Source organism: Onychomys torridus, chromosome 6 (genome assembly GCF_903995425.1).
Source record: "Onychomys torridus chromosome 6, mOncTor1.1, whole genome shotgun sequence".
NCBI lineage: Eukaryota > Metazoa > Chordata > Mammalia > Rodentia > Cricetidae > Onychomys > Onychomys torridus.
In genome coordinates this window covers 36,809,943-36,930,971 of record NC_050448.1, presented here as the reverse complement: position 1 = coordinate 36,930,971, position 121,029 = coordinate 36,809,943, and the positions used below count along the sequence as shown (strand labels likewise).

Sequence of the window (121,029 nt, the reverse complement as noted above, 5' to 3'; positions counted from 1 at the left end):
CGACTTTAACAGCTCCTAAACCACTGCTGTTTGTTTTAAATGTGGTTTGATGCAAAGATTGCAGGATCCGAACATGCCCTACTGGTCCTACTGTAGCTTGAAATAATAATAATAATAAGTTTTAATAAGGGCCATGCTGTCATCAAGTCCTTTAATATGTTGGGGGGGGCGTTATAACAAGGGCTATTAGTAATTTATAACCTCATTTGTTTCAAGAGGCCTAAGTAGGTGGGGAACGGGAATAAAAAGATTTCCTGTTCTTTCTCCTTGTGCCGTTTTAATTAGAACGTACTCTAAATACCACACAAGCAATTTAAAAGCCAAATTTGAAGTGCTGAAGATTTAGATCAGTGGCAGAGCATTTGCCTACCAAGCACAAGGCTCTGGGTTATGGAAAAGGCAGGGGACACAAAAGAATCAAATTTGAAGGGAAAAAAAAGATCATCAAAAACATTTTCACCTGTGTAGTCCACAACTGTATAGTCAATGTGATGTACTGGTTTTCAGCAAGGCAGAGGGAATAGGGGAAGGCCTGTCAGAGTCGTTTTCCATTCTTGGGCCTGCCAGAGGCCCTCCATTCCCACCTTTTTGTTTTATTATTGGGTCACTGGGTGTTGGGTAGGTGGGTGTTGTTCCCTCTGGCTGCTTCATGCTGACATTGGGGCATCATTGTTACGGGACCCAAGGAAGCTGGGTTGTTGGCTAAGGCCAGGAAGAGCAGGCTGTTTCGCTTGTTATTCCATATGAAAGTGTAGGCCGAGTTGGAACAGTCTGTGAGCCTGGACTGTCTCGGGCTAGCCGCTTTGGAACTGTCTAGGATGTGGATTCCAAGGAAACAACTGGAGCTGTTGCTGGAGTTGCTAGAGCAATCTGTAGCTGATCTGAAATCTGTTCGAAGAGATAGACTAGAGACAGAGGTCAAGATAAGGAGTTTAGGGAAAACGTTTTATCTTGGATGCACATTTGAAACTTCTAGGCCTAGGGTCCTGGTAGTTGGAAAGAGGAATCCCAAGGCCAGGAAGAGGGAAGAGATCCCACCTTTAGAACTAGGAAGTAGGCAGGAAAACTTATCTGGAATCCATTGGAGAGTTTTGAGAGTTACCAGAGAAATTCAAATTGGCTTTATAAGGTTAACTGGGGAACAACTATTATCTGAAAGGAGGGTCTGGTTGTGTTGGAGAGAATACACTTTGAGAGGCTTCCATTACATCAGAATAGTCTTTTCTGGGGTGTCTAGGTAGGTTTTGAAATTGAGATATGTGAGGAACACCGATGATTGAGGAGGCTCTTGCCAGATGGTGAGAGGGACGGTCTGTTACGGGTTTGGGGTCTGGCGTGGAAACATTGGAAGAACCTGACTTTGGTTCCCAAAGGGCGACTTGGATGGTCAAGGGGACAGTGTTCAGTAGTAGGGGTGGGGCTGTGCTGGCAGAGCACACATGTGGTGGGGTTTTGCTGCTGTAACTCCTCCTTCCACCACGGTAAAGGTGCAGCATCTGGCAGGCGCCAAGTACTAGGCAGTCAGTATCCCTGCAGTGCACAGAGGTTTAAATAGGACATGAAGCAATGGAGTGTAGAAAAGTTCAGAGGGCAGAGGTCATACAGAGGGCCTGGAGTGGGCAGAAGAGAAGGCAGAGGTCATACAGAGGGCTGGAGTGGGCAGAAGAGAAAGCAGAGGCACCCGGCGGTGGTGGCCCACGCCTGTAATCCCAGCACTCGGGAGGCAGAGGTAGAGGCAGGTGGATCTCTGTGAGTTCAAGGCCAGCCTGGTCTACAAAGTGAGTTCCAGGACAGCCTCCAAAGCTACAGAGAAACCCTGTCTTGAAAAACCAAAAAAAAAAAAAAAAAAAAGAGCTAGTTGCTTAGAAAGCAGAGGCACATTTGGCCACCAGAGTCATTATTAGGTGCTAAAGTGCACCATTAATATTGGGTATGAATTTTCCAGGTGGAGGAAGCCATTCCCATCACACCACAAGCCCTTATCCCTAGGACATATGGAGTCCTCCAGGTACCCTCCCTGAGTCCTGTCACTCTGACTGCCCACCCTAGGGCTTCAGCAATAAGAATCATATCAGCCTATGGAGCCACAGCAGGACTTTACCATTGTATTCAGACAGAGCCCCTTATGACCCACTCTCATTGAGCTAAGTAGCCCAGAGCTTCTAGAACCATGTTCCCAAAGGGAACATGCTGCCACTAGCTGCCACATAGAGTCACTAGCTGCCACTGTAGTCCAGGGACTCCTTGCAACAAGCAGACACTGAACAGAGCACCAAAGGGAGATTGACGGGAGTGCATGTATGTGCCTATGTTAGAAACCTCAGTTTATCTGTGTCTGACTGTCTTAGGGTTTCTATGCTGTAAGACACACTGTGACCATGGCAACTCTTATAAAGGAAAATATTGGGCCTGGATTACAGTTTCAGAGGTTTAGTCTTCATGGTGGGAAGCATGGCAGTGGCAGACAGACATGGTGCTGGAGAATGAGCTGAGAGTTCTACATCTTGATCCATAGGCAGCAGGAGGCTGTGTGCCATAGTAGGCATAGCATAAGCATATGAGCCCTCAAAGCCTGTCCCCACAGTGACACACTTCCTCCAACAAGGCCACGCCTCCTAATAGTGCCACTCCCTATGAGCCAAGCATTCAAACACATGGGTCTATGAGGCCCATTCCTATTCAAACCACCACAAGAAGTTAAAGCCCTCTTCAGTCTTATAGCAAGTTCAAAGCCAACCTAAGAAACATAAGACTGACTATCTTAGTTACTGTTGTAAAATACCATGACCAATATAACTTATAGAAGTAAGTGTTATAGTGGGCTTTCATTTCAGAGGGGATATTAGCCAGGGTTCTCTATAGTAACAGAAATTACAAAATGAATATATATATACATATACATATACATATATGTGTGTGTGTATAGATATATATACATAGAAGTTTATTAAAATGAAGTGTTAATCTAATTAATCTTTAACAATAAAAAATTGGGAGTCAAATATTGGGGTAAGAACCTGAAAGATCAGAGAAGCAGGAGCAGCCACCAGGTGCTTCCTACCTCTGCCATTGCCTTACCACTTCCTGTTTCCTCACTGTCTATAGTCCTCCAAACCTCTATGGTCAGCTAGTGGCTAGTTCCGCCCTCTGTCAGAACACAATCAAAGTATCACACACCACTAGAATGACTTAACAGGCTGAGGTCTAGCTAATCCAATAATGGCTGGCTCAGAATAGAAAACCCAGGAACCCAGTAGTTTCAGCTGGTGTTCAGTATATGCTGGAATTCCTAAGTGGGCTCTAATGCCCATGAAGGAATGGACTTGCTAGCAAAGTGAGAGCAGGCAAACAGCAAACACATCCACCTTCTATGCCCTTATATAGGCTGCCAGCAAAAAGTATGGTTTAGGTTAGAGGTAGGTTTTCCCATCTCAAAAGACCTGGATTAAAGGTGTGTCTTTCTACCTCAAAAATCCAGATTAGAAGTGGATCTTCTCACTTCATATTAAGCAAAAATTCCTCACAGGCATGCCCTATTTGGGGGTCTTTGTTAATTTCAGATATAGTCACGTTATCAACCAAGAATAGCCATCACAGAGGGTTAGACTGCTTGAAAACTGAGAACTCACATTTTGATCTGAAAGTAGGAAGCAGAAAAAATACTGGGGATGGGGGAAAGTCTTTTGAAACCTCAAAGCTGTCCATTAAGGCCATGCCTCCTAATCCTTCCCAAATGCTTTCACTAACAGAGGCTCAAACATTCAAACATGTGAGCCTACAGGGGCCATTCTCTTTCAAACCACCACAGAGACCATGTCCCAAAATGAAATTAAATATAAATGTGTAATAAAAATAAATAAAAGGCTTATGTCTTAGTTAGAGGCACCATGAGATACCATGACCACCACAACTCTTTTTTAACATAAAAATAGGTTATAATTCAAAAGTCCAAGGATATGTGAAACTAGAAAATATTTTCTTTGTAGAAAATAGTAAAAATGATAACATTTCCCAATAAGCCCTTTTAAGCCAAATAATAGCTGAATTATACATATAAATATTGATTAGATTTTGGGAAACAGAAGAAACATATCTTCATCTTTTCAGAGAGCTATGTTTTACTTAAGTTGTTGTGTAAGTGAGATTCCTATTCATCTTCTCCTTCACTGATTTACGGCAGACATTTTTCTATAGGCTAATCCTTAATCTAAAAAGATTTTAGCCTCCCCTCCTGAAAGTACAGCCAGCATATTCTTTCATCAGCTTTATACAGTACCTATTCTTATCCTAATAGTGAAATGTTTCACTAAAGCTTGCCCAGTGATTGGGCAAAACCAAAACTTATTATTATAAGCTACAGTCATCCTAGGATCCCCCCCTGCTAGCTAGCCTCCCTGCATGTGTGGGTTGCAATATGATTGTCCTTTGCTTTACATCTAGTATCCTACTATCAGTGAGTACATACCATGTTTGTCCTTCTGGGTTACCTCACTCAGGATGATATTTTCTAGTTCCATCCATTTGCCTGCAAATTTCATGCTGTCATTGTTTTCCTCTGCTGAGTTGTACTCCATTGTGTATATGTGCCGCATTTTCTTTTTTCCCTGAGACAGGGTTTCCCTGTGTAGCTTTGTGCCTTTCCTGGATCTTGTTCTGTATGCCAGGCTGGCCTCGAACTCACAGAGATCCACCTGGCTCTGCCTCCCGAGTGCTGGGATTAAAGGCGTGTGCCACCACCGCCCGGTTGCCACATTTTCTTAATCCATTCTTCAGTTCATGGGCATCTAGGTTGTTTCCAGGTTCTGGCTATTATGAATAATGCTGCTATGAACACAGTTGAGGAGGGATCAGCCCATGGTGGGTGGGTTCTATAAGAAGGTGGGTTAAGCAAGCCATGGGAAGCAAGCCACTAAGCAACTCCCTCTGCATCAGATCCCGCCATTTTTGTTCCTGTCCTGACTTCCTTCAGCAATGCTGAAATATATACCCAATAAACTCTTCCCTTCTCAACTTGATTTTTGGCCATGGTGTTTTGTCATAGCAATAGAAACTCTGACAAAGACAGTCAACTTGACTACATCTGGAATTAACTAAAATCCCCAAATGGAAGATACACTTCTGAGGGACTTTGCTTGATTTGAAGTGAGAAGATCCACTTCTAATCTGGATCTTTGATGTGGGAAGACACCCCCTTAACCCAGACCTTTGAAACTGGGAAAACCTACCTCTAATCAGGGCCACACCTTCTGCTGGAAGCCTATCTAAGGACACGGAAAAAGGAAGTTTTTGCTCTTTGCCTGCTTGCCCCTGCCTTGCTAACAAGTCCATTATTTTCATTGCTATTAGAGCCTACTTAGGAATAACAGCATATACTGAAGACCCACCGTGTGATTGCTAGGAATCGAACTCAGGACCTCTGGAAGAGCAGCCAGGTGCTCTTAACTGCTGAGCCATCTCTCCAGCCCAGGAATCCATTTTTAATCCTGGTGATCTTCCCGGAAGTTACTAAAAGTCTTTAAGACAACAATAAAAGTTCAAGCTGTATTTTAAAGACCATTAAGAACTTCAAGTAGAGGGGTGCCATACTTAAACTTGTTGAGAATACAGATCGAAGGAAGACATGAGTGAAAACAGTGAGACTGAAAAGGAGACTTGAAATAACTGAAGACTGTCACGGCCTGGAGTGCAGAAAGGGCAGTAACAGTGGGAAGAAATGGTCAGTTAAGTATCTGTGCCTGGTGAGATAGCTCAGCACGCCAAGGTTCCTGCTGCCAAGTCTGAGGAAAATAACCACAGGCCAACCTTATTACAGGCCCCACACGGTGGAAGAGAGAGTCCTCTGCCCCAAAAGGTATCTGCAAGTTCAAATTGGTTTACTGATGGCTGTGACGGTGAGGGAAAACACAAGAATCAAGGATGACTCTCAAATTTCTGATTTGAGCAGCTAACGAACTTGCACCAATTATGAAGAAAGCTGGTGATGGTGTGAAAGGAAATTTTGATGCTGAAAAATCACAAGTCTACTTTTGTACGTTAAGAATGACACTTCCGAATCCAGCATTTCGGAGGCAGAGACAGGCAGATCTCTGAGTTGAAAGCCAGCCAGGACTACAGAGTGAGTTCCAGGATGGCCAGGGCTACACAGAGAAACCCTGTCTTGGAAAAACAAACAAACAAACAAACAAAACCCTGGAACTTCCAAATGGAGATGTCTACGAGACATCACTAGATGTGCTGGAGTGTATGAGGTCTTAACAAGCTGCCTCCTTAGCAGAATATTCACGAAACCATTAAATTAAATCAAATACACTTAGAGCCAGGCTTTGTTTAGTGTAAATCAAGCAGGTAGCTTCCTGCACATTGTTTTGAGGATCCTAGGTCCTTCCCCCCATTTTTTTCTTACATGAAACCCTTACAATATCTGAATTCTTTACATTGATTATTTTGTTTGGGTGGAGAAAGAAGGCAGAAAGCTAGAGAGAGGGCTCAGAGGTTGAGCGTACTTACGGCTCCTGAGGAAGGCCTGGGTCCATTCCCAGCACCCATATGGTGGCTAACAGCCACCTGTAACAGCAGTTCCAGGGGATCTGACGCCCTCTCCTAACTTCTGTGAGCATTAGGCCTCTCCATATTTCCCAGCGCTTCAGTTCTCTTCAGGAACCAAAGCAGCATCGATGGCAACACTGTTCTGCACTAGGCCTGCTAACTGCCTCAGTCCCATTGCATTTCCTTTTTCAGGTAAGGCTGCCCATGGTTCAAAGAAGTTCCTCACACAGCTCACGGGAAGCGGGGCAAATACCCTGGGCTATGAAATTGTTCTTGCTTCTTCTTGTTTGCTTTTTGAGAGAAGAATTCTCTGTGAAACAGCCCTGGCTGTCCTGGAACTTGCTCTGTAGACCGGGCCTGCCTCTGCCTCCTGAGTGCCTGGATTAAAGGCATTCGCCACCATATTCAGCTAGGAATTGGGTTCTAAATTCCAGCCTGAGCTCTGAATCCAAGTGACTCCTGAGAGCCACTGTGATATGAGAAAGAGGGCTTTGAGTCTGAGCCAAATAATTCCTGTGTAATATGGGGCAAATAATGCAATTTCTTGAGTTTTGATGTGATCACATTTTATCTATGCATGACTGCCCTCTCTAATTATACACATTATTCAAACCCATCAATCTGACTCCAACATGTGAAACTTATTAGTCCTGCATGACCACAGCTCTCTAACAAGTGAAATTTATTAATCTTGCATGACCACAGCTCTCCTTCCATTTAGAAAAGTTTCCAATAGATAAAAAGAGAATTTGCCTCATTAAAGTTAACTTCAGAAACCACAGTGCCTTCGGTGAAAATAAAAAATTTATAATGAAATAATAGGTGAGAAAACTCTGTGGTCAAAGAAAGTCTTATTGGTACTGCTGAACTACAGCATTAGGCACACAATCATTTTTCAAACTTTAAAAGCAGCAACCCAGAGAAAATCGGTACAGTAAGTATTCTGAATCAGATCTGAAGAAGAAGTTGAAAATTTAGTCTTGGGCTGCTGGCCAAATTTCTCTTGTTATTTATTTATTTTTATTATATGTGTATGACTATTTCTCCTGTATTCACATAAGTACACCTTGTGCATCAGTCACATCTCCCCAGTCTGGAGCTATGAATGGGTGTGAGCCACCAGGTAGGTGCTGAAAATTGAACTCACTAACTCTTCAATGCTCTTAAGCACGGAGCAATCGCTCCATCTCCTGAGTGAACTTCATCCCCATTCCTGCTGTAGTTGGGGATGCTAATATATTGGCTCCTCTCCTGCTTTTCTCTTTGCCCAGTAGCAAATTCAAGGAATTATGTTTTGGTTTTTCAGTTCCCTCTTTATTTGAGAAAAAAAATCCCTTATTCTCTGCTGGCCTTTTGCAAAGGCTTACTATATTTATAACAATGTATCTAGGTGTTAACTGCACAAATCTGCATGGTTCTTTTTCCACTTGAAGTAACGATTAATAAGTTATTATTTTTTCTTTTTTTGAGATAGGTTCTCTCTAAATAGCCCTGGCTGTTCTGGAATTTACTATGTAGATCAGGCTGGCCTCAAACTTACAGAGATCTAACTATTTCTACCAGCCAATATGTTACTTAAAAAAAAAAAAAACAAATAAAACTAAACCATAAAAGAATAATATGAATACACAAAGAATACTGACAAGAAGTTACATTCCTTTCAGAATTTAATTCTCAAAACACAGGATAAGGGTGCTGGAGAGATGGATCAGCACTTAAAAGCACTGGTTGCTCTTCCAGAGGACCTGAATTCAACTTCCAGCATCCACATGGCAGCTCACAACTGTCTGTAACTCCAATCTCAGGGGATCTTATGCTCTCTTCTGGACTCTGAGGGCACCAGACTGGTTAGCCTTGAGATCTAGGGTAGAACCAAACATAACTGGCACAAATAAATAAATAGATAGATAGATAATAAATAAATAGATAAATAAATAAATAAATAAATAAATAAATAAATAAATAAATAAATATTCCCAATGATATTCTACTATACTCAGATCAGTGCCTTGTCCCATTGTCATCAGAGAGGCTTCCTCTGAAGCAGATGGGAGCTGGTGCAGAGACCCACAGCAGACATTATGCAGAGAGAGAGTCTAAATTGGAGCTTTATGTTGGGTCCTTCTCCTCAGAGATCAGGAAACAGTGCTGAAGAGGGGGAGGAGAGATTGTAGGAGCCAGAGGGGATGGAGGACACCAGGAGAACAGGAGCCTCTGAGTCAACTAAGCAGGGCTCACATGGGCTCACAGAGACTGAAGCAGCAAGCACAGAGCCTACACAGGTCTGCACCAGTGTTCTGTGTGTACATGTTATGACTAATAGCTTGGTGTTTGTGTGGGACTCTTTCGTGGTTTGAAAGAAAATGGTCCTCAAAGTGAGAGGCACTATTAGGGGGTGTGGCCGTGTTGGAGTAGGTGTGGCCTTGTTGGAGGAAATGTATCACTGGAGAGGTGGGCTTTGAGGTCTCGTATATGCTCAAGCCACACACAATGAGACAGACCACTTCCTGTTGCCTATGAGTCAAGACGTAAGGACTCTTCAGCTCCTTCTTTAGCACCATGTCTGCCTGCATGCTGCCTTGCTTCCTGTCATGACAATAATGGACTAAACCTCTGAACTGTACATGATCCACTCCAATTACATGTTTTCCTTTATAAGTGTTGCCATGGTCATGGTGTCTCTTCACAGCAACAGAAACCCTAACAATGACAGATGGTGTATTTCTGACTCTTTTGCCTACTCTTGGGACTCTTTTCCACCTATTGGATTGCCTTGTCCAGCCTCAATATGAGGGCTTTTGCCTTGTCTTATTCTATCTTGCTTTACCCTGTTTGGCTGTTGTCTCTTGGAGGCCTGCTCTTTTCTGAAAAGGAAACAAAATGGGAGTGGATCTTGGGGAGAGAGAGGAGGTTTATTAAGTCTCAATCCTTGGGACAAATGGCTAAGGTATGCCTGTTTAACATATTGAAGCAGATCTGGCTGCCAGGTTCTCCCAGCATCCCTTAGTCCCTACAGGGAATGACTGGCATAGCCTGCCCTTATCCCAAACTCTCCATCCCAGGGGCTGGTCTGCCCTTCCCCAAGAGGCTTTTCCCTGTACAGTCCAGCCATGTTGGTTACCTGCCCCTTTTGTTCCTTTGCCCTCTTGGCTGCTACACCTGGTTCCCCCTCTCTCCTCCCACTTCTCCTCTCCCTCTCCCTAGATGGTCCAGCTCAGTCAGGGTCGTGTCCACTCTGAACTCTCCCAGACGTCCCTATCTCTGTCTATGCTCTCCCTTTTAGCTACAATAAATTTTCTTCTCCATCATACCTCGGAGCAGTCATTCAGGGGAAGGTGGAAGGAGGAGGAACTATGGTCAAGATGTATTATATGAGAGAAGAATCTATTTGAAGGAAGGAAGGAAGAAAGGAAAGAAAGGAAGGAAGGAAGGAAGGAAGGAAGGAAGGAAGGAAGGAAGGGAGGAAGGGAGGAAGGGAGGAAGGAAGGAAGGAATCCACTGACGTCAAGTGGGGTAGAAAGAGATCACAATGGCAGATTGTCCTGAGTAACACAAAGACTAAAAGAGATATCAATTATACTGTGTTGCTATGCAGCAGATTTTACTATGCAAGGATGGGAAGGGAAAGCCACATTTTCTTGGTGTGTGTGGGTATTGTTCTGTACCCCACGGCAGAATTAGACACACTGCCAGAGAACAAGTACCCAAAATTGTTAGGGAAACTGAATGCGTACACACAGATATTCACAGAGAACTTTCAGGACTATCTTATTCAGCAAAATCAATTCCATTTGCCTTGCCATATGCCAGTGCACCCTAATGAAGGCTGTGTTCTCATGGGTTCTTTGATCAGCTGTCCTCAAGTAAATATAAATTCCAGACTCAGGGGATGGTGATTACTTCTCCAAAGTGTAACTTGTGTGTAGGATCTTTGCATTACATGTCAGCAGCTTGCTTAAGCTTGCCTTGGCCATTGTCTGGTGTTCTGGTTTCTGTAACCTGAGAAGAAGGTGGCTGTTTTAACTGTCTTCTGAGAGAAACATTTCCTCCAACAGAGCCACAGTCCGTGTTGTCCCATGCTGGGATACTGTGACTGTGTCTCTTTACATGCTTCCATTCACCATGGAGAGTAGACATTAACAGCTGCCTCTGGCCATTGATTTTGTCTTTGAGAATTGGAAATTTTTCCAGCTATCTGTGAAAACAGGATTTTTGTTTGGTTTTGTTTATCTTGTTTCTGAGAAGGGAATTGCATGATGAGGATTTATTTATTTATTTATTTATTTATTTATTTATTTATTTATTTATTATGTATACAGAAGAGGGTACCAGATCTCATTACAGATGGTTGTGAGCCCCCATGTCATTGCTGGGAATTGAACTCAGGACCTCTGAAAGAGCAGTCGGTGCTCTTAACCTCTGAGCCATCTCTCCAGCCCCCCTACTTTTTTTCCCCCTAGACAGGGTTTCTCTGTGTTGCTTTGCACCTTTCCTGGAACTCACTTGGTAGCCCAGGCTGGCCTCGAACTCACAGTGCCTGACTCTATGATGTGAATCTTTGTGGCTTTTTTTTTTTTTTTGGAGCTGAAGATCGAACCCAGGGCCTTGTGCTTGTTAGGCAAGCGCTCTACAACTGAGCTAAATCCCCAACCTCTTTGTGGCTTTTGAAGGATCTTTTTAGGCATTTGATGTTTCAGCACACAACTCTGTGGAAGCCATCAAACAGATGGTAAAGGTATGTATTTATTCAAGGGTAACTACAATGTATTTGAGTTTAATTATGCCTTACAGTCTAAAATGTGCATAGGATAGAGACACTATTGGGTACAATTTTAACACAAGAAACAAAGAGGCTTTGGAAAATATCACTATTTGTCTGCATGCTATATTGATGAGAATATGGTATATTGGAGATCTTAGTTAAGAAAACAAACTGAGCCAATAAATTCTGGGGGTTTATCTGAGTTGTCAAGTTGTACTTCTCTTTAGTGAGTTCATGGGTTGTGCCTGTACCAAATAACTTACTGCAATTATTCATAAAAGGACAAAACACAACACTAACTTTAGTTCATGCAAAGAGAGTGCCAGTTGTCTGACTAATGCCTTGCTTGGTGAGCAAGCAGATATGACAAATCCAAGGATTTAGGAGACAGAGAAGACAGTAGTGAACTTGTGGCTTCAATTTTAAACTTGTGAGCTTCAATTTTATTTTGTATTCAGAGAAAATTGAGGCCTAGGGAGGGCATCTTATCTAAGACCACACTGCCAGAATAAGAGACAGTCATGAAATATTTAATTTAGAGGTGGTCATTCTCATTTATTACTATTATTACTATTATTATTATTAGTGCTTTTTTGGTTGTTTGTTTGTTTGTTTGTTTTTTGAGATGGGGTCTCACTCTGTAGTTCTGGCTGTAGACTAGGCTGGCCTCAAACTCAAAGTACCTCCCTTTGCCTCCCAAGAGCTGGGATTAAAGACATATGCCACCACACCAAGCCATATTGAGCGTTTCCTGAGGATTGTTAGTATTGGGTAGATTATTGCAATCTAGATCTGGCATAGGAGATAATACACATTATGTGTCATGAATCTGTTTGAAGTCTGATAAAGCCGGTGAACTCTCGCTTAGAATGTTGTTACCTAAAATACAAAGAGAACTACAGAGGGCATTGTGATACATGCTTAGAATCCTAGCACTTCGGCTGCTAGAGCAGGAGAGAGAAGAGATTGGGGCCAGCCTAGGCTACAGAGTAAGAGACTCTCCAAGAAAACAAGAAAGAAGTGAACTGAATTTAAATATAATCCTCAAATAATAAAAATCACATTGATGACACAGTGGCTTGGGATTTTATTAACATCAGCTAGCAGGTCCTAGAAGTGCACTTAACTAGTATGCTTTCAAATTACATACATAATATTCTGAAATATCTGTAGCAGCAGTAACGTGATATGGAAATGTGATTTTTACATGGTGACAGCGCCATAGGTGCAGATAATAATTTAATATAATTAAAAGGAGAAAACTCTCAATTTCACTTAGAGTTAGCAAAATAAAGCTGTAGCAACTGGAGAGATGGTTCAGTGGTTAAGAGCAGTGGCTGTTCTTTCAGAGGACCTGGGTTCAATTCCCAATACTCACAGGGTGGCCCACTATCATCTGTAATTCCATTTCCAAGGGCTCTAATGCCCTCTTCTAGCATCCCCAGGTTCCAGGCACACATGTGGTACACAGATATACATAAGCAAAGTACTCACACACATAAAATAAAAATAATAAAAAGTTAAAAATGAAGGTGTAGTTTTTCCCCCCAACTAAAATCTATTTAGAAACTTTTGGGAAGCAACAGGGTCTAAGTTAAGAACCCTACCCCATCTTCCTTCTCTTTGTTCTAAAACAATTATAACACCATTGGGAATGGAGGGAAGGAGGGAGGAAGAAAAGAAAAGGGAAGGAGGGAGGGAGGGAGGGAGGGAGAGGAGGAGGGAAAGAGGAAAGGAAGAGGGGAGGGGAGCACTGTCTTTCTGGTCTGCTAATACAGAGACTGTTTTCATAAGAGGTCATTGCTCTTTAAGAATTATTTCCACAGTCCTCTTTCTGAAGACAAACAAGGCAGATGGTAGCTAGAATTGAAGTATGCTGGAGCTGCCCTCAGGAACAGTTGGAGCCTGTCAGACGTCGGAATGTCTTTCTGCTCAACTCTCAAATGCTTCAGTAAGGTATGACAGAATAACGGTTGCCCGAGGTGCCTCTTTCATTTGAGGTAAGTGGTGGATAGTCCAACGAAGTAATCTCACAACTTAGAAAAAGCTTTGCACAGGCTGGTGTGGTTGATGCATACCTATAATCCCAGAGCTTCTGAGGCCCAGGCAAGAGGATCATCAGTTTGAGGGCAGCTTAGGCTGTATAACAAGATCCTACCAAAAAGAATAAAATAGAGCTTCCTTTTCTTTCCTTTTTTTAAAGTTTTTTTTTTTTTGATTTAGACTCATTTATTTTTTCTATATGTATAATTGCATGGCTGGTGCTTGAGGAGTCCAGGAAAAGGATGTTGGATACCCTGGTACTAGAGTTACAGGTGACTGTGAATCACTGGATATGGGTTCTGGGAATCAAACTCAGGCCATCTGTTAAGAGCAGTACCTTCTATTAACCCTTGAGTCATCTTTCTAGTCCCACATTATGTGAATGTGTGTACATGCACATGAGTGCAGGTACCAGAAGAGGCTGCAGTCATTGGATTGCCCCAGAGCCAGAGTTAGAGACAGTTATGAGCTGCCAGGTATGAGTTCTGAGAGCCAAACCTAAGTCCTCTGCAGGAGTAGTACACACTCTTAACCACTGAACCAATGCCCCAGCCATTCTTGTCTTGCATTCTCCATTGGTACTCATGGTCTTAATGCATGTTTCATGCCTGTGAAAGGTAATAAGATACGGATGCAGCATTCTCCCTGTCCCGTCTGTTCCATCTCTCTCTCTTGCCTCATCCCTTCGCCATATGCCCCATCACATCATACAGGACTCACCATAGATCAGTGTCTAAGGGATGGCTCTGAAATATCTGTGCAGAGTGGAGCAGGTGAGGTCACTTCCCTGGTCACAAGGACAAGGGACAGTGGCATGAAAAGAGGACGTTTTCAGTAACAGGATGAATGACCGGGCAGCGTCTGTGCTGGCTAGTTTATGTCAACTTGACACAAGCTAGAATTATCCGGAAAGAGCAAACCTCAATTGAGAAAACATCCCTACCAGACTGTCCTGTGGGCAAGCCTGTGGGGTATGTTCTTGATTGATGATTGACATTGGAGGATCCATCCCACAGGAGGTGGTACCACACCTGGGCTGGAGAAAGCCATTGGAGCAAGCTAGTAAGCAGCATTCTTCCATGGCCTCTGCATCAGCTCCAGTCTCCAGATTCCTGCCCTGCTTCAGTGCCTGCCTATACATCCTTCAGTGACAGACGATGATGTGGAAGTATAAGCTGAAACAAACTCTTTCCTCCCTGAGTTGATATCAGCCATTTTTTTTAAAAATCACAATAGAAACTCCAGGATCAGTCTATATCCAAGTTCAGACAAAGCAGCCATCAGAGCTAAGTATATGTGCCAGAGAAATGTCTTTACCATTTTTAGGGTGCCCTTAATTTATGGTGCATAACTAGGGACCCTGAGCTCAGTGTTCATTAAGAACTTTACAGAACCCTAACCCTAAAATATACAAAACTGTGTACTTTGGGATTTCCTGGGCTCAATATCTCTAACTTGAAATTAGTTTTTAATGGGTCAAGTGACCCAATTAAGAGCTGCTGTTTATACTGGGGTAGAAACAGTACTTTACGCTCTCTTCTTACTTCTGAAAGAATGAGTTCTCATCCCCTTTAAATGTGATACTTATTGTCTTATATTTAGCAGCAAAAATTTTTATGATACTCAGAATTAACTCTAAATATACTTACATGACTAAGATGTTTTAAAAGATGCTCTCCTATATTAAGTACTAAAGACATGTCACAAAATGATAAGTATTGCATGACTCCATTTATATAATTTTAACATTTTTCTGAGCATTTATTATTCATGTATTTCTTATATTTCTGAAGAATGTTTAACTACCAAAAAGTGAAATTAAAATGACTATGATTTCTCCAAATTTTTTCTCTAATACTCAGAAAATCCTTTTAAAGCAAACCAAATTATATTTCTTTTCTTTCTCTGAGAGTGTCTTGTTAGGTATCCCAGGCTGGCCTCAAACTTTTGATTCCAGATGTTAGGATTGCAAGTGTGCACCACTACATCCTTCTTCCTTGTCATGTCTTACTATCTTCTCCTTACGTCTTTACATGGGCTTCTATACTATGCTCAGGCACCACACAGCTACATGGAATCAACTCCTTATAATCTTCAAGCACGGTCTAATGACCATGATAAGGGCTTAGATCTTTATTGTTTTATTTTATATGTGTGGGTATTTTGCCTGCATGTATATCTGTGCATCACATGTGTGCCAGGTACCTGTGGAAGCCAGAAGATGGTGTCAGATCCCCCTGGAACTTGATTTAGAAATGGTTTTGCACCTCCATGTGGGTGCTGGTACTCAAAATTCAAACATGGGCCCCCTGGAAGACCAGCCAGTACTCTGAACCACCAAGCCCTCTCTAGCCCCAAGTTCTGGTGGTTTTGTTTGGTTTTGTTTGTTTGTTTGTTTGTTTTCTTTAATTGTTTGCTTGCTTAGAGACAGTGGTGTAAGTTCAATTCTCACATTTGACCTGGCAAGGGGGATTTATTGGCTGGACATATAGAGTATATTGAGTGCTTTTATTTAACTAAGACCTGCCTTGGTCTTTATCCTTTAAAACTTCAATTTTGCTGGGCGGCAGTGGAAATTAAATTTTATCTATTTTCAACTAGTTAGTATATTCCCATGGTTCTCAGGTCAAAAGATACAAAAGGACATATATAGTAAAGTCTCCCAACTCTGGCTTCTGGTTCCCTCAACAAGGGCAGTCTATATTTACATTTATACTGACAAAACATTTCACAAGTACTGCCAATAAATCATCATTCTTCCAAGTGCTGCAAACTCTGCACTGTACTCTAATCTTTTTATGGGGTTCAAAATTGCAATGCAAGAAATAGACTAACAATTGCAAAATAGTTTATTCAAAAGAGTCAAGGCAGAACATAGTTATGACTAGCATGCTGACCAGCACAGTGTTTCATCAGAAACTCTCACATTTTATAGGTATTTTATTGATTTTACTCTCATTCTGTCCACTGGAGTTGCACCCAGAGTTTCTTATCACAAACTTTAAGAAGGAAAATAGTGTATTTAATTTAAAGAAAAAGAATTACCAAAATGTTGGTTCCTATTTTGGTTAGATGATTAAACAGGCTATTCCTAAAACCCACAGTATTTACTATATGTATATTATAGTTGCTGAAAATGTACTTCCTATAATAAAAAGCTCCATTGAAAAAAATCCCAACATACATTTGATCTATGTCAGGTAACCAAAGGCTGCTTCCCAAACACATTATTGCTTTATTGCATAATTAAATATATACAGATTTAAGTAACGGCCTTGTTCTGTAACATTTAATTATATTGTTTTGTGTAAGTTAGTTCTGTCTTCCGAGAATCTAGGCGAGCTAACACCTTTTAACTTACTTTAACATAAGTTAGAAATATGATAAAAGCCAGGAACTCTTACTGAGTTCAAAAGTTTACCAAGTAAGCAATTTTTCTTTTTAAACATGTACCAGTAGAGATATGTCATGAAATAAAACCAAGGCAGTTGCTTTTTGTTGTGCTTGTATTTTTGTGTAGTTTATGAAGTATTTCTTATGTGATAAGGAGGTCTTAGGTAAATATTTAGGTGATCTATTATTAAACACATTTTAAAATGGTCTATTTCCCAGTATTCCTGCAGATGAAAACTTGAATGTTCAAGTATGAAAGATAATAAGAAGGTATATGATCGCTTTCCAAACTTCATTGCAGGGCACTGTGATGCTTCCAGGGCCTGGATTCCCTCCCTCCCTGCTGCTCCCCAGTATTCTGGGATTTTTCTCTTTCTACAACACGTTGCTTATAAAAGCAGTAGAAACAGATCACAGATAACAAACAGAAAAGAGTCACAGCCAGATGCTGTTGGGTAGTTGACAATCTTTTGAGGAAGAATTGAAAGTCAGGCTCTGCAGTTACATAGCCAGAAATGGCATCTAAATCTGGTCAGAGAGCTAGATGTGAGAGTCCAACACTGGCTTCAAACTTTTTTTATTTTTAAATATTTGCATACATACACACATATGGGGAGGGGGTGCTGAAGCAGAGAAGAAGGCATCTGACCCCTAGTGCTGAAGTTCTGAGTGGTTGAGAGCTGTCATGTGGGTGTTGGGAACTGAATTCAGGTTCTCTGCAAGAGCAGCAAATGCTCTTAACAGCTGAGTGTACATGTATAGCCATCACTTAGCTCTTATAGTAGGCACTGGGCACACTAGAAGCCTTGTTAACAGGACAGGGATGCTTCTGAACTGCCATCACCAGGATAATCCCAAAGTCTGCTGTTTCTTTTTGGTTTCTAATTCTTTTTTTTTTTTTTTTTTTTTTTTTACAAAGACAAAACAAAAGCCATCATATCAAAGTTGGACAAAACAATCCCACAATCCCACAGTACATTAAAAGAGCCTCAAGAGAAGACACAAGAATCAAAGAACTCCCCTCATTTACACATTCAGGAGTCTCATAAAAATACTAAACTGAAAGCTAGAGTATTATACTCAGAGGACCTGGTGCAGACCTGTGTAGGCCCTGTGCACGCTGTGTAGGTCTCTAAGAGTTCATATGAGCTTTGATCAGTTGTTCTAGAGGGCCTTTTTCTGCTGGCATCCTCCATCCTTTCTATCTCTCTGACTCCTCTGCCTCCCTGTCTGCAGGGTTCCCTGAGCTCTGAGGGGAGGGATTCAATGGTGACATCTCATTTACAGCTGTGTGTTTCAAGATCCCCCCAACCCCTGCATATGCCTGGCTGTGGGTGTCTGTATTTGTTCCCATCTGCTGCAGGAGGAAGCTTCTCTGATGACAGCTGAACAAGGCACTGATGTATGAGTGTAGCAGAATATCATTAAGAATTTATTATTATTATTATTATTATTATTATTATTACCCCCCCTTTTTTTTCTTTTTAGAACAGAAGTACCCTAGATTTCTGAGCTATCTAGTGTAGCTGAAGTTTTCTCCAGTCCTGCCTGGCTCACAGTCAGGACAAATCTCTATCACCCACCAGTCCCACAGCCTCTCAGACCCAACCCAGTAAACACACAGAGACTTATATTTCTTACAAACTGTATGGCCATGTGGCTCAGTCTTCTTGCTATCTAGTTTTTGCATCTTAAATTAACCCATTTCTATAAATCTATACCTTGCCACGTGGCTCGTGGCTTACTGGTACTTTACATGTTGCTTGTCATGGTGGTGGCTGGCAGCATCTCCTGACTCAGCCTTCCTGTTCCCAGAATTCTCCTCTCTGCTTGTCCCACCTATACTTCCTGCCTGGCTACTGGCCAATCAGCATTTTTTTTTATACAGAGTGATATCCAAAACAATCTAGACTCTGGTTCTTGGTCACTCAAGCAGTGTCAGGTTCTATCTCACGGAGTGGGCCTTAAGTCAAATCAGACATCAGTTGGTGACTCCCACAAGGTCTGTGCCACCATGACCTAGCATATTTTGCAGGCTAGGCATATTGTAGGTCAAGGGTTTTATGGTTTTGTTTACTTTTCTCTTTTAGTAGCCTGTAGAGTACCTTTCTGTGTCATAGACATGGGGCCATAACAAAGTTACAGAAATAGTTTGGTTAACCCAGTTCCCAAATATATCTTTTCCTGCACAGCTGCTGTAAAAAAAGGGGTGGGGTGGGGAGTTCATTTGATTTCTCAAGTGGAATTCACACCACTGAATAAAACCAGACATTACTTCCCCTTTTGTCCACTATGGAACAGGTGGGACATATTTCTGCTTACTTGATGTCTGCAAGTTTTTGAGGCAGAATTGTAGCAGAATTTGGATTTACATCAACCGCAATTTGTGTTGTCTGTTTCTAATAAGAACACTTTCCTTCTCACTGCTAATGTGCATATATTATTTCCAGTGTGTTTGCATCTACTTTTTGAAGACAAATAAATGAATTATGACCTTAAAATGGGCATATTTGTTTGGACTGAAGAGTAAGATATTGTGAGTTTGTCATCTACCATGGTGTATTGGTTTGGGTGGGTTTTTTTGTGTGTGTTTCCAAAGGGAAAATCTAGTCTTAAATGTGTCCAACCATGATTTGTTTATGGTGCTGTTTATCTGACATACTTGGGTTTAACTGAACAACCTGTCTTAATGCTTGCAGAGGAATATCATGTATGGAGGCAAGGAGATGCCTTCTCTTCAGACACCCTCTCTCTTTAAAAAAAAATTGCTTATGTGTATTTTTGTGTGTACCCATGTAGGTACACATATATACAAATTCTATAGTATTCATGAAGAGGTCAGAAGACAACTTGAGGGATTTGGTTTTTTCCTCCCATCATGTGGGCCCCAGGCATTGAACTCTGGTCATCAGAGTTGGTGGTAAGTGTGTTAACTCATGTATAACCGTCCTGTTGGCCCACAGACATCTTATCTTACAGAGGGATGTCTTGTTTTATGATGCTTTCTATTGTATCATTTCGTTAGCAAGTTGCTATTAATTGGCACCTGTGGAGGTGGGGAAGTATCTCTGCAGCTGCAGGAAACAAGAGGGCAGTTCTGTTGAGCACCACTAAGTAGCAGGTGTTGGTTCAAACTTGGAGACTCTGACCCCCAGTAGTTTATTTTAGGCATATTTAAGCACAGCACAATTTAGTGAATTTTTTTTTTTGGTGAAAAATAGCCCAATTCTATGAGCACAAAAAGCAAAAAAACAAAAAAACAAAAACAAAAAACTGAAGACATAACTACATGATAAAATACATGGGATATCTTCCATAAAGACAGGTTCTCTAGTTTGACACCTTCCATAAAGATAGGTTCTGTAGATTGACATGCCTGAGATAATGGTCTGGGGAGGATTCAGTGTGGTCTCTGCCACATAGATAGCACAAAGGTCACCAGGCTATCAACAACATGTGCTCACAGCCTTCAGGTGGAAAACAGGTTCGTCCCTCCCTCTAAAGAGTGTTTATATTCCTGGTTCTCCTAGTGCTGATCTGTGAGCACAAGGACCTCTGCATCTTCCATAGGTATCTATATGCTCCTTTTCCCATACAGTCAGGGACAGAACTGTCTCCCACTATGCACCTCATTACAATTCAAACTACAATTCAAATGTCATTGCATTTGAAAATGAAGTTTATAAAATGGTGTACATGTGGTTACAATAGCACAATGAAACTATTTCCCCCTACATTACAAATGACATGAACTCAGGATATCATCTGTGTTTACTGATACAAAATTCTAGTGCTTAAAAACAAGGAACAGACCCGAAGGAGTTTTTGGAGACCTAAGAACCTAGTTTCAGAGATGGCATTTTCCCTGTCACTTCTGATTTTCATCTAAAGCTGACAGCTATTTTTCAACTGCCCCTTGTTGTGACTTGCTCTGGAGTTACCTATATGTGTGTAAGACTAGAGAAACTTTTCTTTGTAAACATATTGTAATTCATATTCTGGCATGCTTTTAACCACACTTATCTAACATTGTAGATAGTAGTTTAGTGTTGAGATCAACTTAATTAATTGTTAAGATTAACTGAAGCCTCAATGGTTTTGTTTGCCTGGTGTTATTTGCAATTCATTTGTCATCTGTTTGCATTTATTGATAAATTAGAGAGAGATAAAGAGAAATCAGGGGAGTCTAAATAAATAAGAGACCACTGTTGTGTAAATTATAATTTTCCTTTCTTCTCCACTACCTTTGAAAAATTTATGTATATGTGTATATGTACACACACACCACATATGTGCAGGTGCCCACAGAGACCAACCAGAAGAGGGCATCAGAGTCCCTGAACTGGATTTACAAGTAGTTGTGAGTGGCCAGGTGTGCTGATGTGCATGGGAACTGAACTTGGGTCCTCTGGAAAAGCAGCAAGTGCTTTTAACCACTGAGCTATCTTTCCAGTCTGTCTCCACTGCCTTTTAATTATATTTTTACAGTAATTTCTGCCTGCCCACAAATATTTTGAGAATAAGTTTGGCAGATGCTTACCTGAGGAAGCCCAAGGGAAACAGGCGTATCCTTCTTGAGTGAGATTATTACAAGCTACACTCAGAACACTTAACCTGCTGGCCACAGATAGCATCTCAGCTTGTTGGGCTGGCTTCATGGGCAACAGAAGAAAGACTGAACTTGTCTACTAATTTGAGTCTCTGTAATGGGCCCTCAGTCAAATCATTGGAAAGTCATATTGCATGAGTAGCATCATTCCTCCAAGAATTTTCGAGACATGTATATTGTTTATATTATGGCAATGCTATTTGGGAAGAAGGGAATGGATTCAACATACACTAAGTTTGTAGCAGGAACTGGCTCCAGGAGGAGCCAGAGAAGAAGTTAATTTTGGTCTGGGTTTTGTCCTTTGAGACGGTTATATAGAAACTTTCTATGTGAATGAGGCTGGTCTTGAACTCCTGATCTTCCTGCCTCTACCTCCCAATCTCTCAAGTCCTGTGGCTATAGGCAAGATGTGGTAAGTTGCTGGATTGGCTGAAGGGTGCATGAACGACCTGGAAGCTGGGCCTTCACTTCTAAGAAAGCCTCCATGATGGGGACTTTCTGGGGCAGTGCCATGCACTTGCACGTACCCAGACAGCAGCAGGCCACTGAAGGAAACTGTTACAGTCTCCCAACCACCAAAGAGGAAGTACGGCCAGTTTCACTTCCCTAGACTGGAGGAAAGGTATTCATCTTCCCTTTCCCCTCCTGGGCTTGCTTGGTTCAACTGTGGCTGCCAGGATTAACATTCCCCCAAACTTTCCATCTGTACTTGGGATGTCTAAGTTCTACTTGCTTTCTTTCCTATGTGGACTCTAAAATAAAAGGAACAAAGGAAACTTAAAAAACCACTAATTTATTATTTCCCTATTTAAACAGCAATAGTAAATAGAAGTGTATTTTATAAAAAGGCAAACAACACAGACAAGGAAGAACATACAACATTGTCCCTCCTGCTCTTGCTTGGAACCAACCTCCAGAGTGAGTCTCAGAGAAGGGACAGAGATTCCGAGCCCACAGCCTCTCCATATTAAACAACAGTGAGGCATGCTCTTGGCACCATTTCCTCGGTAAGCACAGGATGCGCACTGGTGGTGCTCGGCTTCCATATCTGGATCTGTAGAGTAAGGGTTAGAGCCCTTCGATCTTCACCCCATCACTCAAAGTGGGGACATGTCATGTCCTCAGGAAGAGGAGTGGGACAAAGTCCCAGAAGAAAACTGGCTTTATCTCCCCTGTTTGCACTCATGTCATAGGAGGTGGAGGTGCTCAGATTCCAGTGTCCCTGACACAGCCTTCAGACAGTGAGTGTCCCCTCTTTCCTCCTTGTAGAAAGAAGACAAGCCAGCCCTCTATGTGTTTAATGCTGTGACCCAGGAGATGATGCTAATAATGGAGAATGTGTCTACTCTGGGTAAAAAGGTGTCTGACCTGAGAATACTGGTGAGTCTAAGGTGTGGCTTTCCCATGAGGGTCTACTGTCCCCGGACACCAATGGGACTGGAGATGTCTGACGGCAACACCCTCAAGGACTACCAGATTGACATTGGTACTGCCCACCACATTTCATGTCAGCTGCCACTCAGCACCAGCACTCTCTGATATCAGATTTTGTAGCTTTTCAAGAGAAAGTGGAACCTAGCTTCTTCTATGCTGACTGTGTTTTATTTACCCTAAAATAGCTAATACCTTACATGGTTTAACTATCAGAACTATAGAAAGATGTATAGGGATAACTCTCCTTGGTCTCCTGGCCTTCTAAACTCTCAGTTTCCTTCCTACAGGAAACCATGATTGTTATCAAGATTTCAAATCACAAATTAAGTCACCACAAACGGAGCTGTTGCAAATTGAAACCTCAGTAGACACACTGAGGGTATAAATTATCAACTCTTTGCTCTTTCATCCAAGTCTGTAGAGTAAGAAATTAAGATCTCATAGCTCTGCTTATTCCTATATTTCATTTAAAAATGTTTATTTGTATGTGTGCATATGTATATGTAAATATATGTATGTGTACATATATGTACAGGTACCTTTGGAGGCCAGAAGAGAGAGTCAGATCCCCCAGTGTTGGAGTTACATGTGGTTATGAGCCACTTAATATAAAAGCTGGGAACTGAACTCCAGGTGCTCTGCAAGAGCAGCCCTCGTTTTTCTAACTGATGAGCCATCTCTCCAGCTCTGCTCTGCTGATCCTTCTTCCTTTTTTTATTCCCACCACCCCTTTCATCTGTCTCATCTTGAGTGCACACCATAGCTCTGCTAATTCTTAAAGCAGCACTTTGCTAATATCCTAACTTAGCATTTGCTAATATCAGGGCAGAGTAACATCACCTTTGTCTTTTAAAGAGTATTTCAAGCACATATAGGAGTTCAGGTTCATCAATACAACATTCTGAAACCTGCTTTGTATAATCTCATTTTTAACTGTTGCCAGTTTGATTAAAACACCCTTCCTAACTGCAGTGCTGTGCAGGATGAGGAGCTACCTCAGCTGACTGGAATTACCCAACAGGAAGGTTACAACCAATACTATAATACCATAACTTCAATACTATATATTCAGGTCACATCTTCTTGGCCAAACACCAACAAGAAAAAGTACTGGATTTGTCTTACTAGAAAATGACTCAAACCTTGGATTACTGAAGGTGAATGGGTCCTTGCTGAAGATCAGTCCATCTCAGAGTGGGAGTGTGCTATAACATTTGCTGTAAGGGACTATGAGTTCTCCTAACACACCCACCAAGCTCTGTAGGCAGGCTTGAGCTAAATAGTTTTTCTTTCTGTCACTGCTAAATCTACACTTACTGATATTTCTCCAGGCTCTTATTTTGTGTAGCAACCTGCTTTCATGTTGTCTGGAGCTGAGGATCTAGAAATTTAGTTATTGTCTCTGTTTTTGATCAGAGAAAGCAAAGTTGTGGGATCTGTCCCCAGAGTGCTACTCTAGTTCTGAGGACTTACTTGAGGCTCACATGGCCTGGAATGTAGGGCTCACACTGGCATTTGTACTCAAGCAACTGATAATCTCATTTTCTAATTAAAGATCAAAAGCGAAAACAAAACTAGAATGATTTCTGGAGGGCTTTCTTTCACTCACATACTTCTTGGATTGTAATATTTTAAAGCTGGAAAGAATTTAAAAATTACTTGGTCCAAATCCACCTTTCTCAGATTAAAAAAAAAAAAGTCAAAGTTTCTGAATGGTTCACTCATGGTATGTTGAAGCAAAGAATCCCTTAAAACAAGCACAAAGTGCAGTGCCCAGGAAGCATTTCGGTAGATCTGGTGGCTACCTGGAGAACACAGGACATTGGAACAAAGGCTCAAATGAAGGATGGGAGATGGGGTGAGACTTTGGCCTGCTTCTCACCATCCCTAAGGCATAATCAGCATTCCCTAGTTAGCCAACCCCTTTGCTTTAACTAGAGGAATCCTGGCAAGCATTCTCAGCCTTGCTGCTGTTTAAAGATGAACTCTGAATCATTCTCCAAAAGGAGTGGAAAATAAAGTTTTGGGAATGCAATCAAGTCCAGGTTGAAAAACCAAAGACTTAAGTTTCTCAATGAGTCAGCATGTATACCTGCTCATACAGAAATGTACAAAGCTGCCTATGGACACTAGGCATTTAACAGTAAAACGGAGGACATGAGCCATGGACATATCCTCAGTAATCCAACATAATCCAACAGAACAGGTTGGTGTAGGCCGATAAGATCACAAGATGTCATTCAGAAGAATGTGGGCTAGAGCACATGGGATTCTATGGGCAGTCTGAGAGGAGGAACCGAAGGCATTCTGGCCTTCCAGGCCAGGAAAAAAATTCGAGCCACAGGCTTATGAACACACTAATCCCAAGGAGAGGCTGAAAAGAAGAGACTGTAAACTGGAAGTGTTTCCCGAACAACACAGGGAAGTACAGTTAAATGAACCAACCATGGTTGTAAGTACCTATTATCCTAGCACTCAAGAGGCACAGACAAGAGGATCACTACAAATTTGAGGTCCCCCTGGTCTGTGTGGCAAGTTCCAAGTTAGCTGGAGCTACATAGGGAAAGAGTGACTGCCCCCATCTAAATGAAAAAAATAAATAAATAAATTTAAGGAGACGACTCAGTTGACCAAGTGCTCGCCATGCACACAGGAGGACCCAGGTTTGATCCCCACTACCCACACAGAATGGCACATGCCTATAGTCCCAGCTTTAGAGAGGGCTCTGTGGAGCTTGCAGGCCAGCTCAACTGGTTAAATTGCTGAGGTTTAGATCAAGGAACAGACCCTGTCTCTAAAAATAAGGCAGAAAGTAGATTAAGAAAGAGAGGAGAGGAGAGCTGGAAAATGGCTCAATAGTTAAGAGCACCTGGGTTCAAATCCCAGCATCTGCATGGCTGCTCGCAACTGTCTATAACTCCAAGATCTGACACCCTCACACAGACATACATGCAGGTGTAGGCAGACTTTTCTGTCCTGCCTGCCAGCTCCCAAATAACTACGTGGAGACTTCTTATTAATTATGAAAGGTCAGCCAATAGCTTAGGCTTGTTTCTAACTAGCTCTTATAACCCATTTTTAATAATTTACTTTCTGCCATATGGCTTTATTACCTTTACTCTGCCCATGTTGCTTTCCTGTGTCCTCCATGTCTGGCGGGCAATTCCTTGAGACTCTGCCCTTCTTCCCAGCATTCTCTCTGTCTTGAAAAACCTGCCTAGCTATTGGCCATTTAGCTTTTTATTAAACCAATCACAGTGAATTATCTCCACACTGTGTAAAGGAGTAGTCCAAAACATGCAGGCAAAACACCAATGCACATAAAATTTAAAAAATATAAATATAAATAACGTATATAATAAAAAGATAAAGAAAATAAAAATGAAAGGCCCTCAACAATGACTTCTAGCCTCTATACACATGCACCTGCACATTCACACTGTTAAATGAATTTTGGCTTGAGATTAGGGCAGACTTTCTTTTTTTTTCTTTTTGGTTATTTTGAGATAGGGTTTCTCTGTAGCTTTGGAGGCTGTCCTGGAACTCACTTTGTAGTCCAAGCTGGCCTCAAACTCACAGAGATCCACCTGCCTCTGCCTCCCTAGTGCTGGGATTACAGGCGTGTGCCACCACTGCCCGGCCTAGGGCAGACTTTCCAATGATTCTGAAATGGCACTCAACATCCTTCAGCATTTCTGCTACATAGTTATGGGAAGCAACACTCTCAGCAGTAACAGCTATAAAGTTAGATATCAGTTAACTCTGAAAAATATTGAAGGTGATATACATCTGTATCAAATATTCATCCAGTATTTAATTTTTGAAAATATTTATCGCTGAGGTAGTCATGGTGCACGCCTTTAATCCCAGAACTCAGGAGGCAGAGCCAGGTGGGTCTCTGAGTTTGAGGCCAGCCTGGTCTACAGAGTGAGTTCCAGGACAGCCAGTGCTACACAGAGAAACCCTGTCTCGAAAACCAAACAAACAAAAACCACAACTTTTTAAAATCTCTCTCCGTGTGTGTGTGTGTGTGTGTGTGTGTGTGTGTGTGTGTGTGTCCACAGAGGTCAGAAGAGGGTACCAGGTTCCTTGAAGCTGGAGTTACAGGCAATTATAAGCTACCATATGGGCGCTGAGAACCAAACTCAGGTCCTGTGCAAGAGCCAAAAGTGTTCTTAACCACTGAGCCATCTCTCTAGCCCTAAGATTTAATACTTTCGGCCAAAATAAACAAGTATATCCATCCATCTCACTAGTGTGCAAATTTTCTTTAGTCTTTTATAAGTGATAAAATTATACATATACCAAAGAATTGCTTTCCACTAAAATATTTCAAGCTTTCATTTTATTTTAAACTCTGTGTGTGTTTGTGTGTTTGTGTGTGCCTTTTTGAGTGTGTGTGTGTGTGTGTGTGTGTGTGTGTGTGTGTGTGTGTGTGTGTGGTTATGAGTGCATAAGTGCAGGTGCACAAGGAAGCCAGGAGTATCAGAACCCCTGGATCTGAAATTACAAGTGGCTGTGAGCCACTTCACATTGGTGCTAGGATGCAAACCCAGATCCTCTGCAAGAGCAGTACACACCCAGATCAGAGAGTCATCTTCCCAGCCCTGGGAATTTTTTAAACATTTATTTATTTTGTGCCACGACATACGTGGAGGTCAGAGGACACTTGCAGGAGTCAGTTCTTTCCTTCCACCACGTGGGTCCTGAGATCAAACTCAGGTAGGCAGGCTTGGCATCAAGTGCCTTCACTGACTAAGCCATCTCGTTGGTTCCTAAAATAAATTCTTTGTGATTGATTATAAGTAAATGTCCGATGTGTATATTTATTTGATATACCTGTCCACCCAAAACTGCATAATGTTAAAGGGCTTTTCCCAGACAATGAAGGCCTAAAGGAAAAATAGCATACATCCTTGCCTCCTCTTCCTCCTCCTCCTCCTCCTCCTCCTCCTCCTCCTCCTCCTCCTCCTCCTCCTCCTCCTCCTCCAAGGTTTCATGTCACTGTGCTCTTGCTATGTTCGGAGAAAGCTGTCATTAAAGCTTAATGTATTGCTGAGCCACAGTGACAGATTGGACCGTAAACTGTCTCTCTATCCACAGGCACAACACTTCGTTTGGATGTGTGGGATGGATGGAAGGAATTTCTCACAGGATGTCTTCTTGGGCAAACACCTAAAGTCCAACGATTCTTATCAAAAGAAGGACCAGTACTCAAGTATGAAAACTAAAGCAGATGTTAAATGGATTTAAGTCACTTTGTTTTAAGCTTCCATTCAACCTTGAACCTTGCATTCAGTTATGACTGTAATTGGCTCTTTAGCTGAAATGCCAGGGTTTAACAACAGACATTGTCCCCAAACCATCAACTGTTGTTCAATATCAAATGTTAGGTTTTATTAGAGCTTAGAAATGATGAGTCTGACTTCTCCTTAGAGTCCTTTTGAAGAACTGGCTTGACCCCGTCATCACCTCCACCCAGCCCTTCACACACAGTGAGTGACTCTCAGGACAGCCCAAACAGGGTACCTCGCTGTACTGTCTTCTGCCTCTGACATGAATCTCACGCTGCATGAGTTAATGTGTTTGCTGAGATCAGAATAAAAAGCTGTCCTCTCGCTGCGGTAACCGTTCACTCTTTTGCCTTGCGTGAAGGGTAACGTGTGTCTGGCACTGTTGAACATGGTTGCCTTGGAGAAGCGGTGGTTATTTTACTGTGTTACTACAGTCAGCAGCTTCCAAAGTTGAAATAACTGTTAGTGGTAGGGTCTTTTAGAACAGTGCCCTCTTCTGGTTGATTTGAACACATTTTTACCAAATGTAGACACTACCTGGAGCTCCAAAGGCTCCATAAAATGAAAGACAGGAGACGGAGTTCTTACAAGCATGAAATAGTCAAAATTTTCCGTCAGTTTCCGTTTAAGGATAGTTGTAATCCTGTTTCATATTCTGGGTCAGAACAAACGCCTGTGTTACTTTTAATACTGTGTAGCAAGTGTACTGCCTGAGATCAAGCACTGTATGATGTATATCTCATTCACTCGTACAATAGTTTCATGGTGGGCACTCTTCACTTTGACAGGAGAGGAGAATATTTCACAGATGTACATAATCGGACTTAAGTGCTCTCTTAGTTCTTCTCCACCTAATTGCTGGTTTTATGTGGCGACGCAATGTTATTCATTAAGCCGTGACTGTTACCGTGCGTGAAAAGCCACGAGGCACGACAAAACCCACTTTCAGAGTTTATTAGGGAAGGAGGGACAGAAAAGAGTGTGCTTAGGCATATGGAAGATATGTGCAGGGAGTGGGGGGAGAAGAATTGGGGGAGGAGTCTGTGACCTACTTTTTATGGATTCCCCTGCACATGCGCATATGGACTTATGGAGCTATGCCAAACATGCAATTGAGCGAACACGCCTTACACAGATTACGTAAAATGTAAGACCCCTTTCTTGGCTACTGAACAGGGCATGTGCAGTCATGTAGCTGGGGAATGGCCAGGAATCCCAATACTAATCGGCTCATATAGTTAATGAGTACTTACTATGTACTGTACAAGATCCTAAGAATTCAGTAGGAAAAAAGAGGGCTTACCGTACTCTGTAAGCTTACAGGGAAAAAAGCAAGTGACCAATTCCTGGAGAAGCCGAAAGGCAAAATATTTGGGACTGTGAACTCCAAGTCCCCTTTGCCTTGGTTTGAAGCCCGGCTCCGTCTCTATTTAGCTAGGAACACTTGGGCATCTGTCTCAGAGCACGTTTTAGGGATCAAATGAGTGAATAATCACAGGGATGTTTGGCCCATAGAAAGCAGGATGTAAAGCAAACTTTGCTGCTACTACTCTTCGGTATGAAAGGGGTTGTGACAGGCAGGGCACAGGGCAGACAGAACAGAGGCACACACCATAGGAACATCGAGAAGAGTACCCGAAGAGAGATAAATATGAGCTGAGAACTAAGGATTTGTGTTCAGGTAGGTGGTAAGGAGAAAGAAAAAAAAAATCAATGTGTTGAAGTAGATATTCCAGAACGATATGCGAAGACCCTGGGGCAAGACAATAGCTTCAAGGAACTGGATGACCCATGAGGAATGAGGCAATTAGTAGACAGAGGCCTCTTCCTAGAGAAATGTGTGAGAATTTTGACTTATCTTTCAAGTTTGGGGAGATATTGGGAGTGGTGGGATAGTAAGGTCCAAGATGTGATCTACTTTAAAAACTATAGCTCATGCTGGGTGTGGTAGCACATGCCTACAATGCCAGCACTCAAGAAGGCACAACCAGGAGTTCAAGGCCAGACTTAGCTACATAGTGAGTCCAAGACTACTGTGGTCTATAAGAGACCCTGTCTCAAAAAACCAAAACTCTCTCTGTGTGTGTGTGTGTGTGTGTGTGTGTGTGTGTGTGTGTGTGTGTTGTACACTCTGTGGTGCATGTGCACATATGTGTGAGCTCATGCATGAAAGCTAGAGGAGGATGTCAGGTGCACTGCTCTATCACTCTCCACCATGTTCTTTTGAGACAGGGTCTCTCTCTGAAGCAGGCCAGTGGGCAGCCAGTCCTAGCAATTCTGTCTCTGTCCTCACAGCACTGGCTTACAGGTTCACCTGGCAGTACTTTTATCTGATGCCCCAATATCCCAACCCCTCTAAAACATGTTCACAGTTAAATGAACATCATAAGGAATGTTTTTGTCTGTTTGCTGACTTACTAACCTTTTCTGCCAAACTTGTTCCACTCATTCAGGTACCAGAAGAGGGTAGCCGCCCTGTACATCGCTGCTCTTCATGGACACACTGAACTCACCGAGTGGGCTCTGAAGCAGGGCATGCAGCCCCATGAGGCAGTTGGTGTTCACCCTTATCCAGCCTGGTGCCACAAAGCCCTTCACACAGATGTCTCTAATTGCCCCATTCACGCAGCTGCAGAAGCTGGCCAACTGTTAATTCTGAAGGCCTTTGTCATCTGCAGTGTCCTGTGCTTGGAATGTAAAAACGCAGCAGGGCAGACTCCCCTAGCCATTGCTGCAAGATGCCAGCATAAAGACTGTGTGTTGTATTTACTGGGTAAAAGGCTGTCCACAGTTTCTTTTCTAAAGCTTTCAGTCCTAGTGAGGATTTATATTAAAATAAAGCAGTGGATCCTCAGAGCTCAGAGTTGTGGCTGCCATCAAAGCCAACTTGACAGAGGAAGGGTATCTGGGGCAAAGGTTGGAGACACTGTGGTGGTGGATGGTTTCACTAAAGCAAAAACGGACATCCAAGAGCTGCCACAAGGCTGGAGACAAGAGCTGGCAAAGCACTCGGAGCAAACTGACACCTTGCAAGCAACAGGCAGGCAGGAAACCTATCGATTCTTTAGTACTTTCGCAAAGGGACATCAGCAAACAAACACATCTCCATCCTCAGTAACCACAAACAAGTGCTCAGAATTCCAAAGCCATCAAAGAAAAAAACCAGAAAAATAAAACTGCCCCGGCGGAGAGGAAAGAAAAGCACATAAAAAATGCCTGTCTCCCCCAGGTCCCGCTCCCTCCAGTTTCAAGAGTAGAGTATTCACACCCACTGTTCCACCTGCACTTCCCCTGCCCCCCAATGCTGACTGTTGGCTAAAGACCTTCTTCACATCTTTCTCAGAGCACAGTGGGAGAACTCCAGAGAGAATGCCATCTACTGCTTAGCTGTGGCAAGGCAATGTTTTCTCTTTAAACATGCAAGGGCATGTTGAATAAGGCAGGTCTAGGACAGAGAAATGTTCATGAAGGCCTACTATGGCATACTGAGTAACACAAGTCGTTTTAACATTTAATTGCTTAATTAGCATCAAGGACTTTGTCTCACTGAGCCTAGTGGCACTTGCCTCTAATCCCAGCATTTTGGAGGCAGAGGTATTTCAAGCCTGGCATCCATAGTAAGGCCATCAAAACTGTAACAATAAAAGGTTCTCATCTCAGCCTTAGAGCCAAGGAAAAACTCAGCTGGTGCTATTGCCCAGTCTATGTGTCACTCACTCCTCAAGCACTCAGGAAGGGACACAGGACAAAGAAACTTGAAATATGAGAGAGTGTCATCAAAACTGCCTCCAAAGACTGAACAGCCATGAAAGTAGAAGGGGAACAAAAGAACAAATTAAAAAAACAAATTGAGGGGCTGGAGCCATGGCTCAGAGGTTAAGAGCACTTGCTGTTCTTCCAGAGGTCCTGAGTTCAATTCCCAGCAACCACATGGTGGCTCACAACCATCTACAATGAGAGATCTGGTGCCCTCTTCTGGCCTGCAGGCTGAACAGTCACTGTATACATAATAAGTAAATAAATCTTTAAAAAACACAAACAAACAAAAAACAAAACAAAAAACAAATTGAATCATATAGGCTTAAGGAGGCTACCTGTCCTAGGTTGGATGGTTAGAATTGGCACTGATATTTAAGGTGATGGACTATCATGGTTAGAGCACGCAGAAGTGTATCACGTGGGCTTTCAGAACATTCACATCCATCACTGAAAACAAAACTTTCCCTTTAAGTCATTTATGTTCTGCTTTACATGTGAGGCATAGCTGGGTACCTAGAAGTATAGATGTATGATTGGTTTTCTAAAGAAATGTAAAACAAGGCTACATCATTTAGCTTTCCTTACTGTAGGTTTTGTTTTATTTTTTCATCCTAATTTGCTGCCACCTAGTGGTGAGAGTAATTTAGGCTGTAAAATTCAAAATTTAAGATCCAACTTCAAAAGTCAATTTTAAAAAATTTAAGAATTAAAACAAAAAAATTCAGTAGATCTCAGTGTGGTTGCTCATGCCTATGATCTTAGCCTCTTTTAAATTGAGTCTAGTGAAGAGTATTCACTTTCTATATCTTCCTTGCATTTTCTAAACTATATTCTAATATAGAGACACAATTCAGTGGAAAGACATTATGTTGATCAATATAGTGAACATCAAGGCAAATTCTGCTTTCACTTGTGTAAAAATATTTTGGAAAAAAATAACAGTAACTCCTTCCAGAGACAGCCATTATTCTCACTCAAGATTTATCTTGTTCTTTCCTTTCTCCACCTGGCTGTTTTGCTCTACATATCACCCACGAAACTAATTTGTATTTTGTGTGTATGGGTTTTCCTTACTTCTACATATCCCAACTCTATGTAATATCCCATATCCTGATGTATTTACTCACATTTATTGGTAGAAATCTGGGTTGTCTTTCACTTGGAGGCTGTTTTGAATGACAATACATGGTTATTTTTGTGTAAGTCCTTTGGTGAGATCAGCTTTGTTTCTCTTGCCCTGTATCTAGGAATTAATGGGTAATAGGATAAGTTTGTGGTTGGCTTCCGTCAATACTTCTGATCAGTTTTCTCTGTTATGCTGAGGGTTTTTTGCAGCTGTATGTCATAAAGTTTGGAAATGTCAGTCAATTCAAGGTTGGGAAGGAAATTTTAAATTCTTTTCTTCAGAAACAAGAAATCCAAAGTCTTGTATTGTCTGTCTTTTTATGAAAATTCTTTTTCTCAGGGGGAAATGCACAGGAAAATACTAGTTTGTTTTTTTTTTCCCATTGGACGACTGTTGCACAAAGACATGGTATCATTTGACTGGGTTATGCATAGATTAAATGCAAAGAATAAGAAGAACAGAGACAGAAATAGACACATACACATAAAGATTCGAATAGAGAAAGAGAAAAAAAGAACACACCCAAACACATACATCTACACCTCCACACATATGGAAGTGAAGAAAGAAGGAATGGGGGAGGAGAATGAATTATATATGAAATATGAAGTACAATATAATCAAAAAAAGAAAAAAGAACCTCATTCCCTCTAAGACTGGCAATCTTTAAATCTGGTGTGTACATATGACCAAATATTCTCAATTATGTTTTTACAGTAGAAAATGTAAATTTTCTAGGGTGACTAAAAGTATACCTCAATACCATTGTGCTAGGAGTTTCATTTCACATGAACCTTAGACAAATATTCAAGAAAAATATCCCTCTAAAATATATCATTATATCTTAGATGCTTCAGTTCCAAAAGGAGATTGACTTGTAAATATGACTTGTAAATTGATCATGATCAAGTGTCTCCTGTATATATTATATGCACATTTGCATATATGTGGATCTCAAAAACAAAACTCAAACTTAAGTCAAAGTGGCTTGAAAGGAACTGACAGGCATTCCTATCATAGGTTCTAACTCATAGATAACATCATTCACCATCTCCAGGTCTGTTGTTGTTACACATAAAGGCTATAGAATGTGCAGAAAAATGCTATAAAATAACTTGAAAGCACATAATTACAAAATTAGTTATTGTCTAGTCTTCACTTATAATCTATGGGTTGTAATGACAACTTTAATGTAGGATAAATATCTTGTTTTCTTCCCTCTTTATACCATAACCCTAGAAGACTGTCAGTCTAGCATATTTATCTTCAATTTAAGTACTTTGGTACTGGGTACCCAAACACAGCAGGTCACTGGTTGTGTGTGGTAGAGGAAGACTCCATGGAGCCAGGGGTGCTGGAGCTCAGCATTCTGAATTTTCTTTCCTTATGGGGAGTTAAAAAGAGGGCTGAAGCCTTTCCTTCCACCCCAGGTCTAGGAAAATCAGGATAAGAACTGGCTGCATTTTTTTTTCTTTTTTGTTTTTGTGGAAATACCAATATGGATGAGCACTTTCTCCATATCAGTCTTTGCAAATAGATGATAATCAATGTAGAAATCTCTTGAGTTGATAGATCTAGGAATCCAAAAATGAAGATTTTAGAAATGAAACCCCATCTCTTAATACTCTTAAAAAACAAACAAGCTTGTAGACAAAATTCTAAACAGTCTTAGTAAATAAGAAACACAGAGCCAAATACAGAGGTAAACAGCCCAAAAGACCAGAGAGTCACAACTACCTTATCTTACCACCTTGCCATTACTTCCACAGAGGAGAGTTTCTTCCTGCCTGACTTGTGTTTTTATTGCCTTTCTGTTCTTCCTTCTCACTGGCTCTAAACCACATGACATCCTTGTCACTGCCTGTCTATACAGACCTCCAGGTCTCTATGGTTGGTACTGGGATTAAAGGCATGTGTCACCATACTTAGCTGTGTCATTGACTACACAGAGACTCTGCCTGCCTTGTGATTGGATTAAGGGCATGGGCCACTACCTGCCTGACTGCTGTTCCTGGCTCGATATGACCACTGATCTCCCGGCAAACATTTTTTTTTTTTTTTTTGGAGCCGAGGATCAAACCCAGGGCCTTGTGCTTGCTAGGCAAGTGCTCTACCACTGAGCTAAATCCCCAACCCCCTAGACAAACTTTATTAACATACAAATAAAATCACATTTCAGCACAAATAAAAGCTACTTATACTATTACCTCTTTACTACCTCTCATATTTAGAATCTGCTCCAGAGATCTAGGAAGACAGTATGTAGGAAATAGCATGAAACCAGTTGACAGGAATCTAAGTTGGTGCCACTGAAATATCAGAAATCTAATACGTCTTCATAGAATGACAATGAGTAAGCAGGTATAGTTTTATGCACATGGTTTCTATAATATCAGATGTGCCTGCAATAAGGGCTGTAAGACTCTAGGAAATTGTCTTTTAAAGGAAAAAAACAGCATGAGTGACCTCTCCCTGTCCTTAACAACATCATTGAAGCAATGTAAAAGGAAACCACTCCATAAGCCACCTCTTTCGAGGACAGTAAACAATTTTATTATCGTTTAACTGCTAGGCATAACTGACTAACTTGACAATAAGTGTACACATAATGCTGAAGATTGATGCTACACCCTACCATAACATGCCAGGTTAATAGAATTTTATGAACAAGGGCATCTTACACTCACTGATTTCACATCTTACTTACCATAGGCTAAGAATTATGGAAAAGCATCTCAAAATCTGAAAACAGGGCTCTGATCTTGTGGTACTAATGTAACTAGGAAGGAGCCAATGTGGTTTTGCTCAGAATGTGGAGTTAATCATCTCTGGCCAGAAAGATAGAACAAGGCTCACAAAGTATCCATGATGGAAGGAACTAGACAATCAACTCCTGCAAGATTTCTTCTTAACTCAGCATAGGTACTTTAACACACATGCACACACTACAACACCACGCACACACTAGAACACCACACACACACACACACACACACACACACACACACACACATGCACAATGTGTGTGTATATCTATCTATATATATCTATATATAGATACGTATTATCTATATCTATCTATCTATCTATCTATCTATCTATATATATATATATATATAGAGAGAGAGAGAGAGAGAGAGAGGGAGGGAGGGAGGGAGGGAGGGAGGAAGGGTAATACCTTTAACAATAAGAAAAGCTTCTGATATTTTGTTGAAGTGTAAAGACTTTTATCTATAATTTTAAAACAGTGAAGTATATTTTACAGAAAAAAATATGATAGGCTAATAGTGTTTTAATTCACATGATTGTAAGATATTGTATTTTCAAAGCATTTGAAACATTTTAAGATCTAAATAATGAGCCAGGCAGTAGTGGCGCATGCCTTTAACCCCAGCACTTGGGAGGCAGAACCAGGCAGATCTCTGTGAGTTAGAGGCCAGCTTGGGCTACAGAGTGAGTTCCAGGAAAGTCGCAAAGCTACACAGAGAAACGATGTCTCAAAAACAAACAACAAACAAACAAACAAAAAGATCTAAATAATGATTGCAGGGATGTGTAATTCCTTCCTGATAGTGATTTTGTTCATAAAACAGAAACATTTCATAAGACAGAGTCTATATAAAGAAAATATTTCTGAAAATAAGGTTTATTGGAGAATTAAAAATGAAAATATAACATAGTTTTGCTATGTTAAATATATTACTATGTTAAAATATTACTTGATACACAAAGAACCATTGATATGTAAATAATTCTCAAGAGTGAAGACCAACCTCACAGTGGCTCGCTCACACGTTGAAACTATGAGCAATAATTAAGGTTTTTTTTCCTTTTTTTTTTTTCTTTCCGGAGCTCAGGATTGAACCCAGGGCCTTGCGCTTGCTAGGCAAGTGCTCAACCACTGAGCTAAATCTCCAACCCCTAATTAAGTTTTTATAGTTATGCTTAATGATATAAAGGAATTATGTTTAATGTTAAAAGTAACTATAGTCTCAGGTAGAAATAGAAAGTATAATAATACTGAAATTATACATAAAAAACTAAATAAAAAACAGTGATCAGGTTAAAAATATGATTGATATCACTAAAAAGGTATAATTTTCAAAACATATTATTTAAAAACATATAGTCATGCAGTGAAATGCTTTCTTCCAGCTGTAGCATAGCTGTTGACTCATGAGGACAGCACAGTTAATTATTATCTGCACAAGATTAAGTTTAAAAAGTCAATATGTTCTACATGTGTAATCGAAGTCAATAGGACAGTGAGAGAAAGAGAGAGAGATTTGGGGAGTATCTTGGGAGTGGTGTAGGTAAGTTGGCAGTGGATTTGTATTCTTGTATGAAATTATGAAAGATAATTTCAGAAATCATCTGCCTCTATGTGTTTAAAATTATAAATAGTCTGAGGGATCTATGTTCAATCCTAAGAATTTAAATGAGAAAATTAGGAGGCAAAATAGTCCTAAAGTAAGAATAGCTTAAAAAAAAATTCCCCAATTTGTACCAAGAAAAAATTACAGGTTTATTTTAAGTGTAAAGATGATTCAAAGAACCTCAAAAGGCCAAGTTATAAATAGAAAATCAAAGAAAACCTTCAAAGAAGTGGATAAAAATATGTATGAAGGATCATTGCTGACTGGGAAACATGGAGAAAGAAAAATGATGGATGATATTTAAGAACTAAAAAGTCAAAATAATGTTCTATGTTCTGATAATATCTCTTTAAGAATAAGAGGGAAATAAACACATTGTCACATGAAGAAAACTGAAAGATATCTATAGCTAATCACCCACACTACACAAAAGGGTACTGGTTAAAATATTGCAGGATAAAATATAAAAGCAACAGAATCTTGGATGAAAATTGGTAGATAATTTTATTTTAAAAGAATTAGGTCTCATTTTCAATGGTGTTTTAAGGTATCAGGGAGACTTCTTGTGTATAATACTGAACATTTGCCTTGGCTGAAATCAAGCCAGCAGGGGCAAAAGAACAGTTCCCTACTGGTCATTTTGCTCTGCTCTACCCTGAAGACACATCTGGTTCAGAAAAGCTAGCTAGAGTGTTCTCATGACTTACATTACAGGCTAGAAATTACTTTTATACAACACTTTTCTCATTAAGGACTGTTGTGTATGATGGGGACCTGGCATGTAGAACCAGTTGCTGCATGACCTAAACTATCTTCATCAGACAGACCTTGGTTACTCGAGTTCAACAGTGACACGTTAGAATATTGACTCTAAATGTGTTTTATATAAAAGTCAGTGTTGTGAATGATTGATTGATAAATAAAACACTGATTGGTCAGTAGCCATGCAGGAAGTATAGGTGGGACTAAGAGAGAGGAGAATTAGGAGAGCAGGAAGGCAGGAGGGGACACAGCCAGCGGCAGCCAGGACAAGGAAAATGTGAGGTGCCAGTAAGCCATGAGCCACGTGGCAAAGTATAGATTAATAGAAATGGGCTGATATAAGAGTAAGAGCTAGACAATGGTAGGCCTGAGCTAATGGCCAAGCAGTTTAAATAATATAAACGTCTGTGTCAATCAGTGTTTTATTTACCAATCAATCATCCACAGCAAGTCAGAAAGGTGGAGATACTTTCAGCTGGATTCCATCCTGTTTTTATAGTAGGAAAGGTTGTTTTTCAATGGTCAGCATTCTACATAAGAGCTAAACTGCTGATTGTCAGTGAATACAGTAGTGGAATGGGAACAAAACTAGAAAAATTAGAAAAACAAACCAGAAAAGCAAACAAGTATATGAATAGACATCGGTGTAACTCAACGACAGAACTGTCTAGTGTGTATGAAGTCATGAGATTTATCCTAAGGACTATTTACACACATGATCTCTCTCTCTCTCTCCTCCCTCTCTCTCTCTCTCTCTCTCTCTCTCTCTCTCTCTCTCTCTCTCTCTCTCTCTCTCATACACACACACACACACACACACACACACAGAGAGAGAGAGAGAGAGCAATGTTAAATGTCTAAAGGTAGATTCTAAACTGAAGTTACATGAAAGGATGTCCTTATGCCTTGAGATTCACATGGTGATGAGCTGTTTTTCAAAAGCAGGTCAGAAAATGCACAGTATGAAACAAAGAGAAGGAGCAGATGACGGGTTCATAGAGGTAAATTATGATCAAGCAGTTGAGTATGGAGAGTGAATAAAATTCTTGATATTTTGCTTAAAATTTTTTATGATAATCTATTTTAAAATAAATAAGGAATAGTAGAAACAACACATAAGTCTCTATGTAAGCAATAAGGACTGGGAAAAAAACTGAATTCCAGTAAGAATACTTACCTTGGAAATGTATGTGGTTGGAACCACCTGACTCAGTCTTCAGTATTTAACCAAGATTTATTTCTTTTGTTTTAGCTCTCTAGCTAATGGGGATCAATCTTGCCTCATGTTTGCTTCTTCAGGGGCAAAAACTGTATATAGAAAAGTTAGGCCACAGCAAGTATCTCTCTCTGTCTTGGTTTCTCTCTTTCTCTCTCTCTCTCAATTTCTATCTATTAAATTAAGAAAAAAAATGTAGGGTTTAGGTATAGGAATATTGTGTAGGAAGAAACTTAAGGTAAGAGTAGAAGTTGCTAGTGCTGGATCTGAAAACAGCATCCAGGAACAAGCAGCCACTGTGGACTTAGCCGTCTGAGAAAGAAAAGCTGCTATAGGGCAGGGAAATAGTAAGCAGATGTTTGTATATTCTCTTGTAGAGTTTGAAAACTAGGGCAGTTCAGGTAGAACAGCAACAAGTGCAGAGGGTCTTGGGGTTCGTAAAAGAGCTGTGTCCTTGGTTCCCTGACTATGGGACTCTGGACACAGACTCCTGGGGGAGAATCAGAGTCAAAAATGAAACAATATCATGAGGAACATGGGCCGGAAAAATTTCCAGTGGAAGCTTTTAGCCTGTGGGCATTAATTCAGGACAGTTTAGATCTAAATCCTGAGCAGCAGGGGCGGGGGATTTTCCCTGAGGCAGATACAGGCAGAACAAAACCCTCTGCTCTGCCAGAGCTGTAGGTAGATGAGAATGTTTTACATCATTCAATCAGGGTCAGTTCTCTCTTGGCCATGGAGCCCAGTTTAAGGAACAGAAGTCTTGGGATGAGACAAGGGAGGATCTAAAATGCTTGTAAAACTTAGTAATTCCTCTTTCTCAAAAACTGGAAGCTCTTCAGGTTTCTCCTTCTCAGAAAGGAACTTCTGGGTGGGTGGGTAGGGTTGTCTATCAGAATGGCAAAGTCACCCATAATATTAATGAACCATGGTTTGAATCTAAGGGAGTCTTTAGGTTTGATGCAGTTGCATCAGCTTATTTATTTTTTTAATTAATTAATTAATTTGTTTGTTTGTTTGTTTTTCTATTAGCAGCTTGATACAGTACAAATTCTTATCCTAATAGTGAAATGTTTCATTGATGCTTGCCCAGTAATTGAGTAAAACCAAAACGTATTACAAGCCACAGTCATCCCAGGGTCCCCTCACCCCCTGCAATATAGCCTCCCTGGTTCTGTGGGTTGCAGTCTGATTGTTCTTTGCTTTATATCTAGAATCCACTTATGAGTGAGTACATACCATGTTCGTCCTTCTGGGTTTGGGTTACCTCACTCAGGATGATGTTTTCTAGTTCTATCCATTTGCCTGCAAACCTCATGATGTCATTGTTTTTCTCTGCTGAGTAGTACTCCATTGTGCACATGTACCACATTTTCTTAATGCATTCTTCAGTTGACGGGCGTCTAGGTTGTTTCCTGGTTCTGGCTATTACAAATAGTGCTGCATGTTTGATGCAGTTGCATCAGGAATTTATTGATTTATTTGATGCCTTTACATCAAGAGCTTATTGATTTAAAAAAGGACTTGGCACAGCTAAGGCTGTTATAGACATCTTAGACCCATACAAAAAGGACATTCCATCTTGGTCATCCTCTTTACTGGAGAGGGGGGTGGCAGCCATAGGGATTGCTATGATTATTCAAATTACTCTTAGTAGGGACCTGAGTCAGAGCTGAGTTAAGCTCTGTACTTCCCCCTGCCAAAGGCTGGTAGTCAGGGATGGGTAAAGTTCTTCTTGCTGGCTGCTACCTATGACAGAATATGCTTGATAGAAAGTTTATCTCCACGATAGGTAAAGATTAGTAAAGAAGGACGACCTAAGGCAGGCACAGTCCCTCTGAGGGGTCTGAGGGACCCTTTAGTGTATTAAAAAGTGGGAGCAGTAGAGACCCACAGAGGTTTTCTAGTAAGAACTTACTTAGAGTCCAAGAATTTGAGCTTGCTTTACCTGGAAGGGCTACATAAGGGGATGATTTGACCACAGGTGTGGTTACCAGGTGTTTGGAAGGGCCTACACTTGGCTGTACAGTGTGCTTTGATCTAGCCAGGAGGAGGTCTTTTGCCCTACTCCTTGACATTATAAAAATCCCTTTTGAAGAGGCAGAAGGGGCTGGTGGGTTTTGATCCAGGTCCTCCAGAAAATATCCTGTGTTTCTGTCTTTCTCCTCTTTGCTATGTTTCTATTTAACATTTTCTTATCCCTTTCTCCTCCTCATACGAACCCTTTAAAAGGTGAAAGCTAGCCTCCCATAGGAAATAGCACATTGCCCTAAAATGTGATTTTGGAAGCATATCCAATCCTCAAAATATTTTGTGTGACAGGGAAGGGCAGGGACCTGCTTGATTTCATAGGAAGTAGTGATTGGTTTGAGTGTGGATGGTAGAGGTACCTGTATCAATGGGAGTTTAAAATAAGTCTGGAAGAACAGTTTATCCCAATATATAGATTAAAGAGGAGATGACGAAGAGCATGGTAAGCAGGACTTCCTCAAAATTAAATAAAATATGCATATTAACAGAAGAAAATGAAACAGTAGTCAGGGATCATCTAATCAGCACCACATTTGGAGACAGTCTATCAGATTATATCATTTTATCTCCAAAAGTATTTTACTACCGTTCCTATACCACCAAGGAATAAAAATACGGATACTAGTAAAATATGTTGGAGATAAAAATACCACTGATCTTTCTGTTCCATGGAACTGTAATGTTAAAAGTGAAAACAAAATGAGACTCTTAAAACAATTATACTGAAAAATTTTAAGACTACTCCTCATAAAATTATTGAAGCCAGTTGTCATCAATGAGGATGCAGGGTTAGGTGGCATTCTCCACATGACTGGATTCTGATTGACCTGTTATTTCATGGGAAATCTTCCTTAATAAAAAGTTCATTATAGTGTGGAGGTTGGCCGTGCATTTCACTATTTTTATTTCCCCTTGCCCACAACCCTGTACCAGGTATTGTTTTTCCATTCACAACTTTAATATGTGAGTAGTTTCCACATTCTGAAAATAATGATCCTTGCTGTAAAAAACATTTGTGACCAGACTTTTCTTCTCTCTTTTTCAATAGTTCTACATCCATGTTTGGAGCTGCATAGCCACATGGATTACATGTTCTATGTAACTTCCTGTGGAACTACGGACTGGTTTTTGCCCAAAGACTAGCACATTTCATGTTTCTACAATTACCTGCTCATCCACTTTATATTCTGCCTGCAACCAGTTTCATCAGAAGGGTGGGTTATACCAGTGAGTCCCAACCTTCACATGTACATGGACTGTTGTCTATGTAATCATCTAATATCACCAAATGCAAAAGTGCCGTAGCTGGAACTTTAAAGACACTTAGTGATGTGCATGGTTGAAGACACTGATACATACTCAATTGAATGTAAACTAGTCTAAATATGACTTCCAAATTCCACTCCTTCATAAAAAGAAAAGTTTAATGGAAATGTCATGAAACTCTTCATAAATCCAATACTTCCTTTCATATTCAATGTGGGAGAAACACTAAGTATTAACTATAGATAATCTTCAGGAATATTAACAAGGGAAAAGAGTGTATTTAGAGGATGACACAAAGATGATCTTTCTCAAAGATTTCTGTGGAAATGTTTTTCTTGGGTAAAGAGCAAACTCACAGAACATAGAAAGTTTATAAAACCTGCAAGTGTTTGTTAGTTGAGTAAATTCTGGAATGAGGCTAGAAGTTTGGATAGAGGAATGAGGAGAGTCCAAATTGGGGGGTTGTATATGATGAATTCTTCATGTGGAAAAGAAAGATGAACACTGCTGTACGCGTTCCCACAGCAGGTGTGTGCTGCACCATCCCTGTGATTCCATGATTGCACTCAAGGTATTCTTGGTACACCATGATCAGATCCTCTCATGAAAAATAAGAATGTGAATTTGATATTTACCTGCATTCCACAAATTAACTCTGATTCTGATGGTCTAATGACACTGGTCTTCATGTGTTTACTATAGACACCAATGATATTTCACTATACAAATATTCAAGAACCTGAGCTTTTAATGAGTAACTAGGTTTATCTGTACAGTTAAATACTATAATTTTTTTGGAAAATTAATTTAGGACTGTAGGAGGTAATTTTCAAATTTATATTACACAATACTATTGGAGTGAGATCAATTTGTGTACTTTCAAAATCCAGAGACTATCAGATCATTTTGGGAAGAAGAATGTGGGGAATGGAGTAAGGCCTTGTCCTGTCTATATCCTTCAAAGAACAGATTGCATCTCATTTCTGCCCCAAGGATCTTGTGGAGTCCTGATGAGCATCATAGGTGAAAATCTAAGGAGTCTAGTTACATGAAGAAATGTGAGGCTGGAGAGTTGGCTTAGAGGTTTAGAACACTGACTGCTCTTCCAGAGGTCCTGAGTTCAATTCCCAGCAACCACATGGTGGCTCACAGTCATCAATAATGAGATCTGGTGCCCTCTTCTGGTGTGCAGGCATACATGGAGGCAGAGTGTTGTATACATAATAAGTAAATAAATCTTAAAAAAAAAAAGAAAGAAATGTGTGTGGTGGAAAGTACAAACTAGGGTTATCATGGGAGTATACAATCAGACTAATATGGTTTCTTAATCTGTAAACATTCTGGTTCATTTATTATTTTTTTCCTGTGAATTGGACAGCATTAAGTTGACCCACAATTTCCACATCTGGCCTCGTGTGAACACAAGTCCAAGCTGTAGGTCTTACCGAAAGGTAGCCACAAAATTTCCGACAGGCCAGGCCAGGAGTTCTTCCTGCCCAGAGCAGAGGAAGACTCATCCATTTCTATCACACAGGCAGGGCTCATGCCATGGTAGATGTCCCTCAGCAAAGCCTGTGCTGAAAGAAGTTATGAGGCTCGTACTTTTCAATGGCCAAGAATGGCCATAGTCTGGTCTTTTTTTTTTTTCTGATTGGTGAGTGTTTAGAATGACCATACTGTGTATTTTAAAGTCTTGGCATTTTTGCTTGTTTACTTCAATAACTTCAATACCAGAACATTAGTTAAATGTTTTATGTTTTACTTAAATAATTACATTTAATGATATCTTCCAAATAAACAATATAGAAATGTTGCCTAACTTAATAAAATTCATATTCTGTTGTCCCTCTCTCTGTCCTAGCAAGTCATGTGAGCAATTGCTCAGGAGAGTCTGAGCTCAGTACAATTGCTCCTTTAGTAAACCCACGATGTGCTTCTCATACAATTAACCACAAACAGGATTCTGTTCTCCAGTAACCTAGTCAAATGATTACAAATACGTCTTCCTATCAAGCATTCTGATGCTATCAAAAATGTTCTTTTTTTTTTTTTTTCTTTTTCCGCAGCTGAGGACCAAACCCAGGGCCTTGCGATTGCTAGGCAAGTGCTCTACCACTGAGCTAAATCCCCAACCCCCAAAAGTGTTCTTGAGAAACAATTGTCTTGGGAGCATTGATTTTCTTCTTTCTTCCTTTCTTTTCTTTCTTTCTTTCTTTCTTTCTTTCTTTCTTCCTTCCTTCCTTCCTCCTTTCCTTTTCTTTCTTTCTTTCTTTCTTTCTTTCTTTCTTTCTTTCTTTCTTTCTTTCTTTCTTTCTTTCTTTCTTTTTATATGGAGCTTGTTCTTTGATAATTTCACATGAGTATTCAATGTGTTCTGATTATTTTCTATTACTCTATCTTCTTTCCCTTCTATCTCTTGACCACTCTCCTTCCCACACCCATACTTTCTTGTACTTTTTTTTATTTTTTTAAATTTTTTATGATTGACTGTGTTTTAGTCGGGGCATTTGTTGTGTGAACCTGGGCATGGAACTCTCCATTGGAGACTAGTGGGCTAATAGGTGGTTACATAGTTGAAGACAATGATTTGCTCTCTCTCAGATTCAGAGGATACTATGTCATAAAGTATAACTTCTGGTTCAAAAATCCTACATGTCAATCTTCTCAAATCAAAAACGTCTGAAGACTAATATGATACTCCCATGAAAGATTGTGCACCACATCTAATGGAGCATGCTCTAGTCAAAATGCAAGCATAGCATGTAACATTCATTTCAGGATTCACAGACATACACATGTCTCAAATATATGAAACATCTATATTTCCATTTGCTTTTCACCTTCAAGACATCTAATTGCATATATATTAATACACAATTATATATGTATATATACATACACATATATAATATGAAATGCTTAAACTGGAAACCTCTAATTCCAATGCTTGTGTTAAGGGATAATCTGCCTTGAAAATGTAAATAATGAAAATCATCTCTTATAAGCTTGATAATCCTCTTTCCTTAATATAAATGGCAATCTCAAAATAGTTTTAATTACCATTGTAACACAACAGAAGGAGAGCAAATATTTTGTCTTTTAAGAAAGTCAACCATGGGACTGGAGAGATGGCTCAGAGGTTAAGAGTTGACTGCTCTTCCTAAGGTCCTGAGTTCAATTCCCAGCAACCACATGGTGGCTCACAACCATCTGTAATGAGATCTGGTGCCCTCTACTGGTCTGCAAGCATATATGCAGACAGAATGTTGTATACATAAAAATAAATTAAAAAAAAAAAAGAAAGTCAACCACTTTACTTTCATTTATTCTTAAAAAAACCAACACAGTTAATTTCACTTACATTTACAAACTACACTCATATGGAAAATTATCAGTATGTTTTATTTATTTCAAATGAGTGTATTACTATCTTTTTTTTTTTTTTTTTTTTTCGAGACAGGGTTTCTCTGTAGCTTTGGAGCCTGTCCTGGACTAGTTCCGTAGACCAGGCTGGCCTCGAACTCACAGAGATCCACCTGCCTCTGCCTCCTGAGTGCTGGGATTACAGGCATGCACCACCACCACTTGGCTTACTATCTTTTCAAATTAAAATATGAGGATTTCCAACCGTGGTATGAAGGGGTGCTGAGGAGAAATGTCAAGGAAGATGGACAAGTTGGTAGACAGCCAGGCCATTTAATCATTCATTCTTGCCACAGTTGGACACTAACTGACCATCATCAGTGTCTAGACTGGGAACTTTGGGTGACTGTTCAGGGTTGAAAGGAAAATGGACCCAGTTGGTTATATCTAGAATGTAGAGCAGAACTCTCTCCTGCACCCTTCATTCTTCTCACCATTTGTGAAATAGATCTTCAGCAATATTAATCACTGATGACCAGAAAGTTTACCCCCAAAACCGAATGAACTGTTTCATTGATGCCTGTCCTCCAGTCTACTTATGTGTGTATGAGAACACACCTTTAAAATATTTACTTGATAAGGCCAATACCTATTTCATACCTTTCAAAGTATATGAAGGCTATGATCCTCTGGAGAGGTGATCCTGGAAAAAATACCTCCATGGTTCTATGTGACAAAATATCACCATGTATAAAGCTTCAATCACAGCAGTTTTCTATGTCATCCTCATGATCATTAAGCTGGACCTAGTTGATATCTGCAGTTTCCCCTGATTGGTTTGGGGATAGTAGCTGCTTCTCATCTTTTCATACTACTTGAGAAGTTATGAGCTCACAGAGGTTCACATGTGTGGCCCCTTATGAGCAACCATCATAATCTGGGATTTCCCCTCTTGCTTCTATAATCTATCTGCAAACACCAAGCAAGAGGGCCCCTGATTATCATGTTTTTAATATTTTACTTTGAGAAGATGTGTCCATAAGACCACAAATTTGCAATACTCATAAATCAGCTTCCAAAATGCTGGAATTGCTGGCATGTGCTACCACACCTGCCTCCTTTTCAAGTTTGCTGCTATTCTTTCCCCAGGATCAAACAGCAGAACAATTGGTTACCCAATAGCATATAGACAGCCCTGAAAACATATATACAAGTGTCTAACATATGTAAAGTTTAAAATACATATGTATTATATATGCATGTATTTTTTTAAAATACATTAATTTAGAATGAGTATATTTTTATTTATTTGTTTGTTTATTTATTTGTTCGTTTGTTTGTTTGTTTTTGCTGGAGCTGAGGACTGAACCTAGGGCCTTGCATTTGCTAGGCAAGCGCTCTACCACTGAGCTAAATCCCCAACCCTATATATGTATTTTTTATGTACACATATATGGAGCAACAATTAATAAAAAAGAAGCTATGATTTTCAAAGAGAGCAAGAGGGGGAATATGCAAGGACTTGTCAAGTGGAAAGGGAAAGGGGTAATGATAATGAAGTATAATCTCAAAAAATAAAAGAAATTAAAAAAAAAAAAACTTTTGTAGTTTTGAACAGTAAGGCCTAAACAAAGTGTAGCCTCTCATAGTAAGGAAGGCATAATGCACATACTCACAGGTTATTAGATGCAATCAAAGCATCACTGAACAAGAAGAGGTGTTGTTTCTTTCTTCTCCAGCCTCTTCTGAGTTCCATGGAGCCTTTTAATGGCAAGGTTCAATGTATCCTTCCTGTGGCTTTCTCCTGAAGGGTTTCCATGTTTAAAAAAAAAAAAAGGCTTCTCCTGGTCCAGGTATCCAACTAACAGAACAGGTATCCAGTGGTTGTTAATTGATACCTAATTTCAAAGGGTGAATGATATTAAAACACAGGCTCAGTTCTCCAACAGGACTCTGTTGAGTTATCAACAGTTTTAAAATGTAACAGAAAAGAAGAGGTTGCTTAGGAAAAGAAGCATTGGGAACAGATTGCAGGAGTGAGTTCTTTTTCAGAAGGTATCAACTTGAGGGGCATGGGAAAAGTTTGAACAAGGGTAGCTGGTAGAGAGGTCATTCTCAGCCTTTCTAATGATGCAACCCTTTAGTACAGTTCATGTTGTGGGGACACCCAACTATAAAATTATTTTATCACTACTTTGTCACTATAATTTTGCTACTGTTATGAATCCTAATGTGAATATCTGATATGCAGAATATCTGATAAGGGACCCCAAAGAGGTCCCTACCCACTGTAGGTAAATTGGTTGCAAAAGGTGAGTTTTGCAACTCTGTGGGTTTGGTGTCCTGACTACCTGGGGAGTCAGGAAATACCTTGAGCTGCTTAGGACAGCTCTGATGGCTGGAACTGCATGGATACAGTTCAGTCCTGGAGGATGAAGTATCCTGGACACCTTGAGCTGCTTAGAACAACATCTGTACCCTAAAGGTGTCCCAGACACCTGGAACTGTTTAGCACAGCTCTGATAGCTGGAACTGCAAAGAAGCAGCCCAACCTTGGAAGGGAAGCTTTTCTGACTTCTTGGGAGAGTCAGGCTTGAAACTGCTTCAGCAGGGAAGGGTGTCCTGACTGTTCAGGAAAGTCAGGCTATACCTTGTGTGATGGGGGATGGTCTTCCTGCAGAATATAGCAATCATGCTCCTCTCCTGGAGATCCGCAATCTTCTCCAGCTCAGTGTTACCAGCTCTCTCTTGCTCTGTCCACTGAAGGACATCTCAGCAAGGATCTTCTGCTCAGCTCCCCCTTGCTCAATCCACTATGGGACATCCCAGCAAGGTTGTTCTGTGCTCCAGTGAATGAAGGTCTTCATACCCAAAACTCTTTTGAGAAAGAGATTTATTTGGGAAGGATGAGTCCAGGAGAGTAGCTGCCTCTACCAGAGTGGAGAGAACAGCCTTTTTTCTAAATGACTAGGCAGGGTGGTTTACACAGGAAGTCTTGGGGGTTAAGTCAACCCCAGGCCCAGGGTTCTACTATCCTGCTCTGTAACTGGTTGGTTTCACAAGTCAGTTGGCCAGGGGCAAAGATGACTCTGATCTGACTGAGTCAAACTGTATTTCTTTCTGCCCTGATCTGAGCCATCTTTCCCTAGTTCTGGGCTCCAGGGTCATGGTGGGTTTCGTTAGCCAGCCCCTTTCCCCTACACCCACAGGTTGAGAACCACTAGTCTAGAGTAAGGAAAGGGCTGAGTGATGTAATTCTATCTCATTTTAAATCATTTTAAAAATTGAACAATAAAATATCAATTTTTTTAAAAAAGAATTTGGATTTATTAACATTATTCATGATTTAGAAATAATAGTAACACATTGCAAGGCATCCTGTTGGAGAGAAGAAATACTCACACACTAGAGGGATTCACAGGAAAGGAGAGATCAATGGCTAACATTAAATGAGGGCCAAGGTAGGTGACTCCTGAAAATTGGCCATTGGAGCAGCAACTTGGATGTCATTGCCAACCCTAACTGCAATGATGTGTGTGCAGTAATAGGAGGAATGTTTGTGCAAACCTTGTGAAATGCAGACTTCCCCCCAGACTCCCAATCCTAAGTCTTCTAACCTGTCAAAGGTCCCTGTGATAAAAGAGCATGCAGACATCATTAACACTGAGAACCTTAGAGTCTAACAGATGCGAGAATCACAGGAGACTTTGAAGACGAATGTGTCTTAGCGAGACAGTCAGAAAGCTGCATGCACAGGGAAGTCGGGTAGCTTTGGAGACTATGGAGGAGAGGTGCATGCTTAGAAGAAGTAAAGCCTAGAGGCACAAAGGATTGTGACTGAAACAACCTGGAAGATACTGTATAAATCTCATAGTTCATTATGTAGAATATAATTCTGTTTTAAAATGACTGATGCTGGAGTGTGGTAAAGAAAACAAATAAGAAAGTAATCTGTGTATTAAAATGCCATAACTAACCCACTCCTTTGTAGGCTGACATAAATGAATGGTAAAGAAATTTTAAAAAGGGGGGAGGGGTTTCCTAATGATTTAAATAAGTCAGGTCTCAGGGAGAACATATATCCAGACATGTCAGTCTTTGCCCAGCACAAGATGGACTATAGAAGGATCTCTGGTGCTTAGAAAACAAAACAAAACAAAACAAACAAACAAAAAACAAAAAATTAACATTCATTTGTAAATTTGTAAAATGGTTCTTGAACAGCAAAAGGAGACATTTCCCTTGCCTCTGGCAAGAGGGACATATGGCTCTCCAATGACCTGAGGCTGCTATCAACACCCATGCTGCCTCCAGGTCCCCTGTGTCTCTATTCAAAAGTACTTGCTATATACCTCACACCCCCATCTACTTTCCTGTCCCTTCACAAACACCCCCACCTTCTGCACTATGCAAGCTCCCAAAATATTCTAGAACTCCCCTTGCTCTCTTTATGAAGTCGAGGTCTTTCCCCTGCCCCAGCCGTTTCCACTACTCTCTTTTGCTATTCTCCCTTCTCTCACAGACTGTTTTGGTCTCATCAAGTCTGTTTCTTTTTATTTCTGCTTTGAACTCTTCCAGATGCCTCTGAACATTCTTTCTTATCCACAATAAAATTCTTCTCTGTAATTATGAAGCAGCATTTTCAGTGGTTTCTTTACTGTGCCATGCTCATACAGTTTGAATATTCAAAATATATATTTCTTCAAGTGAATATTACTCTTCCCAAGACATATATCTTTCAAGGAATATGCACAGAAACGCCATAGCTGTCATTTAGCTTTAAGATACCTGTGAATCAATGCATCAAAGAGAGAATCAAACAGTTAATGGTTGTTCTCACACATGTAAAGATATGTTAAAAAATAGTACCAACTCAGTTTCATGATAAATTTGAAAGTAAATGACGTTTGGAAAGTCATTCCTGTCTAATCTGAATCAATGTTAAAATATGGGGAAATAGATTCTAAAGAACACAATATATGTTGGAAAACATAACAATTTGCTGAAAACCAGAGAGTTTTTATATTTTATATAAAATCTGATCATTTCCAACAAAACTTTGTGGTCATAGTGGGTAAAACAATTAGAAGGAGCAGAAAATAACCACCTCTCATAACTTGAACAGATAATTTTGTAGATTTACAGATACTATTCTCCTGTGTAGCCTAGAACATACTTCCTCTGACATGATAACCATATTTAGGGGATAGGTAGAAAATATTACTAACATGGGTAGCTTTTCATGAAGCCATGGCTAAGTTAAGAATTGGCTCACATGATCTGCAGAAATCAAGAGAGAATACTTCTTCATACCATTAGTTATCATGAAAAATCAAAACTACTTATTAAAAATACCTTTACAGTGGAGCCCTGGAATGGAGAACTTTTCAATGAATGTGAAATTATCTTTTCCCTTCTTGGCACTAAGCACCAAAGATGGCCACAGCAGTTGGTAGACCAACTACTGAAGTCTGAGCACTCTGTAGTAGTCAGGGTGACAGACCACTGATGTCAACATTCTAAGGCTCATGCCATAACTGACAAAGTGACATATTCATTTCCTTCCACCTTTTGGCTTTGAAAAATTATTTTTGAACAACTGTTGAACCACCAGTGTTTGTAAGGAACAACAGATTTTCACAACCTTAGTTTGATAGGTAGATTGATAGACAGAAATATATAAATGATAGGATATAGATAGATAGATAGTTGACAGACAGACATAAATTAGATGATAGATAGGTAGATAAGCATAAATATAGATATATGCATAGATAGGTAGGTAGATAGATAGATAGATAGATAGATAGATAAATGATAGATATAGAATACTTCCTGATGCAATTAGTTTGTCATGAGAATCAAAACTAGTAATTAAAAAATACCTTTACAGGAGAGCCTAGAATGGAGAACCTTTCAATGAACTTGAAATTATCTTTTCCTTTCTTGGCACTAAACACCAAAGATGGCCACAGCAGTTGGAGACCAACTACTCTGAAGTCTGAGCACTCTGTAGTAGTCAGGGTGACAGACCACTGATGTCAACATTCTAAGGCTCATGCCATAACTGACTGTTATCTGTAAGGAACAACAGATTTTCACAAGCATAGATTGATAGGTAGACTGATAGAAATAGATAGATGATTGCAATATAGATAGATAGATAGATAGACAGATAGATAGATGACAGATAGATAGATAGATAAATGATAGGCAATGATGATAGATAGATAGAAGATAGTAGAGAGATTGAAAGCAATGGCAGTGTGCCTCCCCAAACTCTTGTGTACTACCATAATCAGCCATGCAGGACTATTTTCTGGTGCTCACTGTTTTGAAAGGACAAGTGGCCTAGTTTCAACTGTTTGTCCTCTGCTTGTGGCATCCTGATAATGTCACATCATAACAAATGGCCTCATGGATGGGGCATTTAGGAGAGAGCACATGGTGTGAGAGAAATCCAGACAGAGTGACAAGGATGCTTTCTTGCTCTCTGACAATAGTCCTGATGCAGGGACTAAAGGGTTCCAGGACAGCATTAAACTTTCAAGAAGACAGCACTTCCAATGGCAGAGAAGATTCATTATAAGCTTTGTGTCTTAAAAGTGACACTACCTACCAACACTGTCACACTTGAGACTAAATTTAGAGAAGATAAACCCATAAGGACCAAATCACATCGAACCAAAGAACCATGGTGTGAATCTTGATACAATGAAGATTTGTATCAATCTTGGGACATTCCCCCTGAAATATGGTTCCTTAATATTATTCTTCATTGGACACATCAGTTGATACCTCCCTGTGGAGCGTCTTCCCGCAACAGCTGTACCATTTTTTCTTCCAGCTGCTTTCCTTTGCCTGCAGGAGGAGCCCAGATAAGATGGATGCTCCGCTTGACTTCTTTGATGTCCTGAACCTTCTGTAGCTCTTTGTTTTTCTTCAACCTGTTCATTATAAACTTAGCCTGGCGTTTCTGCTTGATCTCTTCAACCCTCTTCATTGCATCAGTAGTTTTACTCCAGAGCTCTCGCTGGTATTTCACAGGTTCGTTTCTACGTTTTTCAAATTCAAATGAGTTGTCCACAGTGAGCTCCTTGCCAGCTGCTTTCCGGAAGGCTTTAGTCCACCTGACCTTGCGTGGGTTCCGTTTCTTCTTGAAGTTTTTATGGCACTTAGATTTGCAGAATCGGAACACCTTGCAGTCATTGTGGACGAACATCATGCTGTGGCCGGGGTAGATCCGCCCGGACAAGAAGTAACGTTTCTCGATCCTCACGTTGATTCTGTGTGGGACCCACCTCCGCATACACTTTCTTAATCACTTCTATTTTATAGATAATTGTGAACTAAATAACGCCAGATTTAGTCTTTGGATTCTGTTGACTCTTACTTTTTGTTTTGTTTTGTTTTCTCATGAAGTTTTGAATTTCTTTCCTGATACCTGCAAAATATCTTAAGATTTTGATTAATGTTGTACTGGGCATATATAATATAATTTGAGAAAAGTTGCCATCAACAGTTTGCAGTATTCTATGAAGAGAAAGGATCTCTATGAAAGGGAATAGTGTTTAAATTTTTATATGATATTCATTTTAATGTAAAAGTCAAGTACAGCATATTCTACTCGTGAATAATCTGTTTTTTTCCTTGTTTTCTAATAAAAAAAAAAAACTAAAGATACTAGGAAAATTCCTGTACATATTTTGGTGAACACAGACACATATTTTCTTCTGTCTCTCAATTTGAGCTAATCATGTTTTGATCAACTACAAAGCTGGTGTAATGATAAAAAATCTCTTAACATCTTTAAGTGCCTTAGGCATAGTAGAACTGGCTGGGAAAAAAAAGTGGCACACATGTAGAGGAATTTCTAAACAGTCTTATTAAATAAGAAACACAGAGCCAAATACTGAGGAAATAGCCAAAGAGATCAGAACAATAGCAAATAGCCACAACTAGCCTTAACTTTCCACCACTCTGTAGCTTCCACAGAGAGAGCTTCTTCCTGTCTAAAATGTGCTTTTCTGTTCTGCCTTCTCATTGGTTCTAAGCCCAACCACATCACTTCCTCATCACTGCCTGTCTATACAGACCTCCAGGTCTCTATGGTTGGTACTGGATTAAAGGATCATGTCACATTTGGCTGTGTCCTTCACCACACAGAGACTCTGTCTGCCATGTGATCGGATTAAGGGTGTGGGCTACCACCGCCTGACTTCTATTTATAGCTCTGCTATGTGACCTCTGATCTCCAGGCAAACTTTATTTACTAACATACAAATAAAACCACATTTCAGCACAATTAAAATATGACCACACACACAGGATGGGAAGAGGGGTGTCCCTCCAGCTGAAATGAAGTGCATCTTCACCTATGTTGTTGAGAGTTGTGGTTCTGAATTCACCAAGTTCTCTTCCATCAGGATGGCAGTTTTCTTCCTAAATGTTTATAAGGAAATAGATTACACGTGTATTTCACTTATGAAGGGGAAAACACATTAAGCTCTACTAATTTAAATGAATTGAAAAACTATGACTTGAAGCATGGCATTTTTATCAAAAGCCCATTACTTACCAGAAATCTCCTGTGGTTCCACAGTTCTCAAACATGTTTTTAAAAAATGTATTAAAGTAAGTCAGTGCATCATAGAACATGAACCCAGAACCTAAGAGTGTGGTGCCGAGACATCAATCTCCACGTGCTCAGGTTTTAACCATATTTATAAAAAGGCCTTACAGTAGCAACCAGTCTTCATGGGTCACCTTAACTGTGCTTTAGTCAAGAGGAATGGAGTACAAGGCCCTTGACACACTTAGAAAAGGATGAACTTGCGTATCAGCCATGTGACTCTAGTTCTGAAGCAGGAAATGCAACATCTGAAGTCATGCAGTGAGATGCATTGGCAGTCCCTGTAACTTAAGACCAAGTAGGAGCGTGTCTCACAGTTAAAGGAGGTTCGTTTGGCCTCATCAACTACACGCAGCCAAAGTCACAGCAGGTGTGGGTGCATGCACTCGTAGACACACGAGTTTGCAGGGAATACCGCATCTGAAGTCATGCCACGCGCCACACCCACGCTTCTGTGCGAGTCACCACTCACTTGAACCCCGCCCGCCCCGCCCGCGAGGCGCCTGCGCAGCCCGCCGCGCCTGCGCCCTTCTCTCTGCAGACGTGGCTCCAGCCCCGGAGACTTGCAGGAGTCCTGGTGTAGAGAAGCACCTCCTTCCGTGGAGGCTGCCGTGTTCCCGGGTATGCCGCGTGAACACCAGCTCCGGTAGCCCGAGCGACCACGAGCATCTGCTTAGGACCAGGCCTGTTGGGGACAGCCGGGTCGGTACGGCTCAGAACCCCCACGGGCCTGTGCGCACGTGCACACACACACACACACATGCACGCGCGAAATAAACGGGAAACTGTAACAGTCCAAGGCTCCAGACATCACTAGATGGCATGGGCGTGAGGCTGGTCGCGCTGTCACTTCTCAGATGCCCAGTGCCTTGCACTCCGGGACCTGCCCTCAAATCCTTTGTGGAGCCGCAGGTGCTGGGAATGGCGTCGGGTACCTGCCATGGCGGAGCACGGCCGCGGGGTGGCGCTGTGGGCGGCGGCATTGGGTCAGCAAGGCCTCTTGTGTAGGGCTGGGCGATTCCACACCATGCCCCGCCAACATTAAGGTATCAGCACAATAATATTAATATTAAATTATGTCTGCACAGCAAATATTAAAGAGGTCAATGTAACTTGCTTTCCACGTGTGCCTTTAGGTTCCTGTTGCTGCATTTGTAACTGCTGCAAAAATGCCACCATGTCACCAACATGAAGAAGAGACATTCTTCCTCATTGCCAAAGGCCAGCTGGAAACTTTACCCAGCATCTGGAACTCACCTACCAAACAGCTGTCTGTTGGCATGCCTTCGAAACGGTGTAACTTCTACTTGAGTCCCTTCCCTAATGGGTCCTTACGGAAGAAAAGGAAGCATGCACCGTTTGCATTCACTGAGAAGAGTGTGTGGTCAGCAGCTGGGATTGGGAAGAGGGATTGAGGTTTTCTAGAGAAGTCCTAGGATGAGAGCAAGAGACATTCTGGGTGGCCGGAGTGACATCCCACAGGGTCTTGGTAGGTGACAGGCACATCTTCCCTGTGTGAGTGGAGTATGCTGGGCTAGCTAACTCATTTTTAAAAGCAATCTCTGAAAAATATTTTTCCCTTTAGTGCCTGTGATGATGGATGAAGCCCTGAACTACCTAGAAAAGAGACAGGTATCACACTTCTCTTTCAATGTCACACCTCCAGTTAAAACTGAAGCAGGTCACCAACTGTAGACCCTGAGCTAGGAGCACTGTGGGAGGCAGGCCCAGCATGCAGCATGCTCCCTCCAGAGGCAGACAAATCAGGAAGCTGGCATTTCTCTGATGTACCCTCTCCCACCTCCTAATTCTCTCTTGCCTGGTGATATAGATTGTGTGCCAGTGAATATGTGCGGGCTCACTTCTGTGACATCTTTACAAAGAGGTGTATGTGTGTGCGTATATTCATGTATAGAGATCCATTGGAGTCTTTATAAAATAGTCTGTATAACTTTGTTTCTCAGATGAAATCACATTGATTAAGTGATGATGTAGATGTAATTCTAAACAGTCTTATTAAATGAGAAACACAGAGCCAAATAAAGAGTTAAAAGCCCAAGAGGTCAGAGCACTAGTGAAGCTGTTAGCTTACCAGCTGCTGCCGTCCTTCCCCTGAATGAGAGACCTCCTGTGTGACTGCCATTTTATTGCCATTCTGTTCTGCCTTCTCGTGGGCTCTAAACCCAACCACATGACTTCTTCATCACTGTCTGTCTATACAGACCTCCAGGTCTCTATGGTTGGTACTGGGATTAAAGACGTGTGTCACCAAGCTGGCTGTGTCCTTGAACACACAGGGACTTTGCTTGCCACGTGATCAGATTAAGGGTGTGTGCTACCACTGCCCGACTTCTGCTAAATGGCTTGCTATTAGCTCTGACCCCAGGCAACTTTATTTATTAACATACAAATAAAATCACATTTCAGCACAAATAAAATATCACCATATGATACCAAGTTATAGTTTTAAAAATTTTAATTATAAACTAATCACACAAAAATAAAATATTTTAGTGTGACCTTCCCTCAAAAACAATCCCAATATTGGGATTGTTTACATCTAAACATGCATGCAGGCACTCCAACATCCTAGGCAGTCATGCTACATGGGCTGTATATCTAGCCCTAAAAGATGTCTCTCTTTTTTTTTTTTTTTTTTTTTTTTTTTTTTTTTGGTTTTTGGAGACTGGGTTTCTCTGTGTAGCTTTGGTGCCTGTCCTGAATCTCACTCTGTAGACCAGGCTAGCCTCTAACTCACAGAGATCTGTCTGGCTCTGCCTCCCAAGTGCTGGGATTAAAGGCGTGCACCACCACTGCCCAGCAAGATGTCTATTTTTTAAATGCTTGCATTTTTTATATTCAGAAACAGTAATTCACATCTCTTTGGAGTTGTCTTGGGATAGTTAAAGATGGCGTAAGCTTTATACCTCATCTCTTTCTATCTCTGTCTAGAACATTCCTTATATTGTTTTGCTTAGCTTTGGGTTTTAAGGCAGATTTCTTGACTAAAAAGGACTATTACAGACTTGAACTTGTGTGAGGTAAAGCAGAGGTGAACTGGGTTCCTTCAGTAAGGCTGAGGAGTGGCGCACATGTGGTGTGTTACTGTCTGTATTGTCCCTAGCAACACTAGAACACCTGTTGATTAAATTATAACCTTGTTAGGGTTGGAAGATGTCTTAGTAGGTGAAGGTGCTTGCTGTCCAAGCCTGATGACCTGTGTTCATCCTGAGACCCACAGTGGAAGGAGAGAGCTAACTCCTGTGGTGGTTTTGTCCCCCAATATATTGTGCACCCTAATAAACTTATCTTGGGTCAGAGAACAGCCACTAGATAGACATAGAGGCCAGAAAATGGTGGCACACATACCTTTAATCCTATCACTTGGGAGGCAGAGATTCATCTGGATCTCTGTGAGTTCAAGGCCACACTGGAAACAGCCAGGCGTGGTGACACACGCCTTTAATCCCAGGAAGTGATGTCAGAAAGCAGAAAGGTATATAAGGTATAAAAACCAGGCTTCTAGCAGCAGTTCAACTGAGAACCATTTGGGTGAGGACTCCGAGGCTTCCGGTCTGAGGAAACAGGATTAGCTGAGGAACTGGCCAGGTGAGGAAGCTGTGGCTTGTTCTGCTTCTCTGATCTTCCAGCATTCACCCCGATACCAGGCCCAGGTTTGTTTTTATTAATAAGACTTTTTAAGATTCATGCTACAGTTGCCGATGCCACCACCTCCAGGCCACTATGGCGACTGGGCTGCCCAGGAGCTTCAGGCCAAATTGGCAGAAATAGGAACTCCGATCCAAGGGAGTCGTGAGGAGCTGGTTGAGCGGTTACAGACCTACACCGGTCAGACTGGCATCATGCTGAATTGACTCGTTTTAAGAGGAGAGGATGGGGACAAAGCCGCTCCTCCTATGTCCTGGCAGATGTCTGGGATTCCTGTGCCACCACCACCTCTGGGATTCCCACCTCTACAACCTCCTCCACCACCTCCACCAGGCCTGGGCCTTGGCTTTCCACCACCAAATTCGGGACCCCCACCTCCTCTCCGAGTTGGTGAGTCTGTGGCGTTGTCAGAAGAGGAACGGCTGAAACAGGCACAGCAACAGGCAGCTGTGTTAATGGAGCAGGAACGACAGCAGATTACCAAGATGGGCACTGCAATCCCTAGGCCTCCTCAAGATATGGGTCAGCTGGGTGTTTGTACTCCCCTGGGACCTCAAGTAGCTGCTCCAGTAGGTCCTGGGGCCCCCACTCCCACTGTTTTGCCCATGGAGGCCCCTGTTCCTCGCCCTTGGGGTCTCCCCCCAACCCCTGGGGATGTGAACATAGATATGGATGACCCCTCTGTGGGCCCCAAGATCCCCCAGGCTTTGGAAAAGATTCTGCAGCTGAAGGAAGAAGAAATGGAGACAGACACTCGCTCGTCTCTAGGACAGTCAGCATCAGAGACTGAGGAAGACACCGCGTCCATATCCAAAAAAGAGCAAAAGCGGAAGCGTCGGAACCGAAAGAAGAAGAAAAAGCCCCAGCGGGTGCGGGCAACATCTTCAGAGAGCTCTGGGGACCGAGAGAAAGACTCAGCTGGATCTCGAGGCTCTGACTCCCCTGATGCTGATGTTGAGATCGAATATGTGACTGAAGAGCCTGAAATCTACGAGCCCAACTTCATCTTTTTCAAGAGGATTTTTGAGGCTTTCAAGCTCACTGATATGAAGAAGGAAAAGAAGAAAAGGAGCCAGAGAAACTTGACAAAATGGAGAACTCTGCAGTCCCTAAGAAGGACTCTGAGGAGGAGCGGAAGGACAGTGATGATGACAGCAGTGATGATGAACAGGAAAAGAAGCCACAAGCCCCTAAGCTGTCCAAAAAGAGGTTGCGCCAAACGAATCGCTTTACTGTGGCAGAACTCAAGCAGCTGGTGGCTCGGCCAGATGTTGTGGAGATGCATGATGTGACGGCACAGGATCCTAAGCTCTTGATTCACCTCAAAGCCACCCGGAACTCCGTCTCTGTGCCACGCCAGTGGTGTTTTAAGCGCAAATACCTGCAAGGCAAACGAGGCATTGAGAAGCCCCTCTTTGAGCTGCCAGACTTCATCAAACGCACAGTCATTCAGGAGATGCGAGAGGCCCTGTGGGAGAAGGAAGAACAAAAGACCATGAAGTCAAAATGAGAGAGAAGGTTCGGCCCAAGATGGGGAAGATTGATATTGACTACCAGAAACTGCATGATGCGTTCTTTACGTGGCAGACCAAACCAAAGCTGACCATCCATGGAGACCTATATTACGAGGGGAAGGAGTTTGAGACACGGCTGAAGGAGGAGAAGCCTGGAGATCTATCTGATGAATTAAGGATTTCCTTAGGGATGCCAGTAGGACCCAATGCCCACAAAGTCCCTCCCCCGTGGCTGATTGTCATGCAGCGATATGGGCCACCCCCATCCTACCCGAACCTGAAAATCCCTGGGATGAATTCCCCTATTCCTGAGAGCTGTTTCTTTGGATACCATGCTGGTGGATGGGGCAAACCCCCAGTAGATGAAACTGGGAAGCCACTTTATGGGGATGTGTTTGGAACCAATGCTGCTGAGTTTCAGACCAAAACTGAAGAAGAAGAGATTGATCAGACCCTTTGGGGGGGGGGGGGAACTGGAACCATCTGATGAGTCTTCAGAAGAAGAGGAAGAGGAAGAAAATGATGAAGACAAGCCTGGTGAGACTGGCTTTATTATACCTGCAGACAGTGGCCTCATCACTCCTGGAGGATTCTCATCTGTGCCAGCTGGAATGGAGACCCCTGAACTCATTGAGCTGAGGAAGAAAAAAACGGAGGAAGCAATGGATGGCAGTGAGACACCTCAGTTGTTCACTGTATTGCCAGAGAAGAGAACAGCCACTATTTGGGGAGCCACGATGGGATCAACCCACATTTATGACATGTCAACGGTTATGAGTTGGAAAGGTCCAGCCCCTGAACTGCAAGGTGTGGAAGTAGCGCTGGCACCTGAGGAGTTGGAGCTGGACGCCATGGCCATGACCCAGAAGTATGAGGAATATGTGCGGGAGCAGCAGGCGCAAGTAAAGAAGGACGATTTCAGTGACATGGCAGCTGAGCATGCTGCCAAACAGAACCAAAGGAAACGGAACGCTCAGCCCCAGGACAGTTGTGGGGGCAGCAAGAAATACAAGGAATTCAAATTTTAGGTCCCTCTCACATAGCTGGCTTTCCTTTAGGCCCTTTGTCTATATGTCTGGGCTTTATATGTGGGTCCCCAAAGCTAGCCCTGTACTTCCCTAGGCTTGTCATTTCATGTTATTATTTTAAACTTGTTTTGTAAATAAAACTGTTTCCCAAGGGGGAAAAATTCATGCCTCAAACTCCTGCAAGTTGTTCTCTAACCCCAAAATATTGTGCACCCTAATAAATTTATCTGGGGTCAGAGATCAGACAGCCACTAGATACAGAGCCAAAAATGGTGGCTAGAAAATGGGTCAGAGCAAGCCATAGCAGAAGCTGGTGCACTCCTTTAATCCCAGCACTTGGGAGGCAGAGCTAGGCAGATTTCTGTGTGTTCAAGGACACAGCCAGCATGGCGACACATGCCTTTGATCCCAGAAAGCAAGCCTTTAATCCCAGGGAGTCAACGGCAGAAAGTCAAAAGATATATAAGGCATGAAGACCAGAAACTAGAAGTATTTGGCTGGTTAATCTTATAGGGTTTGGAGCAGCACAGTTCAGCTGAGACCCATTCAGATGAGCACTCAGAAGCTTGCAGTCTGAGGAAACAAGACCAGCTGAGGAACTGGCGAGGTGAGGAAGCTGTGGCTTGTTCTGCTTCTCTGATCTTCCAGCATTCACCCCAATACCTGCCCTCAGGTTTGATTTTATTAGTAAGTACCTTTAAGATTCCTGCTACACAAGAGAGGAGGAGACAAAGCAACAGAGGATGAAGATGAAATTGATAGCAGAAGAGTTTACTTAGGGCTATGAGAAGACAGAAAAAGAAGGGACAGAGAGGAACCAAGTGTCAGAATGGAATGCAGCTATGTAGACAGAATTTTGTCTGAGATAAATAAAGTGCATGGACAAAAGAGGCCAGTGTACTTAGCTTCTTTTCCTCACGCCAGCCATAGCATCTTCCCCAGGCCCCTGGGAGGAATCTTCTCTGGGCAGGCCCCTGGGAAGATTCCGACAGTCAGGAGCAGAGAGGAACAAGTGCACCCCCACTGCCTGCTTGCCTGCTAACTTCCTCCAGTCCTACAGTGTTCAGGCCTAGAGAATGGTGCCACCCTCAGTGGGTGGTGTCTTCCAATGTCAGTTAACACTCAACACAATCAATCCCCCATTGAAATGCCAAAACCAAGCTGTCATAAGAAGGGTGAGCTGCAGAGGTGGTGTCTGTGCCCGAATGAAAAACCCTGAGTCTGTTTAATTGTGGAATCTGTGTTACTGCTCACCTTTCTGTTTATTGTGACTATGTGTACTTTTCTGTTTATATTGATAATATGTATCTTGACTGACAGATGATAATCATGCATGTGTATGGGGCACAATGTGGCATTTCAGTACATGCATGTAACACGTTCTGATCACATCGGGATAGCTCATATCTGTGACATCAGTTCTCCAAGCTAACTGTATTCTGACTTTCATGTCATCAACAGATCACTTTAAAATACTGCCAGAAATACGGAAGTGACAAAGTCCGAGTGATAACGCTGGTGCAGAATCGTGGGAAAGGTGGTGCTGTGAGGATGGTAATCATTCTCATTTTTGTTTAAAATAGAAGGTGTTCTGATAACCTCCTTTTCAGCCTTAATGCCTCATATCAACAGCAGTGTTTGAAGTTATCAACAACTTTAATAATTAGCTATTTGATTTGATAAAGTGTAAGTAAGCTTCATCCTCTGTCTAGAATATACTAGATGACACAGAAAACGTTTGTGTTTGTGTAGAGTGTCATTGTCACCTCTGCTGAGGCCAGAGTGACAGCTCCCAGAGGACAGCATGCTCTCGTGGGTTGCGCTTTCCCTTCGGAGGCACCACAGAGCTTGGGAGAAGTCAGGTGACTCCCGGGTCTGCTGATGTGGAGGCCTGTGCATCAGGGAAGAAGGCCTCTACACAGTGGAGTGGAGATGGGTAGACAGATGGAGGAGAGGCTCCCATGAGGAGCCTACAAGGCCTGAGCCCAGGACCATGGCCTGTGAGGTAGAAAACGAGGTAAACTGAAAAATGGAAAGAGATCCAGTGCATGTGAAAGGAAATCCAGACAACACTGAGATGACTTAGTGGTTTATAGTTTCCCCCAAAAGAGTCCCCGAGCCAGCAGTAAGGACTCTCCTCAGCTGTCCTGGTCGTCAGCAGAGGCCCTGGCTCTCACCTTTCACTTCCTTTTCCTCTGGAACACAGAGTGTCTCTGGGAGCGTTTCTGTCCCCTCCACATCCCATACAGAAGGAAAAGGTACTTACTGCTGGCTGCTTTGTCCCTATAAAGTGCTTTCCAAAGCCCTCCTCCTGATCACTTGTTACATCTCAGGAGCCAGGAAAGTGCCACAGACCATCCCAATTCCTAGAGAGAGAGAAGACTGTTTTCTTCATTTTCAGTTTTTCGTTTTCTTCCCTGGGTGTCTTTAGACTTAACGCAGAGTAAGACTTGAGAAAGGGCATCCGTCCTCATCCAGGCTAATGTTGTGTGACGTTTCATTTGCACAGTGGGGGTGAGAAGACAGAGAAGGGGACAATGCAGGGTAGATGCCACAGTCGGTTCAGCTGGGTCTGAGGGAGATGGAGGCATCCTGAGGAGGGGGCCAGCCCTAGCAAAGGGCCGATGATGAGAGTCTGTGCAGATGTGGAGGAGTCATTCCCACGTCCAATGTTGGGTGCTGACAGAGCCGCTGCATCACTCCGGCACACGCAGAGATTAATGTCCTTGTAGATATATGCATGTGTAGTTATGGTTTGTACTAAGGACCAAACTGATTTTACCAAGTGTCACTTGCCCCAAGGACAGTAACGGACAGTGTTGGACCTGAAGTTAGTGACGCTGCCTTTGCCCTGTCCAGTAACTAATTTAAAATACTTAAGGCACCATTATGAAGAAAACTCCCATTTCACTGTGCACGTCTCAAGAATATGAAGCCTCAGACTGGAAATTCTCCTGCGTCCACCTCCTGAGTGGGGATTACAGATGCACAGAGCATATGTGTTATTTTGGTTTGGGGACAGGTTCTTTCCTGTGTTGCTCAAGTTACATGAACACTGTGACTAACTAACCTGGGGTGTTGCATGAATCCTAAATGGTCTTATACTAAAAACCCAGAGTCAGATATTGGGGCGAATGCTGAAAGGTCAGAGGGACAAGCCACAGCCACTTCTCACCTCGCCAACTCCTCAGCCGGTACTCTCTCCATGAATCCTCAGACTGAATGCCCCCCTCAGCCGAAAGGGCTCTAGTTCCTGTCTCCTCACACCTTCTATGCCTTTCTCCGACCAGTCATTTCACTTCATGTCTCAACCTTCCTAGTGCTGGGATTGATGACGTGTGTGCTTCCCAAATACTGGGGTTAAAGGTGTGTGCCACCACTGCCTGGCTCTGTTTCTCTCCTACACTGAATCTATCTCATGTTGCTCAGTGTGCCCTTGAACTCACAGAGATCCAGACAGATCTCTGCCTACTTAAAGGTGTGTGCCACCACTGCCTGGCCTCTATATTTAACTCTGTGGCTGGCTCTGTGCTCTGATCTTCAGACAAGCTTTATTTCTTAGATTACAAATATCACCATAATGGGGCACAGGGATGGTGTGATGTGCGTCCCGCTTCTGTGTTAGTGCTGAGGACTTCCTTTCCTCCTCCAAGAAGTACTGTACTCAGACTTGATACTGTCCAGGGCATTAGGAGGAGGAGTCTGAAACGTTTTGCAACAATGACGTGGACAGTAGACACGTGGGGACTTCCTGTCTGCTTAGCTGTGAACTCTGGCCTCCTTCTGCCATATCATTCCTAATACTTCACTCTTGGGTGTCTTGAAACAGAATGAACTGAAATGCCGTCGAGTCTGAACTTAGTGCTAAGCAACTCTCTTTCTCCTGGAATTTGTGAATACAGGGTGTGTTCAGTGCTCGAGGGGAGAAGATCCTCATGGCCGATGCTGATGGAGCCACACAGTTTCCAGATGTTGAGAAACTGGAAAAGGGGCTGCGTGATCTCCGGCCATGGCCTGTGAGTATAAGAACTCACTGCACGTGATAGTCAGGAGCACAGGGCTCAGAAGTGAAGTCAGAATTTACCTAAAGTTACAGGTTCTCACTAAGTAGACCAGGCTGGCCTTGAACCCCAGAGATCCACCTGTCTCTGCCTCCTACGTGCTGGGATTAATGGCATGTGCCACCACACCCAGCAGAATCCTCTTAATAAGCATGTCTGCAAGCTATTCGTATTCTGAACCCTTCAATAGACTTTACACATACTATAGTGTTATTTTTCAAAGTGTTTCTAAAAGTGAGACATTCACATTGAAAATGGATGTATTGATGTGTGATACTTAAATATTAAAAAGAATGATGGTGTTGCTTTTTCCTCAGGATCAAATGGCCGTCGCTTGTGGGTCTCTGGAGAAAGCTCATCTGGAGAAAGAATCGATTGCTCAGGTGAGGCTTCCCCGAGCTGCCATGGACGGTAGCTTGTTAACCTTTAACCCCCTTTTACGTACACATGCACATCTGACAAGATTCGGGTTCCTGTGTTTTCTCTCAGAAATGAGCTTCCATTAAATTTCATTGAATTTATGGAAGATTAGCTTAAGTGTACACAGGATGAGTGAGGCCCTTACCTTACAAGGTAAGTGTTCTCAGAACTTTTTCTAATATACAAAGATGATCATTTGATCAAGACAGACTTTTCTCAAGAAAAATTTATTTTTTAAGATTCTCTCTCTCTGTGTCTGTGTGTGTGTGTGTGTGTGTGTGTGTGTGTGTGTGTGTAAACATTCTAAACTCTGAAATATTTCTAGTCCTAAGTGTTTATGATAAGCTCTATTCAGAGTGTATTTTAAGTTTTGTTCAGAGTGTAAATGTTTGCTTCATGTCTCTAAAGAAACCATTTAACTGAAGAGTGTCAGGCTCATGACAATCCCTTTTAGAAAGATCCATGTCACCAAAGACTGCAGGTGAGGCTGCTCTTTTGTAGATCACACTAAAAAAGCCAAGCAACTCACAGGGCAAAACATTCCGGTGAGTTAGAAGTCACAGTCGGGGGTTTCTCTTTAAAATGGAGAGCTTGAGTGTGAAGTCCAGTAACCATTGTGTTCACAGAGGTTCTTCACCAAGAGCAGAGAGGAGCCAGTGTCGGCGGCGTGTGGCCGAATTACCTGGGGAGGGATTTAGAGTGTGTAACTGTAGCCAGTCCATCACCGAGTCAGACCCTAGGATGAGGCCACAGGTCACTCTTGTGCACTTTTCTCCTAGAACTATTAAAATAAAATGAATGTCTCCCTCCGTGATTCTGGAATGCGGTAGAAGGAGAGTTTAAATTCTATCAGGACAGGGACAGCAAAGTTGCAAACCCTCACAAGAGTGGAGAGCAGACCCTCCTTTGTTGAAGGCAGGGCAGCAGACTCCACTGGGAAGCAGAGAGACAGCTCTTGCAGCTGGGAGGGACTCCAGCTTGAGTTTCCCTAGACACTCGGTTTTCAGAAATAAGTAAGCCTTTTTACAATTTCTTATCTTTATTTTGTGTGTATGAACATTCTGCCTGTGTGCATGTCTGTGTCCTGCATGCGTGACTGGCTCCTACAAAAGAGGGCACTGGATCCCTGGAGCTGGAGTTGCACATATTGTGAACCACACTGCGGGTGCTGGGAACAGTACCCGGACTGCTGCAAACCAGCCACTGTCCTTAATTACTGAACCACCTCTCCAGCTCCAAAATAAACAATATTTGGTATCTACTTAGTAGTCTATGTCCCGTGCAGTTCTTACTAAGGAACTGCTATGGTGAAAAGAACATATGAAAAAATCAGTATGTGTATGTATACACAGGCGTATATGCATGCCCAGGTGTGAAGAACCAGGCATAGTCACTGTGACACTGGAGAAACAAAGCAAATGTTTGAAACTCCGCCCCTCCCCCCTGTACCTGCCCCATGGGGTTTTCTTCCCCCAAGTCCAAAAGAGATGCTACAAGTGGCTGGGATCTAATCTGAGGGATATTGAATGAATTTACATACACTGAGCTTTTTTAGTCCATTCACTTTATTCTTCTAAGTCAATCCTACCAGTGTCATGGGGTACTGGTCTGTATACACTTACAAGAAGCAATTCTTTGGCAATGCAATGTGAGGCTTGACGTTTTCGGGGGTCATAGAGGGAGTTGATAAGATCCATACATAGAGCAGTAATTGTCAGCTTTCATTTACAACCCAAAGGGGGAGTGACTAATGGAAGTTCTCTGGTAGGGTCAACTAAAGGCTAAAATCAATTAGCGAATCTAAAGAGGAGTTTATGTGCTCAGACTATATTCTTAGAAGTGGCTAGGTAAAAGGTTAGGAGTCTGTATGTTATGAGTAAAGTAAAATTGTCTTTTTCCCCCCCTCTGGTGCCGCTCTGTGGCACCATTTTCTGGCAGTGAGGGAAGTGTTCTAGGTTACTAGGCACATGCCCTGTGTAACAACATGTAGCATTAGGTTCATAAAAGCACTTTCACTCTGAGTCACAGCTAAAGGGAGGAATCTTTAGAACTAAGAATAGCACCTGGCCTATGGGATTAAAAAAGGAGGATTTAAGCTTAATTTGCATAAGAAACAAAGCTTGAGACCTATCACCCACCTGGCCTTGGCAGTTGTCTCATTGGGTCAGTGGAAATATTTACCTTATCTCAGTAACTAGCAGATGGCCAAACACCATCCTGGTAATTGCAAGCAGTCAATCTGTTAAATTAGGGTCTTGTGTTAATAAACCAGGGTGAAGGTAAGGAGTTAAGGATTTAAGGTTAGTGAAGTTAGCTTCTCTTATCTGTAGGTGAGATGAGCTCAGGACATACTAGTGCTCATCTATCTGCAGTCTGTCCTTAGATGTTTGGAATGTGTCTCAGTTGAAATACTTTTGTCTGGAAATGGCATTGGCCAGATGTCTGCTAATGAAGATGATTGCAGAAAGGCAGATTCTAAGTCTATGCTAGAATAAGAAGAACAAAGGCCTGATTATGGGGAAGGTGTTTTTGTGGTGATATTTTATTTGTGCTCTAACAAATAAAATTTATCTGGGGATCAGAGAACAGAACAGCCGCTAGATTAGACATAGATGCCAGACAGTGGTGGCACACATGCCTTTAATCCTGTCACTTAGGAGGCAGAGATCGATCTGGATCTCTGTAAATTTAAGGCCTCACTGGGAACAGAGCCAGGCGTGGTGGCACACACCTTTAATCCTAGCACTTGAGATTTCATGTCTTTGCTTGGGGAGGGCACACGCCTTTAATCCCAGGACGTGATGGCAGGAAGCACAAAGGTATATAAGCCATGAGGACCAGGAACTAGAGGCCTTTAAGCAGTCAGCTAAGACCCTTTCAGATGAGGACTCAGAGGCTTTCACCCTGAGGATTCGTGGAAATAGGATTGGCTGAGGAGTTGGCAAGGTGAGGTTGACTGTGACTCTTTCTGTTTCTCTGATCTTTCAGAATTTACCTTACTATTGGCTCTGTGGTTTTTATTAATAAGACATTCTAAAATTTGGCTTACAGATTTTGACTGTGTGACTGTTTTCAAACACAGCTGGGGGTGTTATCCAAATACCCCACTTGTACAGGGGAAGTTGTGCCCAATGAATGATCAACCACACTGTTAGAATCAATTGGGAAAAGATTCAATTGGGGCTGGGCGGTGGTGGTGCATGCCTTTAATCCCAGCACTTGGGAGGCAGAGGCAGGTGGATCTCTGTGAGTTCAAGGCCAGCCTGGGCTACAGAGTGAGTTCCAGGAAAGGCACAAAGCTACAGGAAACCCTGTCTCAAAAAAACAAACAAACAAAAAAAAAAAAAAAAAAAAAAGAATCAATTGGAAAGCTACAATAGCACACAAGAATTTCACTGCAGGGAACAGATAGTACATTCAAAAGCCAATATCATGAAAAATTTCTTGAGTTTTGGTGTAGCACAAATCTTCTTATATACTTTTCTGCTTCCTGCCATCACTTCCTGGGATTAAAGGAGTGTGTCACCATGCCTGGCTGTTTCCAGTGTGGCTTTCAAATCACAGAGATCCAAACGGATCTCTGCCTTTGGAATGCTAGGATTAAAGGTGTGCGTGCCAGGGCTGGAGAGGTGGCTCAGAGGTTAAGAGCAAGACTGCTCTTCCAGAGGTCCTGAGTTCAATTCCCAGGAACCACATGGTGGCTCACAACCATCTGTAATGAGATCTGGTGCCCTCTTCTGGCCTGCAGTCATACACGCTGTATACATAATAAATAAATAAATCTTGGGAAAAAAAAAAAAAAAGGCCACCATTTTCTGGCCTCTATTTTTTTGAGTGGGGGGGGGATGTTTCAAGACAGGGTGTCTCTGTGTAGCTTGCTCCTTTCCTGGAACTCACTCTATAGCCCAGGTTGGCCTCAAACTCACAGAGATCCACCTGCCATTTTTTGGCCTCTATATCTGGTGGCAGTTCTGTTCTCTGATCCCAGATAAGTTTATTAGGTTGCGTAATATATCGGGTAATACAATATCACCACATTTCCCCTTTTCTGTCTAAAATTTTAAAAAGCTTACAGCTAATACAATAAAAACTATATCCAATAAGTATATATAATATATACAGTCAAGAATTAGATTAACAATGTCCAGTCCATTAACATTTGACAAATTCAGATAAAAAAATTTTTCATTACTTATCCTATTTAAAACAAGTAGTTCCTTTTTAAAAGTAGATTCAATAACTGACCTTTTTTATCATATCCATATTCTCTCTTTTTTCTTTTCATAATAGATTCAATAATCTACCTTTTGTCACTTTTACATCTTTCCCTTTTTCTTTTTAGAGAAGATTCAATGATCTACCCATTTATTGTATTGTTTCTTTATCTTTTTTCTCAGAGTGGATTCAATGATCTACCTCATATCTATATTCCCTTTTTTCTTTTTCTTTTTTTTAACAAAAACTCTGAATCTAATCTCCTTGTTCAGCTTTTCTCCTGACCATTAACAATTAACAACTTGTAACTAACCATTGTAAACAATGACAATATCCATAATTCGAACGACCAAAAACCACCCATCCCACCTTTTGGGAATGTGGGCATTGTGTTCTTAAAATTGCTTCCTGCTGGTTATGGGCAATGGCATCTTTATTCTAAAAAGAAAAATTTTGGGTTAATCATCAAATTCTAGGAAAGGCAGCTGTATCATTTGTTGTCCATACCTGCATAATGCCAAAGTTCCGGGCTTACTCAAGTCCTTGTTCAAGTAGTCTGTAAAACTGGATCATCTCAGCCAGCCATCTCAAAATTGCTCTGAGCAGTTTGTAGTTCAAAGCTGATCTGTAGATGATGTTTGTCAGCTTAGTGGCATTATTATTGTTGTCCACATGGAATCATCTTTCCGGAGACTTCTAATTTGATGTTAGGCCTGGTTGTGATTTCCTGCAGAAAACTGATAAAGACTCGAACACAAAAACACGTATAGACAGCTAACTGAAGCCTTTTTTTCTAGAATTAGTTAGTACTCTATATGACCATTAATATCTTAACAAAGTTTAAAATATATATATTAATCTTGTAAATTTTGATATAAAATTCATACTTTAAGAAAAATTTACAGAATCAAAATAGAATCAAAGAATTGAGATTAGAAGTAATAGAACAGTCCCTTAATTTTTGTTTTGTTTTGTTTTTTTCCTGTCCCAACCAGAAGATGGCTCGCTCTTCTGGCATGATACAGGAAGTTTGCATTTTCCTTTTAACAACATGCTTGGGTTTCAAGGAGAGAGCCATTCTCCAACTCCAAAGCCAGCTTTAATTTTTAATTGAACTGGGACTACAAGAAGACCATTTGTGTTAAATTGTCTTTAGAGAAGAGCAGAAATAACATTTAGGAAGACTTATGAAATTTTATAGATGATATACCAATAAGCCAATTTACTCTTTTTCTTGGGACATTTTTTCGAGATGATTTGTCATTTTTCTTCAGATGTCTCATTTGTCCAGTGTTCTTCAGATTCCTTAGCCTTCATTCTCCTAAAAGACAAAAACAAAAACCTTTCCCCAAGACTAACTTTGTGGAGGTTCCCTTTTGGCAAGTTATAGCTGATTAAAGAAAAGGCATGTGTTAATGGTGTAAGTTAGTTTAGATTGGACGGTCATGGAGGATCAGAGTTTTGTCTTCCCTCCGGCAGAGCCCTCCCTGGGCTATACCAGGTTTAAGCCTTATTAGTGCCAGCTGAATTCCTACCTCATGTTTCTGTGCTTGCAGCACAAACTAATCTCAAACTTGAGGACTATGTCTCATTATAAAGTAAAGCCATTTGGATAGTATGTATCAATAGTTGATTAGGTAAATAGACATTAACTAGACCAGAGTGCCCAGGAACATACCTGGAGAAAATATTTTCTTCACCCAAAATAAACCTCCTGAAAACATACATACAAACCAAGCACACTATATTATGAATACATATAAAGATGTAACAACAACTAATAAAAAAAGAGGCCATGACTTTGAAAGAGAGCAAGAAGGAGGGATATACTGGTGGATTATAGAAAGGACGGGAAGGAGTAATGATTGATGGATTATATTATAGTCTTAAAAATAAAAGACTAAATATTATGCTGGATATTATTTTTACTTCAGTAAAAGAACAGAGAAATTGTTCGCATTCTCCCTTATGTCAACCAACACAGCTTTTAATTTTATGTAACAGGGAAATTATAAACATTCTGAAAAGTTACAGTGGAGTCTTCATCAGTGAACAGTGTCAATCCATATAGCGTCAAAACTAGGACTTGCAAGATGCCTCAACAAATGAAGGCACCTGCTGCCAGGCCTGCAGTCCTGAGTTCTAGCCCTAGGAACCCTAGGGAGAGGGACAGAAATGACTCCTGCAAGTTGTCCTCTGACCAACAAAAAGAATGTTGGCACACATGTCACTGCCCCCCCCAATCAGTCACTCATTGGAAAAAATATAATATGATAAAATGAAGTCATTCCTAAAAATTTATAATTGAACTAAAAACAAATAAGTAAGCAAACCTTCCCCAGAAATATAAACACATGTTTGGTCCCTGATTCCATGCTTTATCCTGAGTATTCAAACCCCTCCTCCATGTTTTAAGACTCATTTCTGAAACACACCCAGTTGCATGGGCCTTAAGTCAAGGGGAAGTGTCATAGGAATGTCTAGGGGGAGATTTTGTACCATCTCTAATATGGTGTCTTGTCATTTCTCTGTATTCACCAGCATCTTGTCACAAAATTGAAGGAGATAACAGAAGATGAAAAGATTATCCTATGCTCAAGAATTGGTAGGATTAATACAGTAAAAATGAAGAGCCTACAAAATATCATTTTGAGTTGGGCGGTGGTAGCACAGGCCTTTAATCCCAGCACTCAGGACACTCAGGAGGCAGAGCCAGGCAGATCTCTGTGAGTTTGAGGCCAGCCTGGGCTACCAAGTGAGTTCCAGAAAAAGGCACAAAGCTACACAGAAAAACCCTGTCTCAAAAAACATATATATATTTTTTCTCCTAGTCCACCATGTTGGTTCATTCTTGAGCCAAGTACTTTGCTTTGCCAAGTACTGTCTTCAATGCTGCTCAGGGTTCTGTCTATTGATTAGTGAATCCGGGGTCATGACAATGATCTCTCATAATACATGACAGTTATCAGAATTGTCATTTAGTTGCCCAATGCACATCAGTATGTCATGGCTCTGGAGCTCAAATGGACTGTAATTTGGGTGGCCAGTGTCTGCATTCCTACTTTTTCTATACATGCCCTTTTATTAAACAGATATTCTTGAATTTTACACTAATATAACTTCTGAGATTAGCTAATATCTGAGAATTTATTCATTTTTTAAGCAAGTAGTTAGTGAAAATAAATGCAAAGTTGGATGGATTGCTATTTACACAATACCTTAAATACCAGTTGTGCTGAAGATTGTTACTTATGACTCAAAAGAGCTAATTTTCCTATCTATAAAATTAGGTTAAAAACTTACCAAATGAAATGTTCAATGAAAAGTACTTAACAATGGACTCACACTTGAGAAAAGATGTAATCAGTGGAAGAACTAAATGCCAGTCTGCAGTGGTACACAAGTGTGAGTATAGATGATGATGATGATGATGATGGTAATGGTGGTGGTGATGATGGTGGTGATAATGATGATGATGATTTTGATAATTGTGATGATAATGGGAATCTTGATTTAACAATTCGAGGCTCATTTTCTGAGAATATCTCTGAATATCTGGAGATTTCAAAGCCCTGCTTATTCTGCAGCATTTCCTGCTCTTGGAAACAGTAGCTGGCCCCTCCCTGCTGTTGGAGACACTGGCTCTCCAATCCCTGTTGGTAGTGTTTCTCTTTTCTGGCGACAGAACACTAAGAACTCTTTGTGTTTGTATCTCTACAGCCATGTGCTCCTTGTTCAACCTCTGAGCTTGTCTGCTTTGTAATTTTCAGATCCACGGGCTCTATCAGTTACATTTATCTTCACGCTTGTGTGATTACCATGCACTGACTTTCAAAGGGGTAAAAAGTATCTGGCAAAAGTGGTATCTTTGAGTATCTCAGGGTAAATTCTGTGAAATAATTAGTGGTGATCTTTCAAAAACTATTAAATTACACCTACTTGAAGTTGTAAGGAGGCTGGAGATATTAATAATACAAATTAGTACTCGTATTAACTATTTGAAACTTGGAGCTCATAGACTGGAAATACTTCCCTCATGAACTCATTCAAGCATAAAATATAAGATTGTCTTCAGTTAAGAATACCAGGATATGCTGGGCAGTGGTGGCGCATGCCTTTAATCTCAGCACTTGGGAGGCAGAGCCAGGCAGATCTCTGTGAGTTCAAGGCCAACCTGGGCTACAGAGTGAGTTCCAGGAAAGGCACAAAGCTACACAGAGAAACCCTGTCTTGAAAAAAAAATACCAGGATATTACTTTTGCAAACAGTGTTGTGAAAGCTACTAAACTAAGTATGAAACTTGAAGGGATTATAGATAAATGCAGTCTGAGAAATCTGTTCATGTGATGGGAGTTCAGCAGAAAAGACTAATAAAGTGATTCTAGTGGCACCCCCACATAACTGCAGGTCCCTGAGTAACTGAAGGAGAGGAGAAGACTGCCAGACAGCATCCTCCAAAGACTATGGAGAATCGTGAAACAGACACATGGAGCCTAAGCAATCAAGTTATTGGATGACATTTACTATAACAGTAAAGAATATGTAATATACAGCTTAAAATATAGCAAGTGAAACTATTTATAACAAATATGATAAAATAGAATAACAGAAGGAATGTCATATAATGTTTTCTGAACTATGAGTAAGTGGGAGGTAGAAGGAAACACTCAAATGGAATGAGTTGGAACCTGAGAAGTTCTTACTCAAGGCTAAAGTCCGTACTCTAAAAGCATCACTCTGGGTTTCTCCACTGGCTGATGGTGGCATGCTCAATATCTTTTAAAGGAATTCTCATTTTTGGACAAAACAAGAATATTCAAACAAATTCTGTTAAATGCTGTAAATGTCTTCTAAAACTAGTTTTCAGTGGAATAATATAGAAAGTGAAGGAAGTAGCCAAATGAAGTTCTGGGGACTCATGTCTCCAGTTACTGAGAAAATCATGGGCGGGAAGATAGCTTGGCCAATCCAGAAGCTGACTCAGTCATCCTCCTCCAGTTGTTGGTTCTGCAGAATACTATGACCTTCGATGGTACTGGATGTGGAAGTTGTTCCATTGCTCACATACAGTGTCACCTTGATACAAACATTGTTAGGTTGTAGATTCACATCAATTCAGATAAAATGAGTTTTTCTGTATAGTTCAAGTCAATGAGATAAATATTACCAAGCCAAGAAAATCAACTATGAACCTCATCTCAACTCTATACAGTGAATGACTTGTGTTAACAATCTACCTGATTTTGAATGGTGGTAACTATTGATTCTGGTAAATTTAGCCTCTTGATCATTCTTCACATATTTATTGTATTGAATTCTGTGTCATTTAATATTTATACCAATGCTAAGTATTTGATAAGATTTATCTCTGTTATAAAATCAAACCAACAATATTGTTTTTGCACAAGGATAGCACAGTTTATAGGCAGTAGCAGAGGGCTTTATCTTCCAGGATGTATGACAGATTTTAAACAAATTATTGTAAATGATCTTTTCAAAACTAATAATTTCAATATCCAAGATATCCTGCATGACTCATGGACCATGGTGAAGAAAGGTGAGAAATATAGCAAGCAATATTCTGGGGTCCTTACCACGGCTAAATAGGAGTTCATGTGTCACATATTCACATATTTATATATAGATGCATGTATGTGTGTATATAAGTACGCATATATTTATATGTGTGTATAAGTATGTATATATGCATATATATGTATATAATTCAGTTAAAGTGTAATTTAAAAAACTTTCCACATGCTGTGATATCATGATGTGCTGAGATGTCATTTACAACTTTATGAAATCAAGGAATGGTATCACCCTACCATTCATTTGATGAAGATTTTTTTGTGGGGGAGGTTGAGACAGGGTTTCTCTGTGTAGCTTTGTGCCTTTCCTGGATTTCTCTCTGTAGGCCAGGCTGGCCTTGAACTCACAACGATCTGCCTGCCTCTGCCTCCCAAGTGCTGGGATTAAGGGCGTGCGCTACAACCACCTGGCTCATTTGATGAAGATTTAAAACTTTCCGTTACATGCAGGTCAGTCCTCCTGAGGAGGAGCAGATGGACTCTTAAATACTTTATCATTACCATTAGGTCCTTTCACAGGACAGCCACTGTGGTCATCACTGGCATCCTTCAGTCATCATACTCACCATTATACAAGGAATCTGAAGATATTTCTATGTCATCACAACTCTTTCCAATGTCATCATGAAATACAGTGGTATCTTCTCCAAATATCTCTTGAAAATTCTCAATAAGAACTTCTACAATGGAGATCTGTAACACCACAAGGCAAAAACAGGATCCTCTGTCATTCCACATAGTTTACAATCAAATTTGACATCAGAGTCTTGAAATGAAGAAAAACTTGAAACCCAGAATTATAAGGAGAATAGCAGTTGCTACAAAGATATAAACCCATGAAACAACTAAGAACATAATTATAAAATCAGTACAATGCATTATTATAAAATAGGAAAGGCTTCAATATTTCAATATCACTGCAATGACTAATATTTTATGTTTCCTTCTTTTTTTTTAAAAGATTTATTTATTATGTATACAGAAGGTATGACTGCAGGCCAGAAGAGGGCACCAGATCTCATTGCATGTGGTTGTGATCCACCATATTGGTGCTGGGAATTGAACTCAGGACCTCTAGAAGAGCAGTCAGTGCTGTTAACCTCTGAGCCATCCTCTCCAGCCCTTATGTTTCCTTCTTAATGGTATGTATGTGTGTGCACATGCATGCAAGAGTATGTGTGAGTGTGTATGTGCATGTGCGTGTGCGTGTGCGTGTGCGTGTGTGTGTGTGTGTGTGTGTTTGTAGTTATATGCCCTTGTGAGTACTTGTGGCCATGGAAACTACAAAAGGTGGTTAGATGCTTGAGGATGCGATTTGAGGCAGTTGAAGAGTAACAGACTTGGGTGATAGAAACCCAACTCAGGTTCCCTGCAAGAATCCTATTAACACCTGAGACATGTATCTCTCCCCCTGGAAATTTCTTACTGTTAACCTGACTAAATTGTGATTTACCTTACACACACACACACATCCTCCAGGTATGTCTGTGTGTATTTCCAGACAGCCTTAAATGAGGAGGTAAGTCTTCCCAAATCCATTGATGCATGTCTCAGATTGGCTAAAAAAAATTACATAATGCTGAAATCACCTAAGCACTGGCTTTCATTTCCTTTTTGCAAACACACTGCATTGTCCAAGGTCTCTATCTGGAATGGAGATTCCAGGGTCTTTGCATCTTACTAAAATGTTTTGTTAAAATTTCATACATATTGCAAAGAAAAAGAAACTACTAGAAAGCAATCAGACATTTCAGAACTAATATGCTGCCAAGAGGAACTGGGAATGAATTGAATTAGTGACTTTACAGGTATGGTAATTATCCCTTGGTTTTGGTTGTTTATTTGTTTGTTTTGAGATGAAAAGGAGGAGTTTGGTTGCAATGGCTTGAATGGGATGGCCCTCTAAGTTCAGGCATCTCAAAACTTGATATCCTCTTTTTGACACCATTTGGGTGGTTTGGGTGATTTGGGTTCCTGGAGGAAGCATGTCATTGGTTGGAATTTAGGGTTTCAAAAGCCCTGAGCATTTCCAGTGCACTCTCTCTACTTCATGTTTGCTGTCCAAGATAAGAGCCTTCAACTCTGAGCTTCCTGTTTGAGTTGCCCTGTCTGCCTGTGGCCATGCTCCTCTGCTACAATTGAGAGGATTCTAATCTTGAGGCCTCATTTAAACACTTGCTTCTAGAAGTTGCCTTGGTCTTGGTTTTATGACAAAGCAATAGAAAGTAACTAAGAGAAGAAGTTGGTTTCAGGGATATCAAATCATGAAGAGATATCTGAGAAGAGGGAATCTGAATTGAGAAGATGCCTCCATAGATTGGCCTATAGTGTTGGGAAGTCTATGGGACATTGTCCTGATTAACAAATGAATTTCTAGGGCCAAGATGGCCAGGATGGTGCCATCCCTGAGCTATTGACCCTGGGTTATATGAGAAAGAGAAATAGGTGCAAGGCAGTAAGCAGAGCTCCAACATGCCTTCTGCCTCAGCTCTAGCCTCCAGGGTCCTGCTCTGCTTCAGTGGGGGTCCTGCCATCTCTCAGTAATTGACTGCTAACTAGAAGTAGATCATGGAGGGAATCCTTTCCTCCATAAGTTTATTTTTGTCAGTGTTTCATCACAGCAATAGTCACAAAGTAAGGCACTTGCTAAGTTGAACAATACTGAAAATTGTCTTATGATTGAGATGGTGGAGTTAAGTCAACTTTACTAATCACTTATATTCCCGCCCAGGATGCAACTAACTTTATGTTTGACCAGTCTTGCACAAGATAGGAAAGAAGTGATTATCAGGAAGATCACACTCAGATGATTGCTGTATTTCATATGCAAATAGTTCAGAATGGTTTTGCTTTTTGTTTTCATAACTGAAAGTATAAAGGAACATATATGAATAGAATTGTCCGTAATGAAGGAAGCATTAGTAATTGTTATGAGTAAAAATAACATATTTTATTGCTCCATTTGAATTGAACATGCAGCTTGATATAGGCTTGAATTTTATCTTGCCAGTAGATTGGTAGTTGAATAGTTTAAAGGGGGAGATGGATTTACATAGCCCAAGCTAACTAGAGTCCTAGATTAGTAAACTATTCCTCATGCTATACCACCCCATTGTGAGTCACATGACTATGACTTCCCTCCTATGGGTCTTATTCCTGGAATCTTCTAGCTGAAATATACTCTTGCTCCCTTAAAAAGCTTTTGTCTGTCATTTTGACACAAAACAAGAGAAATTGACAAAAAAGTCTGCATTTGTACATTAAGGGTTTACTACTTATTTTTGATTTTATCAGTTTTCTGAATTTAGTCCAAAATGTTTTGATCATATTCAACTCCCATATATCTATTCCTACTGCACTTTGTACCCCTCCTTTGTTTAAACCCATCATGTCCCATTTGTTAGTTACAGATTTCCTCGGGAGATTTATCTATTAATGGCGTACTCTTTCAGGCTCTTCTACTGGGAATTACGTTTTAACAGATAAGCCAAACTGTGAGGCAAGTGGATCATGCAGCTGTGACGTCAGAGGGAATATAAGACCCCGTCTTTCTCTCTGGCTGTCTCTCCTGCTTTTTCCCTAATAGATGAGTATGTTCTCTCAAGAATTTCTCCCCCCCCCCCACTACCACATGAAGTATTACTCTCAGGCTCTAAATAGAGAAAGCATATCAATGATAATCTGAATCATCAATAATACAAGTAAACATAACTGTTGTGTGGAGCACTGGTTCAGAATTTATGACCACTGGCCACTGTCTCAAACTAATATTCAGGACCGTGGACAAACATGGAAATTATATAGACTTGGACAAATCCCAAGTCTGCTTGTACCTTTAATGGGCTATGAGTGCACAGGACTGCCTTGGTAGTTACTGATCTTCACTTTCTTCCCCATGGTGTGGTCCCAGCTTTCTGGCAATGAGAGCAAGTCACACCTGGCAATCTCTGGGTTCAAGGAGGGATCAAGCGGTACCTTTGCCTGATATACTAAGCTTGCCTACTCTCAGGGCATTATCTCTCCCCTGGATGTCTGGGGCCACAGGTCTAGAGTCTACAGAGAGGTGAACTCAGAACAAACCCCAGTGAAAATAAACTAATGATGTTTGCTCTAGAGCCACTGCTTATAGACAGCTCCATGGCAAGTTCAATGTGGTAGACCCTTTATGAGTAGGTTAGGCTAATTCTTGATTATCTGACATGGGATTGGAATGGCAACATCTGGTAAATGTGAAAGTACTTGTTTATTTTTTTTTTTTTGGTAGATATTTCTTGTATGTACTTGACAGAGGGCAATATCCAACTCTTTGTGAACCTATTACAGGTCATTCATTGGTGGTCTAGTCATTTTGAATGTATATATATATATATATATATATATATATATATATATATATATTCAAATATATATATTTGGTAAGCAGGATTTAAGATGAGATTTGTAAATCATACTTTTCTCACTATTGCTATTTGTTTTGTTATTTCCTCACATTGTGTGGTCAGAGGTGAAATTAATGGAGTCCTTTGCAATGGCAAACCAAAGCACACCTACCTAACATATGGGGAAGTTATCTTCTAACAGAAGGCTCTTCAACTGTGTCTTTGTGATAAATCCTTTAGCTTGTCATACTTTTATCTACCAGGCCCCTTATCCTTAGGTCATTGTGTGAAGGAAACTATCATCATCAGTTTATCTCAAGGAAGGAAAGTACTTATGCATCTCTAGAGGGATGCTGAGTGTGGAGGATGCTAAACTTTCTTCACCTTTAAGACGGATGCAACAACAAGGACAGATTCCTCAGTCAAGTGGACTTCCTCCTCCTCCTCAAGCTGTCAGGTGGACTTCCTCCCCATCATCAAGCTTTTTCTTTAAGTTCGGAAGGATTGGTTGGCTATTGTTCTGAAGATTTCTTCCGTATGTAGTCCCTTTTCCTCGATAATAGAGCACATGTCCTGTGTGAGGTAAAGAAAACCTTCTGTTACTATAGATCCACACTTTTGAAGCACCAGCGTGTCTCTTTCTGAGAACAAGGGCAGGCACCAGTGCAGAGCTACACCTGGGAGCAAGGAAGATTCTGAAATTTTCTTTCATTTTTTTGCTTCTTTTTATAGCTTCGAGATCTATCTTCTCCCCTAATTACTTTTTCCTAATTTGGGGTTTTGTTGGAATCAGTTACGGAAGCAGTTATTCCTCGGCATTGAATCACACTTTGTTCCCCACGCGCTTGGGTGAACGGTCCCGTCTTACTTTTGCCTTCTCTATGAGCACCTTTCCCAAGCCTGCCATTTCAGTTTCTATTGGTATATTTCCCTTCCAGTGTTCCAACCGTCCTGTCTGTCCTGGGCTCTGTTATGAGTCTTAAATTCTGTGTTTTAAAGAAAGCTATATCTCATTACCCTTCCTTTGACAGACTTTCATTTCCTTCATCTGTGACTTTTCAACTATCAATGTCATGAGATGCTGTCACAGTCAAGAACCCAAGGGAACATCAATTCATCTTCCATGATTTCAGTATGTAAAAATGACTACCATACATAACCTTTACTGAATATCTTCTCTATTATCAAATTTGGGATGATTATAGTCACAGTTACCAAAACATTTTGTAAAATACACAAGGTATGGGCCGTAATTATCATGTCTCCAACACGATAAACTTGTTCAGCTGCAGCATAAATTCCTGACACTGAGTATAATGCTAAAATGGATGCTGCACAATAAATATGTATTTTCAGTGGCAATTTAGTAATATTTAAAATAGCTCATATCATATTTGGCAGCTTGTAAATACATTCTACTAGGATAAAACGGTTAATATATAGCACATAACAATGCTTATATATAACTCCTTTAAAATATAAAACATGATACTCTAGATATTTTATATTATAAGATGGAATAATCTCAGACAGTGATATTGAGGAAGACCCCAGAGTAATATGCAGTCATGAAAGAAGATGGAAGAGTTGAAGTTTGGGGACTCAGAGGGTCTCACCCATAGACCTATTTCCTCTAACAAACTGGTTGGTTTGGGTCTTTGTGGAAAAGAGTGGAAGACACGAAATACTGTAGGTTTTGTTATTATGCTTTTGTTTTATTTTGTTTTTTCAGTTTCCTTGAATTATATGACTCTAACTTCAGCGCTATTAATTCTTTGAGGCACTTTATTAAAAATATCTCACCCTCTGGACAGGTTATCTAAATATTCATCAATTTTACAACTCACTGAAGACAGAGGTTTCCAGAAAATATGTTGAAAAGGAGAGCTGTAGAAACCCAAAATGAAACTCACCAGTATTGGAGTAAACAGATTGCCATCTTCACACTCAGGAGAGACATCCCGAAGAGTTGTCTTTTGATTGGTGGTGGTGAAGGGGTGTCAGAATTTCCAATGAGTTGGTCCTCATTTGGTGCTGGTGGGGTGTCAGAATTTCTCACAAGGTTTTCCTCTTTGGTGTTCGTGGGGTGTCAGAGTTTCCAACCAGATTTTCCTTGTTTTTTGCTGGTGGGGTGTGATAATTTCCATAAAAGTGTTCCTTATTTGGTGCTGGTGGGGTGTAAGAATTTCCAACAGGATTTTCCTCCTTTGGTGCTGGTGAGGTATGACAATTTCCAACCAGGTGTTCCTGGTCTGGTGCAGGTGGCGTGTCATAATTTCCCACCTGGTTTTCATCTTTGGTGCTGGTAGGGTACAGGAATTTCCAGCCAGATGTTCCTCCTTTGGTGCTGGTGGGATGTGATAATTTCCAAGGTGATGTTCTTCATTTGGTGCTGGTGAGGTGTGAGAATTTCCAACCAGATATTCCTCCTGTGTTGCTGGTGGTTGTGATATTTTCAAACCAGGTGTTCCTTATTTGGTGCTGGTGGGTTGTGAGAATTTCTAACCAGTATTTCCTTCATTGGTACTGGTGGGATGTAAGAATTTCCAATGAGGTGTTCCTTGTTTGGTGCTGGTGTGTTATCAGAATTTCCTACCAGGTTTTCCTTGTTTGGTCCTGGTGGGGTATAAAAATTTCCAGTGGGTTGTTTTTCTTTGGTACTGGTGGGGTTAAGCACATGTTGTCTTGGCTGGTATCAGAGCCTCATGTAATCATAGGATTTAAAATGATGTTTTGATTTGTTTCTCAGAATGTAAAAAAGAAAGGAGATCACTGTATGTTGTAATTCAACTCACTTAGCCCTCACATGCCTTCTTCATTTTACACCTTACACACCATCTGCATAAACATAATACCCAGAAAATCACAAATATTATGGCATTTATAATAATGAGTCTGCATTATGAGGGACATGATATCCATTGGTATATGACCCACACTTGTAGGTACAATCAGTAAATTCTGGTGTTTGTTTTGGACACTATGTATATTAGTATTAGGTCAAGCAGTGATGTAGTATACAATCTGAGTCCTCCTGTGTGAATTCTTGACTGAACAACATTGGCTACTATAATTTAAGCACAGTATCTGCACTTCATCACATATCTTGCCTGACTGCATCTCTCTGACAGCCTTTAGCTTCCCCCCTTGAACTATGAGATCAAATCTGAGATCATAGCATAATTCTTCCCTATGGGTATATTATGTTATATGAAGACTTCCAAAAGAGACAGGCATGATGGTGCACACCTTTAATCCCAGTTTTCAGGAGATAGAGTCAAGAAGATCTCTGTGAGTTTATGACCACCCTGCTGTACAAAGCTAGTTCCAAGACAGTCAGGGCTGTTAAAGAGAGAAACCCTGACTGGAAAAATTGAGTGGCTATTCTGAGTATTATAAAAATCACTCAGGAGTCAAGATATTGAGGTAAGTGACATTTCTCCATATATTCTTAATTAATTGTATACTTGGCACTGCTAGGATTTACTTCTTACATGATTCAGGACCACTGTGAAGAAGGAACGACAATTTACAGGCAGTTTCTGACAACAGGAAAGCGCCTGTAATGTACAGGTGAAGTTTCACTTCCAAATGGTTTTAGTACACTCCCAATGGCTGTTTGTTGTAAATGATGTTTTCAGGTGCCATGAGTCTAACTCGTAGGTTAAGCTAATAGAGCATCTATACTTACCTACAATTCCCTCACTGTGGAGAGGAACAGTTGGACTTCTGGGCACTGCATCATTGCCTGTGGGGCATGTCCTCCCAGTGGGACAGGGGCTTCTTCTTACTCCTTTCCCTCTGTCTCAACACTGTCAGTGGTTGGAGTGTTCAGGAAATTATAAGCCTTCTCCCCATCAGAGCAAATCAATGAGCTATATAATGAGCTCTCATAAATGAGCTCTTCTCCAAACATTTTTGGATAATTCTCAATAAGGAATTTTACAAGAGAAATCTGTGACAAAACAAGGCGAACACAAAAGGTCTCTGTCATTTTGCATAGTTGTAAATCACATTTGATATATGAGCCTTGAGGCTAAATGTATGTAGTTCAAAATTCAGAGAAAAAGTCAGCTTCTATAAAATATAGGGAAGTTTTCTGTTAGGCATTTGAAAGAAGATTTTTGATATCAGATGATAGTGTGATCATCACAGTGCACTACTATGTAAGAGAATGATTTCTAGTGCTCCCAATGTGATGGCTAATATATACTGTTAACTTGAATAACTTTTGTTCCATTTGTGGCAGACATGGCTGAGCATGTTTGTTAAGATGCTTACAGAAAGCTACAGTTAAGAAGGAAAGACTACCCCTGAATATGGGCTCCATCCTATTGAAAGTTCCCATTGGGTGACTAAAAAGGAAAAGACAGGCAAAGCCAACTGAGCATCAGCATTCATGTGTCTCTGATTGCTCAATGCAGATCCCATGTTAACAGCTTGGCCCATGGGTTCATTATTTTGGGAGATATTTGAAGTAAGGCCTATTTGGAGGGAACTGGATAATTGTGGATCTGCAATGACAGGTTGTGTGGAACTCTAGCTTTCTCTTCCATTCGTTGATTCTACATGATATGAGGGAAAGATGTCCTGAGTCAGACCCTCCCGTGATGTACTTCTTACAGGCCCAAGAGCAATTGCTCAATTAATACTTAATCAGAAACTCAAACACTGAGAGAGTCCAAATAACCATTTGGTCTTTATACTGAATAAATTCTGGTGCTTTATTATAGTACTTGAAATGTGCCTGCCATAGAAAAGTGTCTCTAATCCTACCATAATCAGCAGCAAGAGGCCAAGGATATATTTAATCACACTAACCAGGCCTCAGAACAAAATATCTGATAAGACAATCCATATTGCCTTTGTTTAGTTGGGAAACTACCTTGAAAACAAGTAGAAATTCACACATCCTTCAATGATGACATCAAGGGTTCAGTTTTTCTTATCATTTTTCTTACCATGTTTTCTTATCATTTCACAATACTAGCTCTCAGTGGGTTAGTCTAACAATATTCTAAATTGCAATCGACAAAGGACTGAGTCACTGAGCTCAAATACCCATTTAAACTCTACTAACTCAAAATCCATAAGCGATTCTTCCCCTCCAGGATAATCTTGTATTCCTGTCTCATTGTGAAGACTTGTTTACTCTAGGCATAAAATATATGTCTCATTACCTTTTGGGAGTTATCTGCCAATCCTGAGTTGCAGGAACTAGGCAGGCATAAAATGCTCAGGGCTATGCAAATGGCTAAATTAGAAGATGTCATGTGGTTGACTTCAGAGTTTCTCTCAATTTTGTAGAATATTCCGAAAAGTTGTTTCAAAAGAATGACATTCAGTTGGGGTAGTTGCTCTAAAAACTGAAAACAGAGACAAGTTATTTTAAAACAATAAATTTTACTCATGAAATTGTAAATATGAAGAAAGGGAACCAGTAATTGTATCTTATTCATGGTCCTCTGAGAATAAAATGAGTAATATGTCCTATAAATATTGCTTGAAATATCTCCCCAAAGTCAGAAAAAAGGCATAAATATAATTGATATGTATGTTACATAAATGCTGAGATTAAAAGTGTGGGCCACTGTGACTCCCCAAGTCATACTTCTCCATTCAAAAATGTCCTCTATGTTTGTGAACAATTGAAACCTTTTGTTGTCAGTCAATATGTTTAGTAAATGATTCTGTGGTACATGATCTAATGTGTCTAAGCAAACATTAGTCCTCTTTTTGTTGGTGTTGCTCAAGAAATTAGTGAATCATTACCTCTGCACTGCGGCTACTTTCTTATCTTCATACACTTGGTTGAGGACACCAAGCCATTCATCATATAGTCTAGATGTCAGCACACTTCCTGGTATATTTCTTAGAAACTCCTGACATACATAGAAAACATTTTTTTTGTAGAAAATATAATTACAGGAATTGCTAAAAATACTTCCAAATGTAAAATTCAGTTTAGTTACAACTTTTTTCATAGTTCCCACCATGTCCCCTAGTTAGAACCTAGTCTTACATGTAGATTCATTAAATTTTGTCCATCAAAACTAGAAACCTAAGAGCAGATTTTGGGTAGAGCAATCTAGCACACAATGAAGAGATCAATACCTCATTTCAAATTCTATTTTTTTAAATTTATTTATTATATATACAGTGTTCTGCCTGCATGCATCCCTGCAGGCCAGAAGAGGGCACCAGATCTCATTACAAATGTTAGTGAGCCACCAAGTGGTTGCTGGGAATTTAACTCAGGACCTTTGGAAGAGCAGCTTCAAATTCTATTTTTAAATGGCAAATATACATGTTATGGTGATTTCTTCACAATCAAGGGCTTTTTGCCTTTCACTCTGAAACAACTGATCTAACTGCATAGACCCATGAGCTCATCAGCAAAGGATGAGTGATCCTGGACTTTCTTTCAAGTGCTGTGTTCTGAGGAAAAAAAAATGCTTCTAGTAACGTTGTGGAATATTATATTAATGTGTGTTACTTTTGTTTATATTGCATTTGTTTAATCATGTAGCTGTGTTATTGTGCCTGTCTAAAATACCTGGTGGTCTAATATAGTGCCGAACTGCCAGTGGCAAGGCAGGAAAGAAAAATAGTTGGGGCTATCAGGCAGAGAGAATAAATAGAAGGAGAAATCTGGGAAGGGGAGGTCAAAGAGCCAGAGGAGGGGGAAGATTCCAGGGGCCAGGCACCCAGCTACACAACAAGCTACAAAATAAGAGTGAAAGTAAATATGCAGAAGCAAGAAGGAAAAAGTTCAGAGGCAAAAGGTAGGTGGGATAAGAAAAAGATAAGAAGAGCTGGCAAGAAAGAAGCCAAGCTAAGGCCGGGTATTTATAATTAAGAATAAGCCTCTGTGTGTGATTTGAGAGCTGGGCCCCTCAAAAGAACAAAACCAACAACATTTTGGTGCACAATGTGGGGCTCAAATCCATGACCCTGAGATTAACAGTGTCATGCTCTACAGAAGGAGCTAGCTAGATGGGCATTTATAATTAAGACTAAGCCTTCGTGTATGATTTATTTGGGAGCTGGGTAGCAGAATCCCCAAAAGAGAAAAAAACAAAAAATGACATTTTGACATACCAATATAAGGCTTGATATTCCATAGGGCCTGAGAATGCTTGGGGCAAAAAAAGGGATATAGCTTCTTTTAAGAGTTTATCCCAAATGAGTATTCAGAGATGGGTAATACCTGGGGGGCACTCACCAACCTAAGACAGAACGCCTGTGTGGCCTGGACAGGTGTCTCCATGATGGGTAAAGTGACCTGCTGACGTCCCATGCAACCTAAGTTAGAAGCTCATTTTTTAGTAAAGAGGGGGGGAAACCTGTAGGTCCCTGGCCCCCGTTTTTGGGTAACTGTTGCCTTGCTTGCTGACCTTGACCTTGATATCCTACCTATGCTAATTCCCTGTGAGATTCCACCCTCCTGAATGCTTAAAGGAAGCTCCTCGGCTGTGAATCCAGAATATTGGGTGTTAACTGCTTAGATGCAAGATTGTAAAACATCAGGAGTGGGGGTGGGGATTTAGCTCAATGGTAGAGTGCACAAGGCCTGGGGTTCAATCCTCAGCTCAAAAAACAAAACAAAACAAAACACATCAGAAGCGAACTGCTGTAAGTCTGTATTTAAGACCTCCTCCCTCCTTCAATAAATGACATTCACCATTCCAAAAAAAAAAAGAAGAGGGGGTCAAGAACATGATGGGGAAACCCACAGAGACAGCTGACCAGTGCTAGTTGGAGCTCACTGAATCTAGACTGACAGCTCAGGAACTTACATGGATGGGGGCAGATTGGAAGAGAGGTGAGGAGGCAGGAGAAAGGGAGGGAGGGGAACTGTGGTTGGAAAAAAAATTTAATAAATAAACATATTTAATAATAATAAAAAATAAAAATAAAAAAAGAGTTTATCCCAGCTGGTGAGCCCTTGGGCAGCTAGTATGTTAAATAGGAACAAAACACTAAGTATAACATGCCTGCCACATCAGCATTCTAGAGATCCAGGAAGGTTGAATGCAGTTCTTGGCCATCTAATTCTGAATAGGTCTTTGGCTTTCTAGGCTTGGCTTTCATGACCCAAGAATTGGGCATAGTCAGCTGAGGAGCCCTGCAGAGGATTTAGATGCAGCTTAGCAATTCTAAAGTTTGCTCACAAGGTCAAAAAAAGAGTAGAGATGCTCAGTAAAAGAGGTCCAAAACAGAAAAACTGCTAAACAAATTCCAGTGTGTTTTACAATATATAAGAAAGAAAGAAAGAAAGAAAGAAAGAAAGAAAGAAAGAAAGAAAGAAAAAAAGAAAGAAAGAAAGAGGATAAGGTCATAAAAAATGAATAGTTTATAAAACAAAGTCTTTAAAGACTTAAAAAAACAAAACAACAACAACAACAACAACAAAAACCCAAAAAACCACCATGTAAGATAGGAAAAACTCTGGGAGTCTGGATCTTGTGTAGTATTGTGTTGATTGTAAATGTTTTGAATCTTGACAACCAAACAACAGCTGCTGAGAGACATGGGATTGAAAGAGGGGCTAAGGACACACACCAGCCTTGATATTGTAAGAGAGACATGGATTGACAGAGGGACTGATGACATACACCAGCCTTGATATTGTAAGAAGCCTTAACTAAAATAGAAGTCAAAAACCACATGTGTATAATGGAACTTAAAAGATGCATTGCTTTGGAGAAGTGGTATTGATTTTGTTTCCACAGAAGATGAAAGGCTGTGGATTTGTCCCAGGATACTGTGGATCAGGTTTGATCAAGAGAGACCTCCTGAACCTTGACAGGTGATATCTATCAGCAAAGGTTACCGCTGGTCTTGCTTGGATTTGGTCATTCTCTCAAAATTTTCTCAGGGACCTCTGGGGATGCCTTCGTCCACAGACAGCAGGAAGCAGTTTGGAGAAAACGACGTCCACATTCCCAAAAGCTGGGTTGTGGGAGGCTTTTGGGTTTTGGGTGGGTTATGGATGTTTGCTATCATTTAGGGGAATATAGGAATGATAAGATAGAATTATATATTATTGAGTCTACTTTAATAAGATTATTGAGTCTACTATACACTAAAAAACAACTGTTAATTTCAAATATTTTGTATTTGCAAGGACTTTTATATATTGATACAAATTTAAGGTAATTTTTGTTACAACACACAGTATGTATGTTTCTATTTTTGTTTAAAAATTTTGTAAATTGATAGAAATTTGAGGCAATTTTTGTTATAAAACACTGTATATATGTTTCTATTCTTATTTAAGGACTTTTGTATATTTATACAAATTTGAGGCCATTTTTGTTATACTGTTTATATGTTCCTACTCTTGTTTAAAGGATTTTTGTATATTGATACAAATTTAAGTATTATATTTTTCTTACAACATATTGTATATATGTTTCTACTCTTGTTTAAGGTATTGTACCTATGGAGTTCTTTTAAAATATAAGGTAACGATCTATTTTTGAAAGCTATTATTATGAACTATTTAGGATAACCAAGAAACATAGGTTAGTAGTTAATCATCCTTAACAATCAAATATGTAGATATGTTAGATTTGCTTTCAGGATCATATAGAGTTATATTTTAAATATATGGTCTTCAAATACTTCAAAGACCTACAGAATGTGGCATTTATAAGGTTTTGTTAACCTAATGTTTTTTTTTATGACAATGAGACAAGTCTGCTCTTGCCAGCACCAACTTACTTCAGAGATGATGGGCATTGAAGAAACTCCTTAAGGAGTTTGCTTTCATTGTGGCAAGGTTAGCTACTGTGCAAAAAACTGTTCTTGCCTTTGACTGCTGACAATGTGCTCTGCAGACTGGACATGCAGGACACACAGGAAAAAAAAAAACTATTGAATTTTGACAAAACAAGGCAGGACAGTCCTTCAAAATTCCTGCTTCACAGAAAAGTCTGCCAGATATTTTGCAAAACACAGAGTAAAACTATTGATGAATTTTGCCAATACAAGGCAGAACAGTCCTTCAAATTTTCTGCTTCACTGAAAAGTTTGCCAGATATTCTCAGACTATAGGCTGAAGATGGATGCCCCAACATTGCAGAGGAACTTTGTGTGACTGTCTCTGTTGTTAGATAATATTATATCCTTCTGGGTCTTTGATGGAGTTAAAGACTAGGTAATTATAGTTGCAGTTTTCCTTAGTTTGATAGACAGTAAGTTAGGTGTAAAACTTTGGACTCACTAAGATAGGATAGATAATGCATTTTCTCTGAATATGCTAACTACAGATGGACAGAATATTGCAAATGTAATTCTTACTCGATAATTGTTTTTATTTTATGAAGTTTTACTATGTTACAGTTAAAACCTTTCATTTTTATTCAGACAAAATAGGGAAAATGTTGTTGAATATTATTTTAAGGTGTGTTACTTTTGTTTATGTTGCATTTGTTTAACTCTGTGAAGCTGTGTTACTGTGCCTGTCTAAAACACCTGATGGTCTAATAAAGAGCTGAACACCCAGTGTTGAGACTGGAGAGAGAAATAGGTGGGACTGGCAGGCAGAGAGAAGAAATAGAAGAAGAAATCTGGGAAGGGGGAGATCAAGGAACCAGAGAAGGAGGAGGCCTCCAGGGGCCAGTCACCCAGCTACACAGCAAGCCACAGAGTAAGAGTGAAAGTAAGATATACAGAAGTAAGTAAATGAAAAATCCCAGAGGCAAAAGGTAGATAGGATAATTTAAAGATAAGAAAAGCTGCAAGAAAGAAGCCAAGCTAAGGCCGGACATTTATAATTAAGAATAAGCCTCTGTGTGTGATTTATTTGGGAGCTGGGTGGTGGGACCCTCAAAAGAGCAAAAACAAACCACAACATAACACCCTGTAAGTGGTGGAGGAAATGGAATATGTGTCTTATATTGATTGTCAAATATCACAAAACTGGGCAACAATATGGTTGCTTAAGCAATACTTGAACAAAAATATATCCTTAGTAGCACTAATTTGAAATGTAGAAATTTTATGAAACCAAATTTCTAGATGTAGAACTACAGACACAAAAGTACTACTGAGAATGAAAAAATAAGTCTTCCTCAAAGATGAACCCCTAATTGGTAATCCAGTACCAATTAGTGGCTAAGAAATAGTGCATATACTGCTAACCATAAGTGGACTCATCAGGTTGTTTTAACATTTTTATGGATGTATATGTATATATGTATGTAATAACAAAAATTAAAGAAAATGGACCCTGCATTTGAGAGGAAGTGGGAAGTTGATGGGAAACAAGAGGACTTAGAGCATGGAAAATGAAGGAGTGAAATGAGTGATTTAATTTTAATTTTAACTGTAACATAAAAGTCTCATTCTATGAGGCTGAAGAGATGGCTCAGTGATTAAGAATACCTGCTTCAAAGCCATGAAAACCTGCATTTGAATTTCAACATTGCATGAGAGGGAGACAGGAAGATCATGCGATCTTACTGAGTATGTATAGCCAAAATATACATGGAGGAGATATATGTTCTACTAAGGAAGGAAAACATGCCTCTCAGAAAAAACAGAGTGACAAAATGATGAAAAATGGTACAAAACAGACCTGAATAGGCATGTATACAAGGTGTACACTCATGTGCCTGTATAAAAGGACCCTCCATATGCTGGGGGATGTCTTTCTGTATGCAGTGAATATATGTTATTCCCATTCCCATTGGTTAATAAATAATCTGATTTGGCCTATGGCAAGGCAGCTTAGAGGCAGGTGGAAAATCTAAGGAGAGAGATGGGAAAGAAGAAAGGCAGAGGCAAAGAGACACAAGCCCGCTTCCAAAGGAGCAACAATATATCAGCAGATGGGTAATACCACAGCCATGTGGCAACATATAGACTTGTAGAAATGGGTTAATTTAAGATGAAAGAGCTAGCTGGCAAGTGGCTAAAGCCATAGGCTATACAGTTTTAAATAATATAAGCCTCTGTGTGTTTATTTGGGTCCAAGCAGCTGCAGGACCACAAGTGAGAGAGATTTGTCTGGACCGTGGGGGACCGGGCAGGACTGGAGAAAACTTCTGGCTACATTTGGCTGCACAACATGGAGCAAGGAGTTTCCACCTAAATCCTGAGAGAATTTTAAAAAGGGTTCTAAAATGGAGCCAAGAGCAGCTTCCTAGTTGTGTCTCTCAGGCAAGCCACAAGCTACAGTAAGGTGGGTTCCCAGCATGTAGGCTTGACCTATAGCAAGGAAGGTTTCCGCTGTGGTACACAGAGGTGTCTCCAAGCTATATAGCATACTGCATGGTGGATTTAGCTTTTGCTAGTATAGACAAAAAAAAAAAAAAAAGGTTTCTGGGGTTACACACTCCTGGATAGAGGCATAGACCCACTGGCTCCATTAGTTGGCGGAGAGCACAGCTCCCAGAGCTGGCAATGAATTGTCTCCACCATATTGGGAACCTAAAGTGGGCGAGGTCAGCAGCCAAGGCTGCCATTCGCTCCTAGCCATGCTGTAGTTTAATGCAATAGATTCACAAAAAGACAGAGTCAGATGGAATAAACCCCTAAATGGTTTACATTATGTGTAAAAATGCACATAGGCTTGGAAGAGAGAGAAAAAGGATAGACAGTTATATAAAGAAATAGATAGCTTTAAAAAGTAAAGTTTTAAAGAGACAGTACAAATAATCATGTAAAGATGGAATTTACACAGAGTGGATTATATATTGTCTTTTGGATTTTTAACTGCAGAAAGACATTTGATGGTAAAGGCTGCTCAGTTTACATATATTAAGGGTATCTTGACTTCAAAATTTGAGTCTAAATATATTGCTTTGGAAAAGTTTCTGCTTTTGTTTCCACAGAAGATGAGAACCTATGGATTGCTTCCAAACTAATATGGTTTGATTAAGGAAGACCCCCTGAGAGGTCTCCAGATGTTCCAACATCCAGAATAGATTCAAGGAAATTGGCTCAAACTATGCAGTCTCATAGACTACTCCAGTCAGGACTTGATCATAATTCTTAATTTTCTCAGAATCCCCATAAGATTGCCAGCGTCCCCAACCAGCAGGAAGTAGTATGAGAAGCTACGCCCAAATTCCCAAAATATTGTTTATAAATGTTTATTTTTATTTAAAGTGGGTTGATTATAACTATAATATTTCTAAAAAAGAAAAGGGGATAATATAGATATGATAGGATAACAGGGTAGATTACTGAATCTACTTTTAAAGAGCAAATACTTGTTTAAAATGTTTTACATTGCTATGGATTTTAGTTTATTGATACAAATTTAAAGTTAATTTTGTTATACTGTATGTTTATTTCTACTCTTGTTTATGGTATAATGTTTGTGCAGCTCATTTGAAACTGTAAAGTATACAGATTAATAATTAGTCATCCATGATAATCAAACATATAGTCATGTTAGTTAAGTTTTCTAGGTATACATAGATATATTTCAATTATGTAGGTAATCTTCAAACACTTCAAAGACCTACAGAATATGGCATTTAAATGTTTTAAGAACTTAAGACTTTCCTGAACAATGAGATGCACCTGCAGTACCAATTTACTTCAAAGAGGAAGAAGGGGCATCAAAGACATTCCATATGGAGTTTATCTTCTTCTTGGCAGAACTGGCCATTTGGACAAGAAACTGTTCTTGCCTGGACTGATTGACAAAATGTTGTATAGACTGGATATGCAGGACCTATGGAAAAATGATCACTAACTTTACCAAAACAAAGCAAGATGGTCCTTCAGGTTCCTGCTTCACAGAAGAGACTGTCAGATATTCTACAGGACACAGGGAGAAGTGACTAAAAAAGCTCTAGGTCTATTGGCTGAAGATGGATGCCCCAACGTTGCAGAGGAACTTTGGGTGACTATCTAGGAAGACAGCTGTCTCTGTCATTCTAGATTATTGGAAGTTACAACACATTTCCTATTTACTTAGGTAATATTATATCCTTCTGGGGTTTTTGATGTAGTTGAAGACTAAATAGTTATAGTTATAATTCTCCTTAGTTATAAAAGATAAATTAGAGATGAAACTTTAGACTCACAAATATAGGATAGATGATAGAATATTTGCTTTAATTTTCCCAAATACAAATAGACTAGATATTGTAACTATAATTCTTGCTTGACAACTGTTATATATAATTTTACTATGTTAAAGCTAAAACCTTCCTTTTTGATTAGATAGAAAAGTGGAAGTGCTAGGGGATGTCCTTCCATACACTGTGAATATATATTGTTCCCATTGGTTAATAAATGAGCTGCTTTGGCCTATGGCAAGGCAGCTTAGAGGCAGGTGGGAAATCCAAGAAGAGAGATAGGTAAAAGGGCAGAGGCAGAGAGACACAAGCCCACTGCCAAAGAAGCAACAAGATGTCAGCAGATGGGTAATGCCATGGCCACATGGCAACATATAGATTTATAGAAATGGGTTGATTTAAGATGAAAGAGCTAGCTGGAAAGCAGCTAAAGCCATAGGCTATACAGTTTGTAAATAATATAAGCCTCTGTGGGTTATTTGGGTCTGAGAGGCTGCAGAACTGAGGGTGAGAAACATTTGTCTGGACTATGGGGGTGGAGCAGGACCTGAGAAACTTCTGAGTACATCCATACCCTATGATTATTTGAAACCTGCATTGCATGTGGAACACAGAGGAATCAAATAAAAGATGCTTCATTATATTACCCTTGACTGTGACTGGTTTATGCTTAAACCCTTCTGTTGTAAGCATCAGAGGGACCTTTTGGCTTATCATATTTCTATCATTCCTGTCTACTATCCTTCAAGAGTAAACATGATAAAGGAAACTACTCACACAGACTTAGAGGGATCCTGCATGTAGAGGACATGAGGACTCTCCCTATCTTTAAGATAGATGCCACAACAGGGACACTTCCATTGCTCAAGTTCACTTCTGTCCCAGAATCCAGCCTTTCTTTTAGGGCTAGGCATGCTCTTATATCCCCAGATGTTCTGAAGATACCTTCAGTGATTGGCCCCTTTTCACTAATAAAGGATAGAACGTCCTGAGAGAAGAAAGAGAAACACCTGTCACTGTACTGGCAGCACAGAGTTGGATTTCCTTTTTCTTGAGAACCAGGCTGATGGTGTACACAAGTGCAATGCCAAAGCTGGTGTGGAGGAGAGGACCTTGCCCCGGTTTTTGTGTTTCTATCTCCTGTTGTAGCCATCCCACCCTAATGTTAACCCTGAAATCTCAGGCAATGTTTATTCTAATCAAATTTTCCACTACAGTAGAGTGATTTAGTTAAACTTTTCCAATACATGGTTTCTGGTGAATAGCCCTCTCTTACCTTTCTATACTTAAGGCAATCGTTTCATGCACACTTGTTTCTCCATTTGATGACAGAATCAAAGTGGGGTATTTAGAAGCAGGATTTTGTCCTTAGAACAGCCAGAGAAGAACCATGTGAGACCTATCAGAATTGCTGTGGGTAGATTGCCATCTTCACAAATGACAGTTCATTTTCAAAGAGTTTTCCTGCCTTCACAACTGGCAGGACTGTGCACACTTGGTCCTAGTGGGGCACAGAACACCAGTGGAACATCAAAGATGTGAAAGGCCACCTTCTCTTAACTGTTGGCTCCTCTGTATCTAGAGGAGATGAGATCATTACATGGAGTAGTATAATTTATGCAACTTTTGTCACATATTTCCAATTGCATATTGTACCTGTTGTAATGCATACAACGAGGTTGTCATTTCTGATATAAAGTTCCCCACATTCTTAAATTGGTTACTCATCCTGTTGTGTGGTGTGTGTGTGTATGTGTGCGCGCGTGTATAGTCTTCTTTCCTATACTCTACACTGTTCATCATGGAGACCTGATCTGAGTGTTCTTCTGTGGGAATTCTCACTACACAATGCTGTCTAACCCCCACATTACATCATGAGGTACTTGATACCTAGTTAACATGATTTGTGAGTTACGTGCCATCAGAGGCCTCATTGTCATATCCTTTTCCATAGCCACTCTCACTAGTATTCAGATCAATCAGTGTTTTTGTCCTCCAATGTCAGAGTGTGGCTCTTCCCATTCTGAGCTTTCTTGTGAGTTTTTGGAAGAACCACTGTCAAATTTCTTTCAGCAGCAGCAGACGCCCTCATGAGAACGTGTACATGACTATGTTTGTCAGACAGACTCTGGGCCCATGCCCCCACTGTGTTAGTTCAAAGCTGAGGTCCAAGTTTCTTTTTTCTTCTAAGATTGCTTTTAGAATATTGGACCATAATGAAATTTTTAAAAAGTTACTACAACAACTGGGTGGTGGTGGTGCACGCCTTTAATCCCAGCACTTGGGAGGCAGAGCCAGGCAGATCTCTGTGAGTTTGAGGCCAGCCTGGTCTACAGAGCAAGACCCAGTAGAGGCACCAAAACTATACAGAGAACCAAAACTACACAGAGAAACCCTGTCTTGAAAAAACAACAAAAAATAAAATTACTACAACGAATGCGTTAACAGTAAACAAAGGAGTCACAGAACAAAACACAAAATAAACAGTCTTCTTCAGCATACAATATACTGGTTGGCTTTCCAATACCAAATAGTCAGACCTTAAAACACAAGTAATATTATTCAGATTGAGTAAAATGTGTGAGTGAGTATGTCTATGTTCATGTACACATATGTTTATACATGTATATTTGTAATTTTTTAAAAAGTCAAGAATTCGAAAACAATCAAAGTGATTCATGAGAGGTTTTGTAGAAAGGGGAGGAAAGAGAAAAATAATGAAAGTATAGTATAATCTGAAAAAAATATTTAAATAAATTCAAAGGCCCCAGTATATAAATATTAGGTCCATTTCTAGCTCAGACTCAGATCTAAAGACACACATAAAACATAGTTGTTTTATGAGTTGAAATGAGACTAGAGATTGGGATCCAATCCTAAGGCCATTTCTACTAAAGCCCAGAACAGATAATCTCCCCTTTCATACATATAACTTTTCTGTATAACGATCATTACAGGTTTGTCTAAGTGCAGTGATTAGGCCATGTTTTGCTCTGATCATAAAACCACATGATGGGGAACATATGAGGATCAAGGCCTTAGAAATCATATTCTAATGGGACCAAAGGTGTATGCACACATGGTTATGTGTAGGCAGTATCTTGGCATACCAGCTTATGGTGACAATCTGCCTGGAAGAATGAAATGTTCTCACTATGAACAAGCTGAGTCTTGCAGCACTTCGAATTCTTAAGTCTAACCTGGGGCATGTTGTTTGGTTTTTTTATTTTGTTCCTGATAGTGCCCCCTTCCAAGCAAGAAATGACACTATTAATTGGTATTTTATGCAGAACAGAAATTGGAATTGAGAAAGGCCACTTGAAGGAAGGTCATGGACTCACTGCGCTGCTTTTGGCTTCTTGCTGGGTCTCTGGGATTTAGTATGAATTGCCCCTGTATATCTAGTTGTTCCATATACAGCCCAGTAGGACAGGAAAAGCTGTGCAATTTCTTGATTCCAATCATCTATTAACAGTATTTTGAATGTTTCTCATTATGATGTCATAGGGATGCTCATGCCCTATGAGAAGAAAATATGAGTGTGAGTTGAAACTGAGGGTAATGAATGTGAGCAAACCTGCCAATGTGCTTTAGCATGCACTGTTATATTGGATTTCTCCTTGTGCTTCTGGACCAAGTAGACTACATCCTGGAGCATCAGGAGCCTCCCTAGAACACTCTGATGAGGTAAGGATGTGTAAGCCAAGAACTCTAGAAACAGAAAACTTTCAACTTGTCACTTTGTTTGAAGAGCATAGGCCCATCAGTGTACTGTTTAGGGGGGACTTTTGCTGTGCTCCCCTGTGACCGTTTTAAGGCCTGCTGGTTTCTGCCTTGATATCAAGATTTTTACATCATTAGACTATTACTTCACTGGTCTAGCATAGTATTAATCAACATAAATATTTCCCATTCCATAATTAACATTTATAATAATAAAAAGGAAAGATGTTTATATGGGGGGCTGGTACTTTAATTCTCTTAACCATGTCAACCACTGCTCTGTTCAATATTTTCTCTCTCATGATGTCTGTCACATTTATAAAGGATCCATTTCCACTCATACCTGTACCCGCTTCTTGGTCTGATTCACATGCTTCATGGCAGTCACAGAAGCACTGGGGTCTGTTTGAATTATCCAGTCAATGAAGACATTAGGGGGCTCTCAGTAATTATCTCTAAATGACCAGTGCAGCTCTTGGTCAAGAAGACACACACATGTGAGCAGCAGACACCTCCTTACTGGCAGCATTCACTAATACAGAGCTGCTATTATAGGTAGAAATTGAGCAAGAACCTCACAGTCCATCATGGGTCAGGTCAGCTAAAGTATCCAATAGTCACTCCCACTTGTATAGAAAGGCTAGTCTTGCAAACCAGGACTCCAGACAACTCACCTAACACTATGTAGAAGTACTGTTTGGACCATCTGTCACTAATGAACTCTATATTTGGATTAATGAAAATGAAGCTTCTAGAGTTGAATTAAAGATCACATTGCTGCAATAAGCACAGAAAATGTGCTAATATGAATAAATTTTGTGAGTACATGTGGCTTTTGCAGGAATGAGAGTGACTGAGACCAGAGATCATGGAATCTTGATCCTTGGCATAGAAAACAGTGTAGGATCAACACAGGCCAAATGATATGTCTGTAGTGTGCTGTGTGGGATGCCTTTCTGTGCACTGTGAATATGTGTTGCTCTGATTGGTTGATAAATAAAGCTGTTTGGCCAATGGCAAGGCAGCTTAGATGCAGACAGGAAATCCAAGCAGACAGACAGGAAGAAGAAAGGCAGAGGCAGAGGAGACACCATCCCACCATCCAGGGATCAGCATGTAATGGCACACAGGTATACATGGTGACATACAGACTAATAGAAACGGGCTGAGTTTAGTTATAAGAGCTAACTAGCAAGAAGCTTGAGTGATAGGCCATGGCCATAAGTTTGTAAATAATTTAAGCCTCTGAGTGATTATTTTATAAGCAGCTTTGGGATGCAGATGGAAGAGATTCATCCTGACTGCAGAGCTGGACAGGACCAGAGAAACCTTCTGATTATAGCAAAATCAGCCTTCTTGTGGCTTATCAACAAATTCCAATGAGGTTCATGTGACCCAAAGTCCAGGTTAGTGATGATTCAAATGTGGAAGACTGGTTCAGAAGGCTGTGTTAGAGCACACAAAGAACAGACAGCAACCTACATGCTCACTCTGACAGGCTCTGTGCTCTAAATGCAAGCAGAGCTCTCTATTCTGTTTTGCTTGTAGTTTTAAAAGGCATACTTTATGTGTTTCGTTCATTATTTTGTTTCTCTGGTGCATAGAACAGTTCTGGGTATATAGATGGTACACAATACGCAATGTGTGGGTGACTGCTGAAGAACCTGAGTTCAGATACCAGGGTACAAATAGGATGAGCTCTGAACAGGAAGAGTGGGGATATGCATCGAATGAAGGAGAGAGGTCCTCAAATTAAGTCAGGTGGGATATGAGGAAAAGCTAACTAAGTATGAGTGGCTGGTCCCAAGTTGAAGAGTTAATTTTATGGGCAGCATAGATGTGTTAACCCACTTCCCACTTAGAGGGTTCAGAGAGACATAACCACTGAGAAAAAGCAAGAAGTTAGCCTAACACACACACACACACACACACACACACACACACACACACACACACGGTTGAATTTGGTAGACATATACCTGGGGACCACTTCTAATAGACACAGCATTTTAAAACTTAAAAGGAAGGACTAGATCCATGGCTCAGTAGTTAAGAGAACTTACCATTCCTGCAGATGACCCAATGGTTCAGTTCACAGTACCCATATGGCAGTTAAAACCATCTCTCACTCCAGTTCCAGGGAATTCAATGTCCTCTTCTGACCTCTGAGGGCACAAAGCATATATGTGGTACTCATATATACATACAAGTAAAATACTCATTGTTTTAGTTAGGGTTCTTATTGCTGTGAAGAGACACCATGACCACAGCAAGTCTTATAAAGAAAACATTTAATTGGAGTCACTTGCTTATAGTTGCAGAAATTCAGTCCATTGTTATCCTAGTGGGGAGCATGGCAGCGTGTAGGCAAACATGGTGCTGGAGCTGAGAGTTCCTCATCTTACAGGCGACAGGAAGTCAACTGAAACACTGGATGGTATTGTGAGCAGAGGAAACCTCAGAGCCCACCCCCACAGTGACACACTGCCTCCAACAAATCCATACCTACTCTAACAAAGCCCCACCTCCTAATAGTAGCACTCCCTATGAGATTATGGGGGGGGGCAATAACAATCAAACTACCACAATCAGAAACATAAAATAAAAATTTAAAACAATTACAACAAAAAGGCCCACAGGACTTCCCCAGACTAGAGGAATGATTAAGGGGAGGATCCAGGCGAGGAGGTAGATGACATGGTTGACTACATTGCTTTGTGAACCGGCAAGGAAGAAATGGAATAATGAGGAACGTTTGCTTTTAAAGACAAGTCTGGTAGAGAGCTGTGAAAAGCAAGACCCCAGTAGAGGAAGGAAGCAGCAATACAACAAACAAGAGACAGTACAGAGAACAGCAAAAGTTAGTGAGGAGGGAACTGCCAACGTGAAGAAATGCTTCTGAGCCAGAGGCTACAGACCCCTCACTGATGCCGTGTGATGCTATGTGATGCTGTGTGATGCTGTATGGTGGCCTGATGGTGTGTGATGCTGTGTGATAATGTGAAATGCTGTGTGGTGTGTGATGCTGTGTGGTGTGTGATGCTGTGTGGTAATTGCGATGGTGTGTGATACTGTGGGATGAGTGTGTGATGCTGTGTGAGCAGAGAGAGAGGGAACTGGGGTTTGTTTCTGCATTTGTAGGTGGAGAGGAGAGCAAAGGTGTCTTGAAGGGAACAAATTTAGGGCAGCTACAAAAGATATGCTAAGTTGTAAGTATATAGGAGAGAAATATTCCTAATGTAGAGACCAGAAGGGGGCATCTGATCCTCTGGAACTGGAGTTACAGGTAGCTGTGAGCTGCCATGTGGGGCTGGGAACTGAGTCAGGGTCCTCTGCAAGAGCAGCCAGTGCTTTGAACTACTGAGCCATCTCTCCAGTCTGTAAGCTCCTTTAATAAATCACATTTCATTGTACAAAGTGGCAGCAGCTGCATTGAAATCTACAAGTCTTCCTTAGTATAGATGGAGCAACTGTAGTAAAGACATAGTTCCCTAGCATTTCAGTTAAAGGCTATCCAAAACAAACCTGTTTTTAAATTTAAGAATCCTACAGGGGTCAGGAAGGAAGTGTAGTAAGGGGGATGTGCTACACAGAATTGCCTAGGAAGGACAGGTAGAAAATGTTAGAACCCAGAAAATTCTGCACAGCCTTGTGTGGCTTTTAGTTTCTAGTGATGGGCTGTAAACTTCCAGCACTAACTGGGGAGAATATCTTTCCTGCCTCATTGGAAGACATTGGCTTTAGAAAGACTGTTGTTTCTATTTCCCCTCCGACCTTTGTGGCAAGAAAACTAAACAGTAACTAAACCACCTTGATATTCGCCAATATACAGGGAAGGGATTGGGCCTCCTTGTGAATTATGTCTTTATATTTCTTATTTGTTTTGTTTTGTTTTGTTTGTTTGTTTTGTAGTTGAGGTTCGAACCCAGGGCCTTGTGCTTGCTAGGTGAGCGCTCTACCACTGAGATAAATACCCAACCCCCCCTTTTTTTGGTGGGGAGGGGTTTCAAAACAGGGTTTCTCTATGTAGCTTTGCGCCTTTCCTGGATCTCACTCTGTAGCCCAGGCTGGCCTCGAACTCACAGAGATCCACCTGGCTCTGCCTCCCGAGTGCTGGGATTAAAGGCTGTTTTTTTGTTTTTTTACAAAAAGACTTTAAAGAGAAACGATGGCTACAGCAGTTAGGAATAGCAAGAGTCCTAGCCAAAATGAACATTTCTAACCTGACTGTCCAAGGAGGTCCAGCGAAGTGTGAAAACCTTCTGGAAATTATGCTTTGAAAACTCACAGCAGCTCTGGTTTGAACAGAGACACAGTCAAATAGAATCTCCAATTCTAATACGAACATATCTAATAACAGTTCTAATGCTACATGACTTCAACAGATGTTGGATGTTTAACAGCAAGCTTTCTCAGATACTGTATTATTCAAAGTTCTCTAGAGGAGCAGAACCCATAGAATGAGTATGTATCAGAAGGGTTGGCTTACAAGATGCCATTTGGATAGTCCAACAACAGCTGCCTTCACACTGGAGAAACTGGGACCTGCTCACCCAGGAGGCTGGATAGTTCCACAATTCCAACCTGGTGCTGAAAGCATGAAGAAGCCAGAAGAAAGTGGATTTTTCTACCAGGGAAGAAATGCAGCAGCAACAACAATGGGAAATTGAGGCACAAAGGCAAGCAGGCAAGAAGCAAGGCTTTTCCCTAGGAACTCCTTACATATGGCTGCTGTGGAGGTTTGAATAAAAAAGCTGCCCCCCCACCCCATGTCCCCAGGCTCAGATATTTGAATTCTTAGAGGTTTTTTGTGTATTTCACTGGGGATGTTTTGGGGTTTCAAAAGCCTATGACAGGCCCAGTTTTTCTCTCTGCCTACGGATCAGGATGTAGCTCTCAACTACTGCTCCAGCACCTGTCTGTACACTGCCACGCTCCCCACCATGATAATAATGGCCTAAACCTCTGAAACTGTAAGCTGGAACCCAATTGAATGTTTTCTTACATAAGTTGCCCTTGGTCATGGTGTCTCTTCACAGTAATAGAGCAGTGACTATGACAGCTGCTATTAGATGCCATTTAAGGTGGATCTACCCCACTTCTAAATAACACAATAAAAAAAAAACTCCTCACATACATTAGGGGCTCACCTTTATCCAGATAATCCCTCAAGCACTTTCTCAGGGGCTCACCTTTATTCAGCTAACCCCTCACACACATTCTGAGGGGCTAGCCTTTATCTAGATAACCCCCATAGTTATATATTGGAGGCTTATGTCTTACTCAATTCCAGACCCAGTCAAGTGGACATCCAAGGTTAGCTACCAGGGATACAGACATCCAAATGACACTTAAACCCTTAAAGGACAGTGCTGTCAAATTTTAAGAACACGCCACCCACCTCCGGGTCTCAGAAAGAACTCACAGAAAAACAAACAAACTAACTAACAAACAAAAGCTGACACCAGAAGATGCCTGTGGGGTTGGGAAACTAAGGAGGATATAGGAACGGGAGCTATAATTTTGATTGTATTTTTCACCTTTGTTTTTTTTTCCCTGGGTTTGTTTTAATGCTCTGGAGTTTAAACATCATATACATGAAGAAATAGTAAGATAACTTTTAAATAAAATTCTGTATAACAAGGTCCCTGTGAGAGTTACCGAGAGTCGCTAGGTTCAGACACCATTTTAACTTCTTGCTACTATTTTTTCAAACTGAAGTAACTACATGGATGTGACATTTACATGTAGTGGATTTCACAAGCATGTGTCTGTGTGAACAGCACCACAGTAAACATGTAGAACAGCTTAGTTACCCCTAGGAAGTTTCTTCACGTGGTGGAATAAATCAAAACCATTGAAAGACAATGCTGTCCTGACATCAAATTCTAGGAAGAAGATTTGAAAAACATTTGGAACACCATTGTTCACATGGGCTCTGACGTTTTATGATATTTTATATTGCTCCTTTTGTTTGGGCTTAACTTGGTTTTATGAGACATGGAGTAAAATGTAGTTCTGACTGGCCTAGACCTAATTTAGTCCAAGTTAGTCTAAAAGCTGTGGCAATCCTCCTGCCTCAGCCTCCCAAGTGCTAGGAATTACAGGCATGAGTTGCCACATTCCATGCAGTAATAGGGATTTTTTTATTACTTCCTCAGTAGTTAGGGTTCTATTTATGGATGTATCATATTATCTGTTGAAATGCATAGAGATTTAGACTGTCACTATTTCTAAGATATCATGTATAAAGCATTTTATGGACACGATCATCAAAGTGTTTTTTAGATATCTGTTTTTCCATTCTTTTAAGTAAATACATAGGAACAGAATTATCTGTTGATAAGGTGAGTACAAAATTAGCATTGTAAGAAACTGTGTAAGAGTTCTTAGGATACCTTTGCAATTTCACACTTCCACAGGCAGCAGAAAAGAGCTCTCATTTCACGTGCTTCCCTAACACTTGCTTCAAGGCCTAGCAAACAAGCTCAAATGTTCCCAAGCAGCTGGCCAGAGTCCTTTTTGCCCTACTCTGAAACCACAGGTGGGCAAGAAGCAGCTGTTCAAGTGCTAACCTTTGGCAGTTTCTGTAACCCTTGACAGCAGAAGACAGCAGCCGATGGCCCAGTAGCCTTGGGAGCTGTTGTGGGCTATTTGTACACTGTGTGAAGATATATAACTGTGATTGGTTTAATAAAGAGCTGAACGTCCAATAGCTAGGCAGGAGGTATAGGTGGGACTTGAGGGCAGAAAGAACAGAGTAGGAGATGAATCTAGGTGCCAAGGAGACATGGAGGGAGTCAGATATACAGAATGAAAGCAAGGTAAAAAGCTATGGGGCAAGACAGAGATTAATATAGGTGGGTTGATTTAAGTTGTAAGAGCTAGTGGGATGAGGTTAAGCTAAGGCCAAGCTTTCATAATAAATAAGAAGTCTCCATGTTGTTATTTTTGGGAGCTGGCTGGCAGTACAGAGAAAGACTCACTACAGATAGCCCTCTCTGGTACAATTATGTTCAGGTCTCTGGCATCAAGACGTCTAGCTTTGCCAGTGTTATAATCCTTAGGCAGCCCTTAGGTGTTGGAATAAACCTTGAACAAACACTGCAAGACTTTAAAGAACTTTTCCCCATTAAGCTTGCTGAAATTCCCTTCCCCTATGTTTAGACTCCAGTCTGTTGCCAGGCATGGTGGCGCACACCTTTGATCCCAGCACTCAGGAGGCAGAGGCAGGCAGACCTCTGAGTTTGAGGCCAGTTTTTCTACAGAGCAAGTTCTAGGACCACCAGGGCTATGCAGAAAAATCCTATATCAAAAAACCACAGAAACAAAACAAACGAAAACCCTCCAGACCCATTCCTCTCCCTAGCATTACCAAACTCAGTTGCTCACTATGACCCTGTATCCTGATAGCCTAGGCAAGGTAGCTTCTAAAGATAAACCAGGCTTGTCCTGATAAATAGTTCCAAGAGGCTTTCCTGTTTGTATGTATGTATGTCTGCACACCAGAAGAGAGCACCAGATCTCATTATAGATGATTGTGAACCACCATGTGGTTGCTGGGAATTGAACTCAGGACCTCTGGAAGAGCAGTCAGTGCTCTTAACTTCTGAGCCATCTCTCCAGCCCCAGGAGGCTTTCCTGTAGCCCCAGAAGTTACATTCCCCAAATCTATATAAACTCCAAGTATTTCCTCCTCCTCCTCCTCCTCCTCCTCCTCCTCCTCCTCCTCCTTCTTCAAGACACCACTTCCCTGCTGTACCTGCCCCTCACCGAAATAAACAGTTCTGCCTGTTGAGGTCACACTGGTCTCTTTTCTGCTTCCTGTCTGTCTCTCTAAGCTGCCTCAGAAATTTAACACTGGGTAGTGGGATCTTTACTTCTACTTGTGTAGGTCTACAGTACCAGAATCTTTGGTGCAACAAGGATTACAACTTTTATAGGCCTGGAAAATTAAAACTCCTTAGTCTTGATCAGTAAACAGCACTGAAGATTCTAAGTAGGCAGGTGTCCAATTCCTCACCTTTTGGTGATTGCCAATTTTGCAGCTCCTGGGAGACAACTGGCTTTCTATAACTCAAGAATTCTTCCAGAAACCAGGGCCTGCAGCTACTCTTTGGTTCTTTTTAAAAAAAATAATTTTTATTACATTAGGAGAGCTGAAAAGAGAGACGGGGAGAGGGAGAGTGTGTTTATGTGTATGTGAACACGTGCCACAGTGTGCTTTGAGAAGTCAGAGATGAACTTATAGGACTCAGTTTTCTCTTCTACCATGTGGGACACAGGGATTGAACTCAAGTCAGCCTTTGTAGCAAGCACCTTTTACCTACTATGCCATCTCACTCAGCCATTCTGTTTGGTTCTTTACACTCTTCAGTTGTTAAGAAACCAGCCATTTTACCATTCTTGCCTCTCAGCTCTCCCTCTTTAGCTGTCAATCATCAGACTGCTCAGTCACTTCAGTGACTTGATGTGCTGGCTGCCCAGCTGTTGCAGGTGTTGCCACATTGTTGTTTTTACCATTGCTGCTGCTTCACTGTGTCAGCTTCTAGAAGTGAGTAAGAAACCACCATTGGAGGGAAGGAAGCCTTTTATTGGGTCTGAAGTTGCAGCAGCAAAGGGATGCAGTGCATGGGGATCTGTCCCTGCCAGCTCACCAACTGAGCAGCCAGCTTCTACATCCAAAGAAATGGTGTTTGTACTGATGGCAGCAAAACCCCACACATAAATGAAGGTGTTTGCTCGGTGTCTTCCCTTTGGCTGGCCCACCAGGGGGCGTGCTCCCTTTCTCACTTAAGTAGAAATGGTTACAGGCTCACTTTGGCTTCAAAAAGGCTTGTGATAACACAGTCTTACACAAATGTTTTAGACCACCCTGGATAAGGCTGCCCCTTCAGAAACCAGCGCAAACACCTGTGCTCACTATGTGGTTTCCTCAAGGTGTTTGCGCAGTGTACAAATCAGTCAGTGACTGTGTAAGAATAGTCCAGCTGGCTGACTGGCAGTCCTTTTGTTCAAGGCATATAAACCAGAAAGGGATAGACTAACAGCTGCCAGTGAGGAAGTCAAACTTCCCATTCCCCGATGTTTCTGCTTATTACTGAACAATGAACACCAGAAGGCTTTCTTGCAAGAACTGAAACATTTTATCATTAATATTAATAATGGCTTTAACAGCACTTTAACAATTCTTAACATTTGACCACCAAAGAGTGGTGGGTCCTCCCCATTTGTCTCTCAAAGAGACATCAGTGGAGTAAATAGTTGTAATTAGAGGTGAAGGATATGGTAGAAACAGAGAAGCTATAAAAACTAATTTTCACGTCTGTCTGGATGGCCAGTTATAGAAAAAGCTGTCTCTAGTTGAGGATGAAGAAAAGCACTTAAGAGGTCCTGGATTAAATCACTAGACTCCTAGATAAAAAGACAGAAATGAATTCTCTCTCCCCATCTCTTTCTCTCCTTCCCTCTCTTTTTCTCTCCTTTTCTTTCTTCCTACCATAGGAGAAAGATTTGGAGGGTCACTATCAATTGTCATTCTATTGTCTCATATATGAGACAAAGCAAAAGGTGATGAAATTCTCACACATCGCCAAAAGATAGAAATAATAGTGCTGCTCTGTTATTGTGCAAACATCTGTTATTGTCACCATTATCATCATCTTCACCAAAATTTAGATCCAGATCCATACATAAAACTTTATACAGGGCTGAAGATATAATTAGTGGTAGAGTACATATTTAGCATAAAGGAAACCCTGGGTTTAATCCTCAGAACCCCCCCCCCCCAAAAAAAAAAACATGCCAAACAATCATAGTTGCCAGGGATATGGCAAGCTTGATGACCCGAGTTCCACAGTGGAAGGAGAGACACCATTGCCAAAGGTTGTCCTCTGACCTTCACATACATCATATGCACATGTAATGATAATAATTATTATATATACATTATATTAACACATATATGTTAGATGTTACAAAATTTAAACATCTAGCCCAGTGAGCAGAAGGATGTGGCTCGGAGAAGATAGGTGAGGTCCCTAACAATCCCCTTCAAGTTTTGAAATATAATATTCTGACTTGGTTTCTTCCGTTTTTAAAAGGGAAGACATGGCTATTGAAACTACTAAATGAGATTTTAAAAAAATACAAAAGTTGTGTGCAAAGTCTCTGTTGCTTCACTTCATTGTTTTCTTATATTTAATGAAAGTGGTAATAGACCCACATAACAAGTTTCTTATGAAGTGTGAGTTTAACATAAAAACATTACAGACACTGATTAACAAAAGTTGGTTATTGATATTATTAATCTACGCTCCACAAGCAGGCTGATGCCATAGAGCCTAGAGCTAAGCACTAGTATTACAATTAAATATTTTGTGTGTATAAGTGTCTTGCATATATATATATATATATATATATATATGTATATATATACATGCACACACACATATATACATATATACGTATATATACATACACACACACACACAGACACACACACACATATATATATATACGAACGTGCATGGTGCTGGAGGAATTCAGAAAAGGGTGTTGTAACCCCTACAACTAGAGCTAGTGATGGTTTTGAGACACAGGGAACTGAACCTGGGTCCTCTGCAAGAGCAACAAGTGCTCTTAACCATTGAGCCATCTCTCAAGCCCCACATATTACACGTTTGCAGGATGATTTATGAATGGAAGACTTATACCTTCAATTCCTCTTACTGGCGCCCCACCTTCACTTTTACCATGTGAGCCCTGGGATTTAAGGCTCCTCGGACCGCCAGATACCGGAACCCAAAGCACGGGCAGTGCGGCGGCGCCGGAGCTTCTTTTTGCCTGCACAGCGGCAGGAAGTGGCGAGGGCGGGGCCAGCGCTGTGTGGCGGAGTCAGGAGTCTTGCCAAGATGCTGCTCGACTTGTCGGAGGAGCATAAGGAGCACCTGGCCTTCTTACCGCAAGTGGACAGCGCAGGTGAGGGAGTGCGGGGTGCTTGCGGCGGGGACAGTCCCGGGGACAGCCCGGTACTCACGGCCTGCTGACTTCCGTTGCAGTGGTAGCCGAGTTCGGAAGAATCGCGGTGGAGTTCCTCAGACGGGGATCTAACCCGAAGATCTACGAAGGCGCCGCCAGTAAGAAAGGGAGGAGACAGGCTCTGCCTGTCGAGCTGGAAAGTGCTATCCATTCTCTTTCGATCGGTCCCACGGGGACCTTTGCAAGTCCTAGGGTCTTGTACCCATTGCAGCCGATTCTGCATAGCTGTCAATCAGGGCGCAAACTCTGCAAGTAACTGTGAGATTTTAAAGCTTGTATGAAATAAGTGCCTTCATATTTAAAATGAATACAGCACCCCCCTGCCTTTCAAATGAAAAATACTGTGGTGGTTAGTAACTGTTAGATTAGTCGAGAACAGCATTCAAGTGTTCAGTTAGTATTTGCTACCTAGAAGCCGCTTTTACGGAAGCTAGAGGATCGTGGTGGTGTGATTAAGAACATCCTTGTTGAGTTCCTCTTCTGCCGGGCTTGAAGGGACTTTGTGTCTCTGTTCACAGGTCTGTTTTGTTTTGGTTCGCTGGAGAGAAATATTGAAGGCAACTGTTAGTAGGGTGGGTTGAGAAGGAACTGTAATCTCCACTTAACTCGCTTTCATTGTACTCTTTGAAAACTTGGGGTAACTGAATGTGTTTATTTTTAAACAAAAGGATAATCTGTTCATTTTTCTTTCTTTTTTCCCTTAGGAAAACTTAATGTGAGTAGTGACACTATCCAGCATGGTGTGGAAGGATTAACTTATCTCCTCACTGAGAGCTCGAAGCTCATGGTAAGGCTTCTGAGAACTGTATGATATTACCCAGATCCTTTCAAACAGGCACCTGTTATAAATTAGTAACTCATAATCTAATTTGTGCAGTATACCTAAAGGTAAGTGTTAAGGGCATTATCTAATCTGAATACCCCTTGCTAGTATAAATTATAATTGTCTCTAATTCTGTATCACACGCCATCATATGTGTATCCTAGGAGAGGGGAGAATGAAATATTGCATTTCTTTATGGATCAGCAATTGTATCGGGCTTGATGGAAAAATAGTAAATAAAATTGGGCATCCTAATTCTTTTTATATTTTAATCAGGTTATTTTGTGTGTTAGTAACTTGGATTTTGGAATGGTGAGCAATGATTATCTTTAACTGTGAGGAATGTTATAGACTGAAGTGAATTATAGGCTATAATGTACTTTTATGTTTAGAAATGTTTTAGTGTTTACTAGACAAAGATAAATTCTAGTGTTCTGTTGAACTCAATTTATCTCTAGATTTCTGAACTGGATTTCCAAGACTCTGTTTTTGTTCTGGGATTCTCCGAAGAGCTGAACAGATTATTGCTTCAGCTCTACCTGGACAACAGAAAGGAGATCAGGACTATTCTGAATGAGTTGGCACCCAGTCTTCCCAGTTACCATAGTCTGGAATGGCGGTTAGATGTGCAAGTATGGCTTTTTTTTTTAATCAGATATAGATGATAAGAACTATTTATATGCTCTGTTATTTACCTGTTTAACCAAGCTCTGGTTTGAGAAAATGTATATATTTTAATGGTCATCTTTGGGTCATTTCACAAATAGCTCATTTCCTTTGATTTCTAATATAATTTTCTAAGTTTAATTTGCAGAGGTTTTTCATTTGTTTTTCTGCATGTATTTATTTAGTGTATGGCACTTGTGTAGAGGTCAAGGACAACTTTTGGGAGTTTGTCCTGAGGGATTGAACTCAGGTTGTGAGGCATAGCAACAAGGGCCTTAACCCATGGAACCATCCCAAGGACCCTAAGACCCTAATTTGCAAAGTTTTTAAGAAATCATTTATTAAAAAAAAACAAAAAAAAAAAACAGGTTTTGTTTGTTTGTAATCTGGTTTTTTTGTTTTGTTTTGTTTTGTTTTGTTTTGTTTTGAGACAGAGTTTCTCTGTGTAGCTTTTTGCGCCTTTCCTGGGACTCACTTGGTAGCCCAGGCTGGCTTCAAACTCACAGAGATCCACCCCCCCCCCCCCCACCACCACCCGCCGCCACCACCACCACCACCACCACCCAGCTCTGTATTGTTTTTTGGCAATGCTTACTTTAAAAAATTTTTTTTTCTTTGTAAACACAACACACACAAAAGAAAGTGTACAAGCCACTGTACTCAATAAGTTATCACACAATCACATAGTCATAAAATGGGCGTGACCATGACCAGCCCCCCAGAGACGCCTTTCTTACCTCTTACCGGTAATTGCTTCTTCTTTCCAGAGGTAAGCAGCATCCTAAGATACGATGCCAATTTTTCTTTTAACTCATTTTTAGCTGCGAACACATGTGATTGAAGCGACACTCATCTGTAGGGCTGTAAGGGAGTCAAAACATTTGGGAAGAGTTTAAATGTAACATAGAAGACAATAGGAATCCCATGTAGATTCCTTGGTAAACATGTAACATTGAAGCAATTATTTAAGAAGATTAATTTGGCATCCTTGAATGAGTCAGAACTAAAGTGGGAATTTAGACGTAAAAAGAATATATGCCTTTATAATCATTTCCCCTTTCTATATGATAAGCCATTTTTGTCTCACTATTCTCTCTTTACTCTATTTTCTTAGCTCTTTAAATTGAAGTTTATTGATTTATTTGGGGTTTTTGTTTGGGGGGGTGCAGGGTTTCTCTGTATAGCCCGACTGTTGTGGAACTCACTCTGTAGACCATACTGGCCTTGAACTCAGAGATCTGCCTACTTCTGCCTCCCATGAGCTGGGTTTAAAGGTGTTGGCCACCACCATCTGCCTTAAATTGCAGAATTAAGACTCAGCAAACTGTGTCCTATGAGCCACATCTGACTTGCTACTTATTTCTGTAAAGTTTGGTAGGTGTAGTCATGTTTGTTTGCATTTAATGACTGCTCTTAAAATACAAGGGCGGAATCGAGTCATTGTGCCTGAAACTATATGGTGTGCACAGCCTAGAATACTTGTCTGACCAAAAAAAAAAAAAAAAAAAAATACCAACCTCTGCTTTATTTTTTTATTTAATTTACTGAATGAATGAATTTATTTATATTTTGGCCCTTTGAGACAGGGTCTCTCTATGTATCATTGGCTGGCCTAAAACTGTTTAAGGAATTTTTTCATACCATAAGGTTTCATTTACATTCTCAAAATTATTTCTGTCTAAAGGTTTATTTGCTTTTTATTTTGAAGTTAGTGATTCATCTCAAATTGTATTTTTTACATGGTAGAGTGTAAGTTATCTTTGCAGCATAATTATTAAACAGTTACTGTACTCCTTTTGTGTTTCCAAGCTTGCAAGCAGAAGTCTCCGGCAACAAATTAAGCCAACGGTGACTATAAAGCTACACCTCGATCAGAATGGTGACCACAGCACCCATCTTTTGCAGACAGACCCAGCTACTCTGCTTCATTTGGTTCAGCAGCTGGAGCAAGCGTTGGAGGAAATGAAAACAAACCACTGCCGGAGAGTAGTCCGCAGCATCAAGTAGCTCCGCCCTTCAGTTGGCGAAGCAGGGATTGCAATAGTACATCTGGATGTCATGGACTTTCTTTTCTGGTTCAGGATGTTGAAATCTTGATTAAAAGCTAAAGTACAGTTCCTTCTGGTGCTAAGTGCAGTCAGCTTCTTCACAAATTGAATGCCTTTTTGTATTTTAAATGTGTAAATAGGATTGACTCAACTAAAACGAACCAATACTGTTCATATCTGTGTCTATGGGATTCTCCTGGAATACTGTTCACATCTTCTGTGTCTATGTGACTCTCCTGGAATACTGTTCATGTCCTCTATGTATGTGACTCCCCTGGAATACGGTTCATGTCTTCTATGTATGTGACTCCCCTGGAATACTGTTCATGTCTTCTGTGTATGTGACTCTCCTGACTTGGGTATTTTTTTGTTTGTTTTATTTTCTTTTTCTTTGATCAAAATTTGAATTTGTTTTATTTTCTTTTTCTTTGATCAAAATTTGAAAATAAAATTCTCTCTTACTACTTAGAACTATTTCTAGACAGTTGATAATTTTTTTACTTCTAAAAGTACTATATGATTATAGTCTTAGAAAAAGATAAATAGTATTTTTACAAGATTTTCTATATTGTTATAGGTAGCTTATGTATTCTTGTTTGTATGTGAGGATGGCAAGTAGCAATTACCATATTGCTTACATTTGAGTTATTGGGGCTAATTGATTTAAGTGATATATAAATTTGTGTGGTCCCATCATACATTTTCTCATGAACTAATTACACCCATTCCCAAAGCAACTAAAAGACACATCATCATTTACATTTATAAATAATGGATATAAGAGTAGTATGCTCAGTTCTTTTTTTATTTTAGTTATTTATTCTGTGTGTATAGATGTTTTGCCTACATGTCCATCTGTACACCCTGTGTGTTCAGTGCCTCCAGAAGCCTGCAAAGGGCATTTGGATCCCCCGGAACTAGACTTAGAAAGGGTTGTGAGCCTCCATTGGGTGCTAAAGCTCAAACCCAGGTCCTCTAGGAAAGCAGTCAGTGTTCTCTTTTTTGTTTGTTTGTTTGTTTGGTTGGTTTTTCAAGACAGGATTTCCCAGTGTAGCTTTGTGCCTTTCCTGGAACTCATTTGGTAGCCCAGGCTGGCCTCGAACTAACAGAGATCCGCCTGCCTCTGCCTCCTGAGTGCTGGGATTAAAGGCGTGCGCCACCACTGCCCGGCTTGACAGTCAGTGTTCTTAAGCATGGAAACATCTCTCCAGCACCAAAATGTATTTTTTAAATATTTATTTATTTAATTGTGTTTATGTATGTGTGTTTGTCCAAAGGCTCAAGTATGGAGTTAGTTCTCTCCTCCCATCCTGTGGGTCCTGGGAATAGAACTCAGGTTATCAGGCTTGTTGACAAATACTTTTCAACCCACTGAGTCATCTTGAATGTATAGACAAAATTTTTAATTACACTGAGAACTCAGTTATTGAAATTATATTAGCAAATGCACAAACAAAAGAAACCATGAGTTAGTGCATATCACTGGGTTAAAGTTAGCCTGCCTGCCAAGCTATGTGATAGTTCGGTGAGGCTCACTTGTCTACAATGGATGGAGGATAAACTAGACTGGCCCCACCAATATTGAGCCATCAGCCAGTGTTCTCCAAGCAACCGTTCTTCTACCTCTTGGTCCATTGCTGTTAGCCTAATCAAAAAATGAAAGCAGTTGGGGCTAATGGTACATGCCTGTAATCCTAATGCCTGGGAGGCAGATCTCTGTGAGTTCCAAGCCAGCTTGGTCTACATAACAGGTTCTAGGCCAGCTAGGACTACGTAATGAGACCCTGTCTCAACACATACTTACACCAAGAAGAAAGCATATGCTTCTTAAAAAAATGAAAAAAATCCAATTCCCTGACTGTTCTGTACTGATTATTCTGTGATGATGGCCCTCTTACTTTGGCAAAGGAGAGATGTGAGTAATCTCCCCATCTTGTAGATTCTGCACACCAAGTGAGCATATTTCTTTTTCTGTTTTTTTCAGGTTTTAATTGTTTTATGACACATTTGGTAATTTTTAATTGCTTTTTAAAAAATAAATTGCTTTGCCTTAGCATACAAATGAAGGGGTTTCATTATGGAGTTTTCATACATATACTTCATGGTACTTTGTTTTCCCCTCCCCCTCACCCCCTCACCCCCCCCCCCCCCCCCCCCCCCCCCCCCCGCTGCCATTCCAGCTTCCCTGAGCTTTCATACCACCTATTCTACCATCCCTTCTTTGTTCCTCTTCTGTAAGCTCTTTTCTCATGGTATATATATGTATAGTCATTTAAATCTAGATTCTGCACAATAAACAAAAATATGGTATTTTTCTACATTTTTCTCTTTACAGTAATCCACAGTTGTATCCATTTTCCTACAAATGTCAATTTCATTTTTCTGCATAACTGAATAAGATTCCGTTGTATAGGGGCTTGGAGAGGTGGCTCAGCAGTTAAGAGCACTGGCTCCTCTTGCAGAGGAACTGAGTCCAGTTCCCAGCACCCACTTAGCAGCTCACAACTGTCCATGTAACTCCAGTTCAGGGATCTGACACCCTCTTCTGGCTTCCATGTAGTGCACAAACATACAAGCAAGCAAAACACCTACATGCATAAAATAAAATCTCTTCAAAATTCCATTGTGTTTATATGTACTACCTATTTTATCCACTCATCCACTAATGGACATCTAGACTATGTCTACTTTTTAGCTGTTGGGAACAGTGCTGTTGTAAGCATGAGTGTGAATAGATCTCTCTGGTTTGTGGACTTAGAATGCTTTGGGGGCACTCAAATAGTGCAGCAGGTCATAGAGTAGTTTTCTGAGGGAGTTCCACACTAGCTTTCATAGTGACCATACTAGTTTACATCTCCATCAACGGTGTAGAGTGCTTTTTTTTCTGACATTCTCAGATTTGTTGTCATTCCTTCCTTCCTTCCTTTCTTTTTTTTCTTTTCTCTCTCTCTCTCCCTCCTTCCCTCCCTTCCTTCCTTCCTCTCTTTTCCTTCTTGTTTTTCAAGACAGGGTTTCTCTGTGTAGTTTTGGAGCCTGTCCTGGATCTCGCTCTGTAGACCAGGCTGGCTTCAAACTCACAGAGATCTGCCTGGCTCTACCTCCCAAACTCTGGGATTAAAGGCATGAGCCGCTGCCGCCACCCAGCCTGTTTTTTTCTTTTTTAGACAGGATCCTTGCTATATAGCCTTGGCTGGCCTAGAACTGAATATGCAGATCAGGCTGTCCTTGAAGTTACAATTTTAATTTCTTTTCTTCATGATAGCCATTCTGACTTGGCATGATTTTTGTTTTGTTTTTGCTTTTTTGTTTTTGTTTGTTTTGTTTTGTTGATGACTCATAACATTTACTACTTTTTAAAGTATTTTTTGGACATTTGTATTTCATCCGGTCCAATTCATTAGCCTATTTATTGGTAGTATGATTTGGGTTTTTTGGTGATGTGGTTCGTTTAGTTGTTGCTGTTGAGACAGAGTCTCACATAGCACAAGCTGGCCATGATCTTGCTTTGTAGCCAGTGATAGCCTTGAACTTCTGGTCCTTGTCTTTCCAGTACTGGCCTTACAATGCCACCATAGCCAACCTTGACCAGACAACTGAGCTACATCCCATCCCTTTCTTCTTTTAATTTTTGTTTGTTTCTTTATTTTTTTTTTGTTGAGACAGAGTTTCTCTGTGAAGCCCTGGCTGTCCTAGAGCTTGCTCTGTAGACCAGGCTGGCTTCAAACTCAGAGATCCACCTGCCTCTGCCTCCTAAGACCTGAGACTAAAGGTGTGCACCACCACCACCACCACCCAGTTCATCCCGTCCTTTGCATGTTTGATTCTCGTAGTTCTTTATACCTCCTAATATTGGTCCCCTATCTGAATATATTTGGTAAATATTTTAATCTCACTCTCTTAACTACAGCTTTTTTCTATCCTGTTGGAATCCGGTTTTGGAAATCCTTGGCTATGTTTTCCTCTAGAACTTTCACTTTTAGGTCTTCAGTCCATTTGAGTTGAATTTTGTACAGAGCGAGACAAGTATCTAAATTCATTTTGCAGTTGGATCTTCACTTTTCCCAACATCATATGCTGAAAGGGGCATCTTTTTTCTAATGTATATTTCTGACAGCCTGGTGAAAAATTAGGTGGCTGTAGCTGTGTGGGTTTACTTCTGACTCCTCTGTTCTATCCCACTGATCTACATGTCTTTTTTATGCTAGTGTCTGTTTTTGTTACGATGATTACAAAGTATAATTTGAGATCAAATATTGTGATATTTCTAGTATTGCTCTTTCTGCTTAAGATGGCTTTGGTGGTAGTTGTGGTGTATAGTTAGAGTTTTCCTTCCTGGCCCAGTCAGGACAAATCTCTCTTACCCGCCAGTCCCACAGTCGCTTAGACCCAACCAAGAAAGCACACAGAAACTTACATTGTTTAGAAACTGTATGGCCACGGCAGGCTGCTTGTTATCTACTTCTTCTCTCTTAAATTAACCCATTTCTGTTAGTCTATACTTTGCCACATGGCTTGTGGCTTACCAGTGTCTTTACACGTTGCTTTTCATGGCGGCGGCTGGCGGTGTCTCTCTCCAGTCTTCTACTTCCCAGAATCCTCTTCTCTCTTGTCCCACCTATATTTCCTGCCTGGCCACTGGCCAATCAGAACTTTATTTACACAGAGCGATATCCACAGCACTTCCCCTTTTCTTTTTTTTTTTAAGGAAGGTTTTAACTTTTACATAGTACAACTACATATAACAAAACAATTATCAAGCAAGAATTACAGTTACAATATTAAAGAAGAAGATATCCTATCTATCTTATATTTGTGAGTCTAAGGTTTTATATCTAACTTATCTTTTATCATAACTGAGAAAATTATAACTACCTAGCCTTCAACTACATCAAAGACCTCAGAAGGATATAATATTACCTGAGAACCGGGAGAAGGATGCAAGCAACTTTTGGGAGTCTTGCAGGGTAGACAGAGACAGCTGGCAGCCTGGACAATCACCTAATGTTCCTTTGTAAAGTTGGGGCATTTGTCTTCAGCCCACAGGACTAGAGTCTCTTGGTCACTTTTCTCAGTGTCCTTTAGAATGTCTGGCAGTTTCCTCTGCAAAGCAGGAACGTGAAGGACTATTTTGTCAAGCAAAGTTTAGTGGTCACCTTTTTATGGGTCCTGCATGTCCAGTCGATCAAGCAGTCCAGGCAAGAACAGTTTCTTGCCCAAATGGCTATTTTTGCCAAGGTGAAGATAAACTCCATATGAAGTGTCTTCAATGCCCATCCTCCTCTCTGAAGTAAAACGGTGCTGCCAGGAGCAGACATGTCTCACTGTCCAGAAAGTCTAAATTTTAAAAATATTTTAAATGCCATATTCTGAAGGTCTTTGAAGTATTTGAAGATTACCTATCTATCTGAAATATCTCTATGTATACCCAGAAGACTTAACTAACATGGCTATGAGTATGATTATCACAGATGATTAATTATTAATCTATTTTCAATTATCCATTACAATTTAAAATGAGCCATACAAACATAATACCTTAAACACAAGTAGAAATATACACACAGTATAACAAAATTAACTTTAAGTTTGTATCAGTAGACTAAAATCTATACCAATGTAAAACATTGTAAACAAGTTGTTGCTCTTTAGAAGTAAGTTCCTTAATCTACCCTTTCATCCTATTATATCTATATCATATCCCCTTTTCTTCTTTAGAAAGAGATCACATTTATAATCAACCTGCTTTAAATAAAAATGTTGGGTTTTTTTTTCTGTCCCACACCAGAGGGCTCTTCTGATTTGCGACTCAAAAATCTCTTAACCTTTTTTTTTTTTTTTTTTTTTTTTTTTTAGCAATATGTCTGGGTTTAGAGAAGGAGTGAGCCAATTCCATCTCCAAAGCCAGCTTGATAATTTTAGGAAATTGGGCATAGTTTCTCTTACTACTTCCTGCTGGAGGGGGGCGCTGTATCTTATGGGGACACAAAGAAAATTTTAGGATTATGGAGTAGTCTGTGAGGGTAAACCTCTGAGCCAGTTGCCTTGAAACCATTCTGGATGTTGGATCATCCATGGTGTCATCGGAGACCTTTCAGGTGGTCTTGGCTGATCAAACCTGATGTATCTTAATCTGGAACAAATCCACAGCCTCTGGCTTTCTGTGGAAACAAAAGCAGAGACTCTTTTCCAAAGCAACATATCCTTATATCCAAATTTTGAAGTCAAGGTACCTTTAAAATTTACACATTTGTTTAACTCAACAGCTTTTATGATCAAATCTTTTTCTGTAGTTAAAAATCCCAAAGACTACATAAACCAGATTCTCTGTGTAATATCCATCTTTGTAAGACTGAAGTGCCACTGTGGCTGCTGGCTCTGCCCACCTCAGCTTCCCAACATGGCGGTGGTACAGTTTACTGCCAGCTCTGGGTCTGGAGCCATGTATACCATCAACTATCAGAAGCAGTTCTATCAAAGCAGTGCATAGCCCAGAAACTTTTTTTTTTTTTTTTTTTTAACTAGCAAAGGCTAAATCTACATGCAGCAGAGAAAAGTACCGCTTGTAGACTCCTCATTCCCGCCACACTGCAGGTCAGATGCACACGCCAGGAACCCACCATAGTAGCTCAAACCAGCAGGCTGCCGCTAACTTGAGAGAGACAACTAGGAAGCTGTTTTTAGCTCCGTTTTAGGATCTTTTTTTCTCAAGTTTTAGGTGGAAACTCATGCCCCATGTTGGGCGCCATTTGTAGTTAGAGTTTTCCTGCCTGGCCCAGTCAGGACAAATCTCTCTTACCTGCCAGTCCCACAGTCGCTCAGACCCAACCAAGAAAGCACACAGAAACTTATATTGTTTAGAAACTGTATGGCCATGGCAGGCTTCTTGTTATCTGCCTCTTCTATCTTAAATTAACCCATTTCTGTTAGTCTATACTTTGCCACATGGCTTGTGGCTTACCAGTGTCTTTACATGTTGCTTTTCATGGCGGCAGCTGGCGGTGTCTCTCCCCAGCCTTCCACTTCCCAGAATCCTCTTCTCTCTTGTCCCGCCTATATTTCCTGCCCGGCCACTGGCCAATCAGAACTTTATTTACACAGAGCGTTATCCACAGCAGTGGTGCTGTATAACTTTAATCCCAGCACTCAGGAGGCAGAGGCCAGCCTGATCAACACAGTGAGCTGCAGTCCAGCCAAGGCTTCATAATGAGACCCTGCCTCAAACAAACCAAGGCTGCTTTGGCCATTCTGAGTTCTTTGTGCTTCCGTATGAATTTCAGAGTTGTTGTTTTCTCATTCTTTAAAGAATGTTAGGGCTGGAGAGATGGCTCAGAGGTTAAGAGCACTGACTCCTTTTCCAGAGGTCCTGAGTTCAATTCCCAGCAACCACATGGTGGCTCACAACCATCTGTAATGGGATCTGGTGCTTTCTTCTGACCTGTAGTTATACATGCTGTATACAAAATAAATAAATCTTAAAAACAAAACAAAACAAAACAAAAGCTTATTTAAAGGGATTGGGGATTTAGCTCAGTGGTAGAGCACTTGCCTAGCAAGCACAAGGCCCTGGGTTCGGTCCTCAGCTCTAGAAAAAAAAAAAAAGAATGTTATTGGAATTTTGATGCAGATTGTGTTGAATCTACAGATAACTTTTGGGAATATAGCCATTTCATAGTATCACTTCTGCTGATCTGTGACCATGGAAGGCTTTTCCATCTTCTAGAATCTTCTTTACTTTCTGCTTTAATTTTAATTGTAGAGGTCTTTCACCTTTGCATTAATTACTTTTGTTTTGTGACAAAATGACCATGACCTGAAAGCAACACAGGCAAGGAGCTTTATTTTGTCTTATGGTTCCAGAGGGTTGGAGTCCATTGTGGTTGGGAGGCATGGTAGCAGATCCAGAAGCCAGAAGACCACACACAGGAAGCAGAAGGAATGAAGTGGAAGGGAGGCAAAACCTGACCCAGTAACATGCTACCAATATTTTTTGTTTATTTGTTTTTCAAGACAGGGTTTCTCTGTATAATTTTGGTGCCTATCCTGAATCTCGCTCTGTAGAACAGGCTGGCCTCGAACTCACAGAGATCTGCCCAGCTCTGCCTACCTAGTGCTGGGATTAAAGGCTTGTGCCACCACTGCCTGGCATGCTACCAATTTTGTGTCCTGCTACTTCACTAAAATTTTGTGTCAGGTCTGTTGAGTTTTCTGGTGGGCTCTTTGGAACATTAAGTATAAGGTCATGCCATCTGTAAATAGGAGATACATTGACCTCTTTTTAGCCGATTTGCATCCCTTTTATTTCTCTCCTACCGGTGAGGACTTTAGGCATGTACTGAGTAAGGATGGAAAGAGTGGGCCCCTTCACTTCGTTTCCGACTTTAAGGAAAAGTGCATTCAGTCTCCCACATCCCATCTTGTATAATGTATTATAGATTTATGTGTGGCCTTTACTGTGTTGATATATGTTCCTCCCATTCCTACTTTCTTCAGGGCTTTTCTCATGAAGTGATGTTAACTTTGTCAGAGACTTTTTTCTTCATCTGTTGATGTGAACATGTTACTTCCGTCCTTGAGTCTGTCTATATGTTGTTTACATAGATTGATTTGACATATGTTGAACCTCCCTTGCATCCCTGGAAAGAAACCAACTTGAAAAAGGTGTATGATCATCTCAATGTGTTCTAGAGGGGGTGTGTGTGTGTGTGTGTGTGTGTGTGTGTGTATGCGCGCACGCGCACGCGCGCGCGCGCGCATGAGCCTGGTCTTGCACATAAAACAAGTGGAGGTGGCCAGAGGTTCATGTTGAGTGTTTTCCTCAGTTGATCTCTGACGGGAGCCATAAGCCTAAGCGACCCTTGACACACATGTTGCCATATTTGGGCTTCTCTCCTCTTTTCTTAGATCGAGACCTTGCTTAAATCTCCATAGCACCAGAACCTCTTCTCAGTTATCAGGTGAATGAGGGGCAGTTAAGCAATTAGGCAGTTAGAGTTAGACAAGGTAGATAGATAACCTTCAGAGCCACATTTCCTGCTGGCCGAGCAGCCCATAATTAAGTTCCTTCCTGCTTGCAACCCCCTTTGCCTATCTATCTATGCCTTGAGAGAAAAATAAAATTTGGGAGCTTGATCAGACGTCCTCTCTTGCTCACATTCTTTGTGTCTCGTGTCCCTCTCATTCGCTGGGCCTCCCTTT

The 121,029-nt window shown here is 40.8% G+C and overlaps 5 protein-coding genes and 1 long non-coding RNA gene across 7 annotated transcripts; 5 read left to right on the top strand and 1 right to left on the bottom strand.

Moving 5' to 3' along the window:
- Positions 1-11,191: 11,191 nt before the first annotated feature.
- On the top strand, positions 11,192-101,537 carry Ankub1 (ankyrin repeat and ubiquitin domain containing 1; the record flags this gene model as incomplete). The annotated part of the gene is given in 9 exon segments (XM_036191318.1): positions 11,192-11,281; positions 13,121-13,264; positions 22,623-22,839; positions 27,891-28,005; positions 30,535-31,030; positions 31,032-31,370; positions 31,373-31,442; positions 31,445-31,483; positions 101,410-101,537. Coding segments are annotated over 9 exon segments (1,638 nt in total), but the record flags the coding sequence as incomplete, so codon positions are not given.
- On the bottom strand, positions 52,768-53,289 carry LOC118585492 (probable ribosome biogenesis protein RLP24). The gene has a single exon (XM_036190158.1). The coding sequence runs from the start codon at positions 53,287-53,289 to the stop codon at positions 52,768-52,770; it is 522 nt and encodes a 173-aa protein (XP_036046051.1).
- Positions 55,166-56,799, top strand: LOC118586368 (dolichyl-phosphate beta-glucosyltransferase-like). Its single transcript, XM_036191534.1, has 2 exons — positions 55,166-55,658; positions 55,749-56,799. The coding sequence occupies exons 1-2, from the start codon at positions 55,470-55,472 to the stop codon at positions 56,025-56,027; spliced, it is 468 nt and encodes a 155-aa protein (XP_036047427.1). The 5' UTR covers positions 55,166-55,469; the 3' UTR covers positions 56,028-56,799.
- LOC118585491 (splicing factor 3B subunit 2-like) lies at positions 56,050-60,996 on the top strand. Its single transcript, XM_036190157.1, is given in 6 exon segments — positions 56,050-56,101; positions 56,198-56,244; positions 58,329-59,342; positions 59,345-59,780; positions 59,783-60,261; positions 60,263-60,996. Coding segments are annotated over 6 exon segments (2,589 nt in total). The 3' UTR covers positions 60,824-60,996.
- LOC118586370 lies at positions 62,301-65,218 on the top strand. Its single transcript, XR_004945296.1, has 3 exons — positions 62,301-62,377; positions 64,726-64,839; positions 65,202-65,218. It is a non-coding gene; the product is annotated as an uncharacterized LOC118586370 (long non-coding RNA).
- Positions 101,538-108,118: 6,581 nt separating the features above from the next.
- On the top strand, positions 108,119-112,243 carry Commd2 (COMM domain containing 2). 2 transcript variants are annotated; one of them, XM_036190539.1, is made up of 5 exons: positions 108,119-108,237; positions 108,318-108,395; positions 109,002-109,084; positions 109,579-109,752; positions 111,692-112,243. In XM_036190539.1, the coding sequence occupies exons 1-5, from the start codon at positions 108,171-108,173 to the stop codon at positions 111,791-111,793; spliced, it is 504 nt and encodes a 167-aa protein (XP_036046432.1). In that variant the 5' UTR covers positions 108,119-108,170; the 3' UTR covers positions 111,794-112,243. The 2 variants fall into 2 exon arrangements, with proteins under 2 accessions (XP_036046432.1, XP_036046431.1); XM_036190538.1 differs by having other exon boundaries at positions 111,596-112,243.
- Positions 112,244-121,029: the final 8,786 nt, after the last annotated feature.

Excerpts from the sequence above, each read along its gene's own strand:
- Commd2 (XM_036190538.1), top strand. The coding sequence starts at position 108,171 with ATGCTGCTCGACTTGTCGGAGGAGCATAAGGAGCACCTGGCCTTCTTA. Across the intron at positions 108,396-109,001 it reads GATCTACGAAGGCGCCGCCA|GAAAACTTAATGTGAGTAGT; the intron begins GTAAGAAAGGGA and ends TTTTTCCCTTAG. Across the intron at positions 109,753-111,595 it reads AATGGCGGTTAGATGTGCAA|CTTGCAAGCAGAAGTCTCCG; the intron begins GTATGGCTTTTT and ends TGTGTTTCCAAG.
- LOC118586368 (XM_036191534.1), top strand. The coding sequence starts at position 55,470 with ATGCCCAGTGCCTTGCACTCCGGGACCTGCCCTCAAATCCTTTGTGGA. Across the intron at positions 55,659-55,748 it reads CATGCCCCGCCAACATTAAG|GTTCCTGTTGCTGCATTTGT; the intron begins GTATCAGCACAA and ends GTGTGCCTTTAG.
- LOC118585492 (XM_036190158.1), bottom strand. The coding sequence starts at position 53,289 with ATGCGGAGGTGGGTCCCACACAGAATCAACGTGAGGATCGAGAAACGT.